The 144179-nt window shown below is 39.3% G+C and overlaps 5 protein-coding genes across 11 annotated transcripts in view; 1 reads left to right on the top strand and 4 right to left on the bottom strand.

Annotated features, from left to right (window-relative positions):
* The window catches only part of SLC34A2 (solute carrier family 34 member 2), an 18940-nt gene extending 4240 nt beyond the window's left edge, over positions 1-14700 (bottom strand). The window contains exons 1-11 of the mRNA XM_037390673.1: positions 14444-14700; positions 14298-14353; positions 8354-8468; positions 8113-8250; positions 7407-7535; positions 6347-6490; positions 5684-5795; positions 4385-4580; positions 3542-3637; positions 958-1078; positions 86-253 (exon numbers count right to left, since the gene is read on the bottom strand). Coding sequence (XP_037246570.1) covers positions 86-253; positions 958-1078; positions 3542-3637; positions 4385-4580; positions 5684-5795; positions 6347-6490; positions 7407-7535; positions 8113-8250; positions 8354-8459 — 1210 coding nt within the window. The 5' untranslated portion in view covers positions 8460-8468; positions 14298-14353; positions 14444-14700. The remainder of the gene's footprint in view (positions 1-85; positions 254-957; positions 1079-3541; positions 3638-4384; positions 4581-5683; positions 5796-6346; positions 6491-7406; positions 7536-8112; positions 8251-8353; positions 8469-14297; positions 14354-14443) is intronic.
* A 40674-nt stretch (positions 14701-55374) lies between these two features.
* On the bottom strand, positions 55375-77244 carry ANAPC4 (anaphase promoting complex subunit 4). 4 transcript variants are annotated; one of them, XM_037390652.1, is made up of 28 exons: positions 77033-77244; positions 76338-76443; positions 75129-75261; positions 73859-73933; positions 73691-73717; positions 73540-73584; positions 71762-71846; positions 71261-71371; positions 70611-70694; positions 70274-70360; positions 69509-69573; positions 69374-69416; positions 69192-69268; positions 68650-68750; positions 68519-68570; positions 68162-68217; positions 66917-66966; positions 65937-65993; positions 65720-65776; positions 65076-65169; positions 63311-63408; positions 62754-62815; positions 62632-62670; positions 62443-62544; positions 59275-59352; positions 58339-58509; positions 57020-57143; positions 55375-56642 (listed from the first exon to the last, which is right to left on the bottom strand). In XM_037390652.1, exons 1-28 carry the CDS (start codon positions 77138-77140, stop codon positions 56427-56429), a joined length of 2403 nt encoding a protein of 800 aa, XP_037246549.1. In that variant the 5' UTR covers positions 77141-77244; the 3' UTR covers positions 55375-56426. The 4 variants fall into 4 exon arrangements, with proteins under 4 accessions (XP_037246549.1, XP_037246558.1, XP_037246532.1 ...); XM_037390661.1 differs by having other exon boundaries at positions 66920-66966; positions 77033-77243; XM_037390635.1 differs by lacking the exon at positions 73691-73717 and having other exon boundaries at positions 77033-77238.
* An 888-nt stretch (positions 77245-78132) lies between these two features.
* Positions 78133-89932, bottom strand: ZCCHC4 (zinc finger CCHC-type containing 4). The gene is made up of 13 exons (XM_037390571.1): positions 89796-89932; positions 89359-89480; positions 87937-88019; positions 87031-87306; positions 86443-86523; positions 86076-86148; positions 84343-84493; positions 83732-83832; positions 82219-82340; positions 81538-81613; positions 80981-81032; positions 80101-80245; positions 78133-78430 (listed from the first exon to the last, which is right to left on the bottom strand). Exons 1-13 carry the CDS (start codon positions 89905-89907, stop codon positions 78304-78306), a joined length of 1521 nt encoding a protein of 506 aa, XP_037246468.1. The 5' UTR covers positions 89908-89932; the 3' UTR covers positions 78133-78303.
* A 160-nt stretch (positions 89933-90092) lies between these two features.
* On the bottom strand, positions 90093-115414 carry PI4K2B (phosphatidylinositol 4-kinase type 2 beta). 3 transcript variants are annotated; one of them, XM_037390603.1, is made up of 10 exons: positions 115064-115414; positions 107423-107580; positions 102637-102837; positions 102008-102139; positions 100477-100630; positions 98820-98887; positions 98216-98315; positions 95391-95524; positions 94271-94330; positions 90093-91686 (listed from the first exon to the last, which is right to left on the bottom strand). In XM_037390603.1, the coding sequence occupies exons 1-10, from the start codon at positions 115383-115385 to the stop codon at positions 91513-91515; spliced, it is 1503 nt and encodes a 500-aa protein (XP_037246500.1). In that variant the 5' UTR covers positions 115386-115414; the 3' UTR covers positions 90093-91512. The 3 variants fall into 3 exon arrangements, with proteins under 3 accessions (XP_037246500.1, XP_037246510.1, XP_037246520.1); XM_037390613.1 differs by lacking the exon at positions 115064-115414 and adding an exon at positions 111682-112070; XM_037390623.1 differs by lacking the exon at positions 115064-115414 and adding an exon at positions 111796-112069.
* SEPSECS (Sep (O-phosphoserine) tRNA:Sec (selenocysteine) tRNA synthase) lies at positions 114762-140907 on the top strand. Of its 2 annotated transcripts, none has more exons than XM_037390591.1 (11): positions 114762-114922; positions 116822-116976; positions 119298-119416; positions 119505-119663; positions 122169-122322; positions 126285-126387; positions 128638-128767; positions 128888-128979; positions 135197-135290; positions 135920-136010; positions 137948-140907. In XM_037390591.1, the coding sequence occupies exons 2-11, from the start codon at positions 116888-116890 to the stop codon at positions 138195-138197; spliced, it is 1281 nt and encodes a 426-aa protein (XP_037246488.1). In that variant the 5' UTR covers positions 114762-114922; positions 116822-116887; the 3' UTR covers positions 138198-140907. The 2 variants fall into 2 exon arrangements, with proteins under 2 accessions (XP_037246488.1, XP_037246480.1); XM_037390583.1 differs by lacking the exon at positions 114762-114922 and adding an exon at positions 115341-115497 and having other exon boundaries at positions 137948-140905.
* Positions 140908-144179: the final 3272 nt, after the last annotated feature.

Raw genomic sequence — 144179 nt, 5'->3', positions numbered from 1 at the left:
ATCTGCTAGAACAGAAGATATCAATAAACATGCTCAGAGTCCTTTTCATTTCTGAAAACAATCTACAGGAAAAGCAGATAATTACCGGTGTTGATTGTCTTCTTGATAATGCTTGCCACTTGTCCTTTAAGCACAGAGTTTAATAGCTTAACGATTGCCACCAAACAGGAGCACAGAACAAGCAGGGACAAAGCCAGAAGGATGAGGCCAATGGCAAGATCAGGCAGGTCTGCGTCTGCAAAGAGATGCTGGCCTGAAAAAGAAAAGGAAAAATAGTTGGCCTAGCCACAGTTTTTCTTTCCGATCCTAAGCTCAGCTCTAGTTTTCGTATATGCCCCCAAGAAAACAGGACCAAAGCACACACAGTGATTGATGCAAGGACTGAAAACACCCCCTTCTTTGCTCAACAAAAGCCATGTCTGAGGTGGGCAAGAGGGGCTCTTGTATGGATACGCTTATGAAATAGACAGCAGGCAGGAGCTGGGCAGCCATATGTAAGGGAGAGGAATACAATGGCATGAAGAAATTTTGGTGTGCTCTGAGCCAGAGGGTGGGTCGGCTCTTCCCACAGGTGGCTGAACGCCTGAGAAGGGCTCTTGAAAGTCCTGAAGGGCATGCATAGGGATGGAGATATCCAAGAAACCATCCCAGCAAAGTAACTGTAGCTCCAAGTCATCTGAACAGTGAGGGTGACATGATACTGAAGACCTCAATTACTGATATCAGGGAGCATGGAAAGAGATCCATCTGCAGCCAGATACAACAATGCTGCTGGTAACTCCAGCTGCGTAGCTATAACAGAGCACAGGCTGCTTTGACTGCACCTGCAGTAGTGCCTTGTGTCCATACACAGGTGAGTGCCCCTCGATATACCTCTGCAGTGGTCTGTTAACACCATCAGAAAGATATATACACCTGTAAAGATATTACCGAAGGAGAAATAGTTCTACTACTTACATTTACTGATATATTCTGTTTCAGTTATATTTTTCATGGTCCATGTCACGTTTCCTTCAGTCCAGCAAAGGTCAGGAGATGTGCAGTTTTCTGAAGGCGGAATTGTGACATTCTGCAGCGTCTAAAGATTGCCAGATAAAGCAGATAGTTCAGTCACCTACAACCCTTCATTAACAGCTCATGCAAAGTTCTAGGTTTTTATTACAACCAAGTGATCATCAGCTAAAGGCAGATTTGTAAACTGGAGTTTAAGCTGGCACCTCATTAATGACAAGGCAAATTTTTTTGCCTTCTTAAGATAAATGATTGTGCTGTTACGCAAGTCAATCAATACAACATTTAAAGATTAAAATATCCTACAAACCTGCTACATGGTAATAATCGTAGGACCAAGTCATCGGTAGCTAAGAACCTTAACTACTGATGTCAGGGTTTGTGGAATGAGGCTTATGCCTAGCTGCAGCTGGGGGACAGTGGCACTCCTTTTCCAGCCACTGCCACAGCTTTCTTGGGGCAAAGAAAGACCTCTTTGCTGTCATCTTAACTACAGTTATTGGTCTGGTGAGTACTGCACAGGACTGTGATTCAGACTACTACAATAACAGTGCAGCCTGAATAAGCATAAGCTGCGCACGCTGCCTTTCTGTGCTTCAGTTTTCCTTCTGTAGAAATATAAGAGCTGCTACTACTTTCCTTTTTAAAGTTCAAATGCTATCTAAGAGCTAATTACTAGCACCGTGATTAGCATTACTGCGCTGAACATGAATTTCTGTTTTTATTACAATAAAACCTTCCTTATAAGAGCTCCTAGCCCAGACATATTGCATTCTGATGCGAGGTCCGTAACTCCTTGTGCAGATTAAGGAATAGTTTGCTGACTGAACTGTATTTCCCCACAAGAGCAGCTAACAGCCAAATGGACTCTGAACCACAATGCTGAACAGGAGGGAACTTTAAGATACGTTTGAGTGATTGCCTTTTGCAGAAACAGGGAAAGAGAAATCATATTTTCTTGCTGGGCACTGTCTGCAGACACCCGTGTTCGTATTCCCCCTCCAGCTGATGCAGATGGGCAAAGCCTGGAGTGGATCCAGTGCCCCCACCTTTTCAGGAAGCACCTGGTCTCCAGCCTCCGCAAGACATCAGCTTTCACAAACACAACACAACGTTGTTTCTTGCCTTCCTGAAATTTTTTTCAGACATCTGAATTTCAAAGCAGCAGCACTAGATCAAAGCATTTACCCTTATGTCTATCCTTAAGCACATGGGGTCTGCATGTATTTATCCCTGCCAGAGGTCTGTTTAATGCTTTTTGCCAGAAATGAGTTCAAGCCTCTAGGAATGTAAATCATTTAAATGATCTTTCTCTTCCCTCACCAAGTTCAAGTCAAGCTTGTAGGGGTTTTATGTATTTTTGTAATTTGACCAGATGTTTGGACAGTAGTTACACAGCCAAAATACAGACAAACACAGAAAGAATTGTGTATATGGAAATGTAACCCTCAGCCTACGACAACTTTCCGTATAGTTTCTTGTAAGAGTGGGGGTACTGTAGGACTCAGGGGCTCAGACCTCACTGCCACCCAGGCAGCACAGCGAAGGGGCAGCCCACGTGAGGGCTGGCGGCCTGAAAGAGGTACGCTGCCCAAGCACCATGCCTCGCGGAGATGAGATACCCAGCTCCTCAGCAGCGTAACCTGAGCAGTTTCACATTAGCAGGGCTCCTGGTGCTATCTCCCTAGCTAGCATTTCACTGGCCATCCAGACCGTCATTCAATAGGAGCTGGGCTCCTCTAAAAACCCAAGCACTTAATTTTGACCTCCGCTTCATGTCCTTAAGTATCTTCTGCCTCAGGACTTCAGGAATCGCTTTTATATACATACCAACAAGTAGAATAGCCTAATTAGAGATCCAAGGGACATTTAATGCTCTAATTGTTAGTTAGCTGAACAACGCAAACCAACCACTCAGCTCCACAGTTTACCAAAATACTCATTGGTGTCGATCTGGGCAACAGATTACTTCAAGCTGCAGTGCTGCTTGGGTGAAGAACAGTGGGACACAGCCCCACAGAGGCTTTCCCCGAGGGCAGTTTTCCAAAAAGCTGCAAATAACCAGCTGCCACCAGATACCACCCTAACAGACCTAAGACTGAAGTTGGTTAGATTAATAGATAAATGCTTAATAGATAAATGGTTAGATAAATAGATAAATGGTGGGCAAAAAGATATTTTCCTTGGCCTATATTGCAGATTTTTTTCCACTTTCAGGGAGCTGGTAGGAGTAGTGGGGTTTAAAGGCATTTGGATGTGGAAGGAGTAAAAGGCTTGGCTCTCAGCCATCAGTTCTGATAAGCAAGGGCCTGCATGGTAGTGAAAGCAACTAGGTCAAGCTCACCACTGGTGTGACATCCTTGGTTTAAGTGGAGCAAAAACTAAATTAAATCGTTTTCATTGTTTTTCTGCTGCATGAAAAATACTAACTTAAAAATCTGATTTCATAATCCTATGATAAGGAGTGTCAGCTACAAATGAGTAGTATGTTTCCTAAGGAACCTAACAATGAATTTAGCATGATACTCACCACATTGCTTTCAGTTACACACCAAATCTTTACCAGGCTTTTGTTTTTTGCTGATTCATCATTTGTAGCAATTGCATTTATTACTGATTTATCAAGCTTAAAAAAAACCAAAAAGAAAAAAAAAAAAGCGTTATTCTGACTTTCATCACATACTTCTGTTCAGCTCTATTCAAATAGTTCCCTTTGGAAGCTCAGTCACGCAAAGCCTACACAACCATCTCTAATGCTAGAGCTGCTGCCCAACAGGTAGGAAGGGGTTTACTCCCAGAAAAAGGTACAACTCTATGTGCACAAACACTGTGCCTCATTCTCCCCAAATCATCCACCACCTCATCTCACCCTTTCTGTTTAAACAGCTACACTGACACAACTGCCTAAATGTATTTACTGTCATTTTAGGAGCTCTGTGCATCCACCCTGGCCTTCAGCTGTCCCTCTAGGTTTGTGTGAGTTTCCCGTAATTTCAGTGTCGTCTCTTCAGGTCCTGTGCAGATCTTCTGGATGTGCCGGGTTGTCTCAGCTAGTACTATCTGCCAATATCTAGGCAACAGGCTGCCATCCCATCCATCCCATAGGACTGTATGTGTCCTCACCTGCCTTCCCAGTCGTCCTAGACAGACCTACCATTAAGGTGAAATGTGGGGGAAATAGAAAGAGGAAATACAGAGCTGGGGCTTTATGAAATGCGAACAAAAAGAAGAACCTACCTGCTAATAAGCTTTACCCTGAGGACACAGAGAAGTGCGTGGAAGCTCCCCACCACCCCACCACCCCCTTCAGAGCATTTTGGTTAGCTGTGGCTGAACCAAGTAAGCAGCTTCCTTGAGGGGAGAAAGAGCTTACCTCAATGATGAGCTTTGTAAAGGGGTCTGTGATAACTTTTAGTAGCTCAGGGGCATCCTCACCACTTTCAAGCTGAAAGGAGTCAACTATAACACTGGTGAGATGGTAAAGATAGCCAGTAATAACTTCAATGGGCAACAGTGCAAACACAGCAAGCCAGTTAAAGAAATCATGGATTGTGGCCGCAGCAAAGGCCCTATATGGAGAAATTAAAAAACAGAGCTCCTTTTAATTAAACAACATGTGTATAACATCAATTAAATATGAAATCATAGATGTGGATCAGGATCAAGATGTGAAATCAAGATGGGAATCGTTTAATTTCTGGGGTCACAGGACACGACTACTTTGCTATAGAGTGCCAAGTTGTCTCCACACCGCTGAGCGAGTTAAAGAGCCAGCCAGGTGAGTGAAACAAGAGAAACTAGAAAAGGCAAAAGTGATCCTTAACGTGAGGTGGCCAAGAGTACTTGTCTGAAGAAAGAACTAGCTGTACAGCCTGCATTTGTTTTGCCTTTCACCCGTTTTTGGTCCATTTTTAATCCTTAGCCAGGCATCGCCTCTGGGACCTGTTGTCTCTGACTCATGGGGGAAGGTGGCTCTTCACATCCCTCTCACACGTTCTTGCAAATCATTGGTTCCAGCTTCTCCTCCACAGCCTGAGGAGCCACAGCTCTTCCCTCAGGGGCTTTGGCTAAGTGTATTTCATACATCTGCTCTGCCACAAACAACAAGGTGCCAAAGCCTCATACTCCTCCCAGGTTTATTGCCCATCTCCAGTAAGCCATGAGCTCTCTCAGTGATAATGTCAAGTGGCAGTCTAAAAGTTGTCACTGTATATATTTGAAAACCAGAACACTTCATTTCTCTACAGTTACCAGCTCTTGCCTACTGTAGTCTCAAAATATCTCCAACACTGAAGTCTCTTTTAAGGAGAGTAGACCAAACTAGTATTAACTTCTTGTACAGCCCTCACATAATTTAGAGATAATCAAAGGTGATGGTATAGTGGGAACAGTTTAAAATTTATCCCTGTGCAACATCCAGTTAATGGTAGATTCTTACAAAAACACAAACCTTTTAAAGGAACCCAATATGCTTTTCTTCAAGTATATGAAGCCACGTATCTAGACAGCATTATACCTTGGCCATGGCCACGCTTGTGATTTTACTAACTAGATATTCAAGTTTTGGTCAACAGAAAGGTTGAACAGCTGTAGTAGTGATAGGGAATATAGAAGAAAACCTACAAAGCAGGAAGAAAAGCAACTTTTCAGATCTAGTGTTTAAGTACAATACCTTCTAAATTCATTCCTGTCCCCAGCTTGCATGAGTGCCACAATCGTGTTTGTAACTGAGGTGCCAATGTTTGCCCCCATTATGATAGGAATCGCTGATTTAACAGTCAGCACTAGAAAGCAGAAAAGGAATCACTGAATGAAAAAATCAGATCATCAGCAAGCTCTTTTCCTCCAATGAAAAATTAAGATCTACTAACGTCACTGGAACCCCTGACTTCCCTTGATGTGGATTAGGCACTCCAGTCCAGACACGTTTGCTTTAACCAAGCCCCCTGGGAACATGGTACTCCCACGGTCCTGTGATCCCCACTGAAACTGCAGCCCACGGTTATCTCTTTTCACCAGATGTTAGAGGGCCAGAGTAAGATAAAGTCTCTTCTTCCCCAGGCATTTTCTTACTTACTGCAGGATTTTTAAATGATGCCACAGGAACAAACGCAGTTCAGTAACTGGCTAACATGAGAAAAGTATGCAGATCTCCCAAAATTAATGCATTCGGTGCCAAGGCTTCCAATGATTTTTACTGCAGTTGTGCACTTACTATTACTACCACTAGTAGTATTCAATTTTATTTATTTACAACTTCAACACAGGTGGGAATGTTTGTATCCCAGACCAAGATTATGAGTAATCTCTAGGAAGACACTGTAATCAGACTTACACGTGGAGGACACCATGCTGACCACAATGGATGAAGATGTGCTGGAGCTCTGGACCATAACAGTCACCAGAACTCCAATCACCAGTCCCGCGACAGGATTAGACAGCACTGAATCATCTTTAAAAATATCCCCTGCTGCTTTACCTACAAAAAACATATTCTCAGAGTGAGACAACTGCAAGATAAAGTCCATAGCATTTAATTAAAGATCATTCAACCACTTAATTGATACAAATATAGCCATGCTTGCCAGCCAAAAATAGTGCAAGATTATGTAGCCCAGGGATCCAAATTCAGGTCCTGAACTCTCAGCTTCTCAGTTATGAGAAAATATTTCATATTCTCTCATTTCAGTGACTGAACAAGCTCTACTGAACTCTGCAGAGAACCATATAAACCCAGAGCTATCAGAGGAAAGACTGTCAAACAAAAAACCCCCACATGCATAGATATGAATGCTATTACTGCCTTGATACTTTTGGTTACTGCATCAAGGAAAATTGTTTTAGTAATCCTGAATAATTCTGTTCCTGTAGCTTTCTGTGTTGTCAAAAATAAAAAATACCTCCACAGAAGTTCACATATTTCTCTGATAACCACTTCTGAATCCACCAGCAGAATTCAACCCTTGGAGATAGGCAAATGTAAAAAATACATTTCAATAGTTTTCATCTTTGAAGGATTTGGGGGGTATTTCAGTGCTGGATGCTTTATTCAAGAGCACAATTTTCATATTTCACCTTGTTGAAATGTCTTTCATATGGGACAGATTTATGCACAGATATATTCATGTAAACTGTCACTAAAGTAACAGGAACCTACTAAAAACTCGGTGCCAATAATTCCTACATCAACACCTCTTTGGAATTTGAGAAGCAAAGGCCCTTTCAAATACGTGAAGGTCAGTCTTCAACCAGAGCTACTTCCTTCTGAATCTATATCTCAACACATAAATCTATGAAGAATGTTCTTGAAGAGTGATACTTGTAACTTAGTCTCTCAGATGAAATTTACTGCCTCATATCACAGTTTATTCTTGATATCGTAGACATTTTCATACCTCCTACCAGTTGAAAAGCAGAGCTCAGTACATCCAGAGAACACACAAACATGTAGAGTAGTCCAAGTAGCATAACAAACTTCCCTATCCCGTAGAGTACACGAATGATTTTTCCTTTTCTATCCAGTTCTGCAAAACAAATGCATTACGCATAGAAAGACTTGCTTGATATATCTGGTGTTCACTCTGGAACAGTCTACGCACAAGCAGAGGCTACAGACCTAAAGACAGTGGTGTGACCCCAGTGTGTGATTAAACCCAAAAGAATGTTCTTCTTAATCAAATTTTAACTGCAGAAGCAGGTAGTTTGTTTACATAGTTTTACCATGTAAAAGCTTTGGTATATGACAAAAGCCCTATGAAATCTGACACTGACCCTCAATTTTACAGAGTCATCCTCTTAAGTAAAAAAAGACCAATAGCAGCCTGGATATAAAACCAGTTTGGGGTTGTTTTCCACATATCTCCTTGTGTTTCAAGGAGGGCAAGCAGCACAATTTCCAGATTCTTCTTAACTGACTAAATATAATATCTGCATTCACTGTTGGGGAAGGTAAGACTGAGTGTAAAGCCTACATCTGAAAAGTCCTCAAATCTTAAATTCAATTCTGCATCAAATACAATTTCAGAAAGATAACCAAGATAAAGAGAGCAGAAATGATGGAAAAAATAAATGCAGGTAACTTATTTGCTGAGGACTGGCTACCTGACCACTTGACCCCAGTGTCCTGCAGTTCCGGCAGAGCCCATGGGTCGTCTTGTTCCGGCCTTGTCTCATCTATCAAGGCTATTGTGGAAAACGCAGGTTGGATTCCTCCTTTATTTCCAAGTGAAGCCACATTGCCTGATGAAATAGAACATTTTAAAATTATTTAATTACTTTCCATCTTCTCCAAGAAGCCCCCAAATTTATGTCTCTCTGTAACTCACAGGTAAGCACACAATACCTTTGTGATTTTCTCCTTCTTTCCCAGCCATGTTCTGGTTCTGTTTGGAAGAGTCCCCAATATAGTTATTGGTTTCAGGCTTTTCCACCTCAGGCCAGGGAGCCATGATCTGTGCCTAGCAAAGTAGTGCTGATTAAAAAGTGTGTGTAGTCAAAATATTCAACTTACAACAGGGTATGTGAGAAACATGATTGAGTTTAAGAGCAAAAGAGGTGGAAATAAAATGGAAGCAATGTGTCCTCGAACACAGCTTTTTACTAATCTTTACGAATTATTCCTTTAGTTGCAAAATTGATTTCTCAATTATATTTTAAATCACATCGTTGGTTTATTTGTGCATTTACACAATTTAAAAAAAGTATTTCCATCTCGTGCCTGTATTTTTGTTCACTTCTAACTGTCATAAAAGCAAAGATTCCTCTGCTTTCCAAACCTTACGCTTTTTTTCTTTAATTCACTATCTCCTTTCAGCAAAATGTCAGAGGACTCTTTTACTTTCTTCCACCTTCTGGATTTAACAGACTGCCTTTACCAAACTGGGAATTCAATTTACAGAACTGACCAAAGAATTCTTCCCAAAAGCATTGCCTTAGTTTGTGTCATGTACACTAAACACAATCTTCTTGCTGCCTTTACTCGTTCATTCCCATGGAACAATGGAGGGGAACGTGACCTTGGACAAGTGGAGGAAGACCCCAGAGTTCTGAGCTCCAGAATGATGCTTGCTGAACAACTGGACAAGAGCATAATTAGACAGCAGTGGCCACTTACAAGTCTACATTTGCCTGTAACTCACAGCTGATGCTGCAAATGAAGCTGGGTTAGTGGCAGCCAGGTCAGGCTCACCCATCTCACGCAGGCTCTCTGTCTGAACCTCTTCCTTCCCAACCCCTTTTGAGCCCACTTGACATGCATTGTAATATTAAGAAGTGCTAACTTCCAAAATAAGACATCACACGGGCAAATCCTGACAGCACAGGTATAAGCACATGTGACAGATCTAGCCCAGGCACAAGAGGAAGAGGCAGCTATTTCTTGAATCAAAACTTGGAAAGGTCCTCCTTATTTACTTCACCAATATGGGAGGCCAGAGGGAGGGACATGAAAGAGGGGAAAGGTCACCATGGGGAGCTGAGGCAATATGTGATAATATTTCTACCTTTCCAAGCTTGTAATGCTGTTGGTTAGCTCAGCCAGGATGACCAAAAAGTCAGCGGAAAGGATGGGAGATGTGAACTCTACCCAGCAAAGCTTCACCTTCAGGTCTGTCTCTCCCAGCCTCTGTGCCAAATGAGAGGGTCAGTGCTGCAGGCAAAGCTGCCCCACAGCTACCGTGTCTGGCACCTGCATGGCTGAAACATCTGTCGGCGAATTTGCCAGCAATGCTCCTCATAAACAGGGCAGCTGCACCCAGCCTCCAAAAGTCAGTGTCAGAGTTGGCATCATACACCCATAAACAAGGTTCACCTGCATTTAGCAGCCACTCCAAGGGAGTATAATTAATCATTCATTTAATCATCATAATCCTTTATGTAGTTGATGGTGAAAATGTTTTGTCCCTGCCCACATCAATAAGCCATCCATTCTCCGCCTTGAGCTGTGAAGGAAATGTCACAGACAGAATCACTCATGTTTTACTGCAACAGAGGAGGGTATTGTTCTCTGGCACTCCACAAAGAAAAGATTATTTCCCCTTCCATGGTAGCAGGAAAAATTATTCTACAATCCCATTAGCAAAAGCTTTTACACTTTCTTTATCTGTGCTGTAAGATTCAGAGCAGCTCGCAAGATACACAAAGAAAGATCTCAGAACAGATGGAAGAGAATCACTCTTGCTTGTTTCAACAAGGGTTTCCATTTGCTTGGAGCAAATTCCTGTATTTTCACCCATGCCAGAAAAACCTCCAAGCCCCACCCATGCCAGAACACCTCTGTCTTGTTAAACAAGTTTCATTTAGGCATGTTCAGCATTTAAAGAACTCTGGAAAAAATAACTGCCCAGCACAAGTGCTTCTTAAGTGAAATGCAATCGTCAAAATGCGTTGGAAATTCAGATGCGAAATTGCATTGACAAGATATTCCCGCCACGGAGAGACACAGAATATGCTGGACACCACCAGCCCTAGAGATGCCATCAGTACTTTTACAGCTCTTCTGTTACACTTGGTATGGAAATGAAGGATTCAGCCTGCATGATTACTGCATGGAAACTGAGCTGATGCATTCACTGGAGAAACTGGAGATCGAAAACTTCAGCAGACAAACAGCCTCTGTGCCTCCTAAATAAACTGTCCCCATTCAAGAATTCGGCAGGGCATTTTTTCATAATAAGCATCTCCCGTGTTCCTGAGGTGCTCAGGATCCCACAGGTACGTCATGTATTATTATTGTTTTTGCTTTGTGTGATGAAATACCATAGAATGAGAGTTGACCACCTCTGTGGAGGAAGTTTATAATAGGTATGTATATAAAATTATTCATACGAGCCCTAGTCAACCTCTGATGTGGGAAGGTAGATTTGTATACCGGAGGTCTTTACAGTATTTGCCTTGTGCATTTGGGTTCACAGCGGTATTACTAGAATAGCCCATTCTGGGTGATAGGTATCAAGAACTGATAAAAGCAGAACCATTTAGACCCTTGAAGCACTACCAAAGCCGTCAGGTTTCTCCAGATCCTAACTCTTGTTAAGAGGAACAGCTGAGAAGATCGTTTAGAGCCACCTGATACCATCTGCTGGAGTCCTGGCCACAGCTACTTACTGTTAATTAATTGCTGTGCTACAAGGATAATCAACATTCTACAGTTTTCCCTTCAAAGAATTCTTACTTGGCCCAAACACAGACATTAACACCTTGAGAAAATACTCAGAAGAAAACCTGGGTGCTGCGGAGGGGTGACAATGCTAACTGCATTGCTCCCTGGCAGCTCATGCATGCCTTTGGAAAAGCTGATGCCAGGTGCAGGATAAAGGACCAGCACCGCTGACGCAAGATATAAATGACAATGAAAACCCCAACAGTGGTTTACTTTTGAACACCGGAGACATAACTACACTGCAAAGGAACATGTTAGAGAATGGGCAGAGGACAGGCTGGTGACGACACCGCAACAGGGAGCTACATTCAGCTGGACGCACCAGTCCAGGTATCAAAGGCAGGATAGCCACAATTACTGGATGAGATGCCCGGAGTAATGAGCTCTGCCCATCCCTGTGCCAGCCGGGGTGTCTCAGCACCGTGAGTCCAGTTCCTGCCTTAGCTGGCAGAATGCCAGCTGGGATGCCTGCGCCCAGGGCGTAGTCATGGAGCTCACATCCAGATAAGCATTGGCGCTTTGGATATCCACCTGTTTGGAGCTGCGCTGATACGGAGCTATTTTCCTCCTGAAAGTGGCAGGTCAAAATATGCTATGCATATTGCAAAGGTCTGAAAACTAATGCCTGTGCAAACTGTAATCCAGTCCGCTTCAGTGAACCTCGTGGCAAGTTCTCTCACACCATCGTGTGTGCTCCTTTCGTTGTAAGTATAGTCTTTCCTCGCCTTCGGAAAATGCTAACTATGTGTGACATCCTTTCTAACTCCAGAAGAAACTGAAACCTCCTGCTCCTAAGAAGGAGATAGATGGAAATCAATGGCATTCAAATTCTGAAGGAAATGTGAGAGAGAGAAAGTCAAAGCCAAAGTGGGCTCCCATGTTTTTTATATCCGTACTGACTCTCTCACTGCAGCATTTCAAAGAGTTAAAGTCTCTGGGGAGTTACCTGAGCAACGATAGGTGCCATGCAGTTGCCCTATATTGCCTTCCTCGGTGACTCATTGGACTGTAACAGCATTGCCTCTGTTGCAGGGCTAGACTCTCGGTGCTTTTCAGTTTTAAATCAGAAACAGTTGTAAACGTATTTATTTTGCTGGACTTAACACAGAGAATATGAACTACCACTTGTATGTGCCTGGATGGTATTGTTTGTACCTTTCCACCCGTGACAGCTCACTGAAAGGCCACGTTGTGCCTGAAATAAGAACTATGAAGCAGTAAGCCTTAAAGAAATCTCACCTCCAGGGGAACAGACCCAGTCAAACCAAGATGAAATAAAAGTACTGCAGAAAATAGCAGCCTTTTCAAAACCACCTGGTAATAGCTGCAACAAGCACCAACATGACCATACATGTGCCTACAGGTTGCTCAACCAGCTCCAAATCAAGTTTTGGGTTCAGGCAGGCTTTCCCCAGTGTCTCTCTCTCTCCTTCCGCCCCCCCCCCCCCCCCCCCCCCCCCCGCCCCATTCTCTCTCACCTTTTCTATAAAAATACATCACTTCCTTGTCATTCACCACTGCGCTATGATTTTCATGCTAAAAAGGGATTTATCAGCTCATCTGGTATCTGACTGTATGACTTGGTGAATATGAGTATTTATCACACATACTTCATAGGAGTAAATACCAAGCCACATAGCAATCCTTCTTACAGTTTGAAAAAATATTTTTTTCCCCTCAAAATGTATAATCTCCAACACAGAAGCACACTAAGTAGAGACAGGAAAGGAAAGATCCGAAGCCAGCACAAGCTCATTCAGTAGCTTTACATCAGCTGATAATTTTGCCCCAGAACCTGTTTGTTGTCAGCCGGAAAGCCCCAGGTGCAACAGAACAGGCAGCAACTTAAATCAACACCAGCAATGATTCAGCCTTGCTAGGAGCAAGTCTTGTCTTTGCTCTGGAACCAGCTGCTTCCTTGGGGCTTATTGTCAGAATAAGTTAGCAGGCTCAACCAGGATGTAAACTTTCAACTAAAGTAGTATTTAAGGAAAAAACCAGTATGTGAAAGCTAGAGGAAAAAAAAAAAAAAAAAGCATTGTGCTTACTGTTTGTTCCTATGGATCCCTGAGACTTATTGCACACAAGCTTCAAGTTAACACACAGCAAAACTGAAAACATACAAAACTAGTAAATGAGAACTCATTTCTAAGCAAGTGCAGAGAGAAAATGAATCCCAAACATTATTTTTGCATTCACAACCAAGCAAAGCACCAGACACTGCCACTGAGGAGTCAGAACCAGGAAACATCACTGAACTATTTGAAATGCCTGCTAGGTATTTGGATAAAACAATTACTTTTTTAGAATAAAACAACAACAACAAAAAAAATCCCACCAACTAGAAAATAAAACAGATCTACCCCATCCCAAATACAAAATACATAGTAAAGAATCGAGAGAGGAAAAAGTAATGACATTAAAAAGACTTACTGATCTAATGGAAGAGCTGCTAATAAAAGTTACTGGGAAACCAGCTGATTTCTGCCTACTGCCACATTAGTTGAGCTAACTACATTAGACTAATGTATTCCTTTTACCTCTCTGTACCAAACTGAATTAGCATAAGAAAATGTTTCCATCAAGAATAGCCTGACACAGCTGCACTGCAGCACACAGACTTTACACACTACCTGTGCTAACACACTAACTGACAGTATTTCCTTCCAGTGTTTCATTAATCCTATCCTAGATGTTTTCCAGTATCCAATACCACTCATTACTGTGACTTAAAATCTCACTTTTCAATCCAAATAAACAATGAACAATACTTTCTTATGCTGTAGGCAGTTATATTTCTGGTAATAAAATGCTTTTTTTCTTTATCATATTCCATAAAAATAAATCTACTTATTTGCAGACAAAAAGCAGTACAGCTTGTTTCCAGAACTATGTTTCAGGGGTTTTTTTCATTTCCTTAAAATATAAATGCAGCTTAAAGAACACAAGGTGAAAATGCTAACAAGTGGATGACATTTCACACGCCCCTCCATTTCCCCACATTAGCTCTCTGTTGCCATTCCTTGAGCTGCAAAAACAAAGCTTTGGATTTATGAACTAAACAAGTTAAAAAAAAAGAAAAAAAAGAAAAAAAAAGAAAACTTAGTCTTAGTTGGTTCTTACTTACCACTTCTTTATTCCCAGCCAACAGAGAGAACAGATCAACTGGGCAGCCACTGAAACCTGCAATATATATAGACAGGTGTTGAGCAAAGTTTGCTTTCATCACTGCGCACTAACATTCCTATTTTACAGTCCAGAGGCACTGCCTACCTGCAACTTAATGATCACAATCAACCTTTTTTTAGCAGGAGTGGGCAGCAACCGAGACTGATAAAACTATGGGCTATTTCACACTTATCACATTCTAAAAAATGTCCCATCAGCATTTAAGTACGAGTTACTGGTGTGTTTCTGTGAATGCGGGGGAACGGTTTGTTCCAGCCTTAAAAATTGCTGTCCACCTGATCATTCAGTAATCTTTTTTTCCAATAATAATTTTCCAAAAATATTTTGCAATCTCAGAAGTCTGTCAAAGGCTGTGAAGAAGATGTAGTACTGTTATTTGTCTGTTCAGGTGCCTATTAATCTGCCTAAGAACAGAAGTGAAGGAGAATCAGATAAAAAGCAGTGTAAGTAGGAAACACGTAAGAACTTCTTTAAGAACAGAGGATGGAGTTTCATTCTTATCAGTGCTCAGTGTTTACAATTAAGGTGAGCTCATTAGCATTTTGGCTGTGGCTCTCCCTCTAAATGAGATTTAAAGATGTAAAGACACTTTGATAACAGCATTCAGAATGCTAGTGAGGAAGAAGCCTATATGATAAATGGATACGTTATTCAATAAATACAGTATGGTATTTCAGATTAGACAAAGCGGTCACTAGCATTGCTGTCTGTTTAAATGATAAGCTTAACGGGGAGCTGGGAGTGGTGGTACTGAATTAGGCACTGTAGGTTTATTATCTTTGAATTTTTTTCTGTTTTAACTGGCAACTTTCTTACACTGAGAAAACAAGCTGTAAACCAGCCGCCTAATCACCAGATCTGCTTTGTCTGCGTGTACATGGTCATATCTCCCAGCAGCTTAGTGACTTAGTAACTTAGAAAAATAACACTCTTGCTTTTTGCACCTTTCAGCCCTACAGAGACACCCAGCCTTTGGAGCTGTGAGTCAGAACTTACTCTTCTCCTGTGTCGGCATCAGAAACGTTTAGTAAGTAGTGATCGTAAAAGCCTCCGCAGCTCTGTACGCAGCATCACATCATGGCAGTGGAACCACCAAGCACCTCCCCTGGCCGCAGCAGCGCTGCTGGTGGAGACCCCACCGCCCCCCCATCACCCTGGGCATGGCTGATGTTGCAGCCCAAGGAGGAAAGCACCAGCCCTGCCTCACCCGTCCCAGCTCAGTTTGCACAGAGGTGGCTATGGAAAGGAAACTGATTTTTCTTCCATGTGAAGCGGAAAACAGCCCAAAGTGGAAAGACACGGTGGAAAATGGATTCAAGGTCTACCTTGGTGGTTCACAGGCTCAGTTTTCTTAACAGAAGTGTACTTTAACATTGCATCTAAATATAGTTTTTCATTGATACTCTACATGTAAGAAATCAGATGAAGCTTTTAACTGGGAATCCTCGTGTTTCTCTCAGCTGTGGCTTATTCTCTTCTGAGTCACTGTTTGTGAAACCCAGCTTTGACAGTGAGAAGGTATGAGATGTGCACGTTCCAGGTACCCAGTTAGGGCTCAGCCAGAGCATGGTGACGTCTTCCACAGCATTTTTAATCCAACGCTCTTCATTCCATTTGCTAAGCACAATCCTATGTGCTGACCATGTTAATGTTTTAGGAAGGGAACAATCCTAGATCAGACCCATCATATTCTCAAAAAAAAAACTTTAGGAAAGAAAAGCCAGTTGCTCACACGAAGGCAGGCAATCCAAAGTCTGCTCTTAGAAATCCAGGGTAGATGTTCTGCAATCAGTCTGGAAGAGTCTCCATAAGGAGGTAGCCACAAGCAATGAAGGTGGGTGTCATTTGTTCCAGAAGCCTTTGCCTCATTCAGGGTTGGAGAAGAGGCTGAAACTCTTCCCAGGACACCAGGGCAGTTGGAGCGACAGTCCAGAGTGCTTTTCATGCATCTGGCATAGATTCAAAAGATGCTGCTGCTAAGGAAGAATAACCCAGTGCTCTTTCATCCCTCTTCAGGGTTTACTTTGAAGCAGCTGACCTAATTTCAAAAAATATTCTTGGATAGGGAACATCGAATAAAACAAGGCAAGCAAGCAAATTTCAAGGGTCCTGATTTCCTCTCACAAAGGTGCTGGATTACTCTGTAGATACTTGGAATAATACCTGTGATAGTCTAGCATTTAGCAGGAGGTGCAACCACAGAAAACGTCTCAAACAGAGAATGAGAAAAAATTCCTGGCATGTGCAAATTCTGTGAGAGGTGAACTCTGTCCAGCTATTATATATTGCAAGAAGTTATAACACAACCAAGAAGCATGTCTACATAACAGAGATCTGTGCTACAAGCTCCCTTACAGAACTCCCACACAACATGGATACTTGCTGTACAAGTGTCAACCCCACTCATCTTCAAGACCCAGGCCCTAGTACAGTAAACCAAGCTCACCTAAATCACAACTAAAATAAAAATAATTACAGGCAGGTAAAAGAAATGGTCATCCATTCGGCAAAGGTATCAGAGCAGCCCAAGATATATATTCACTAACATAATAATATTCACATGATGAGGTTTGCTCTTTCAGTAGACACAGCTTCAAAAGACAGCATGCATGAGCAAGACCCTCTGCTAACATTAGGAGAGAAACTGTCTCTCTTACAGTTTAATTTAATTTGCAATGTTCCACAAATCCAAAGAATGCACAGCTGAACATTTCCTGTACATTCAAGATGTTGGGACTCTAGAAAACAGCTACATAGCTCTGAAAAGAATTGGTATTGTTTCCACCATTCGGACACAACATTGTCTCTTTTAACTTGTTCAGAAACTAGAATCAATCTAGTTGTCTATATTTGGGAGCAAGCATTAATATAAATTTGCCTTTCTTCTTTCAGATATGTAAAACACACAGCCCTGATCATTACTGAGGGAGACCAGTGCTGATTTCTGTATGAATTACAGCCAGAACGACTATTTAGTTGAGGACTTACCCACACTCAGCTCAAGAACACCTCCTCCCTTTGTGCTGTTACCTGGAAGAATTTAAGCCCTGGCTTTCTCTATTGTCTCGAAAGTATTCTGCATGTAAACACTTCAGCAATTAATTTTATTAATGAAAACGCCCAGTCAGATACATTTTGTGAATATTAAATTCATATTGATGTACATCTGGGTATTTACTAAGGATTAATATTTGAGGCAGACTCTGAACCAGCCATTATATAGGATGCTTTGATTTTGGAACACAATGGAAATGCTACAACTTTGTTGTTGACTAATTAATTTATTTTCCATTAAGAACTATAAATTTGTCTTTGAAGCTTCAGTACCTACCAGGAAGTTGTCTGCTTTTAGCTACCCTGCACTCTTCTGCTTTAGGTGAGTATGGTTGCAATGCATCCTCAGAACAATTTTTTGCCCATTATTTCTGCTATAGTTGGGAATAGTAAAGAACTCCTAAGACTACTTTGACAGCAATTAGAAAACACTTCATTTAATGTCTAAAGAACCAGAATCCTATCACAAGGTTCTGTATTACAACACTGTGCATTTCATCTTCCATAAGTGATATGCAAAAAAATGAATGGAGTTATGGTAGTTAACATACTTCCAGAGCTGAGTAGCGAAGAAAGTCATAAAGAGACAACATTCAACAGAGCCAGTGCCAGGAACAGGAGGGGGAAATAAAATGTGAAGGAATCACAGAGAGAAAAACTACAGGAAAGGCTTTCCAACACAAAAAGAACTATTTCAATACAGGAAGGACAGTTTTTATGAAAGAATACCATGTCCAACAATTTTAGACAGATGTGTTTGAAAGGAAAAAGGGATCTGTTTCGGTGTTATAAAAATCGAGCAGCCCCTTCACTATAAAACCAGTGTATTCTATTACAACCATGCCCCAAATGTTTTTGCCAGTACAAATGCATCCTTGGGATACAAGTGAGCGGGGTTATTTTGTTCACATCCTCCCATGACAGCTATGGTTTCAGTTCAAGTCACACATTACAATTGTTTTTACTCTTCCTGCAGTATCTTCTTTTAACTTCCTATTTAGTTGATGTCTTGCTACTAACGCATACCAGTACCCATTCTCAACATTTACCAAAACATAAGGGACTGCTCACCCAGAGCCTGCAGTACAGGCACGGGGAACTGTGGGTTCAGAGCGGTGGGCGCTCCGCACAGCCCTGCAGTATGATGGTGAGTGCTTCCCACTTTGTCCCAGGGGAGGCATGATGGCAGGGAAAGAGGTGCAGACTAAAACACGGCACGTGAAAAAATAGCCCCAGCAGTAGTCTGAATTTTATTTCAGCCAGAATGCTAAAAATATGAATCATATCACATGCTTTGACAACTAAAGCCCCGATAAATTTTAAAAGTTTTCCTTACCATAGCTGCTCTAAACTTTTATTATTTGTCTTGAAAATTTAACTAAAAGGTTTAAGAAATGTCCATTAAAAAAAACCCCAACCCCAAAACAAAGATCTGCTGATGCTTTAAGGTAAGAAATTTTTAATTACAAAAGAAATCCAATATTATTCCCCTCTTGCTAACCTTTCCTTACTCTTTTTATAGCCTCTCCCCTCACCTTGCCCACACCCCTCATCCCCTCTCCTCCCTGCTCCTGTTCCTTTTACCAATCCTACATGCCACATCCTCTCGTTGCCTCCCACTTTGGACACATATACATGAATGCAAATAGCATCTTCCCAACAAACAAGTAAGGAGGAAGAGGAAGAAGAGAAGTGGTGAAGGGTAATGTGAGAGCTCTTAAATAAATAATAATATTTACACTCTTATGTAAACCTTAATTTACAGATCTCAAAGTGCTTTAGGAAAGTAGACATTGTTCACTCCTTTATTATTCACAGACAGTTCAAAGATTTCTTTTTTAAGAAATCCATTGTTTTCTTCCTACACAATTTGTTAACCCTTGGCTGACACTGGACGTGGTGTTGCCGGTAGCAGGACGAGCAAGTATAATTACTGGCAGCCAGCTGAGCATGTTTACCCTGAAGAAAAGACTCATCTCACATTTCAAACCTGTGCAATTCTTCTGCACCTGTGTTGTACAGCCTGCTGGCCTCCACGTGCTGCCTATGGAGCCACTGCATAGGTACAAGAGCCACGCTTATTTGTCTTCTATCCAAATGACTTCTGCCTAAAAGATGGGTTTGAGAGTGATTTAAAGTGAGGATTTTTGCCAAAATAAATAATCTTGCACAAACACGGTACTCTTTCAAAGTCCATATATGCACCAATTCTGTATAGAATTGTGCATTCCAAATAAAGCATTCAACACCTCAAACTCTAGTTTAAAAATTACAGATTATTTCATCAATGACACCATTTGTAACTTATTGTTGAGAAGTGCTTGGCAGTATCTCCTTTCTGAGTCTTCATCCCTGAAACTGCTTTTGGACAACTCTAGGCGAGTTACCTAAAGGCAATGTGTTGCCATAAGGCGAGAGAATAAATCTCATTTCTTTGAACTTACTTTCCATACAACTAATTATCCTACATGCCAATTCTGTACAGACCTTTAAACTAGATCTGCAAATGTAACAGCAAAATCAAACCAGCTGGTATCTAATACATCTCAAATACAGTAACCTTCCTTAATATGTAGTTCATTGGTGATTACCCATTATTATCATCTAATATGAAGGTCCTTGAATGCATCCAGAGGAGGGCAACAAAGCTGGTGAAGAACTGGAAATAAGAAGTGGCTGAGGACTCAGGATTCATCTGGTTTGGACAAAAGGAGGCTGAGGGGTGATCTCATTGCTCTCTGCAGCTTGCTGAGGAGGGGAAGCGGAGAGGGAGGTGCTGAGCTCTGCTCCCTGGGGTCCAGGGAGAGGACACATGGGAGTGGTTCAAAGCTGCACAAGGGGAGGTTTAGGCTGGACATTAGGAAGGATTTCTTTACTGAGAAGGTGGTCAGACACTGGAACAGGCTCCCCAAAGAGGTGGGCAATGCCCCAAGCCTGTCAGTGTTTCAGAGGCATTTGGACGATGCCCTTGACAACATGCTTTAACATCTGGTCAGCTCTGAACTGGCCAGCCAGTTGGACCAGATGATCGTTGTAGGTCCCTTCCATCTGAATAGTCCATTCCATTCCATTCCATTCCTGCCACAATAATCAGTAAAGGATCTCAAGTCAAGTCAGGTGCGAGGAGGGCCCTCTCTGGATCGAGTACTACAGTAATCGTCTTACTTCATCAGGCAAACCAGTTCTGCTGCATAGCTGTGAGATCTTGCAATTAGGAGACCTCTCTGTGCCATACATCAGAAAATTTTTCTCCTGTCACAGCAACTTCTCCCAGTGATGCCTGTGCCACATAAACTGGTTTGATCCAAGCCCACTGTCACCCATAAAAACCGTGGAATGATTTTGGAGGATTTTATTCTTGGCAACCCGACACTGCACATTGTGCAGGAACCATCCCCACTCTCCTTGCAGTATAAATTGGATGTTGGTCCCCTGCCTTAAGATACGCAGGGAGAAATGTAATGCTTTTTTTTCTTTAACATTATTCTATTCCCGGGGGGTTTCTATAGACCTCAAGTGCCCATCTTTAACATGCATGTAATGAATGACTTCACCAGAATAAGAAGGTAGTCTCTGTCTGTTAACAGCGTAGCTTCTTGTAAAGTACTGAAAACTAAAATCTAACCCAGGCCATAATTACAGTTCCTATTGTCTTAAAAGAACTTACATGTAAGTAAGACATCCTATGGACAAAAGCACGCAGGCAGTAGCTGCTTTTTAATTGGTTACAGTTCATCCTACACAAATATTTTTGGCTTTATAAGGGGTAATTAAGGGAGTAACGAGACCAATATTTGCTTTCCCAAAGAAAGACGGTAGTAGACACTAAACCTGAATAGGAATCCAAGACAGGAAGCTCTTCGTCACAGCCTTCAGCCTTAGCCAATACGCAGGGTTTTCCCTGCCTGTTTCTCTTAAAACCTAGAAACTGACGGGAGTGTTTTTACTGCAGTTGTGTCTCTTTACAAGGAAAATATATAACAGCCTTTCGTATGTGTCACACATAGCAGAACTTAAAAGGTATTGAATAAATCTCTGAACTTCTGGGCTCAGTGCTAGCAGAAAGATGCTTCAGGCAGTAAAGGCAGGAAAAAGTAACAAAGGGCCTTAAAAATCAAATCACAGCAAAATATTCTCTGTCCTGTTCTTAAGCTGCATTCATGGAACAGGAATTTGAACATTTCTTAGAAATACAGAAGGATATTTCAAGGATTGACAAGGATGACTGACTCCATCATTAGCTTCTTTACCTAAAGCAAACAGATCCAAACTATAGCTGATAGCTCAAGTCCAAAGAGGTAATACTACAGCACGAGACCATCTTCTTGCTGTAAAAGGTGAATAACGTTAACTACTAAAATGATTATGAACAGTTCTTCTGCACAGGAAAATATAGTTTTACCTCTCTAAAAAAGATGATTGAAAAACCTCTGGATATATAGTTTGGGTGCTCTCTAAAACCTCTCCAAACTTAAGCCCAAATATTATGCTTATCAACGAGCATAACTTTCCTGGCATATTATGACCTACTTAAGCTGTTGCTTTTGAGTCTTGCTAAGTATCTCCATCACTTTGTGAGAACATAGTCTTAATAATCAGTTAATGCACTCCATTAAAATTGTTGCAGTATCAATAAACATTACAACATCACAAACCTAAGACTTCCGTTACTTTAAAGTTAAGTGTTTCTTTGTTTAAGTAACAAGCATAAATTAATGCAGCGAGAAGACAAGAATTGCTTCTTAATTGTATTGGAAGGACTTTTTTTTTTAAAACCTAAAGGTAACAAGTGTCATTTTGCATATATTAAGATTTAAAGAGGTGTCTCTGTTACAGCTGATGTGTAACTCAAGACTTACAGAGTTGTAAAACTGTAACTTTATGCTAATTTCAATAAATTATGTATAGCCCATTTATAAATATGTTACCTGCTGTCCTTGATCCCCACACCATGCTCGGATTGGTCCTGGTCTTTATTTATCAGCTTGGTCTCCACAGGCCTCATAAACTGTTACTGGTTACAGCAAACAAGATTTGACTTACCAGCCTTCTCCCCTGTTAGTCACAGCAAGGGTCTTCACGTGCCAGATACCACAGAGCACTTTGTTTCATTGTTGTGGGAGTTCGAAAAAAGTCCATAGAGCTTCCTTATTTGAAAAATATTCTTGAATAAAATATAAGAGAATGAAATATAGAGCTTGTGATATTCAGAGATATTCAAAACAGACATTTCAGAATAATTATTACGTATTAGCTTTTCCACAGACCGAAACCCTTGATCAGATATCATTGTTCCATGCTTGCGGTTCTTCTTTTCACTGAAACTTGGCATCAGGAATACAGACCAGGACTTTTTTCAGCCCAGGGTGCATTAAGGACAACAGGGCACACCGTGCCAGGATGAAAGCCTGTCAAGGCACTCGCTGGGGACCACAGCTGGCTGGGAGGAATGGTACTGGGGATGCAGGTAGGAAGGAGCTGCCCGCCTGTGCTCGATGCCTCAGGCTGCGGCCCCAGACCTGCCCCTGCTCATCTGAGGATGCTTAACACAACCCGACAGCTACACCAGGGCCCGGCGGCAATCGAGCATCACTTTCTAGATGTGGTGCCTTGGGAAACACACAGACATTTCTCATGAATGAAGAAATAGTGTATGGAAGTACAAGTCCTGGAAAATGGGAACACAGCTAACTGTCAAGGTTTCCAGTGGAGTCTACAGTGGGATTGCACACACCAAACAGGCGCATGAGACTCAACCCAACTCCCTCCCCTTTTACTCATAGCACTAGTCCACATAAAGGTCATTACCAGTTGCAGGATGTCTTTCACATCTGCGATATGTCATGTACTTGCCTGCAAAGATGAAGCACTCTTATGTAGCAGGATACTATGGAGATGAAGACAGCAACTATTACAGCAAAGGACAGCGTGAGGAAGGAGAAATAGCTCATACAACCCATTTATTTGTACTATCAAGCACGTAATTGTGTCTCTTTTACTGATATTTCCTCTGGAAAGTCGCTTGTTCTTAGTCCCATCACTTTCTGAAAGGTGTAGTATTTACTGTGTGGCAGATTCAACTGCTGGTCTTCCACTTTGAAGATTAAAGCAGACGATAAGTACAATCCATTCAGGAGGCATGTAGAACAGTATCCAGCACCCTTGGTGTATTCTGTAAACAATATACATAAGGCTAATTATGTCTGATAATAGTATACTAATAACATCTGATGTTTGTATAGTGCATTTCACATTAAAGGGAATCGCTGTTACAGCATGTTGAACATGTAAGATTAGGAGAGATATAAATGGTCAAGAGCAATTCCTAGTGAAGGACAAGTTAATGTTGCCTGAGATAGGTACCACACCACACATAAAATACCAACATGTCTGTATTCTGCAATTTTTGTTTTAAACTGCCCAGTTTTCAGGTGCTCTTGAGCTTAAAATTGTTCTTTGAAGGAAGACCGCAGGGAGGTGCCCATTTTGGACAAACATTTCTGAGAACTTTCCCTACTTGAAAGGACTTTCTTAAAAGAAGTGGATAAAACTGCCACTAAACCACTTCTTTTAAGAAAGTCCTTTCAAGCAGGGAAAGTTCTCAGAAATGTTTATTGGACTTTGGGTTGCAGGGATTACAAGAAATGTTTGCAAGATACAGTTCCACCTTTACTTTTCCTGTTCTGAATTAGGACAGTCTGGATGCTAAGGCCATTTCCGTTACAGTATTAACTCTGGCAAGTGGAACAAGCCTTACTAAAGGAATTTTAGCCTTGGCTTGAGATTCAAGAAGTTGAAACGGGGCATTAGAGCTACAATGGAGTCTCTAGTATTGGAAGATGGCTTCTTCAGTGCTACAGAAGAGCAGGGAGCCAGAACTGGCTAGATAAGTTACTCTCCCTAGATTTCTCCAGCTAAAGCGAACAACAGTTGACTACAAATGTTCTTGCCATCCACCCATCTTCTATTTTGTATATGTTTAGACTGATTTCTAGTATTGAAGTCCTCATGGTTTTTTGGTATGATAATCTGAACCTTGTCAATACCAACTGATTGATACACATCTGTCAGATAGCTCTTCACCCAGCATCACACTTCCCACACTCATACCTCTCCTCAAGATTTAGAAATTACTTCCTTTCTGAGAATATACTCAGAGCTTCACAGGAACACAGATAAAGAATTCTACAGGCCTAGAAATAAAATAATAAAAGTTTGTGGGTTAGTACAGCCTACCTGCACTTGACTATCTGCTTTATCAGCCTCCATATGTTAATAATTCTTTTCTTAAAAAATTTTCTGAGGCCTTACATGCTACAACATACCTGGTCACCTGGTGGACCAAGTCTGGTCACCATTTTCTCCCTTCTTACGTGGATAACATGCTACATTTGCTACTTCCAGTCCTGTTGCCTCCCTCTTGGACGGGCAGACATTTAAGCATCTGACCCACAATTCCCTCTGCCCATTATTTCAGAGTTTTAGCTCACAAGTAACCAGCCTCCCCAGCACACTGCAGCTCTTGATGCCATTTCAGGTATGGCCCATATATTCCCACACCTCTTACCTTAACTGCTGCCCTGCATTTCCCCTAGGAAGAGTAGTCTTTTTCTTTTTTCCCCCTCAAAGACACACCATTAACCTGGTGATCAACAGGAGATGCAGGTACCCACATAGACAAATTTCTTCTAGTGCTAAAGAAAGGAAAAGACTATTTGAAAAATGTTTAACAAATCCACTTACCTAAAGCTCATCATGGAGTAGATTCTCCTCATGCTAGGGGTATAAGCAAAGACAAATTATCTGCTATTTAAAGACAAAACACACACCTGTCATTACCACAGCCAGAAAAGGGTTATATGGAGGATTTGTTCTGTTTCACACTCGTAAGCCTTTTGAGGGTCCATGCTTTTGAACATAGTATCACCTTAAAAAATCCTTTCTTAAATTCTCTTTCCTTACGTAGATCTTGGAGGCAAGAACTGCCTTATGGAGTGTGTCATCACCTCAGCTGTTGTTACAGCAAATAACAGCCTGTAAAAGTGCGCTGCATCTAGGATTGCACATGCAGCATGGGAACTCGCTGGAAACCCTTATTCACAAAATGCAGTTGCACATGAAGCAGCGTGTCAAAAATGCCTGAGAAATAAAATGGGGACGCTTTAGGTCATGCCTGTAAATAATACTTTCCTACTCGACAGCAGAAAAATTCTATTTAGTGTGTCATGCAGAGCAGCTGGCATAGCCTTCATCTGGTGCAGCCTTCATCTGGTGCCAAGTCACACAGCTCATGCCTCTGAAAAGTGCCTGGTCAGTTCAGGACTACTGCTCACAGCCAAAGGCACAAGCAAACAAAGTCAGCTCAGGATGGCTGCTAAACTTGCAGTGGCAGGTGTGCTATGCCCACCCTGGCATGAAAAGCCCAGGACAGAGGAAGCCTGGGAGGAGCAGGAAACCATTCTATAGCCCTTGAATACAAAACCAGAAGCTGGAAAAACTCACAAAGTCCTTCCACCTTTCCTGGGAACCTGGCCAGGCTTGCCAGCATAACTTGAGCCTTGCTCAATACAGAAATCACTCTGCAGGAGAACCAGCACGGCAGACCTCAGGGACCCTGGAGAAGAAGGAAGCCGCTATACCACCCACCCTCCACCCTTAAGCCCTTTCAATTAACTTTGGTTTTCTTACATTTGATTCAAAACAGCTTGGATAATTTATTACTTGTATTTTGTAGAAGGTCAGCACAGAGGTTTGTATTCAACATTAGTGTACATAAATGTAAACAGGAACTTGGAACGGAAATTTGGTATGTCAAGCCACTCATCACAGCTTGATGGAAAAACATAATACTCCAGTGTCTCACTGGTCATATATTCAGGGTCTTGTCATTTGAGCCCTTCAAAAGAAATGAGAGCAGATCACTCAAGCTGCCTTTCTGAAGCATTGCCTAAAACCCCAAGGAGTCAGGAAAGGTGGTTAGAGTTGGAGGTAGGTGTTTAGGACCTTCCACTTCTTAAGGAAGCCAATTTGTCAAAACTCTTTGTGAGTTTATTATTTTATTTTATAATGATAAATTTTATAATGATAAAACTTCTGAAAGAAAGGTTTCTTGGACTGGGAATTGGACTGTTGTTCAAAAAAGAGGAAAGGTTTGTGGCATGTGAGCCCAGAAAGTTTAGTCATGAGTAACTCCCAGTAAGGCTTGACTGTACATCCTCTTCTGACCACAGCTACTCCATGCAAACACCTGTGGACCGGGTCATTTGAATAGTAATTGCTGGGGTCAAGAGCTACTTGAGCTCATTTTCACTTGAGAAGATCAGGAGTTGATAACCTGAGCAAATCAGTAGCAGAGCTGGCTGTGGAGCAAAGGCAGGCATCTGGCAGGGACCTGAAGATACACCTCATCTAGTTGACGTAGTTGCCCTTCGTACAATAGGAAGTGACCAGCAATCAGCATACCAAATTTTGTATGTTTAACACCAAGTACTGATTGTCTGTTGAGTAAGACTACAAAGGAAACATGGTAAGATTAGAAACACAAATCTTATATTCACCTAGCGGTCAGAAAATAAAGCAAACAATAGCCTTTTTATTGTTGCCCAGATGCGAAAAGAATTGAGGGCCCACGTGTGAAAGAAATTTTGCATCCTAATAATAGCAAGTCACAGCAAAGCTCAGGAGATTAAAAAAAAAGTTACTTATAGGCAAACGAAACATAAAGGTCATAATAAACGAAAGTTTAAAAATCAGAATTTCAAAGAAGGGAAGGAGGAGAAAAAAAAGAAAATGGCTATAGACAGTAATTACAGTACCACATGAAGAATGTAGCTAAATACAAAGCTTAACATGCTTTAAAAAACCTAAACCAAACAGATGTGCAAAACAGAGTTTCCAATTTCAATCATTACCTTAAACACGTCTCTTTTACTGACTGACTCACTGAGTTAATTTGAGGACAACACTTTAAAGAGATGCTTCCATGGAAACACCTCCCTCAAGCTGTTGCTCGCCATATATTCCACATCGCCACATAAGCAAACGCTAAGATAATTCCACTTCTCTCTGAGCATTAATTCACATTAAAAATCCCTTTTCTCAACACTACTGCTTTTACATTCATGTGATTCAGAAGTTTAAATCTGATTGGATCGGATAGTGACTGTTCATAAGAATAATAAGCAATTGCCAAGAAGAGGTAAAAAGTACTTACGGATGTGATGAGTATCACCAAAGAACTCAGAGATCTGTGGAGCTTAATGGCATTATTAAAAGCTGGCATTTCTAGTGATACAGACCAACAGCAAAGTACATGACCTTTCTAGTGCTGATCTTAACTTCCCCTGTTTAGAAAAATGCAGCTTCTCTGTAAATCCCTTATTCCTGCTGGAGAAGAAGATATTTCTCAATCCAGTATTCATCCAAATGCTAGGCAACAATACAAAGAAAAAGCAGTTCTTGAAAATTTGAAAAATATTGACCTGAAGAGAAAAAGAGGGCAAGCTTTCAGCCAGTCCTTTCAGCACTGGAAATTGCCTCCTAGAAGCTTCCACTCCATAAAACACAAATAAAGGATATTGTTGTTACACGTAAATGCATGTTGAATACCCAGTTTGAAAAGAGGATTTTAGTTGTAAGATACAGCTACTGATCTGTAACTCCTTAACTTCAGCTTGCAGTCCTTATTGGAAGAGGACCTAACCACAGAGGTGTTGTTACATTCCCATAGGTCTCTTGAGCTGGTTCCTTGGTCTCATCCTTTCATCCTCCAAGATGTAAACACCCTCTGGCCACCAGAGCAACAGAAACACCGAGGTTCCTTTCTAGTCATTGGAAAAACGTGGATACCTCCAAAAGCTGTTTAATTCCCCTTCGTAAAACACTTTACCTAAAATAGATTGTTCTGCTTTCTGTTAACCGTAGGCAGCCTGGACTACCACTGGTCTCTTCAGAGGCTAAGCTCAGCAAAATAGATACTAGCATAATAGGCACTGTCTTGTCATAGTACAAAAAATAAAATAAAATGTAAAAAATCCCTACACATTCCTGACAACTGTATTTCACTTACCTCCACACAAGGACATCTTGCAACCTATGGATAAAAAAAGCTATAAAAGCAATAAGCAATACATGAAGGTGCTGGAAGCAGTCCGTCTGCATCAGCTTGGGCCAGTCTACCTTCAGGTACTGGTATTAGGCCAGTTCTTCATGTAGCTTTATGCTGAATGTACTCAGGCCAAAAGAATTACAGGTTTCTTACTATGTAGGGTTTGTTCTGACAACATATACCTTCACTGCGGAAAGCCTTGGAGGTAATTTGGAAGATGCAGCAGACAGAAAGGCACAGCAAGAATATTTGTCATCTAAAAAGAAGAGAGAAACAATTGGGAGTTGCAGAAGAGCACATGGCTGCATGCTTGTGTTAAAATGTTTATCAGACAAACTCTGTACAAACCTGAGAATGTGTAACCAAGACAGGCACCGAGACAGCTAGCTTTAGCCTTGCAAGCTTACTCTTGCTAGTTTCCAGTCAATCACAATCAATGGAGAGAGACTTGCTCTTCCAGAAGGTAATCAGAAGGTAGCGACATATCACAGTACTCCCACAAAACCAGCTTTTTTCTCTGCTAATTAAAGCCTAAAAAACATCTGCTCATTTGAATTCTTTCCCTAAACCCATTTTCTGAACTAAATCAGTACACCGTGACCCCTGCAGACTGATGGGTTATGTTAGGTAAATAATCTCAGCATCTTGAGCTCCCAGAAGGCAGTGATAAGCATCTTTCCTGTCCACTGGACTACGTTGAAGGACTTGATGATTTTGGACATTGCAGTGGTGAGTCTTCTCCTTGAGATGATGGGGCTTCCTGAGCGAAAGCAGTGGGGTAAGGCCACAACACAGAAGCAGCAAAGCACTATGAATATTAAAGGATGACCCCTCAAGAAGGAGAAGAAAATGAGGGGAAAAAACCCACCATGTTCCCAATTACGATGTAGGCTGGACTGCAGTCTGAGCTTGCTGTCTACCAATAACCTTTATGGAGGTCTGAGATATATTTATGTGCCCAATGGAAATCAGTCTTTAGGTTTGTTGACCTACTGCCAAGCCGTCTCCAGAACCGAAAAAGAGTAAGAGTATCACCTAGGCAGTGCTGCAGAGAGGACACTGCAATTAGCCTGGAGACAGTGCCATCCTGCAGCAGCAATACTCTCCAGGTGTCCTTGTGTTGCAGCCACATTAGTGCCTTGTACCACGCTCGCTTGTCTTGGAGAGTTCAGCTAGGATGATGCACAGTGCCTTGCGAACATCAGCAGTTATCACTGGGGTGAAGAAAGCTTGGGTGTTGACTCTTGAATTACACAGTTCAGGAAAGAAATTTCATGGGATATTTAAACATACTAAACAGTTAAGAACTCTGATTTATGTCCAGATCACAAGAAGGAAGCACGTAACAGTGCCCCAAACCTAAGGGCATGCAAAACATGGCAAAGGAAAGATACCCTGTTGCTCAACTGTTGATTGAACATGCTACAGAAACCTCAGCTTTGCCTCTAGTGACAAATAGCTTGCAAGGTATGAGGAGATTACAAGCCAATGCTCTATGATTGCAAGCCAAAATAAAAAAAAAAAAAAAAAAAAAAAAAAAAAAAAGAAGAGTACAAATTAGACATTTCCTATCCATGAAGAAATGCCAGTCTTAGAAAAATGGCTAACTGCATAAAACACATGCTGCAGCAGTAGTTAAGAAGTTCTTTCCTTTTTGAGTAATCAGAAGATTACATTCTGTACAGTGAAGATCGAAAACCAAGCCAAACCTAAGCAACATTACTTGACTTCAAAGAAGTGAGAGGAAGAGTGGGTTTTAAATAAAGACATCCTAAAATATGCATGTTTTCTCTAACTCCACTGTTTTCATCTTTTCACAGCACTGGAACTTTTTAGGTTTTAAAAAAAAAAAAAGCCTAACAGACTAACAGCAATACAAAGGGTAGTACTGCTTCACCATTCCCATTAGGTCAAGTTTCTAGGTTGGATTTTTTGTAGTGTATTGCTGGTATTTTTAAAAGAACCTGAAAGAGGTTGTGTCAGCTTTGGGCTCTAAGGAGCTACACCTATTGCTCCGGATCTATGTATGCGAACTTTTTTCGTATTTATTTTAACTACTGCTACAGTTCGGCATGTATTCTAAAGCAGTTACAGTTATGCCAGAAGTAATGTTAAAACTTTAAGTAGATGCTTTTACCAGCTTTGTACACTGTAATGCTGATTAAGAAATACTAATATATGTAGGCCTAGGTATGAGAATTTCTTGCCCCACCTGTAAGCCTATAAAAATGTATAGTCATGCAAATATATGATACTCAACCCCAAACCTCCATTTTTAGCCTATTTATTCACATTCAGAAACATAAATAATTAGATTTCTGTTAGACTTGTGCTACATTCATCACTATGCTGAATTTATACTATACCCAATTGCCAAAATCAGAATCAAACTGTACAATTCCGTTGACACTGGTGGGACAGGGTGTTGACAACTTCAGTAAGTGCGGGCCAATGTTTGATGGAAACTTCAGAGTATTCAGTACAACCGTAAGACTCATTTACAACCACAAAAGTGGGAAGGCAATGAGCAAGTGTTATATATCTGTGGTTTTCTGTGTTAATAATAATTAACACCGGACCTGGGGATTTTCTTCATCCAAATTTATTTGCTAAAACCTTCCTCCTACTCAGACTTTTCAAATGGACTCCCTGACTCCCGTAGAACCAGTTTTCTATCTAAAGCAAGTAGGACTGTAAGAAAAATTGCTTCATGAGATTATAGTGAAAGTGCCAAGGAGTACATCTTGTTGAACAGCAGCGCATGTCTCGGGCACCTTGCTTGCTTACGTTGGTCCCCATGAACTGCTGAAACAGAGCACAGATACCTGAGGCAGCAGAATTCAGAGGGATTAAGTGGTGCTGCCATACCCATGCTAAGCAGCACCCTAACTACCACGAGATATGTGATAGGATGCAGCATTTCTCCAATGCAGCTACCTTGATTTTGGATCCAAGCACACAGTTCTGCGCGAAGGCACTGTTTATGAATAGACAAGCTTGGGTTGGCATTACTTCAAGTACTTCTTGTGCCACCTTCCAGTGGCACCTGTCTGTGAATTGGAAGCCTAGATTCCACAGACATCTAACAAGACTGGTTTTGACATTACCAAGGGCTTCATTTTACTGTGACAAATGCTCCTTTTCTAGCCAAAATAGTCAAGTTACAGGCACACATGACAAACCACAACATACCACCTCCCAGGGTATTTCTTCAGTGTCACTTACTCTCATAGCTGTTCATATGGTTGATCACCAACAGTGTTCATGTCTTTGAGTATAATTAAAAATACATAATGAAACAGTTTAATAACAACAATAATATACATATAGCATAACAAAACTAGTTCGATTTTTTAGAAAGAATAAGAATAGAAGCTAGCCTTCTTCTGTAAGACGAGAGGCATGGATAGGACTGCAGGCTGGGAGGTACAGCTCTCCACACCTCTGTTGCATGGGCAGCAGGGCTCCAGAGTCACACTTTGCAGCTGTGCAATTTCCAGAGCAACACAGAGGATGCTCATAATTAGCTGACAAGAGGCTTAACCCTCGAGGCATTGGTGGTAAACACTATAATCTAGGCTGCATACATTTGCTTGCACTTCAGTACAAAACCCCTGCAGAACCATCCCTCTCCTTTTCTGTGGCCCTATAGCCCTGCTATTCACTTGTTAAGCTTTTCACCAAACACAGATAATAAATTTTCTCCATCATTTATATCACTCAGGTTTGGAGGGTTTTGCTAAGAGCTACTTGTTTTGCTCTTGTATTTTATCCTCTGTGCTAATAGCCTTGTAGCCAACAAAGCCGATGGAGCTGAAATACAGATGCAAGTAAGTAGGAAAGTGATGTTAATGGATTCCCTCATTTCACAGACTGGAAGAACATGAAAAAGGTCTGCCAGAATATATTTTTTTACATCAGTTCTACTTTTCTTCTCTTTTACGGTATCTGAATGACCAAATGCCTCCAGCTGGGGTGTCAATGAACCACAGATAAACACAGACAAAAAAAGTTGAGAAGCCTAGGGTTTTTTTGGCCTCTGAAAATGCCAGATTCTGAAGGCTAAGCCTCTCTTGAACATTTAACATTGCTTCATTCCTGCAAAGTATCACTGGAGACAGCTTTATAATCCAATTAAAAAAAAAGTGTTTTGTTTGAAAAGCTTGTTAGCCTTTCAGGTAAAGTCAGCTTAGCTGGAAACCGATCCATCAAAGTTTCATTTGATTACAAATAAAAAATCCAAATAAAAAGGCTAAACAAATGCCAGCCAAACTTGAAGACTTACATACTCAGGGTTCCTGGATCTTCTCTCTTTGGTTTTTTTTGGCTTTGTAGTCATGATTATTCGTTACTATTTTTAACATCAACAATGTCCTTCTCTGAATATTAAGAAAACAAGTAGAGCCACATTCCTGCAATGAAAGTAAAGTCAAACAGACAATACAGTACCCCAGCCTAGTTCTGAGAAGACTATGCACTATGGAATGAGTAAGTCTACGTAAACTGAGTAAGACCCCCTGTGAAGTCTGCAAGTACTATATCTTGACCAGACATGTGCAGGCACAAGGTCGCATGTAATAGCACTCAACTACCTTGACTCCCGGGCCAGTGACCAAAAGGCAAGTTTCTCCATCAGCAGGGAAGGCTCACCGCCCACTGACTTCTCAGGGCAGAGCTGAAACTTCTGCCTTTGCAACCAAAAAGAAAACAGTATCCACAGCGATGGCTCTGGGTAAAACAGCCTTTGCAAGGGAACAGTAACAAATGAACACCAAGTTACCTGCATTTCTGGGTGTTGGGCAGCTCTGTATCTGCACCACTGACCAGCTTAGCGCTACATGCTTGAGATATCTCAAGAATGGGTCTTATTTTGGAAAACTGAGAAAGCTGAGAGAGTACAAATCAGTGAGCGCTGCTTTGCATAGCACACATTGCAGGTAAGAGGGGCAAGTAAAGGACTGCATTTTTGTGTCCTCACAGTAAGCAGCACCTTTCTCACTACAGCAGGCCTATTTAAATCACCTGGTCTATAGAAAAGCTTTTTCAACATAAATATTAGAAACTAATGGATTTATTTTCCATTTATAGACCTGGACCTACTCGAGAAAGGTAAGAGGAAAGACTCCCCTACTAACTAAGGGAGGGAGAACAAGCAAAGCATATTTAGGTGATTTGTCCCTGGTGGAAAAAGGCACAATGACGCTGGCATTAGCTTCTTAATTGGCTGGAGACTGCCATCTACTTTGCTTTCTCCTCCAAACCAGAGACTGCAGCTGCCACACCTCATTGCTTAATTGTGATGACAATTTTGATTGTTTCAAGTTTCACTATATACTTGAAATACATTTGAGGAAGTGTAGAGTTCTATAAAAGCACAACTGAGGAAAAGTTCTGTATAGATAAGAGGAAATGATTATTTATCTCCTCCAATTTACACAACTGCAGTTTCTGAATTTGACCAAATGACTTTGCATCAAACCACATTTTTAGATTAAGTTGAAGCATCTAGCTTACAAAAAATACTTAGTCTTCGTTTAAAGACACCAGATGATGAGAAAGTCAATATGTCCCTGAATTAACTATTGCCAGGGTAAATGGTCCTCAAAGTTAAAAATGCAAACTGTATTCCAAGCTTCCCCCTGCCAATGTGCCAAACTGAAAACTTCACATAGGAGTTAAAATCCTTTTTTTTTTTTTTTTTTTTTTTTTTAAGGGCAGAGCAAGTAATTTTTCCAAGATAATTTTTTATTTCAGAACAGAATGGTATGGCCAAATCTATTTTTCATTTTCTGTATTCATCCTAACATGTTTATAAGTAGAAGATAAATTTAAACGTGTTTAAAATTACACATAGACATTCACAGATAAAAAATAAATTATGCTATCATGTGGAAGAAAAAACATTGCAAAATTAAAGAATAATTTCTATGTCTATTTGCTTTGTCCTGTAGCTTGTCCTCCATTATTTACCTTGCACATTCTACTACAGACCTTTCCCATGTCAAGCAAAATTTTGATTAATCTTGGTCATGTATTTACACTGAAGACTCTGAGCAGCTGAAAATCAGTACGTGTACTAACACACTTTTAACATAGCTGGTAAAATTTTAATGCATCTCCACTGTGTACTTACATTTGAAACTGCATCACCTCCAACTGACACCAGCTATGCTGCCTGTTGGTCAATGGACTTATTTCCCAATGAGCAAACAGCCAAATCACACAAACCTTGCTCACATTCAGCTCTGTTCACCATCCCTCAGTTACAGTGTCACCAGAGATGCACCAAAAGACCACATTATTCCTACCACAGACAGCAGATCAATATTGTGGCCACAGAGATGGTGCAGTCCCTCTGCCTAACAGACTTCTGTAAATCCACAGATGACAACCAAGCATCTTTTTTTGTTACTATGTTTGTCTTTTTAGTCTGTGTTATTTTGAAAAAATATTTACATAAATAAAACCAAAAGGGGCTTTAGTAATGAGTGCCAGGTTATGCACAGACACCCCAGAAGAGACAAAGGTCTCTCCCCTGACCTCATGCAGGAGCGTGGTGTGGCTGGAGACCCATGAATGAGTGCTGGAGCTCTGTGCCTATCAGCCCAGCCCGAGGCAGGTACCTGGGCTCCCCTGCACAGCACCTGGCAAGGACTGTGCACCTCCAGATGCTGCAGTGGGAGAGACCAAAAAACCCCCATCCACTTCAATCCCTGCGACAGGAGAGCAGGCAAAGGATGTGTGAAGGGAGTCCCACACCGCCAGTACTGCAGCCCCAGGTTTGTGAAAGGCTGGCTACTCCAGAAGCAGGATTTCTCAAACTTGTTGCTGTTATGTCTATACTTACTAAACAAAAGGTATTGGGCCACACCCTATCTCATGCTACGTGACTTTCAGATGTAATGCAATATTTAATTTCATGAAACCTGTCTTGCCAAAGTTTGCAATGACCTCAGCCTAGCTGCTGCATCCCCACCTTCCTTTGACACAGGCCCTTGCACTCTTCTGCTTAGTATGTTACCTTCCTTTTGCTTCACTGCCAGCCTTCTGCTTTTTCTTTTAATTCTCTTACAGTTCTGATAAAAGGCGTTCGCCTTTCTGCATCCTCTGCCACTCTCCTTCACTTTCTATTAGCATAGTACAGGTCTCTGACCTGGGTTTCTTTCTCTTCACCTTCAAAAATTCCTCCTAGAATCTCAAGTGCAAACAAGTAACAGCTACAATTTCCATGCCACCATGGCACTGAAGTGCTAAGGGTAGAGAAGGTCTTATGATGTCTGGGTTTTTTTAACGTTAGACTCATTCACAAAATAAAGAAGGTGTCTTGTGTTAGTTTCCCTAATGTTTTGATGATGGTTTTGTGTGTAACTTCCCTAAAACTCCAAATATAGCATAAAAAATTAATCAAGCAAGAGCTACTACAGAACTGAATCCATTCATGTTGTCTTACAAGATGCGCTTCAATTTCATAGACTCATACAGTATCTTGAGTTGGAAGGGACCTATAAAGATCATTGAGTCCAACTCCCCAGAAAGCTGAGGGAAACAACGCGACCCGACAGTGTATTATTTGAGAAATGGTATGCTATATAACAAAGACTTATAAGTAAACAAGAAGCAGCATAAATTTTACACAGGCTTACATGGCTGCCTTTTGACCTCTGAGTACTTGCTACAGGCTTTTTATGTTTTCAGTTAATTCCTTGAGAAGTGTATCCACAAGCTACCTACAGAGAGAACTGCACTGTGCCACGCTTCAAGTGTTCAGAGCATGGGAATAAAAAGCTATGACCATGGTGACACAAATCCTGGCCTTTCTGAAACAGGTGTTGCAGTTGTCAGTAGACATTTTGCCTGGCCTTTCATTGTCATGTTTAAATCCAATTTAACCTATTTTTGAAGCTTGATAGAACATGTACAGTCTGCAATAAAAGACAGTATTGCTATGCTTACAGTAAGCATAAGCACTCCCCAAAAGAGCAGAACTACACAAAAACTCTTGAAAATCTCAACAATAAATAAACAATAAAAAGTAATGGGCTTTAAACAAAGCCATCTGACCTGGCTCCATCTCAGCACAGCTCTAGACTCTGCACTCCAGCATTACAAAGCGCACACCAGCCCAAAGTGTCCAGAGCAACAGCAGGTGGACAGCACTGCAGCTAGGAGCAGGGAAGCCTGGCCTCCTATGCCTGTGGTGGCCTCGGTGACACTTGCCCACCACCGGGACAAGGAGTGCCATTTCACCTGAACAAAAGCGTGTAGAAACAACAAGCTGGGAGAGGAAACAGATTAGAGTCCGGCAAGAATCAATTATCTAATAGTGAGGAGTTGCAGTCATAGCTGGTCATCAGGGCTGGCTAGGTAAGGAGATCAGGGTTTGGAAATTAATGAATTGTCTAGGATGAGCAAGATCTGAGGAGTGCTGGCAAGGCTAGTAAAGCGTGTGAGAGAGCTGGGAAACAGGAAGGCTTTGAATGGAGGGGGAGACTGCAGAAAGAAGTTATACTTGAGAAGGAGGGAAAGATTAGCAAAACGGACAGTTAGGAGCAATAGAACCAGCTAAACAAACAAAATTGGAAAAAGGCATTGGGACACTGCTGGGGGACAGAACAAGGGCACCCCAGAAAGATGAGTTCTGTCTGAGAATGGGGGAGAGGTTTGCAGATAGGAAGTTCAAAGAGCTTGAGTAGTGATTTCCATAGTGAGCTCAGGGGAACATCTGGGACTGGCCAGAGTAGGAGATTGGTAGAAGATACCTAAAAAGAGCAGAGATGATCAAGCAACCAGGGTGCACCAGGAACAGAGCTAGGTCAGGCTCAGATTGGAGAGGTGGGGAGAGACATAGCCAGCTTGGAGAAAGGGAGGAGATGAAAGAGCAATTAAGTCTGTGCCACCAAGTACACGCTTTTCTTCAACCCCTGGGATGCCAATCCAGTGCTTAGGAGCCTTTTCAGCCTTTCACTGTGTCTAAGCTACAGTGCTACTTCCTATTTTAAACAGCAGCACACTTGCTTAGAATGGGAGTGCCTGCAGGAGTTAGGAGTTCGTATCATGTTATTAACCACCACCTAGCCCAGAAGCAGTTACAGCTCTGTTACAGGAAACAAAGGGATTTTGCACATCCCCTTCTGATTTTTGAGTCCGAGTAGTGTTTTTAACCTAAGTATAATACTGTTTATTATATGAATGCTTATTACAGCAAGTGAGAACACAGAACTGGAAAAATTTCAAACAAAAGACATTAGTATTATCTAATGATTCATCTAGCCTGGTTAAGGAAGCTGTATAACTCATTAAGTATATTTCAGAAGTTGGTTTGTCATGAGAGATAATGGCAGACAATTGACCTCTGCAAAGTACATTTTTTTCTCATTATTTCAGTATTATAAAAATATTTGAATTACAGAAAAGTGTAATTATTCACATCCATTTATTATTTCATTAGTGTGGTAATGAATACTGTTAAGAGTAGGAAAGCACTTCTAAATCACTGTTTATTAACAAAGATGAAGTTGAGCTCAGAAGAGATCATCTGAAACCAGATATTAGCTTGATTAATTTGTTGCTTGTCTTTCTGGTCTGGCCACCAGCAGCTATGGACATTCAGCTACAGAGTAAAAACAGCCAGTGCAGGGGAAGGAGGACAGGGCTACACCACAGTGACAGCCAATTCTCAAATCAGTTTAGATCAGCAATGAAGACTGACCCCTTTGAATGTATCAACTGACCGTAGACCTGTATTCCAATAACTCTTATTTATTGGAAGAGAGAGCAAGTATTATAGAAGACTGTTTCACTTGCAGAAGAAACCATTTTACTTGCATTTAGGGGGAAAAAATTGCCTTTTTTAAGGCCACACAATGACAATGTGAGGAGCTTTTTCCTTTTATCCTTGGGATATAGAACTTATATCTGGCAGGCAAATAGGAACCGTATCGACAACAAAGTGATTTATTTTTTTTGGACGCAAAACAAATTCTTTTTGCTACATGTATGCTTACATATACATCTGCAAGTATTCTTTGTGAAAGACAGCTTGATAGCTGCACGTCCAGATTGTTATCTTTCAGGAAGGACAAAAACAAACTGAACCTACAGCAACCATAAAATAGTATTTACTCACTAATCTGCACTGATACGTTTATGCCAAAACCAGATGAGGATCGTGCACTCCTCTCAAAGAAGGTATTCATTATTTCAGGATGCCCTGTAAAAATGCAAGTTGTATTTCCTACATTATCTTCATGGACTTTCCTGTCCCTCCCCGACTTACCCCAATATTTAGAATGCCTTTCCTTGTACAAAGGCCCTTAGGTGGTGGTTTAAGGTTTCCCCCAGAGCAGTGGAGAGTTACTCTCCTGTCTGTCCCTTGCAGGAGAGGCACTCATTTTTGGTCTACCGCAGTGTTGTCCTCTGTGCTGTGATCTAAAACCGCTTCAGGTCTTGTGTTCCCCATGCTCACCTGACCATGGCCCTCTCACAGGAGCGTCTCAATACATCTTTTATTTTTTCCAGATCTGCACCTTCCAGAGTTTGTTGACATCACCCTGAGAGTTCTTGTCCCCTACCGTGCCAAATGATCCTAAAGACAAAACAAAGAAAAGCTTTTTAGAAGATTTCAGGTGAGGCTAGGAGACTGAAAACAAAATAATCACAAGTGTAGAACACGAGCCAGCTGATATTTAGCTGGACACTCCTTCCAAGATGTTTTCCCTCCCTTGCCTGTAAGTGCCCAGATGTATCCTATTAACTGGAGCTGGGGACACAAGTTTTACAGCACCAACACGTCAGCCAGGTGTGGGCCAAGTTCTGAAATTTCCTAACGAAATTCAGAGGAGGAGGGAAGGTTGGGTCTCATCTTCCCCTCCCTCCATCAATTTTACAATTAGCATTACAATTTTAGTTTTCCTTTAGTACCCTCTTCTCAGTATAAGTGGCCTTAATATTGATAAAGCTTAATCCTATGTCAGCTTTCAGTGTTCCCTTATTGTGTTTGGGATTAACATCTTAAAAATAAGATAAACAAGTTACTGGTTTTGCTTTGTGAGCAGGAAAAAACTCCCTAGATGACACCCTATCTCTACTTTATGACTGTTAACTAATGCCTACACCTTATCATCACACTGAATTATCTGAAGACTGAACTCTGACCTCACATAGAACATGTTATTGGACTTACCTTCTGTTCTGAGGTCTGATCTTCTAATTTAAAGGCAAAAATTCTGCTAACCTAAATACATGGCTTCATCCTACACTATTTGCTCATCTCACAGCAGTTACAGGTTCAAAACATCAGTAACATTATCCATGAATTTCTCCATGTTTAACTATCTTCTTCCAGTGATGAAGTTTTCAAACCTTTATTTATTAAATTACAGCAATATTGTGAAAGTTTTTACAGTAAACTATTAAAAAAAAAATTATCCTTCAAGGGAAACAGCTGGGTTAGGATGTACATTTCCAGCAGCAGATTCCTTGTAAGAACAAATAGAAATTAGTAGCACAAATTCCTAATTCAGATTCCTTCCTGTGACATCCCTCACTCCAGTCACGTTCATTCAGACTGAGACCTCAAAATATAGGATAACACATAGTTGCTTCCTCCCCAGAAGAGCCAGAAAACAGAACAGGGAAAAAAACCACCACCCTCTTATCTGTTCATTCTTCTCCTGTTTGCAGCACCCTCTTCTTCAGAAACAAAACTCTTCTAGCTTGCAGGCAAGACCTTGCCATCATCCCTTCTACACACCTGAGGCCCCTACTCTTTCTCTGGTACCAGAATTGCTGAAATCAAATTAGGTATAAGGAGAAGACCATGGAGCATTAGCCTAGACACAGGAATCTGAACAAAGTTTTGTGCTTGGACTATTTATTTGACACGTACCAGAAAGTTGCTAGAACACCCTAAGAAGCGTTAGCCACTTCCAGATGCTATTACAGAATCTAGGGAACCAAGTACTTGACTTTGAGTCTGCTTTATAATTAATAGTAACGTCTTTTCAGGACGTACTTGCCCCCACATGTAGCTGGATTCCAATCCAAAATCAGAGCTAAAGACCACTGTTAGCTTCTATCATGAATTCAACGCTGGATCAACAGTGCTTAGGAACTCGGAAAAATCACCTCTAGAACAAACAACTTGTAAAGCTTGTGGTGTTTGGGGCTCCATATTCAAAAGGGCACTGGTTACTTTTATCAGTTACAGGAGAGACTAAGAGTACACACTTGCTGAATCACAAAAACTATACAAAACATGCAGAAGGGATGCAAATGCTGTGCTGACTGGCATGCTGAAGATTTTGGTTTTACCACTATAAAATGAACAAATTTTAGTCTGCTTCCCCAACATGGGCTACATCACTTTCACGTACATGCTGTGTTTCTGCTCATTCTCCTACCTTTTACTTCAGCAGCTTTTGCTACCTTTGTGTCTGCACTTCAGGAATGTTGCAGAGCTCAAGAACTTAAGTATTAGTGGTTACGTATTCTAAGGAAGTATCAGGAATTAAGGATACTCAATCAAGAAACATCACGTATCTCAGTGTCTGCAGCCTCCTCTGGAGAAAAAGCTGTCCTCCACCTCTTCCTCTGGGACCACTTAAAGAAGATGAATCAACTCATAACCTGACACACCTAATTATTACATGCTGCTAATATTCAAGGATGCTGTCAGATAAAGAAAAGGGTGTAGCCTCCATGCAAACATGCTTTCCTGCTCTCAAATCAAAGGCCTTCCTCTAATTAAAATCATCTAATTAATTTAGGTCCAAATGAAGCTTCACAGGCAAGGGCAAATCCAGATGAGGCACCATAAATAAGCAATACAAATCGTTCATTCATCCTATAATTATTAAATATTTTCAAAACAAGCCCTACAATGGGGCTGAGGTCCCCTATTGTTTTGATCAGGAAAGGCAGAAAAAGCTTCTTTAATTACCTTATTTAGAAATATATTTATATAGAATATATAATATAGAATTACTAAATGAATACAGTAACGTAAAAAGTTTAAAAAGCAATTAAGAGAGATGTTAAAATTCCTTAAAACAGCTAAAGCTATTAGAATTATGGACAATCAAATCCTTCCACCAGAAAGAGTTCTGGCAGTTAGCCTGTATTTCCTAATAATGGTAAGGCTGCTCATATTTTAAATTTAGGAATTTCTAACAGAGGGAATCGTTAATCCACCCCAAACATCACATTTTACCACAGAGATTTGTACTGGATGAGTTGATACATTAAGCCCAAATTCCAGTGGTGTTCAGGTATTGAGTGATGGGTCAGCTGTGTAACCAATATTTAGCTACCAGTTTCCCATTTGTTTTGGTCCAACCTACCTCTCAGTACACTCTATCCACTAATCCTGGCAGGAAAGGGTGGCAGAATGAGTCCAGCATTATTTTTCCAGTCTTTATTTTTTGGGGCAGCAAAGAGATGCAGCTGAAGGGTGCTTTATTCTTCCAGCTAGAGCAGTAACGTAAGGCGATGAGATGAAGAGCCACAGCACAGCAGGAATTCTACAGCAGTAAAACTGTCTTCTCTCTCTCTCTTTGCACCTGACCAGTGCTTATCTCAGCATTTCAGACTGCACAAATGGAGACAGTACAGATTTAAATAAGCCAAATTAAGTTAACAGTAAGCAAAGTACACTTCCCCAAAGCAGTTTGAGGATGAATTCCAGTCAAAGCATGGGGCAAGATTACTGACACTGGCTGACCTTCACATCTTCATATCAGAAGACTCCCAAACATAATGATTAGGTCAAAGAAAGCCTAACGAGGCCTCTGGCAGGTCATTAAGCAAAAGACACTGGCATTTGAAGTGCGCATCTGATATAAAGAAAAACACTGCTTGAAGGCTCCCAGAAATAAATGTTTACTTAAGATGAAAACAAACAGGAATTCAATAGCAGCATTTACAGTCAGAGAACAATGAAGCTTGTAAATATTTTCCACTCATTTACTTTAAAAACAGTTCCACCTAATCTGTGTTCTCATTTTCTGCATCTTATTGCAAACAATTTGAATAGGTGAAATATTCTTAGAAACTGACTTTTAAGCAGTTACTAGCAAAGAGATCCCTTTTAACACAGGTTAGTAAATATACATACTGAAGGTAGACTGAAAAAGCGTAGGTTGAACAGAGGGGGAAAAAAGAAATTTTGTGTAGTCAAAATACATAAGTAATAAAAGTAATGAGTAGAGCTGGCTTCTTACGGCCCATATTCACTCCAGCCACATTCTCCCCCAGCTCCTAGTCTCCCCAGTAGCACAGCAAACCCACAGAAGGTTTCTGAAATCAAATGTCACAATATAATTCCTCCTTTTCCCCCCCTCTCCTGTTTCATACGAAAGAGTGGATCTCACATCTTCTGCTTGAACAGCTTTGTCTACTCAAAGAGAAAAATGCTTCTGTCTTCTCCTGTTGGGCTCTCACACTCTTAACAGTCCGAGCTCTATTCCTAGCTGGGTCTAACAGCCGAAGGACTAGGCAAGAAGGCACGGTAATATTCCTTTAGCATCACAATACTATTAGTCAGAAATGGGGAAGTACGGGTTTAATCAGAAATCTTAAGTCACAAATAATGTTTCCAGGTGAAGCAAAAATGACAAAGGAAAAAGGACAGCATCAAAAGCTTTCCATGGTTTCTGTCCCCTGGTACAAAATTAAAGTTTGGCTTTCAGAAGTAATGAAGGTGCAAGACACCTGAACCTTTAAAATAATTGCAGTACATTGTGTACTAAACCATGCAAATTATCCAGCAGCCAGGATGCAGTACCACCAAACTACTGCAGTTTTTTTTCCACACAGACCCTCTTCTCCTCTAGGTTGGGGTGTTTTTTTTTGCCATTTCTCTGTGTTTTCTGGACGTTAGGTAGTTGCTGCTCCAATGGGGCTACCAAGTATCTAGAAATCCTGGATAAACGGCCACTCTGTATACACAGACCAACCCTATAACATGTGCAGTGACTGCAGCAAGCAGGTTGAAGGCCAGCAATTTTTTTATCCAGGGGTAGTAAAAATAAAAATCATGCCTTTCACCAAAACCTACACCAATCTGTCGTTAGCATGCATGAGGTCCACACACATTTCAGATGTGCTCATAACAATAGGAACATATGCCCAAATGCTTCAGTCCCATTCTCAGGAAAACTTTCCTGACCGAAGCCTAGACTTTCCAAGCTACCTGCCTGGTGTGCAAAACCTCTCACAGACAAACAAAATATCCAGTTAGTCCTGGTGAACCCAGGAATAACTAGAACCAATGCAGAGTTACATCATCCAATGAAACCTGAGCATTTTTTCTGCACATACTTTCTGTTCGCTCATTATAATTATATTAAAAAGGTTCAGGTTGTTCTTTTACCAAAAACAACTCTACTTGATAGAAAGATATGAAGACATGACTAGCTAAATGAGTTGCCGTAACCTAAGGTAGGGTGTGGATTTACAGCACACAAGCCTTTCCACAAAAGCTGCTCTTTATCACATAGCGCCAGCGACCCCACTATCACTGCACAGTAGCTACCTCTCATGTGCTACTGAATGAGAGTTGTGTACACAGGCACTCACCAGCCAGTAGCTTATTTTTATAAATCCAAACACATCCACAACTATGCCGTATCTTCTTTGTGGAATCATACACACTGGTCCACATTTTTAAAGGAACTTAACTTAGGCATTTAACTTGGACATTAGGCATTTAATGGATTAGCACAAAGCAAGACTATGTTAAGTCACTGCATATACTACAACAAGGACAACCGTCTAGATTTTCTTTTTTAAGTGATGCAGCACAGGGCTTTTTAAAGCACAGCTTCACCTGCCTATGTGAACCTTTTGAGTTACCCAGAGCTAAGTGGATGACAGATAGCCTTATCAGCGTGCAGAAACAGTACTGGGCATGTATTGGGAGACATCAAAAAGGTGTGCTCTATTTTGATTCATGTTTTCCCAGATAAAGAAACTTCAATTAGATTTTAAAGAAAGAGGCATTACACATTTGACATTGCATTAGTATTATCAGCATTTGCCTACAACACTTTGAAAATAAACCTTTCATTATCCAGATATGATTTACAGATACACTCCTTCAAATACAAACACTGTGTTTCTATTTAAGACAAATCCTTTCTTACGTCCAGATCTGATTTACAGTTAATTTCCTTAAAATAAAAATGTATGACGCAGATTTCAATTTTCTTTCTGCCAGAAACTTCTATTTTTAGATGCAGGGCAACTTTATACTCCTTTAATATGCCTACCACTCCTATACAGCAAATGGTGCACCTTGGCAAGGGCTGACACATTCCGTTAGATAAATAAAATCTGCAGAATTGCTGACCTAATTGTATCAGCATTGATAAGAACAGCAATGTGTTTGGGCCTCCTACTTGATGGAAGTCTGCTAAAGAAAATTACTTACAGCCTTTTTTCTTCCCCCACCCCCTCTTCCCTTTCTTTTTTTAATTGTCATTTTTACATGTGAACATCAACCAGAAAAAGTAGCAGCTCTCTGGGTACACTCCATACCGGAACCAAATTGTTCTGACACAATGTCCTTTAGCATCTGTCAAATGGGGTGCTCCAGAAGCTTCTGCTGGCTCCCATTTTCAAGTCACAAGGTCTCATATCATCAGCTTTGCCCAGTATTGTCTCCACTTACATCTCTCCCATTTCCTCCCACACTCACCTCCCACTCTCCATGTTCTGCCCAAATTACTGATGATTGACCCTTTGGGATTCTTTATCCACTCCCAACTCTGGACCTTCTTATACCCCACTCATGCTAGTAGAAACAGCCTCTCAGCCAGTACCTACCAAATACTTTCCCCTCCATCAAAAGCACCCAGAAAACTCCCGTTCCGAAAAACACTCCACCGTTAAAGATTATGGGGATATGTAGAAAACATGAAATGGTATGTACCACACCTTGTGTCTGACCCTTTGTCTGGCATATGTTTGATACGGACTTTGCTTACTAATTTCATTCTCAAGGCAGCCTCTGCAACACGAGTCATGTCAAGAGTGCAGTGAGTATGCAACTCAAATAGTGTGTTCAGGGATCTGTAACATTCCTTGCTGCAAGCGTCTAGGAAAGAATCAAGTTCTTCTGGTAAGAAGTTTTTCTTCTGTTAGCTAAATGATTTTGAGTTATTTGAAACTATGAATATCTGTCCAAACATTACCGAGGAAATGTTAGTTAATTTCCACCCAAAGAAACAACTTCCAGCAATGTGTAACAACAGAAATAATGCCTCCCTTACGTATTTACTGCAGTAAATGTCTAAAGGCAATCCCATAATCAGGTATTGTGATGGAGAAATGAAAGACACTAGGAGGATCGCAACACTTGGAACAAAAACTCTTTCACCATAATGTAGATAACGTCTGCGTAGGAAGACAAACTTTGTACTCTCACTTCTCATGGATGTTCTCACTTATCTATTCTTCTCAACCCTTTCAAATTATTTCCTGCTTTGACAAAACAAAACTATTTTTAGAGAATTTCTCAACTCTGGAAAAATGCTTTAAAATAACACTTGGAAAGCCTACTAGAATGAAAAAGATGTCTCCCGCACCCCCCATTTAGTCTAACTGTCACTATCAAATATTTGACATTTTATTTAAAATACTTCCATAAACTAAGAAAACAAGATTCTGAAAATAATTATACTTAAAATAACCCTCGATTCTGATTAAATAGGAAGTCCTTTGAAAACACAAATGCAACCTCCCTCACGTTACCAACCAGCTCCTTCAAAATCATCTATTATAGAACTGCAAGTGTTTAAAATTAAGCATTAAACTAAAGAGTTTTGTCAAGGACACAAGTCCTTACTGTTAGATGAGTTATAACTGGAGAACATGAGTATGAAGCATGCAGACAAAAAATATCAGAACTGAGCTTTACCTGTAACCCAAAGTTTAAGTTAACTAAGTAACCTATTAGATTACAAATATACTGTTGACTTATTTTTGCCACATGACATTTTCTCCATTTTCTGCAGAACTAGAGAACAAATTTGAAACAAGTGTCACCTATGCAGCTTACACAGCTGTCTGCAACACAATATTTTTTCAAAGTCCGTGCCCGAAATTTTTGCTGGCTACCTATGACATACTTTCTCTCACATCTGAAAACAAAACTCCAACCATCATGGAGCTACAGTACCTTGTGTCAGCCCCACATTTTCAGAGGGCTTGTAGATATGTTGGAGGAGTACCGACATTTTAAGTGAATGAGACATCGTCCTTTTCTAAAACAAACAAACAAAATATCACAGGCCATTATCTAAAGCATTAACAATAATGATGTGTGGTATTTACAACATTACGGTAAATAACAATGAAATTTGCATTAGGATTAAATAAGGTTATGATAGACACAGTGGAAGCAATCTCCAAAAATGAGGCTGGAAAACAGCAGCCCAGTGCCCTGTCCACGGAAACCAGTACAGGATTTCCACTGCTGCTGTTTCCCTACGGGCAAATCCCAGGCCCTTAGAAAAGGCAAATTCTGACCTCATATTAAGAGTTGGCTTGAGAAGCAGACTTTCACTGTAGAAGTCTGCTGTATCAAAGCAACAGTTGGAAGAATAAAAGACAAGGAAGGTCTTGTGTGGCATGATCCATGTCCTGCCACAGTTGTTTCTCACCCTCCAAAACAGGTAGTAGTACTTTCTGACCACAATTTGTCGCAGTGATGGTATTTTCAGATACTGCTGTAGCTGACACACAATGCTAGTAACTCAAACTATTTGGCAAAGAGATTGAATTTAAAACAAAATTCTCTTGGGAGAGGGAGCTTCAGAAAACAACCTCAACTGACATCACTTCCCAGCATTGACACGCCAGTGACATAATATCATGATGAATCTTTATTTTGCTGCCAAGTCTGGTATCCTCTTGTGAATCTAAATTGAGCAAAGAGGTTGTCTTCCCTGCATGTTTACTACTACTCTTCAAGCATAAGCAGCAGAAAAGTTCTTGTGAGCAAAGACACCTGGATCAGCTTATGCTGTATAGAAAGTGGTATAGGCAACACTGACTTCACAATAGGTCAGCTAAGGAGCAGTCACAAAATCCATCCCAGAACGATGGTAACAAACAAGAGGGCAATAATTCAGGGCTTGGAAAAAGAATATAGTTACCAAGGCAAACATATGCCCATGCTTTAATGAGGACTCGGAAAAATGCTATCCCCTTAAAACACCAGGAGTGTTCTGTGCAGCACCTAGAAGTCTCTTGTTCGACTGTTGCTGCAGCCCAGTAATACTTAATTTCTGAGTCACAGCATTTTGCTATAAAATGCCCCCCCAATCCCTTTTAAGCATTGTTAAGAGCTTCGAACCTGTTTGCCTTCTTCATATTAGATTTGGAAATGTAGTAATGAAATTACCTGATAAAACACACATGCTAAAATCCATAGACCTAGATCACAAATGAAACTATAATGGCCAACAATAAGTTATTTGAGTTTAAAAAAAACAAACACCAAAACCCTCACCAAAAAAACAAACCCTCACCAACTTGCCTCCCAAACATTCACAGAACAGCTCCATAAAGTTAAGCTGCTCTCATTCTGTACTTCCACGTATCCTAAGATATTCAAAACCACATGACACCCAAAGGCAAGAAAAAATAGTCATAACTGGAAATACTCAAATCAGGGCATGAGTCAGCACCTTGCAGAATACCCATCAAGTGCTGATTTTGCAGAAGTCAAGCTGATTCAGTCTGAATTTGCACTTTCTCCTTTAAGCCCTGTGTAAGGGAGGCAAGTATAGTTTCCAGATTTAAACCTTTCTCTGATGTCAACTCAATGGCTTGTTTTAAAATGCCATCACCTGAACACAAACTTCGGCTATCTCCCCAAGGCACAAAGTGTGCAGAAAGAGAAGTATCTGTCCAGTCTCAAGTTGTGGAAAGATCCCAGCCCGAGAGAGAATCAAGAACAGTGAAGACAGATTTCTGTTAAAAGCATTTGCAGATGTATGCAAGTGGGCCATTTCATTTACTATGAGTGACCTACAGTTTCTCACATGTTCAAAATATTACACTCATTAATTGTCTGAGGATACAAGAGCCCCCTTGTGAGTTCAGGCTGTCACTAGCACAGCTTTGGAGCTGCAGGGCAGAGGACAGCAGTTTAGCCACAGCTGCAGCAAAGTCCCACCCATGACACACAGCTTAAGATCACACTATATGGTGAACAGCAGATGAACAAGAGAAATACTGACTGAAGAATACAGGTTGTTCATTTAAAATAGATTTCACCTTGCACAACTTAGAACATAAGATGACCTGACATGCACATAATGACACTTCCAGCCAGATGACTGCACTGAGAACTAGTCTTCCTATATACAATACTTTGCATAGTAGAAAGGGAATGCAGCCACAGCACACTGAATTAACCTTGCTGGTGTTTTACTGAAAATGGCTCACTACAGATTAGACAATCCTGTTCTAGAAAGTAAAGTTCAACTCAAATTACCAATTCAATGCAGCAATAACCGAGCCACATGTGCTGTTGTCATGAGCACGTCAGCATGTCTGAGGGACATTAAAGAACAAAAAGCATATATAATCTCTAACACAAGACAAAAAACTAAAAGGAAAGTTTGGGTCTGTTATAGAACCTTAAATCTCAAAGTCTCTATCTCTAACACAGAAACAGAAAAAAGTCAATAAACACTGTGGGAAAACAAAAGGTGTAAATTTCACTGCAGGACCCACTCCCCCTTCCGCCCCCAAACTGTAATTTACAGGGATGCACTCGTTTTGAAGTTCTACCTTGCTTTACTTTGAGACAACCCAGTTCCAACACACCTAGAGACTTTGGCACAGCCTCACTTGGGTAAGGGGCAGCTTTTGCAATCAGTTCCTGATGAAACTTTCTTTGTTCTACAAAACAGGGAATTGGTGCTTTTGTTAATCCACTTTATTTCAAGAAATTGTAAACTTTTTTCTTGTATCTGTTTACTACTCCTCTTTGACTCTTATTGACTGTAAAGACTTGCAGACTTCTGCTGATGTTAATGTTAAGAAATTAATCCGATGAGGATGTTTCACTGACATCTTCTAAGCTTTGGTTTTGTAGCTGTCAGTATTAAGATAGGAGGGAGAAGAGGAGAGAAGCACCCTCCCCTTGTTGGGAGATCTCCTTCGCCCAGGACTTCAGAACCAAAGGCTGACCCTGGATCAGTTTATCTGGGTTAAGGACAGGGTGGCACAGGACTTTGGCTAGAGTTGAGATTGTGCCAGTAAACATACTTGACCATGACAGATAAGGTTCCCTCACTCAGTACTGAGCAATCAAGCTCCAGGTCAGAGAATTACCAGCAATCTACACAGATAAAATAAACTGGGAAGACACGAAAGAGAAGACAGAGTGTCTCTTCACTCTCCTCCAGCCGCAATTTCTTTGAAATTCCTTACACTTTAGTCAACTCAATCTATTGTCTCCCTGAAAAACAACTCAAACCAACTCTCAGAGTGTCTTTCTTCCATGAGATCTCTTGATTTAAATCAGATCCTATTTTCTCTCAACCTTCAGTAACTTCAAACTCCAAAATATAGACTGCATCTTTATAAAAGGTTAACACATGTTATATGACATGGCATCATTTCAATACTTCTGCCAGTTGCAGTGATTCGTCACATCAAAAAACCCCCCTTTAATTCTATTTTTTAAAGTATTTTAAAATTTAATAGATGGAAAAAGGGAAGAAACCGATACACACTGTAATTAGCCATGTACTTATGGATCACCAGCAATGTGAATCTCTGAGGTTCAAACCATTTATTTTCATTTGGGAGTGCAGTACATGTAGCATTGTAGATATCCCTGCAGTTGAAATAATACTCAAAATTAGTAAGGAATAGTTATCTGGGTGCAAAGTAACTGAAAAGTGAAAGCCCAGTTATATAGTCACATCTGATTTCAGATTAGTGGCTGCTTTTATTAGAAGGCAGAGATCAACACTGAGACTTATCTACTAAGCAGGGAGCTTCAACTTAGAACATAGGTAGAAGTGAAACATGTAGCTGGGAAACTGAAAGCCTTAGTCATTTGTTATTTGCAGGGCGCCCTTTTAGGAAGATCAAGGTCTTTTTAAATTCATATGAAGCACTCAGCTCTGCTGGTTTGTATCTTTTTATACTGTAGTCTGGACATTGATATTGAATACGAGGAACTCCTTTTATCCATTTATTCTAAGTCATGATATCATTGACCCTGCATGACCACAATATGTCCAATCTCTGTCATAAGTTCTGCTGAGAAATCAGACAAGAAGTAGGTCTGACTTTACTGTTGCCATAAATACAGTAGGAATGTAACTAAAAATTTTGCTTTTGATTATAGCTAAGGGCCTCCAGTGACCTTTTAAAGGGATAATCAAAGGTGGAATTTAGATGATTAATAGATATGACAGAAATCAACATACCCCTAAACTCTGGACTAGTGTTTTAACTCTTCCAAAATTATCTCATCAGATACACTGTTAAAAATCTTTGCATCCCGTTCTTGCTCTCCATTTTCCCTTCATGCTCTCTTTAGACTGGGTCCATCCTTTCAATCTTTAAAAAAATACCTGGCTACATACATAGTAATGGCAAAGGATAGATGGAATCAGCACTGCAGCAGCAACATAGCAAACCGTAAAGCCAGGCAGTGTAAGAAGATAAGCCGATTTCATTTTAAAACAAGACTGATTTCATTCACTCTCACCCTCATATCCACATACTCACAAGCACCTGGATGTGTGTGACCAAGCAGTCTGTGCAAAATTCAGGTGCCAAGACTATTGAATCCAGGAGGTCTGTCTAGGACTCCTTGTGACAATACACAGAAAAAGGGACACCAGCTATTGAGTTCTTACCACTCTGCGCTCCTCTTAGGCTGGCAACCATGTGCTTGTTTTGGGTAGGCCTTTTTGTACCCTTTATGAACTGTCAATAATCAGTCTGTCCATTTTGTCCTGCCTCCAACAGCGATCAAGATTTGCTCATTTGCTCAGGTCCTTCGCATCCTGACCACCTGCACACAGACACATGTCAGGATTTTGATGACCTGCTAATCTAGGTGACTTCAACACGTGCCATTCTTATAGCCCTTCTGCTGCTGTTGCTCCTTCTGATACCTCCAACTCCCAGACACTCCCATTCATACCACTCTTAACATATCTATTACAATTCTCCAAAATTTCAGTGATCACCAACCATGAAAGAGAACTAAAGAAATTATAACCCTCTGCAGAACAAAGCAGAGAAATTGTTTCAGTGCACAGAACTGCACAGTATCTTAAGGCAAGAGATGAACAAACAATAATTTGGTCATAGGTTATAAATGGGTTGTTTTTAAATATTAGTTTCTTAAATAGTTTCCTAATAAGACCATATGCATTCCATGTTATCTCTCTCAAGGGATTACCATAGATTGAAAACATGTTCTAAATATTATTTAATAAACTAACTTAGAGAGACTCACTTCTAGATACCACCAAAAAAAGATCTAGAACTCTCATCTGCTTTACTCACTAGTTCATCTTCCTGCTCTAATAATACTTCTTAGAAAAACAAAGTAACTAGAAATTGGGGCAAATAGCATGTTGTTTTTCATGCTGCTGATCAAAATAACATCACCTCAAGATTAACATACACTACCTGGAAGCCACAGATGGAAGACACCTTCCATCCTCCTTCTGCATTTCAATATTCTGAACGTTAAGTAACTGGAGCACTGAACCTAGCATAGATTAGCTGCCACAGGGGACATCACAAATGCCACTCATTTCTAAAGCAGAAAGCAAAAGCATTGTCCATTTGCTTCTAGTCTAGTAGGATTACACTACGAAGGGAATACAGTTAATTAAACATGTGGAAAGATAAAGTTTATTGTTCTTCAGATTACTGCAACATTTGAATAGCACTAGTCTTTGTGCTATCCTCAGGAAATCATAGGTTACCTCAACAGTCTAAAACAAATACGTGACCACATGAACAAATTCCTTACCTTTGCCCCTGTAAGTCTTATCTGTAGTGGCTGTTTAACAGAATGATTTTCCGTGCACCTGAGGACAAGTCTTCATCTTCATTACAGAATTTATATATCAATTCTCTTGAGAATTCCAAGAGGCAAGATCAATCTCTGAAGACTTTATTTTAACAACAAATTTAAGAAAAAAAGATGTACAGGGGAAAATGACTGCACTGCTAAACCTGTAAAAGAACACCAGGGTTTTTCAAATCAGATTTTCTGGTCACTTGGAAGCAGGTCTTGAACCTCACTTTCTCAGGTGACTAACACATACCCTGATCTCCAGACTGTAGAATCAAACAGTTTTCAGTCAAGCAAACAGATAACTGGTTTGTTCAAAGCAGAACAGATTCAGTGACACACTAAGAGAACTCCAACACCAGATCCAACATGCAACAACTCTACTGACATGGGACTGAATCCCTTTGTACGACAACAAGAGCACGGATTTGAAAACAGTTTTATTTCCTATACTAGGCCCTAAGTGGTTCTTTTCTTTTTCCTCTAGTAAAAGCAGGCTTACTTTAGGAGGTAGGGCTCCTGGTGAGAACTGTAATAACTAAACCTGATAGGATTCTTTACTTTATCCTCTAGGTTAAGTGTAAGAACTGCATAAAACCACCCAAGGTCTTCTGATTCACAGGAGCAGGCATGATTACATAAATTGCACTGAGCTGCCAGCAGAGCTGTAAAACTGCCAGGTAGGAGCAGTAGCCACTTAATACCCCCTGGGGGAAGAATGTCAGAACACCCACACTACATTTATATCCCATTATAACTTCAACCCTGGACAGTGCTGGCACCCATGGTCTCCAGACTGATTTGCCGGGCACTCTATTACTTAATCTAAAGGTATAGTTAAATGCATTTTATTCACCTACAAGTGGCACTTTGGCACTTCTCTTCCACTTCCAGAGGCGGTGTGGGTTTTTTTTCTTAGAATTCCTTCACAGTGGTATTCTCCAGAGATCTCCATGTCATTTTGCATCTCCCTCCTTGAAACTCATCCTGTGACAATTCCTTTTGTCCTCTCTGCTCATTCGCATGCATTCTTCTTACTGCTTACTATGAAGTGATCCGTGGTGAAGTCTTCCTTACCCTCTCCAAAACATCCTTCTCAGACTGCTAACATTGCTCCATGGCACAAGCCAAGCCAGTTCTTCCCCTAAACCAGGTTGTGAAGCAAGAAATTAGATTAGTCACAACTCCAAAAGCGACAGCTAGCTCAAGGTAGCAAGAAAGAACTTCTCAGATATTACTGCAGTATGCAAGCCAATTCTGACTCCAGATACGTAGATGGCTTTCCCATTCTGTCAAGGTTTACATATGGGCTGAAAGCTTTTTTAAGTATGTTTTTCAAAGCCAAGCAGCATTAGGACAAACTGTAGGTATTGCTACAGAAATACACATCGCTTCTCCCCTCTGTAAAAAGAAACAGTTAACTAAAGCAAGCTTTTGTTCACGATTTCTCTCCATCCATTTCCTGTCTTTTTGAGCAGCTGAAATGGTCATTTATGAAGGCAGATGTGAACATGCAACGAAATCCATGTAAGTGGGAGGCAACGGTACCACAGCATGCCCAGGTTGTGATGCAAAACAGCACCAGCTGGTGAGAGACTGCAGCAAAGTGGCAAATTTTGAAGTCAGAGAGATTAGGCAGAAAAGGCACGGATAAAAGGTCTGGAAAAGCGATTACACGAGGTGAACAGCAGAAAATAAAGGCTGCCCAAGATCTTTAACAAACTAGAAATGCCACAGGCAAAAAAGGTAGACATTAACAAAGAAGCAGCAGTAAATGATTCTTAGAGACCTAAAGATTAATATTACAAAGAGTGAATTGTTTGCACACTTGCTGAGAATATCTTTTGACATTTTGATATTTTGAGAAGAACTTTTGATTACAAAACTATTAAGAAAGAATGAGAACTCCTCACAGAAAAAGGTAGAAAAAGCCTTGAAAAAAAAAGATGGATGTCGAAGAAATCAAAGTGGCAGAGACCACCATATCCAGACACCACCAAAATCCTGAAAACTTCTAGATCAAGTACTTTCTATCACCCTTTTGAAAAAAAAAAATGCACAAGCACATTACCAACACATTTATTATTTTTCTTTTGCTACCAGATTTCTGTAATAAGTTTGACAGGAGTCAGTAATGCATTCAGAAGTACCGACCTAAACTGGTGCATTTATATCGTGCCACTGTGAAATGTGGACAGTGCACATGCACTTATCCAAGCCATGAACAAAACCCCCACTGACATAAGTATATCCAAGACTGCACTAGAAAGATGCACAGAATAACCTCAGGGAGATTTCTGAAGGGCATGCCCCTGTGGGACAGGACACACCTGCTAAATTAACACAAATTTAGAAACAATTACAGGCAAGACAGAGCAGATTTCCTACTAGTCAGCAGAAAGCACAGTAAAACAATTGTTTGCAAGCACTCTAGTGTGACAGTTCTTAAAGTCAGATTGGAAGCACACAAGGCCAGGCTTAAGCTGAGTGGGTTCTGTTGTAGCAGCAATTTCTCATCAAGAGTAACTGCTCTACACAGAAAATCCACAGCACTTTTGAATGGGCATTTCTGCCCCTCCTGTCCTACAGCTTCACTGTGCCTTCAACCATCAGCATGTTACGTGAGAATGCTGAACAGCAAGCAGCTTTCAAGAAGGTTGATAAGGGAAAAAAATAAGAAGTTTCTCTCAAAACTTAACAGCTTTGTTTGCAAGGGTCTCGCCCAAACAGTCCATTTTTAAAAAGTTACTTAAAAACACTGTATTTCAAAAAAAGAGAAAGAGGGTAAGTCTAGTATTTTATTTTTCAAATGACAAATAGCCATTTCAGAAGATTTATTTATTTTTGAAATACAGAATGGAGCATTTGCAAAAGACCTGGTCCTCTTCACAAATACAAGGTACACTCACTGTTCTGAAGGAAGATCATGCATTTAGCAGCATTGTTCATCAAAGAGCTGAATTTTAAGTCAGTTAAGACTGACAGCTAGTAGGGAAGAAAATAGATTTTAAACACCATTTCTAGCTTTTACAACTTAGCACTACAACATTCCTACAGCAATGTATTAATTACTAAGCAACATGATTATGCTGAAGTCTATGCATGATACACAATGCCACATCAGAATAAAAAAAAACAAACACTGTGTTGTTAACTTTTCATTATAAAAACAGCAGACAGAAGACACTTTCAGGAACAATCTCACAGAAACTAGGCAGGCTGAGACATGCAAATGTTTGACAAAACATACACACAAGTGTTGCACTGAGGACTATAGAACTGCATAGACTGAAATACTGCAGTACCGAGGAAGACAGATGTTATCAAAAAAGTTTTTAAAAGTATGTATTTAAGTAACAACTGCTAAGTTTTCTTGCCTAGTCTTCCGCTGATCCACAAGCTTATTGTTGGCCATACACTCTTAGATTTCGGCTCTACAGGAAGCTTCTGTACCCATTACTAGAACATAAACTTGAGGAAGAAAATAATTCGGTCCTGAGTGTCCTTTTCACATACAAATTCATTTTATCTTAGTAACAGTATTAAGGGCTGAGGAGGTTAACTACAAAAATGTCAGCTGGTATTTCTTTTTCTCTTCACCTATAAAAAACTGCAAATGGAAAAGTTCTCAAGTAAATTCAGTTCACACCAAACTGTGTGCCAGACAAAAATGGGTCAAATAAACATACTCTAGAACACAGACAGTCTTTGCTGAGAAGCAACACAGATTCTGACCACATCCTACTACAGCTGCTTGAGTCTGTACATGATACATCATCTCAGCAGTCTGAAGTTAAAATTAGAGTCTTGTCCCTTTACCAGTATAAAAGCCTATGTCAAGGATCCAGACTTGATTCATGTTCTTCGGTTTCATCAGGCAGTTCTTCAGCAGATGCACCACACACATTGTCCTGGTTATCTGCAGACTGATTTATCTCAGAAGGTTCCCCAGCTGCAATCTGAGTTGCTTCTTCTTCCTCTTCTTCCTCAACTTCCCCATCGTCCTCCACGTCCATCTCAAACACCCTCACGTGACGGAGATTTGAACTTAGCTACCAAGACATTAAGAAGTTTCCATTAATAAATAAATAAAAGCACCAATACTATTTTAAATGTCACCCAATAGCTTTGAAAATAGCCTTTATCTTTAAAATGGAGGCATCAAGGAAATTACTAACTTTTTAAATTGCTCTGCAGTCTGAAAAGTAAATCAAGTAGTTTAACTTCTGTTAAAAGTTTTCCCATGTTGTGTCATGAGAGAGATACGACTGTATCCTGACACACTTGTAACAGACCACGAGAGAATAATCTCTTAATTAAAAAAAAAGTTTTCATAAATCTCACTAAATTAGCAGAAACAGGTTATCACTCTCTCCAGTCATAACATGTTTTAATAGTTTCCAAGCTTGTTCACATATACTATACTTACCACACAGGAAACTTTTCTAATGCCATTTACAGAAACATACTGAGCTTTCATGTTCTCCAGCACTCTCCACTGATTCTCCAAGAAGACAGTACGTGTCAATATCTCACCTCTTTGCTCATCCAGTCTGCACATAGCAAGAAGAAAAGCACAAAGCTAGTACATAAGAAACAATTCCACTACTAAGAAAAATCTCAGTCAGTCCATTTTTTTACATCTAACTTTTATTATATCATATGCAACAAGCAGATAAACATAAAAATCATAATGCTGCTACAAATATTCTAGAGTGGGGGATCCAACTGTGGAGACACAGCATGGTTCAGCTGAGGAAAAAGATTACAGCAGGTGAAAAGGGAGTTGTAAAGCCTGATCTTCCCACAAGGAACAGCCACAGCAGGAGGATGAGGATGGCCTTCCTTCAAACCTCTCTTCTACAAGAAGAGGAGCTTCTGAACAAAGTCCTGGAGGCAATCCCTCCACTTACACAGAAGTTTGGCCTTCATGACCTTTCAAAGATGTATCACTCCACCCCCACTCACAAGGTCTGTATGAGGGAACTCCCTGCCTATCAGCAGCCAGGATTAGTTTGAACTTGCTTTTAATATTTTCTGTTAATTCTTCAATACACAATTTCTTTGTGGCCTAAAAAAAAATATTTACAGTTCAGTATGCCCATTTACTTTGGGGTAAAAACATATCTTAAGCAATCTACCAGAGGGGCACAGGGAGAAAAAAGAAAAGCAAGTAAGGCACAGCAACTAAAACATTAGATTCAATAATTACACTGGCCTTTTTTGTGTCTGTCTGTGTGCGCACGAGTGTGTGTGTGTTCACTTCCCCCAGATGCTCTCCTCTCCCTGTGCCAATGCAGACAGGGGCACCAATTCTGATGTTCCACAGCTAAACTGACAATAGCTGTTAAGTTTGACTACCAGGGAAAGACGAAGCAGTATCTGTGTATTTTCATTACAAGGTAGAGGTATATGAGCAAATATGCTGAAAACATCCTAAATTCAAGTATTCTTACCAGCAATGTTAGCAACCTCATGAAAAGATTTCTGATACTACAGGATGTCTTCAATTTGTCCTGGCATTTCATGAAAGCCATAAACACAGATAGTAAAAATGCAAAACCAACCCCCCAAAAAACACAAAACAAACTGTTTAAGGAGGCTTCCATCTCCCCACCCCACTCTACCCAGCACAAAGAGGTTTTGAGTTTAAAATCTTTACACACACGCAGCACACGAGTAACTACACACAATTAAAATATGTGCTTAAACTGCTTTTTTCCATACTTGCTCAAAGTTTTTCAGTACCTTTTAGTAGAATCCCAGATTAATTCCCTGTCTTGGTCCTCATCTGTGTATATGGAAGATAAAGGCAACTGAGCCAAGACTCTCTCCTTTCCCTCTTGTTCCACACTCTCCTTCAGAACTACAGTTACAGTTTCATCATCATAAAAGTGTGCATCTAAACAACTGTAGCATCTACAGGAAAATAATTTAGAAAGCATCGAGGAATAAAAGTAAATACAGAACTAAAATATTTTAAAGTTGCACAGCATTCATGTTAAAAAGTATTCAGGAGTAAACAGTGAGCTTTACTGTTAAATGAATAAAAAGGTCATGCAGCTAAGACACTGAAAGACAGCAATAACCACAGCAGACTCCTGTATCATTCAGGAAAAATGATGTGAAGGAAAGAAAACACCCCAAACTTACTAGCAATCTTGTTATTTTCCATTTCAGGTGAAATGGAAGAAACAGTAAACACAAACACCCAAGAAAATTTAGAAACACAACTGAAGCTACAGAGGGCAATCACATCTGGCCTTTCTGCATGAAAAGGATGAGCTTAGTCTGGCATGCCTTTTAAGATCCCTTCAATCAGGCATGTCAAGTCTCACTCCATCTTAAAGAACATCACAGATATAAGTAAGAGCTGTTTCCAGCTAACTTATTTTCTTGTACATGTGCTAAAGCTCTAGTTTTCAACTAAAGAACTAAAATTTATTTGACCTTGAAGTGCAAAGTAAGTCTCCCACAATCCTGCAGCTTCATGCACCTGTGCCATTTCTTACAGATTGACTCCCTCAGGAACTACAAGCTGGTCCAGCATCTGAAGCAGTAACTTGCAAGATAAAAGCTAAACTATAATGCTTGAGAAGTTAACTTAATGTAAAATAAACACTAGAAAACATGGTTTTTTATTTAGCAATCTGCAGTTCTGGAAGAAAAATCAAATACACTGACCTGGAGTCTGAGCTGTCATTTATACTGTTGTTCAAGAAGCTTCCAAACTCTACCGCAAGAATTCCATTACTGACAGACCTAGAAGAACAGTGATTATTATCTTAGGGACTTAATTTCTTTCCCATTCATAGAGAACCCAAAATCTCTAATGACAACTGTGGTAAGAAATGGTGTAAGGCTGTCTAAGCTTAGTACAGTACATGGCTACTTCCCAAAATGGTGTAAATGGTAAGAACTTTTTGATTTCTTCTGCCCCTCAGCAAAACATGACTAATCGAGTCAAATGGGAAACAGTCTGGTTTGTGGGGTACAGCTCTTTGCAGGACTCTTGGCTTAGTTGTCCTAGTCTCAGGTCCATTAAGTTACTTGTTACTCAGATTTACAGAAAACAAGTTCAGACTGTTTTAGGTATCAATGAGGGAAGAAATGGGACAGAAACTACACCACAAGGCTGCAATTTTGTCATCAGCAGCTCTCAACTGGAAACACAAAAGATAGTTTCATCATGTATTTTCTCCAGCAGTAAAACTGCTTCAAAAATTCCCAACCCTATCACAATTAATTTTCATCTCAAATTAAAGACAGATTATAAAAAAAAAAAAATCAGTATTTTACAGAGAGGAGGATTTTTGTCATTTTCTAAACCCAGGTCATTTCAGTGATGTCACTGACAGAATGCAACTTAAACAGTTCATAGAATGGTTCAGGTTAGAAGGGACCTTAAATATCACCTAGTTCCAACACTCTGCCATGGGCAGGGACACCTTCCACTCGAACAGGTTGCTCAAAGCCCCATCCAGCCTGGCCTTGAACACTTCCAGGAATGGGGCATCCACAGCTTCTCCAGGCAACCTGTGCCAGTGCCTCACCACCCTCACAGTAAAGAATTTCTTCCTAATACCTAGACCAAACCTACCCTCTTTCAGTTTGTCCTTGTCCTGTCACTACAGATCCCACTAAGAAGCCTGTCCCCATCTTTCTTACAAGCCCCCTTCAGGTAGTGGAAGGCTGCAGTAAGGTGTCCCTGGAGCCCTCTCTTCTCCAGGCTGAACAGCCCCAACTCTCTCAGCCTGTCTTCATAGGAGAGGTGCTCCAGCCCTCCGATCATCTTTGTGGCCCTCCTCTAGACTTGTTCCAACAGGTCCTTTTTATACTGGGGGCCCCAGAGCTGAATGTGGTACCTGAGATGGGGTCTCACAAGAGCCAAGCAGAGGGGGTGAATCACCTCCCTTGACATGCTGGCCATGCTGCTTTTGATGCAACCCAGGAAACAGCTGGCTTTTTGGGCTGCAAGTGCACACTGCCAGGCAATGTTGAGCTTTTTGTCCACCAGCACCCTCACATTCTCCTCCTCGGGACTGCTCTCAACCCATTCTCTGCCCAGCCTGTATTGATTCTGGGGGCTGCCCTGACCCATGAGCAGGACGTTGTACTTGGCCTTGTTGAATTTCATGAAGTTCACATGGGCCAACCTCTCAAGCCTGTCAAGGTCCCTCTGGACAGCACCCCTCCTTCCAGCATCTGGACCACACCACTCAGCTTGATATTGTTGGCAAATTTGCTGAGGGTGCACTCAATCCCACTGTCCACATTGCTGACAAAGACGTTGAACAACACTGGTCCCGCTATAGATCCCTGATGAACACTACTCGTCACTGGTCTCCACTTGGACATTGAGCCATTGACCGCAACTCTTTGAACGTGGCCATCCAGACAATTCCTTATCCACTGAGTGGTCCACCTGTCAAATCCATGTCTCCCCCGTACAGGGACAAGGATACCATGTGGGACAGTGTCAAAAGCTTTGCACAAGTCCAGGTAAATGATGTCAGTTGCTCTTCCCTGATCCATCAATGCTGCAGCCCCATCATAGAAAGCCTCCAGATTTTTCAGGCATGATTTGCCCTTAGCGAAGCCATGTTGGCTGTCAGCAATCACCTGCTTATTTTCCATGTGCCTTAAAACAGTTTCCAAGAGGTTGTTTGATCTTGCCCGGCACAGAGGTAAGCCTGACCAGCCTGTAGTTTCCCAGGTCCCCCTTATTTCTCTTTTAAAAAATGGGGGTTACATTTCCCCTTTTCCAGTTTGTGGGAACTTCACCGGACTGCCACAGCTTCTTAAATATGATGGATGGTGGCTCAGCCACTTCTTCCACCAGTTCCCTCAGGACCTGCGGATACATCAGGTCCCACGGACTTAAGCACCTTCAGGTCCCTTAGATGGCCTCCAAACCAGTCTTCTGCAACAGGTGGTTCTTCACGCTGCCAGTCTCCACCTTTGCCTTCTGCAACTTGGGCGCTGTGGCGGGAGCACCGGCCAGTGAAGACCAAGGTGAAAAAGTCATTGAGTACCTCAGTCTTCTTCATATGCTGGGTAACCAGGTCTCCCATTTCCTTCTGGAGATGGCCCACATTTTCCCTAGTCTTCCTTTTATCACCGATGTACCTATAGAAGCTTTTCTTGCTCTCCTTATATATCCCTGGCCAGATTTAATTGTTTCAGGGCTTTAGCTTTCCTAACCTGATCCCTGGCTGTTTGGACAGTTTCTCTGTATTCTTCCCAGGCTACCTGTCCTGGCTTCCACCTCCAACTGGCTTCCTTTTTGTGTTTTATTTTGTCCAGGAGCTCCTTGTTCATCCATGCAGGCCTCCTAGCCCATATCAGCACAACTAGGCAGTGACAAACTGTATCTTGGACACAGAAACTCCTGAAGGTACACAAAACTACACCCCAAAGAGATGTATTCTATTTGTTGCACCTGTGAGTCCAACTCCCATTTTTCCTTAAAGCATTAAATTTCAGGCTGCAAGGGATTAATCAAAGAATAATATTGACAGTAAGCCAAAGCACTGAAAGCATGATGCCCTGTAATTTTTCACAAGTTTGCACAAGTGAGCAATTCTGTGAGGAACAAAACTAAGGGAGCCTGATTTTTTTCCTAAGCCTAAAACTATCTTGGGTCTTGTGATTAGATTTTCTGAGTCTACTACAACACAAACTCCTGCTGCAGTTCCCTATTGCATTTCTCAATGTCTCCACATTTTTCTCTAATATCCAAGAAAGATCACATTCATGCTGTTCATTCCTTTTTTTCAAATAGATTAAAACTGTAATTGTCTCTACACATGTGCTGAAGCTCTCGAACCACTTTTTCCCTTTGTGTCTTACCTGGAAGTATCAGTATGTCTCCTCAAAATGTATATTTTAGAAACAGAATTTTCGAGTATGGTGAAGAGAACATAATGTATATTGGATGTTTTGTCATTCCACCTGTAATGTAAGGGAAGGAAATGAAAATTTAGATCAAGTTTTAATAATTGGTAAATTACATTGAACAAGGAATAGCAACATACTTACAGAAATGGTAGTTTAAATAACTGAGGTGTGGAATCTTCACTGAAAAGGAAAAAACAAACCAGTTTATAAAATGCTACTGTAATTTTGTGCAACTGAGCTCTAGAAATAACTTAAAGAAATACCTTTGAGAAGTTTTATAAAGAGACATGTAGACTGCTTGATGCACTGACTTTCCAATTATATCCTAATAAATACAATAGGCAAAAAATGCAGGCAGTTATTCATAATTATACATGTTTTTAAGATAAAAGAAACCTCAAACAAACAAAACCACCTAAGTACATCTGAAAAAAAATCACCAACACTTATGCTGGAATAAACATCCCCAACACAAACACTACTGTCACTTGACACACCTGTTTCATGTTTCTTCATAATATATAGACTAACATATTGTCAGCTAACAGTTATAACAGTTATCAAGTACATAGCACATTCACCAAGCTAATTAACACGAAAAATAGATCACAGTACCGTGGGAACAGAAGACATGAAACAAAAAAATCCCCCTTACACTCTCCCTAGCCAAAGGCAGTGGTGAAGCTGGGCTACATGCTACCCCCTAAGTTGTAAGCACTCAAAGGCAAAGAAAACTTCAGGCCTTACTACGCATGACTACTATCTTTCAGTTGACTGCTACCCCTAAAAGAAAGTTATCATTTATATAAATTGAACTCACCGCTGGCTTTTGTAAACACTGATCAATGACCTCTTCCATTTGCCTTTTGACAAAATGTAGTGATTTCTCAGGATAGTAGGGAAACAGAAGAGGACTTTCTGTAAACAGATAAAGTTTTTATAAAAAATGCTTGATCTCTATAAAAACATACTACACCGTTATTAAAATGATAAATTGGAATGAGTCCAGTGGAGGGTCAAATAAGATGGTCGCAGGGCTAAAGCATATGCTTTATGAGTGGAAGCTGAGGGGGCTGCATTTGTTCAGCTTAGAGAACTGAGGGCTAACAAGGAAGAACCCAGTGGTCTCTTCAGCTGCCTAAAGGAAGCATTACAGAGGACATTATTTTCAAAGCTGCACACAGGGAGAGGAGAATTAACAGTCATAAGCACCAGCAAGGGAAATTCCAATCACATATAAGGAAAAAAGTTTTGACAAGGATTGGTTAGCCACTGGAAAAGGGCAGACATAGAGAACTCAACTGCACAAAGCCTTGAGCAAGCCAGGTTATCTTCAAAATTAGCCCTGTTTTGACTGGATTAGGTGACTGCCTAAATAATTGCCCAATTATAAATTCTAACTCAATTAACTAACTGGATTACAATATGAAAGGAGATAAATGAATGAGAAATGGAGGCCTGTCTGCCCCTTCAGCTTTTCTTCACAGCCCGTTCACAATAGCAAAAAGACTGAATTGCATTTACCAAAAAGCTAGAAACACAGTTGTCATAAAATATCTTGTTTAAGCAAAACAATTTCCATGCTTTTTAGAGTAGCTATGAATGGGCTTCAATAGGACTGATTCATTCTTACGAAATTAACTACTTTGGAAGAAGACTTTTAGCTTCTGCGATATATCTCGTTACTTATTTTAAGTACATAACCTGTTTCTTTTCCAATGCTTAGCTGGAAAAATTATAACAACTACATCAACCAACAAAGCAATGTAAAACACCAATGAAGGCTAGAAGGTATCAATCAAATGACAGAAGCTTTACTTGTCCTATAGTCCCATAAACATCTCAACACTTACCATTAATACTAACAAAATCACTTAAAACCATCTCTACAAACAATTACGAAACTTGGGTTGTAACAGAAATGATCAGTCAACACATTTAAAGTATCAACCATATTTTCCAAGTATGTCTAAAACCACATTTTCTAAATATTACTTTCACAAATGAAAATGCTACAACTTCCCCACTTTTTATTGAATCAAATAGGCAGAAAAAGGCAGCTACAGCAAATTCTATTAAAAGGCAGCTTATGCTGTAGAAGTTTTACAGTCTACGGTTTCTGAAGTTAAACAAGACTAATTTTCACCATCAGCTTGCTATAGTCTCTTACTTCTTTTTCACCGCTAATTAAAAAATAGTCTCAGACTCCAGTGAAAGAGAACAAGTTAAGACACTTTCCCCCAGGTATGACTTAAGCGTAATTATTACTTCCTTGAACTCAAATCAAGACCTCCTAAAATAGACATCTCCTGGGATTCCTTCCAAGTCAATATTTCTGAGACTGGTACATAAAAAATATAGGAAACTCCTAATACCCAGAAAAAAGGTAATTGACTGGGTAAGCAGCTACATAAAAACTGCATAAAATAACATGGCACATTTGTTTTATTCTACTCAGATGAAAACCCACAACTAACACTATAGAAATAACTCTTAAGCATGAAAAAATAGATTACTCTTCTGCATTTGTTACATTCCACATGTATCTTTGATTCACTTTTACTTTTTACTAAAGCACACACAACCTTTAATATGAGTACTGTCTTTAAGAAAGTTAAACCACTGGTTTCCCTCTGTATTAGGTGGTGATACAAGGTCATCATCTTCATCTTTCAAGTACTAGAAAAAGAAATGGACATTTTTAAGATTGCATGTTAAGAATAAGGGACATTAGATTTCACTTCCACATTGCCCCTCACAAGTCTGTTAAAAATTTCTTGTTAATTTAACATGCCCTACTTTTAAAACTAAGTATTCTACCCCTTCTAGAAACATTAAGAGAAATCAACTATTGTCAAAGATCACATTGATATTTCCATAAAAAAAAAAATTTTAAATCAAGTTTCAGCACAAATGTTTTGAAATCCAGTGATTAATGGCATAAAGACAAACAAACACATTTCAGTTTTACATTACTATTGCTGGCTGCAAAGAAGTTTCACCCTTTACCTAAAAAAACCCAGCATGTGCAAGGTAAAACTATTAGATGAATTTTTAAACACTCCTTTTCCTGACAGGGTAAAATAACTAAAAGCTCTCCTTTACCATTACTGGAATGTGCAACAGAAAGCAAAAGGGACAGAGAAGAAAGGTGGACACAGCTTTAAAAGCTTCTCCATCTAAGGATTTTCTCATTTGTTCTTTTCCCATTTGTTCCCTAGTTCTTTACCTGACCAACTCTCTCCACATTGAAGTATTTTCCTTTACGATTGTAAAGTTCTGGTGCCTGAAAAAATTATGCAAACAAAACCATTATTTAAACCCAAAGTTAATGAGAAGTAGCGTACAAAAAGATGATTGAATTATTTTTTTACAAGATTTTTTCAGATTCAATTATTGGCAGCAAAATAGTCAGATGCTGCACTTGACAAACCAACAAAACTTACCTCATTAAAATGTTCAGTAAGAAAATCAGCAACAAACGTGATATCTTTTTGAGTCATCTAAAATGAAAAAAAAAAAAAACAAAAACCGTCAGAAAAGCAAAGGATAAGAAATACATTTCAATGAGCACAGAACACACGTTCTGCAGGCTGAACAAGCACAGCTCCCTCAGCCTGTCCTCACAGGGCAAGTGCTCCAGCCTCCAACTTGCTTGGGAGCCCTCTGCTGAAATCGCTCCAGTTTATTCATGTCTGTCTTGTACAGGAGAGCCCTGAACTGCAGTAAGTGTTCTAGATGAAAGATGATGAGTGCTAAGTAAGGAAGGTAACTACTTCCCTTGACCTCCTAGCCATATTCCTGTTAGTACAGCCCTGGTTACTCTGGGCCACCTTTGTTGCCAGGGCACGCTGCTGGCTCATGCCCAGCCTGCACCCACCAACATCCCCAGGTCCACCCCATCAGTATTGCTCCCCAGCCAATTTGGGCCCTGCTGTGCAGTGGGTTACTCTTTCCCGTAACAGAACCTTGCATTTGTCCTTGATGAACTTCAGGAGGTCCCTATCTGTCCATTCCTCCAGCCTACCTATTTCCTTTTGGAAGGCACCTCTGCCCTCAAGCGTATTAACTGGTTCACCCAGTGAGAGGGCGCCTGCAAATCTGACGCAAGTGTATTCCATCTCCTCTACCAGGGCATTGGTAAAGATGTTAAAATCCCATTCCGGTTAACTTAATCCTTTAGGGCATATAAAAAGCTGCTATACACAGAGGTCTCACATTCACATACAATATACTATTAACAAAGAAAACAAAAAAAAATTAATGCGAGACAGCATATTAGCGTGACTCTGCAGGCATCAACTTTCTCAAAAGAAATGACACAGACTCTATCCTTTAAGTTTTGGAACAAAAATAAACCTTTAATCCTGTGTTCAAGTCAAGCAGAATACAGAGTATACCACCATTTATTAGAAAATGTTACTACTACCTTGTTCAGCTCTGGGAGCACATGATCTTCTGACATCCTCAACATGGCTGCGGGAGAAATTATACTCTTACTGCATTAACATTAATACGTTCTCCTAATATTCTTAATTTTCCATGGCTATGTAATAAGACATTGCTAATAAAATAGGAAGGATTAATTTGTCAGAAGCAAAACAGTTTGGAATGAAGAATTACGAATTGAGACTAAAATTAAGCCTCACTTGCCCCACTAGTTTAAAATACAGATCGTGGAGAATTTTTATCTTTGATCTTTTCCAACTGCATTGTACCCTGTACAAGACTGAGATAAGATTATTATAAAAACAGTTCATATGAATTTATTCTTGTGCAAACTAAGAGCAAAAAAAAGATATATATAAAATACATGAATACTCTCATGTCCAGAATAATGTGTTTTAAGAGAACTGCACAGAAGTAATTTTAAATCAGTGAGGCTTAGATAAACAGTTCTCTGTCTAGTTTCAACACAAGCAAACACAGTCAACAATTAAATAATGAAAGTTCTAACATTATGACAGAGAACTCTGATTGTTCTGCTTTCTGCAATTTTAAAAATTAAAATTATTATATTTGTACTAGCAAGTACTAACGCTGCATTTCTGGTGCTTTTACAGTATCTGGTAAGACTGCTTACTTTTTTAAAAAAATTTCTAAAGAATCAGTTAAAAATTACAAACCTATTCATAACTACTTTATAAAAACAAGCAGGCTAAAGTAGAGTGCTCTGCTCTTCCTTCTAACATTTTACCTGCAGCTACACAGCTACAAGTGAAGCTGGGTATTAAGTGCATCTGGACATTCTGAGCCCCTTTACACCTGTGTGTAACCTTACAGGTAACTCAGTCCCCAAAGCATGAAACAGCAAGTGACAGAGTAAAGGAGAGTTAGACTATACTTCAAATTTGGTGTAAACGAAATGAAGTCCTTTAATTTCTTCAAGTCAAGATCAGCAAACTGCTCATGAAGCAGACAACAGTTTGGAGTAACGCTACAGGGTAAGTGTATACAATACCCACTGTACACACACTAAGTTTAATTAAGACCTACGTGTTTAATATTCTAATTATTCTTGCCTTATCAACTTTAACCTTTTAAATGTCCAGGAATTTTCTGACAGAAATAAATAGATGGTTATAATTAAGATTTGCTTAATTACTTGCTGACATTTAAACGCTTACAATACAAAACAGATATCAGACCCTTACTATGTTATCAAGCTTACCAACATACAGCCATCGAAAAAATGCTTTGAAGTTTTTCATACTACTGTCGATAACTCTGAGCAAGAAACAAGAAAAGAAATTACCAGATCTAAATGTCACAAGCTGCTCCAGGCTTAAGTCCCATCTTTACTACAGAAAGGTCTACAAGCACTATCAATTTAAAAAATAATGCCAAATGCAACCTTCCAAATAAGACTTGTCTTGGGGTATGTCTATAAGACGCAGTGAGACAAGATAAAAGCTCACCACCAGAAGAGGAGCCTTGCTTTCCCAACCTCTTCCATTCCCAGCCACATGCTTCCCCTTAAAAAACAATTATCAAGTCTTATATATAACTCCCCAGACTTTATACTTACTGAAGCAGCTCATTTGCTTTCAGGATGAAAGAACCAACAGCAGTAATAGCCTCTGCAAAAAGAGCTAACCATTATTATTAAGCTTTCAAAATTGAAATCAAAGTGGGTAAGGGACAAGCATGCTACTCTACCTTCAATTCCAGATGCATCTAATCCCAGAGATTCATACTTTTGTTTCCATAAAGCCATTCCTTTCAATTCACTCAAGTGGTATAACAGTGCCTCAGAGCCACTAGGAAGGCAAAGCAAAGTAATATAATCTTTTACTCACCCTTTGGAAATTCACTGCTTCATTGCACGCTACATTTTTGTCATTTAATGTGCAAAGTGGAGAGCTTTGTAAGGTGGTCTGTCATGTAAGACAAAGCATCACTTTACAGAAAAGCAAATATTGCCCTAATGATTTTAACCACTCCACAAAGTTGGTGCAAACGTTTTGCATATATCCTGCATATATGCAGGCAGTGATATACAGGTGACATATCATGGAGACTGTTCAAAGTACTTCCACAGTTCTCCACTACCCAAAAGTAAAATAGTACATTTTGTCATGACCACAGTCTCTGCTCCCGCACACCTACATACAAAGAACCACCAAAGCAGCATACTGTCCTTTAGCAAAGCACAAAATATGCCATTTTATCTACAATGCATTGGACATTCTGTGACTTACCTCTGCAAATGACTTATGACCAACTTTTGTATACTGGAATAGGAAGACTCTATAGACTGACCGAGTTTTTTTAAACCCTGTTAAAATAGAAATACAAACATATAATAATTTTCTGTTAACAGACCAGTGATTAAAAGACATCAAAATAGATTATTTTAATATGTTAAAAGATATTAACATACCTTTACTGTCAGTTGGTTCATTAGTAATGCCTGAAGTTCCAGACTGAAGAGGTGGGGGAGAGAGCCAAATATATGTTCATTTTGTATTTCACTATCAAATGCAAATGCATACTCAGATAAAACAACAATAACTACCTTGCTTTGCCCCATAACAGCAGCTGCATAAACTCATCCTGAACAGAAGTGGTTGTATTCTTTTCCTGTCAGTCAAAATGATTGGAAAAGATTGGTGAAGAGATTAAATCTGGGCTACCAAATAATCTCACAAACACTTCAATAAAAGTGGATCGGAGGACCCGCCCATATCCTTGAATGCTGAAATCAGACTACTAATCACTGAAAATTTTCTAGTATTTTATGCTATTTTCAATTGTATTACCCAGTAAAAATTCCAAGCAGTTTGCCATCACTAAGAATCTATTTTGAAAAAAATAAATAAATTATTTGATTCAATTAACCTCTAGCCATGGTCAATGAACACACAATGTAAGCAAATCCATAATGGCTGTTACACATGCTCTGTTGAACTAGGCTGTAAGTTCTGGTGGGCTGTTACTCAACATTTACATTATTCAGTTTATCAGTGACTGAAGTTCAAAGAGCACAACCTTTAATAGAAAGCAACTGATAATAGCTGTGCAAGCTGAAAACTATCACTTCCGAGTAACTTAGAATAAATAAAAAAGCTTCACAACACAATCATGCTTCATTGTACTCTGATATCTTCAGCATCAGAAACCTTGACACAATAGCTTCCAGGTTGCCTCTGAACTTCAGAGTTTGTTAGCTGGAGGCATCATGTTTAAACAACATTAAGATATGCAGTACGTTAATGTGAAAAACAGAACTACTGCAAAAAAAAAAAAAGTTTTCCCAAAAGAATGGTTAATACCACAGTACCTGTACAAACTTCGTTAGTCGTGAGTCCATCTGCATCAATATTTCTTCCCACGCTTCACACATACATGCCAATGACAACTTTATATACTGTAATACAGACATTAGCATTATTCCCTTTTCACTCCCTTCAAAACACATGAAAGAACTGGATGTTACAATACAAAGGGAAGATACAATGTAGATATTACATAAAACTTATCAAATTCGAAGTTAGGGCTCTACAATAACTTAAAACCAACTTAAGCTTCCCACTAGGAAACCTTTATTTTACTTGCATTAAGAATATCAAAGCCTGTAAGAACTGTGATATTAAAAGGACGTTGTAGCACAACTGTACCTGTAACAGAGTTGAAATGTGAGTAAACTTTCGAGCCATTCGAGTTACCTCAGGTAAGTAACTTGATAATAGACTAGTGTCCAGCTATAATAAATGAAACAAGCAACAGTTACAGATGATTTGTCTTTTAAATTTTAGATTACAGAAACTAAAAGACAGATTGGGAGGACCCACAGAAAAATTGTCATTTCTTATTTCCTTAAGGTTGATTTTAAGAGGGAAATACATTCAATTCAAAGGGGCAATAAATATTTTTATTACATCTATAAAAACTCCTGATAGGGTTCCTCATTTTGGAGTCCTAACAGTAAAAGTTTTAGGGATGACTATTTGGGATAGACTGGATAATCAACAGCATTGCTGTGCCTTCGGGTGCAGGATGAAGAAAATCTGAATAACTGTAACTGTAATTGAATAAATGAATGTTCTATTTAAAATATTTTAAAATAATGCCTCAGATCATCATCATCAGTCTCACCAGTGAGACTGCATGTTAACATGATAAATCCAGAAGCATAATGGGGGTGAATTTCACAAAGACTGGAAATAAAAAGTTTGTTTTTTCTGCAAATAATGGGAAAGCAATAAAGCCACCAGAAAGTAATTAAAAAAACAGGTTTACTGTTAAAGAACGTTTTAAAATTACTTGCCTGAAAATATGTTATCTCTGCTGCATTGTCTGAGGAGTCTTGTATCTCTGTAATAACTGACAGTGATTTCAAATCACTAGACAAACATAGTCCACGACAAGATCCTGCCACCTGAAGGATTCCAGTTGGAAAGTTAATGAAATACTGCATTTCCTCCGAGACGTACTTACTTGTCTAACATATTCACATACAAAGAAGCCTGCAGTCACTGATATGTAAAAACAAAGCAGATTTTTCAGCTGCTGTTCAGGAACAAATGTACTCTTTTCACTGCAGATTAGTGTTGAACTTTGTTCCACTTGAAACAAGATGTTAAAATTGCCAGAGCTAAAATGTCTTTCCAACAGTAACAATACAACTCAAGAGAAACAACTATTCCTTTTCTTTAAATTCAGCAACCCAGTTTCACTTAAGTGTAAGTGTACATACGTATTTTTTCACTCAATTCAGCTGTAGTTTGGTACATTATGAAGAAAAAAATATGGAAAAAACAGAACGTACCCCAGTTACTGTAGCAATCTTGAACATTCCATAAGCATAAATCTCAATAAATCCTGAGCTGCCACCAAGGACAAGAGCATTAAGCCTATAAAAATAAAAGAATGTGTTGATGAGCACACTGAAACCAATTCTAATGCATATAAATATAATTCTTAATACTTAAAATTCATCCCTTTACTAAAGATCCTGTAAAGAACCACTGAACAAAAAGAAACACTGTGCTACTGTCTATGATACAAGAAATTTAAAAACCAAAAAAATATGAGATTGGATTTTATTCATAAGACCTGCCTCTAACATTTACAGAAAGAGTATCAATTACTAAATTAACTGAGAGAATAGGGGGAAAATTATACACTTTAGGCACAGAAGTCCTTCTTCACTAACTCTGTACTTTGTAGAGGAAAAGAGTAACAGTTTCTAGCAAGAGCCCACCTACCAATAGACAGCAAAGCATTCTTACAAAAGTAATTTTGTATTACTAACTACACGCAGAGTAAGTTTGTCAAAGTCACTCAGCGGCACTCCTCAGCAAAACCGCAAAGGCAATAAATGTTTGAAAGGGATGCAGCAGCAAGAAACAGCCACAAGGAACAACAGCACCAGAAACTGAACACCAGTTCAGAGAGTAGGGTCGGGGGCAGGCAGGTCTGCATTTTGCCCATTTATTACAACCAACTTGCTACAGTGACTGGGAAAAAAGCTTCTCTGTGACCTCTCCTTTTTTGTCTAAGTTTAAAAAAATTGAACTTTGGACAGGGAGGTTGTCTATTGCTGTCATACATCCATACTTCTTGAACTACACATATTTGCTTACATTGAGGTGAGCAGTAATGCTCTCCAACATGAAAAATGAGCATGTTTTACATGTCCCCTTATAAATACAAGAAAATTAACTGCAATTTCTGCCTGTTACACACCTAAATACATGTTAAAGGAGAATGATTTCATTAAAGTGAAAAGGGAACTTAACAAAATGGTATCTGAAAACCTTTTGGTTTGATTAACTGAATGGATGAAGGAGCACAGAGTCCAGAAAGCTCCTACACCACAGACAGCCACCACGTGTGTCTCTAGCAAGGAAGTCCTACTGTAAGTAGAGGTATCAAATCTTAAAAAGGAATAACTGGTAATAGACAGAGGTGAATAAAGAGGATGATTCTCAGTAGTGAGACTGTAAAGAACAGTGGAAGAAAGCGAATGGAAAACCAAGGCATAGATGTTAAGCACTCTCCTCAAAAATGCACCACAAGCACTCTACAAAGCCAGTCTCAGTGTGCTAAACTACACTTTCTCCAGTTGCTCCTCATGTGTTTCCTGCTAAGTGATGTTTACTTATTTTAAAGTAGCCCTAATACAGCTGATATCAGAGCTAATTTTAACTTTGTCACACTCATGCAAACCCACAGGAATTTCCCATTTATAACAAGCATTCACAAACATTTCCAAGCCAGCTTAAGTAACACATATAACATAGCCTTCAAATGTACCCCAAGAAATCTTTTTCTAAGGGAAAGATATGGCATCAACAGCAGCTGCTAATGAAGTCCCTTATAACCCCCTAAACTGAGGGGGAAAGGGGTAAACTGATACTTTATTTTCCTAATATATTCTTTGAACTTGATCTTTGTACATGACAGAAATTCCATATCCTTTCTCCAGGACCCTTAAAAAGAGATTATGTATAACTGAAAAGTAAACCCACTTATCCATTGTTTTATATCTTTAAAAAAAACAACCAACCAAAAAAACCACAACCACCTGCATACAGAATTTACCTTACATCACCCAAAAGCTTCATAATCTCATCTGACTTTTCTTCACTGAAAATACAAAAGATATGATTGGGGGTTATATAGCTTTTCCAAATACTAGAAAACAAAATGAAACAAAAAAAAAAGAGAGATACACAAGATGACAATTTCTTACCTGAAAATTTTTGCAGTGGTACTGTAACTGAAAACAAAATAATTATTCTCAATAACAATGATCAGATATATAATCCAAAGCATCTGTAGAGCATTAAAGCTGAATAACCAAAACATTGACAATGAACAGCAAACTGTATCTTCTCAAGCTCAATAGCATAATGCTTACTTTTTCGGTAGCGCCGGTAATTTAGGCAAAAGGAGATTTGATTCATCCTCAGCATTATAAAAGGAAGTGAGAACACTGAAAAAGAAGTAATACTGTTTATCATCCCAGCCATAAAAAGCATATACTCAATACACCATGTATATTAAAGTTACAAATATCCAAGGGTAATCCCCTACAGGGCCTTTAATAATTTATCAAATCATCAAATTAATAAAAGAAATCTGAAAAATCTTTTTATTTCCACCGAAGAAGAACATGAAGTTTCTATCTGCTGGCTCAGTAGCTTGCCACCAAATCCCTCATCATCTGTAAGCAGCTATGACTAAGATTTTCTGTTTAAACCCTGTACAGCCCTGAAGTACAACCTACCTGCACCTCAAAAAAGCTAAAGACACATTACAGTGAGAGAAGACTAAATGCAATACCTTAACACCACACCTTAGACATGCCAGAAGGATGAGATTCCTCACAAAAGGATAAATCTACCTCCATCAGGAGAAAAATGCTAGAGTGATTTAAGATGCAGTCATTTTACTATTTTAAGATTGGTGTTTTCTGGAGAGGGGGAAGAATCCCAAAATCAGGCTTACACCACCTCCCTTTTAAAAAGAAATGTCTTATTTAATTATTGTCTGCAATAAGTTGCATATCAGAGGTTTTTGTAAGACCACAAAAATAGGGACCACAATATCCTCCAGCTCACAACTGCTGCTGAGCATTGTCCAGTGCCACAGAGCTTATGGTCACTAGGGGCAACCTGACTGTGTGAAGCAGGTACACCCACAATAGAATTGCCCACAGGGTTGGATGGAACACTAAAGGCAGATCGTGAAAGAAGTAAGCACCAAACTAAAGATCATGAAAACACAACTGAAGATAGATTTCAATACAATACTTATTCTGACTAACAAAACATCTCATTATAATATCTATTAATTTATTAAAATAATTAAAGTAAACGGATCAGAGACAGGCTGTACAAGCTAATATTAGACTAAGCAGTTCTTAAGAAGTGGGCACTCAAGATCATGCTGAAATTTTTGCGTGTAACCTAAAGAACCACAAGACTAAGATATCAGCACTAAAAATAAATGTATGAAAAGTGTCTATTTAATAAAAAAGACAATTTTAAGCAAAAAGGTAAAAAAATCCCCACAGCTACCTAATATTATATTATTTTATATGACTGCTTGTAGCATAGTAAGTATAAATTATTAGTAAAGTGGCACTACATAGCCCATAATTTACTTCAAGGGTTTTTTGGACTCACGTGCTTTCCTCAGTTACTTCCATCCAATGCATGTATGTAATAGATGAGTCCACGGAGAAGGAGTGCAAGCTTTCAGGTTTTTCTACATCACACAGAATAATCCGCTTCGTATCAGTAAGGCCAAAAGCCAAAACTAGAGAAAGATGAATAAAATGTATAAATAACCAATGCACAAAACTTTGTACTTTACACAGACCTAGGAAATAACGTGTCTTCAAAGCCAACTACTGCACAGAACTTTGTCTGTTTACAGTCCTTCCAAACCATCTTTTGAAATCTACTTATTAAAGTGAAAATTTGAACTCAAATCATATTTTATGTGATGAATTTAAGTCAAAGGCCTGGTTTCACAATTACGTACCTACATATTGAACTGAACATGCTTTTAACACTTCTAATAACAGTTCTGACAAAGCAGAGGCTTCAGCTTTTGCAAATTTGAGGCCAAAATTATACATGAAGAATGTCCACCAGAAAGGTTTGGGTTTTATTACAACAAAATACAATTTAAGAATTGCTAAGCAGGTTCTGCATCACCACCTTCTTAACTTCATTCATCCACAAAAGCGTGTGGCAGGCATAGGTTTCTGTGCTTACTTCCTTGTAATCACACGCAACCAGCTTAAAAAGAAGTTTCTTAAACCCCTCGGACTCCATCATAAAACAATATAGGTAGCTTTTATCCACATGTCATGGAAGAAGGCATTGTTCCCGTTCTCCCACCTCTAATGAGTCAAAAAATTAACTGATTTCCAGCCTAGGTTTATTAAACTACTAACTTCAATATTATTTCTGTTGACAAGGAAAAGGCTTTTTTTTTTTTTCCTTCTTTGGTGTATTATTAGAGCAATTTCAGACTATGCTAAATAAGCTAACATCTTCAGCCAATCCTGATCAGACAGCCTCTCCCAATAAATTTGGTATTTCATACAGAAATATTCTGCTTAGTTCGGAACTTGGGAGTTTTGCTATACCTCGAAAGCTGTATTTTCGACATAAACCCGCCTTGCAAATCTTTCTTGCAATTGCTTTCAACATTTTAAATCTCTCTATTACTTTGAATAAGCCTACATAAAACTAAGCCACACTTCTCTTGAAACAGCTGACTTGAGAATTTCCTTCACAGGTAAGAGGTATCGTCACCACAACTTGCACTGATTTCCAATGGGATTTTTAATGCACTGTATCACCTCATATACTTGACATTACTTTTGCCATCTGGTCTCCAAGCAAGGGCTGTCACTTCTTTTCCTGTATTTTCATTTGGAGGCAAACTCCACACTCGTTGGAAGTTTGCAAGCCGGTGAAGTAAAACCTACAAACACATTGAAGACAAAAACAATCCACGTTCTCCCATTAGTACCAGCTTGTAAATCAGCTCACGATGCGCTTTTTTAATAACTCCTGTGTCTTAAATTTAGATTCGTTCCTATGACATTTTAGAGAACAGCATACTGTTTACAGCAATACAGAGAAATAAGCTGCTGCCTTGTATAAGCCTGGAAGCCTGTAACCAACAGGGGCTACTCACGCCCCTCCGGCAGAGACAGCCTGAAAGCGCAAGTTTTGTCTTCATGCATGATCACATACAGCGGTTCCAGGAAAAAACATCTGAAAACATATTTAGCTTAACTAAGAAGTTTCACGTGCTTTAGAACGCCATAGAAGCAGACAACGTATTACCAATGAATTTGCTGGAAATTAGAAAGTAAAAACGAAGGAGCAATAAGTATTGAGGAGCTTGATAAAAAATTTGCTGTTCTTGGCTAAGCTTACAAGAATTATGCCACAGATGACAGCATAGGCACCTCGGGGACCGCAGAGCGGAGGCAGCGCCTCCCCGCCAGCAGCAGCCGCTCTTCGCCCCTCAGAGTCCTCCCCGCCGCCCGCCTGGCCCCACTCACCTCCCCCGCCCGGTTGGCCAGGGCGATGAGGTCCCTCTTGGGGGACCAGGCCATGAAGACGATCTCCTGGGGCAGCTGCTTCTCCCCCACCTGCCGGAAGGCGGGCATGGCGGCGGGCCGCTCCGGCCGAGCGCCGGCCGTGCTCCAAAGGGCTGCCGAGCCGCTCTCTCTCCCACCGGGCGCCTCCTCAGGCCCCAGCGCCGCCCGCCCGCCCTCCGCGCCCGGCTTCCGGAGGCGGAGCTTCCCGCCGCGCCGCCGGCTGGGCCTCGACGGGTGCGGGACCGCCGCGGCTGCCCGCGCCTCAGCGCCCGGCTCGGGGAGGGCGACGCAGGGCAGCGCGGAGGCGGGTCAGGCTCTTCCCGCCCTGCCCGCTGGGACAAGGCCCCGCCTGCGGAGGGGCACGGCCTGTCCCCGGCGGGGGGCGGCTCCCTCCCCTCGCTCCCCACGCGGGGCCGGCGAAACGCCCGCGGCCGGGAGGGCCCGGCGGCAGAGGGGGCGGGGCCCCGGGCTGACGCAGCGCCCTGCGGGGGGCGGCCGCGTCTGGCTGCCGGTGCCGGGGGAAGGCCCTGCCCGGCCTGCCTGCAGCGCAGAGCAACGCCGCTTTAGCTTCGGGTAACGCCACAGGAGGCTATCATCCCCTCCCGCAGCGCACACCGGGTTTCGTATGCTTACACCCAGGAATACGCTAGCCCACCTCGGTCAGCAGTGCCAATCCAAAATATTGCATACAATGATTTTTTCTGTACAACACATGCAGGTAGTTTACATTTACACCTAAGGTCACTTTTTTGCACTTACAAAGCTTCTGAAATACTTTCTATGGTGCTGTTCTTAGTCTTTTTTCCATTTGGAGGGAAAATTCAAAAAAACCCAAAACCACAGTGTGAGAGGCCTGGGACTAACAGAGCTTGGACCCCTAAGAATCTCTGCCTTACCTTCCCCTAACTCCCTTCCTCCGAGACCCCCAACACCTGCCACAAAGCCACAGCATCCACCAGTACCCCGCCTCTCGACAGTACTTACCCCTAAACTTGAGGCTCCCACTACATCAGACAAATAGCTTATCCTGAACACACAAAATCATTACATTATACAAATATATTGTAAGTGTGTAGTTTACTTAGTATGTTTTTTTTGTGCGAGTGCTGATGTATGATAAAAGAGTTGCCACTTAACCCATTTTTATTTTGGATGTTAATATTAACATTTTTAGAAAATGGAATCAAAGGCTGGCCATAAAAAAATTAGTAATTATGTATCAGCAACCAAAGTCACATCTTTTTTTTCTTATTATTCTTTAATTTCTTCCTGGAGAATATGGCACGCTTCATAGCTGATCTTTTACAGATGCCCATCTTCACCCTCTTTACAGTTTTCTGCCTTTGCTTTTCATCAGCTCTGTAAAGCAAAGAAAGAACTTACTAATTAGAATAAAATGGAGAACATACTTCTACATTTGCTGGTATTTTAAATAATCTGTCATGTAAGTATATGAACTCAGAAGTACTATCACAAAAAGTGCAAGGAACATTCCATCTTACAATGTTATGACATCTAATCTTCCTAAAATTGTCTGCCCACTTTACTACCATTATTTTTCATTTATGTACATATTCAGCATTTAAACAGATATAGAAACTTTAAGAAATGCCGCTCATCGAGTACAAAAAAAGCACATACTTTCATGCTCAATATATAACATATGAATATACACTAACAGAAAGACTTAGAAGAAATTATGTTTAACAACATCATGAAGACTCCCGCAAATAACACAGGACCTAAATATAACTAGCAAGTTAATTGTTTTCTGTCTCTGACAAAGGATGTACTTCAAAACACAAAACATTGGTGTTTTTATTAGAAAAAGAAACCTAAGTTATCTTCTGCAATAAATAAGCAGAAGAAGTAACCGATGTGCCGAAAGGACTAAACCATTCCAGTACAATGGACAGAGTATCTTACTTGACAGAACAAACAGATGAGGTTTCGTAATTTCTGTTAGTATTCTTTTTACTTTTGTAAGCAAAGAAAAAAATATTAAGGGAGGGAATTTTTAAGAGATATGTAAACCAAAATAATGCTACCTTTTATCTCTAATACTCTATAACCAAAACTCAGATTAATGTCACAGCAGGACACAAAGAATATACCTGTAGTACTCCACCATCCAGCAGGCATCTGGTCAACCTCTTGGTACTGATCCAAGAGGTTAACTATCTGAATCTCACTATGCAACAGAGGTACATCTTTTGGGAGGGAAGATTTGGATTTCCACTGCTACAGCCATTCAGGTTTCACAGGCTCACAAACAAACAAGTTCAAGTTCACAAACAAACCCATGCACTCTGGAGAGGAAGTTACTACAAAAGTGCAGGCCGACTACCCTGAACTGGAAAGACTGAGGCAACTGCTAGATCATCTCTTAGCAAATCCCCTTTCTTCTTTTCAGTTAATTCACACCTGAAATGTGTGAAAACACACATTTTTTTTTGGTTTTGATACATACAGGTACATGCTTGTGTATGTTACAGAAGCACAATCATAGCAGAATAAAAGTACTTAATGTGACCCTCATTAACATAGATCTTACATGGCAGAGATTCAGACCATACTACAGAGAACCTGAAATACCAGAAGAAAAAAAAAAAAGAAAAAGATACCACAACAAAGCAAAAGAGACAGGAAGCAATACAAACAGTGTAGTAACTTTTCTCTGCCCTTTCGTGAGGAATCCAAAGGGGGTCAAAGTGTTTCATTACTTTAATTTTGAATCTTCTCGACAGAGCTATCCCATGCATCATTCACCAAGTTTGGGATCCACATAAATCAGTTTTTGAAAGAAAAGCCACATTCAGGGACTGGGAGCCACAGCAAGTGACCTGCCCATTTTTTATCACGTCCTCCCTTCAGTGTAGACTACCCAGCAATAAACCAAGTGGGCAATAGTGAAAGTTGACATCAGCACCCAAAGCCAAAAATATCTCTTTCCAAATCATTTCCATGAAATAAAAACTAATCTCACCTGAATGCTACCTTTAATTATATTAATGAAATAGCACACTTACTGGCAAGCTGTTCTGGTGCGGGAGAGACTGGGACAGGAGCTGCGTTTGTGGCCTGCCTTGCCACAAACAAAACAGCCAGCATCTGTCTTCTCACAAGCATGGTTTTGAAGAGTGCAGCAGTTGCAATTGTTACAGTGAAACCAAGCTGCAAAATAAGTAACATGATTCATGATCTTGAAAAGGTTTAGAATCATCATTCTGAAACTAAGCTTTAAATATAGGCTGCATTACCAGGTTTTTAATTTTGTGCTAGTTTTATAGAGATGGATGTAGTCAGATTCTGGTCCCTTACTGCATTTCATAAGGTATCCAGGTACTTCATTAGATATACTGTGTAACTATTCCAGTGTAACTGAACTATTTTGCCATTAGAACTATTATACTGTATGCAATCACAAAAAAAATAGTCTAGATATTAAAACGGACTTCCAAATTGCTATTTCTGTACCAGCAACAAAAAAAGATTGCTTCAGCTATTTAAACACAGCTATAAATACATTTGTGTATGAAACATAATTTAATCATGCTCTTTCAAAAATTTTAGTAATCGCCTATTTGTTTATGAAATTCTAATGAAAAAGTTTACAAAATCAGGAAATGCTTATATGACAAATCAAAATATTTAAGTTTTCCCATAACAAATATAAATGGGATTTAGTATGCCTTGACACAGATTTATCGCATTTCCACACAGTGCAAATAAACCTAAGTTACTCAGTGGCAACTTGTGAGAAATTGAGATTTTTCCTTTACTCTTTGTTTTCTGAATGATTACATTTTGTATCTTTCACAAAATATTTTTCTATTCTGGTTTGTAATCTCTGTTTCTTTGGACTATAGAAGCATACTTTTACTTAGAATTTTTTTTTTCTATACTTACAGGGTTTTACACATTTTTTGCAAAGCACACAATGTTTCCATCGTCTACCATCCTACAAAAGATGAATAAATGTTTCGTGTGTTTGTTTAAAAAAATCCCCACAACATTCCATCTTAAAACTGAACTACCAATGTATGGTCCCCATTATTTACAGAAACAGGTCCTCTGTACGAAGCACAGTAACTTAGAAACAACAGTCCTGAGCATCTGTGACAACTGCAGCAAAATGGCTACATTTTGAAATTAGCAAGTTCTACAACTTCCAGAACTAAGAAGAAACGTACATGTCAACAGATCCTTGATGAATAAAGGTATAAGTGGTATATAGCAAACTCTTCCTGACGTCTTTCCAACACAAAGGAATCAGGGAAAGAGAAATTAATTCCCACTGGGTTATGAGTGATGTCCTATGAAGTTAGTAAGTCTATGAAAGTGAACTGTTCAGGGTTTCCCAGGGAAATCAGTATCAGAGCAGGTTTTTACCAGATCAAATATTACAGAAATTATTATCTGACTACTGCTAAAAGTGCTATCCAGACAGAAGTCAAAATACTTACTTTTGACGTACACGAATTGCATATCTCACAGTGCTGGTTACCAGAACTAACATACCGCTGACATACAGCGCAAAACCTAGGAAAAATAAATAAATAAATGTATTCATTCACTATTTGTTCACAAAGCGATACAAATTAATTTTATACAAGCTCAACAATAAACATAAGCATTTGCTAAATTAAAGATGATGGTTTTGATGTATAAAATCACCACTTAGGCCCAGAGCCTCATAATCATTTAGACACAGTACATTTGAATAAATTCAGGTGCCTGAATTCAAATTAGCAACACTATCAGCAGTAAATCAACCAAATCTATTCCTTTGTCCTTGATGCTTCTGTTAGTGTTCATTCTATTAACTATTGTGTCAACCAAGCTGACTATCAGGCACAGCTATAAATCTATCTCATAGACATACACACAGTATTTCCTACAGACAAGCTGAGGAATGTCATCGTTCCACACTGGAAAACGTAAATTTCTTTTTAGCTGCCCGGTTCTCCTACACATTGTTTATAGGACACACAACCTTAGAATGAGACAAAGAAATGCGGTCTTGAGCCCGGCATCCAAAAGTTAGGTATGACAATACCAAACAGCACCACCCCAAAGTCCTTTAGAGACTTTATGCCCTAAGAAGAACACACTCTCCCAGTGATTTAAGTGTTAACACATCTTACCTATAACCCTCTTCTACAGGAAGTACAATCATACTTGGGGTGAGGTTCGTGAAGATCCTGACAGGGGACTGCCTACGACCTGTCTTACCATGTTTATAAAGTGCATGATTATCATAGTCTACCTAGAAGAACAGAACCATAGAAAAAGAGTCTTAAACAGAATGCTAAGCAGAGGCAGCACTACTTACATATTTATTATATGTGCCTTACGAAAATTTCATTTTTATATAGAAGACTCTAACCTCAAATTAGATTCCAAATTCTACAGCTAGTATTTTGTCTCATTTATTTTTAAATTTGTGCAACCACAGTATCAGGCTAGACTCAAAAAACTAAGTTCCTGATACTACAATAATCCTATTTTACTTATCCATTTTTGCTTTTTTGCATGGGATACCTAAGATAACATTGCAGTTGTTCCATAAAACAGCAACCCATTAAAAAAAACAGCACTATACCATTTGGTCTATCTGGAAGTACAAAAGTTGACATGCATCTTAACATATCTCAAAATAATTATAAAGCTGCAAATCCAGTCAGCACTGGTTTTTCCAGCACTGCCTTCAGAGACTTGTCAAAAAAACTCTCATCTCTGAACACTAGCACAACAAATGCAGACTCTAGCCTAGCAGGACTTTTCAATTTTCTTCCACAAATTTCCATTCTGCAAGTATGCACCTGTCAAAATTAATGTAAATTTTGTCACACTGAAAACCTAGCAGAAAAGATGAGTTAATGGACAGACGACAGGTGAATTAAAAATACATAATAAACTGTAGGAGTGTTACAAAGTCATCAAAGGTGTTGATATAAGAATTAGTCACTTTAAAAAGGAACATGTAAATATCTATAACGAAAAACAAGAATTTGAAAAACAGAGTACATTAGTTAATCCTTACAAATAGTTAACAAGACATGGCCTTGGAGAAGGAATAGACACCATAAATACCTCAAGCTAAGAAATAAGAAGGTAAGCTCATGGAGAACCAAATAGTTAATGAGACCAAACACAAAATTACTTGACCTATGTGTGAACTATCTTAATTAACATGTAAAAGATCCACCTTCCAGCAAAGAAAGCCCCGTACTAACAAAGCCCACTCCCCACAGTGTGTGAAAAGAATACTGCACCTTTAAATGGAGGCAAGGCTCCCAAGACCAATAAGAATTAAGTGTGACTAAATGTAATTGTAAGCAATTGTAAGGAATTGTATAAACTGTTATATGTCGCGTTAAGAGGTATGCTAACTTTGTGGTTTACCACCTAAGCACCCATCTCCACACAGATGTGTAATAAACAAATATCTTAACTCTGTGTGTGGATCAGTCAAATACAGAATCTAGGCTTCACATGACATCAGAGGGTTTGCAGTACCTCCAACACAGTTAAAACGGAAGTTCAAGAAGGTGACCCATTTACAGACAAGTGCTACCTTTATATCAGCTTTCATTCATATTCCTGTTCACACTGCACATAACTGAAATTTAGCAGATGCACTGGGTTCATTTGTACCTGGTAATCCATCATATTGAAGGATGGAAAAAACTCAAGAATACGAGACTCAAAGAAGTATGGAAAAATCCAGAACATGGGCATCTCTTGGTTTTTATGACCTAGTGATGAAAAGACTTAGATGTAGTACCTTGTTTTTCTTTAGTGTACATGAAGCATGAAAAAAATTACAGTAAACATTCTTAATACATAAACGTGTATGTATGTCATGCTGGGCCTACGAACCAATTCCGTTAGGCAACAGAAAGTTTTGGCTTTTTTTATATACGCAGAGCTGTAAGCTCTACTTAACCAACAACTCTTGTCACCCACCTAGGCTGCTTAGAAACAGGCCTGGTTTGATAGCTTATTCTTCTCTACCATTAAAGTCCATTTTAATTGCAAAGTAGATTTTTAAGAGTTTTGTAAAAGTTTTTAAGAGAGACATAGAGAACTAGATATCATTAAACTAAAAGTATCAGGAAAGTAAATTAGACATATGGTAGTTGATCTTCAGAAATTATGACAGTGTTTACATTCACCCGGATAGCATGAATCACAAACTTTTAAACAGGTACTTTTCCTTACAGTGATGTTACAGCTCAGCCCACCTATCTGACTGTAATACATACCTTCTTTTTCTGTCTCCTTCCACATCGCCATCAGTTTTTTAAAACTAGAAGCCAGTGCTTCCACTAAACCTCCAAATGGGGGATCAGTTACCATAATGACTCTTTCACCCTTGTCTTGATACAAGAATTTCCTACAAGTCTCACATGCAGCCTGTAAGAAACAAGAAGTTAAATTTCCAGAAATACAGATTAAAGAACTAGTAAAATATTGTCTTTGGCAAAAAATTATTATTTTACTAGTTTCAACTTTGAAGATGGAAGCTGTTTTCTCTTGTGGAGGTGAATTTCCTCTTGTGTAGCATTTAAAAAAACAACCAGATTTGGAGCACTGAGAACAAGTGCCTTCTTCAGTTAGACAGAGATAATATATCAAGGCCAGATGCAGTACAAGCTTCCTAAGACAGCCTTCTTCCTAAAGGTACTAAGTTTAACTTGGAAAAAAAGATGTTATTCACAGCAAGAAAGCAAAGTTCAGGCTCAAAATACATTTTATTTATGCCCTTCAGTTTTACTCTGTAAAGCATCATCAAAGTAATGGGAAAAAATTCAGTCCACTGAAAACTGACTCAATCCATACTGGTTATAAAAATACAGTGTTCAAATTTTAGCAATCCACCATGAACCCTACTATTGAAGGAAATGTAAAAAGCTATGTATTTACTACCATCTTGCAGTGTTATCTCATCTATTAACTTTCCAAAACCAGATTTTTAATACTAATATGCATTCAAAAGTGCTGCGATTCAGTCCTTGAATATACAGCAATACAGTGTCATTACAGGTGTCACACCTTGAAAAAAACACTACAGTGTTTATAATGCAGATGAACAGTCTTGTTTTAAGTGAAAAATACAAAATTTGAGTACAGTAATGGATTAAAAACAATTCAAACGTAAGACTTTCAGACCAGCTTCCCATTTCATTCTAGACGGTTCTTTTTATTTTCATGATTCCCATCAAAATTAGGCTTTAGAATGGAAAAAATATGAAAATTATCTACATAGTGTGAAAGGTATTGCAATAAACATGTTTATGCAACTCAGTGGTGGCTTGCTAATAATGGCAGAGAAAGAGCAAAGGCGGAGTGAGTATACTACTGGGATAAATGTTTGAAATGTATGTTTGGAATAGAATTACACTGATTCTACAAAGCTACAATAAATGTCCTACTACAGCTGCAGGTTTCCTAATGAACTCAAAATCAAGCACTTAATGTGGTATTTAAAAAGAAACAAGAAATTCAGCATTTTCTTTAACCTTTACACTAATTCAACCTCATTTTATGACAATAAGGTTAACCTTTCAACCTTGCTTGCCTGGAATAAAGCGGAAAACCCTCCTCTTCCCTCCCACCTCAAGCACCAGTGAACAAGTCCCAGGGCATCCATTGGGCTTGTTAAGGCTGGGAATAAAACAATTAATTCTGTTGTAGCAACACAAGAACAGGGCTAATGTATATTTATATACAGCAACAACTCACACCAAACTGTCATTTTAAAAAAAGCAGCAGTTAAGGTGTATAAGTAACATTAGTTATTATCATAAATTTAATAGGCAACATTTTTTTTAACCAAGTGGGAATTACTGAAAAGGCACTGTTGATTTCCAGTACTAATGACCATTTTTACCTCATGACAGTTGCTTTCTAGTAGACCAGACATGACTATCTTACAAAATTCTGCATCAACAACATGTATTTCTTTATAAAGCACTCAAGAAATACTTGGCCTTACCTCTCCACCAAAAAAATAATGATTAAACATGTTGTAGTGGCAGAATTCATCCTCTGTGTAAAACTGTGAATACCTGTAAAATAAGTTTTAATAGTAGTAGAAAAATATAAATTACTTCTTGCCTGCCCTAAGGAGCATTTACAGTAAAAACAAGGCTTTAAGAAAAAGACCACCTTTGGGTTCTGATTACTGGCGAAACACACCAATACTGGGAAGTAAGTACAATACACACATTTGTGTATGTGTGCAGGAACACAGACACAGAGACAGGAAAAGGGAAAACAACCACCAATTTAGCTTTTAAAGCAGTAAGAACACAAACCTATGTACATACTCTTCAGACAGATAAACGTTTGTCAAAACCTACCTGAAATCAATATCTAGCAGAAGGCTTCTAACCCTGAAATCTTCTTCTTGTGATGCTTTTGACTGGATCATTTCATGAAGCCTGAAGTATAATTGGAGCAAAGAAATTTAACACATAATCATTGGCTTCAGAAATTGTCTCGCAAGACAAGAATGCCTGGTACTTTACTAAACCTAAAACCAAACAGACAGAGAAAATGGAGTAATCTGAATTTGGATGATTGCATTTGGCTAATATTCAAAGTTAGAAAAATATGTTAGTCTTAACAGATGAAAAGTCAGTGGAGCCTACTGGATCACTATGAACAAAGCAGAGGAGAGAGTAAAAACCAAAGCAGAGGAGGGAAGGAGGGGGCAAGAGAGGAGGGGGAGCATGAGCGTGTGTCTGTTATTTGCAGGGCACCTACAGTCCTCTCCTGTATCTTATAAGCTCAAAACAAGACCCCACTTAGATGCCTGGATAATCCCAGAAAACAAGCATAGTGAACCTCTTATTATGGGAGAAGCCTTGATTATTTAAGTATTAGTCAGCTGCACAGTTTTGAGAGCGAAATATTAGTTGGAAGTGTAACAATTCCCTCTGACGTACCTGGGTGTTCCAACAGAGAGCACTCGTCTGAACCCTAAATCAATAATAAGATCCAGTAGGAACTGGCAACTTCTGTCTGTAAATAAATACTGCGCATTTGTTTTTTTATTCTCCAGCGGATACAGAAGTTGACTGGGACTTTTTAACTGGGCAGTGGAGATATCACACAGGAACTGGTGATTGGAGTGTTTTTCCCATTCAGCTGGCAATAGCAATTGCTGGCATTCCTGGCAAAACCTCCTCTCTGACAATGGCAACAGAACAAAACTCTTGTACCTGTAAAACCAAAAGACAACAGGGAACTAATTTTGAAAAAGCCTCTATAAAAGACATGAAGGGGAGGTATAAAGGGGGTTTCAAAAGAGTTGAGACTTTTAAACAGACCATGCAGCTTAAGCTGCTTTTGCAAAACTCCACTATCTACATGCAAATGAAGTAATATACTGGCCAAATATATTGACAGTCCCCATAAAATAACTAGATTACAGAGTGAAGACTCCATATCAACTACCAGCAAGCAGTCCTGTACGTTTATATACAAAACTGGGACATTATTTGTTACTGTATTACCTTTGCTTCTTTCCACAATGTTAACACTGTTACTTTCGCACAGTGAAGTCAGGAATAATTTTTTGAACCAAAACTGCTACTGACCTGTTGTTGGCACATTATGAGCACTAACGTAAGAAGAACTATACATTAAAAAAACCCATACAGTTCCTGGGCTGAAAATACCATGCTTTAATCAGATGTTTCATGCAATTTTCCCATTGCAGTCAGCCAGTTTTTCTAAATCCCTCTGGCTTCTTTTCATATTTTAATGAACCCTGAAATATTATCTCTACATTCAGTATACTTAAACTTGTATTACTTGATTTTTACTGAAGAAAATATACATAACAATACCTTTCCACATTTTGTCTGTGTGTAAAAGGAGGCTGATGATTTCTATTATATTCTTCACGTGCTGCAAGCCTCGTTTCTGACACCTGTAAAATTTATATATATAAAAAGTTACAAAATGAGTAGATATTACTCTATATTGTACGTTAAATCTCAATATTAAACAGAAAGGGTGCATCAAAGGTCTCATTCTTTAGTTACTCTGCATTCACATTCCTTAGATTGTTGTTTCAGAAGAACAAGAACGACTGCAGCAGAGGCATGCTGCAAAACAACACAAGTCTCATGAATTTAAACTGTGAAAAAATAAATATAAGCATTTCATTCTTCTACCACATGTAATACTCGGAGAAAAACTTACGTGATCACGATGAAGACAGAAAGAGGTACACTTTCCATTATTCACACATGCCAGCAGTTGCATTCCCTCTGAAGAACCATATGTGATCTGACCCTGAACAACTTGTAACAGCAGAAATGTTGCCAAGTCTTTTGTGTGTTTTTATTTTAAAAGCACAACAGTCCTTCTCTGAGTCTCCTACTTTGCTCCCACAAAACATACTTATGGTTTAACAGAGTTCCAAGACGAGTGCAAAACTTAGGGAACTGATTTCTTTACAGGGGGAAGACAGTGAAGTACAACAGAACAAAAGACACCTGATACAAGTGGCATTCAAAACGAAATTTCACTAGGAATGTCATTTACATCTACACAACCAAGTGATCAACCACCTAATCTTCTCTTTATACAACTTTTCAGTAGCAACCAGCACAGCAATGAACTGCTTACGAACCCGATTCACCTCCAGCCTGCCAACCTGCTGAGGATAACGACCACAACACTGGACATTTTTATAGGAAACCGAGAAAGGAACACAAAATGTAGTGGACAAAAGCCATGGGAATCTCACTGTGAATACACATCCATCCCAATTTTTCTACCCTACAATTATCTGACCAAAGTTCTTAGACAAAAAGAAACTGCTACAGATATTCTAAGACTATCGAGTATCGCGCTGGTGCCCACCCTCTCACTATTTTGTATATCCCACTGCCTGCCTGTATCCACCAGATTTTCTCTGTATTAATCACGAAGATGAAGCCATCTTGGGACTGGAACTATCCTATTTTGTTCAACATAGCACAGGATTAGCAAACTTCATACCTTGAATACTGAAGCCTTTTGGCAATACAGTAACAAATGCCAGCTCTGCTCAAAACGTACGCTGCCCTCCTTAACGGTTATACTTGAAACGTATTATCTTGACATAAGTGCTCCACTAAACACAAACCATTAGACAAAGTTTACAAAACAGCAATTGCCACAAATTTCCAGAACAAAACGTACTACTTTTTTCCCTAGTTTTAAATAGAAGGGAAAAAACCCCCGAATATTTACCATAGTCTTAAGCAGCGCTCACTTACCTTCTCATCTTCCCACTGGAAAAAGTTACAATCTTTTCTATCCCTACAAGCCGAACAAGCATAAAATCTCCTCCCACCTCCTCCTCCTCCTTGGCCGGTCTTCACGAACAGCAGAGCGGGCCCTGAAGGACAAATCTCAGTTACGGGATGACACGCAGGGCACCAGCAGATGTTTTCACGCCTCCACTGCTGGCGCCAGGCTCCCAGAACCAAGCATTAACAAAGCGTTGCGTTAAAGGGCGTGGAATAACTTGGCAGAAAATAATTTTTAGATTTTCCGACACAAAGGCCGCATTAAAACCCAACCACTGGCAGGGGAACCAGGGGCGCAGCTGGAGGCGAGCGACAGAGGCGCTCGGGGACGTGCCCTCCGCCCCACCGCCGGGAAGGGCGGCCACCGTCGCCAGGGCCCCGCAGCGCCACCCCGCCCCACTCACCGTGCGGGCAGCTGGGAGCGCTGGGCGCCAGCCCCAGCAGCGCCAGCCCACCGGCCCCCGGCCGCTCCGGGCCGCACACGGCCGCAGGCCCCGCCGCGCCGCCAGCCGCCATCTTTCCGCCTCCCTCCCAGCAGCCCCCGCCACCGGAGCACGGCGGCAGCGGCGCAGCCGGCGCCCCCGCCCCACCTCCGCGCGGTAAAACGGGCATTAGCGCCAGGGCCCGCTCCCTGCAGCGCCGAGCCCGAGCCCAAAACGCGCAGTTTTACGCAGTGACATTTATTTTCTCCAGTAGGCGTGTCCGGTACATAAACACTATCTTTAATTTTTTAATAAACCGTTTGGATAAACAATCATGGGAAGCTTATAAAGGCGATCATGTCAGTCTTATTTCATACCATACAGTGAGCTTTACATTTAAGGCTTAAACGTTTCAGTTAGTCATGTAAATTGCTGGCATGCTACATTAATATTTACATCTACTCAAAAATAAGTAAAATACAAGCATTTTATTATTTGAGTTCAGCAGTATTGCTTAGAATTACAAAATAGAGTAGTGTCTGAAATACTGAAGGTTCCAGAAAAGCAGCAATTTTCCTCCCATTCCCCCTCCTAACTGTCCAGAAAATTACTAAAATAAGAATATTTGCCATGTTACATAAGCCACAGATCGAGAAACATGACCATCAAGTCTTCAACTCCGTAACTTAAACAAACGCTAATGGCAAGGTGGGCACGGCCTTGCCCAGGGCACAACAGCAGCTCTGTGCTCCATGTATTACGGCCCTATCGTGGCTGTTCTGGTCCAAAAAAACACAGCTGTGTTTACACAGAAATTTAGAAGGCAGACTGGCTCTGTGATGAACACGTTAGCATTTCTGTCATTAACGGTGCAGAATCACTTCGGTGACTACCGATGAACACATTATTACAACAAATGGCAAAACAAACCTGTAACAACATGGTGCAATTCTTTCATTGTGATGGCTCTATCAAGAAATATCACAACTTTCCATACGTGTGCTTAAATTCACAAGTTCTAAAAGCTACAGGTGAAATTTCAACCTCTGAAATGTACACTCAGTTTATTGTGTCACAGTAGGAACTGTGTGTACTTGTGTTGAATTTTGCTATAATTCAACTAAACTGTTTTTGGTCCCCACGTGCAAAAAACCTACTTAGAGCATTTTTTTCCCCTTCTCCATTTCTATCACTGGTTTGTCAAAGACAAACTGTTTTGTTTTTTTTAGTGCATTTTTCAAGTAGCTTAAAATACAAGAAAAATTCCAAGGAAAAGCATTTTTACAATCAAAGATAACATTCTGCACTTTGTCTTTTTAATGACCGTATCAAAAGAAATTGATAGGGTATAGGTTTTCACATTTATATTAAACAAAAAGAATTCCTGTTGTATTCAAAAGTAGTTTCTCAGCATATGCAAACCATGTATCTTCCCTTATTCAGAATACATTAATTTAGCCTATAAAAATACAGTATGGACAAGTTCTTGTTCCCTGACATAAGAATTCACAATTTTGACACAAAAATTGTAAACCTTTATTACATTCAAAATACATTTCTTAAGTCTTTAGAATTTAAGTTCTGAGGTGTTGGCAGTCAGAGCTCTTGGCATACAGCAGAAGTACATTATTGCAGAGCCTTTACACGAAGTAGCTTTCTAAAGTTAAGAAAAACTTACTCTTCCCATGTATTTTTGATGCTACCAGGAGGAAAAGAAAGGCTTCCTGCTATGAAAGGTCTGTGTGAATGCATTACTCAGATGAACAACTCGGCCCTGACTTCCAGTGCTACTTCGCTCCACAATCACACGTGGCATCTGAACAAGCTGAATGGGACTTTTTTCATCCTTTAACGCCTGAGTAAGGTTTAGTATCTAAAAGAGTAAGAGCAGGTAAGGTGAGGGCACACAAGTAAATCCATGGCTAACCAGCTTACAAATTTAGATGCCCGTCTTAAACCAATTCTGTAGAGGACTGTGCTATCAAATGCTTTTTAAATAGATCTACTGCAAGTAGAAGTATTTTTATTTATTTGGTTATATTATGACATCCTACTGCTCTCTGACTACCCTTCTTTTCTTGAATATTTCATGCAACCCTCTCCAAATTTTTGGAAAATGTTACAGACAAAAAAATAATCTAACGCCATTTTAAATTTAGCACATCTCTTAAGAGCATTGCACCTTTAATGAAGGAAACCTGCAGGAAAGCAATCAACATGTATTTAACATAGGATCTGCCAGAAGTTTAGCTACAAATTATTTTCGTATCAGAAGATACGAAGCCGTATTATTAACCCAAACCAAACCCAGTGCTAAGATCCAAATTTAACCCTCAGCTCCCAGGATTCTGTTATCTTCTTTCTAAAACTTCAGTGCTGATGAACTGCCCTCATAACTTACCCCACGTTCAATGTTACCCTGCTGAAAACTGAGGCAAGTATTCAATTCAGTTCTGGTGACACACTTGCATTATCCTTAATATTAAGCCTTTTTCTCCCCTGCACAATGCCCCTTTCTTCCTTGTGTGACTTAATGATCCCCTGCTCATTCTGCACTTTCATGACTGAAGAACCCTGACAGGTAGTCTTTTGCATGGTTTACTGTAATTTGGCTCTTGCAGCAACTGCATTTGACATTTACATTTTCTAAGTTCTAAGGCAATCCTTCATACATCTGTGTTACCTGGTTGTTTAGTCTCCATATTCTTGACAGAATCGTTTATCTTTGGTTTGAAACCCTTCCCAATATTTTTTTCCCCCCACTGCACAAAATTATGGTTCTAAGTACTTTTGGACCCCAGATTTAAAGACCTTGCCCCTTACCTGCAAGACATATTTCTCTTCAGACTCCTTATGTTCACCAACTAGATTCTTCATTTTCTAATTCTTAGAGTTTTCATTTTAAAGGATTTATAGATGTTTTGGCTATACTGCAAATTCATCTTAACTGAATAAATCCATTATGTGATCTAGATATCCAACTCTTCTTTAATAACCTTGTAACATACTTTGCTTTTACACCAAAAGCAAGTCCAAAATCAGTGCTAAAAGGCATCATTTGCCGATTTCCAGTCATGTCCGAGAATAAATCATTATCTGTATTTCTTCCCCAAGTCCACACCTAAAAACCTTAGTCTTCCACAGCTAAACACATCCTTGTATAGCTAGAGAGTTTTTTTTAAAAAACCCAACTAAACAAAAAACCCCAAAACCAAAACCCTCAAAGGTTTGAAATCCACCTCAAGGAAAAAGGTGTGAAGAAAGGGACCAGATGCAGCCTTTATAGTAGGAAATTAATTTAGACAGCCTTAGCAAGACTTCTCTCAATTATATAGATCTGGGTTATTTCCTTAATCTTTTTGTTAAATAACAGATTCCCTATAGTCAAATGTCTCATCACAGAAAAGCTACTTAACACAGTGTAAAATGGATGAATACTTCAAAAGTGACCTTCCAGTGACTGCACAAACTTCTCAGGAAAGTTCTTTCTAAAATAACTCCTATAATCCAATGTAATAACTAAGGTCTGCTGGCTTTTAGCCACCACATGTAACTAATGTTAACTAGGATTATATTTGAGTAAGCAGAGCTGCAGTCTTGTGCGACATACTTCTTGATACAGGAAACTACAGAGAAAAGGTTGGATTAAGCCACTCTACAAATTGTGAATGTCTAGCTTTAAACTATCCATGTTGAATTTATGAACACAGAGGAGTCACATGCAATAAATTCAGGGCAAATGGGACTATTAATTTATCTAGTCCAATTCCCTTACATTTTCACAAATCACTATTTTATGCCTTCAATGAACTACACAATTTGTTCTTAGCTAAAGCTTGTTTCCAGTATATCACACCAGTCTTAAATTTTAAAACATCAAGAAGATGGAGAAACCCTTCTCCCTCCCTTGTTTCAGTGTTAGAAAAGACCCAACACAACTTTCATCAAATTTCTAATCCGAAAATGACTGGATTCGTTCCAAGTATGGTTCCTGACATTTGCTAGGATGAAGAAATGTTATTACCTAATATTGCTTTCTTGTGAGAGGCATTTCAATAACCAAGTTAACCCTCCAAAATAAAGTCTCATTTATTTTAATAACAAAATCACCAACCAAGTTTTCTATCCAAGTTTATGATCCTTCTCCAGTGTTTCACTTTTAAAATACTTTCTAAAAATATATAGGTATTAAGTCCTCCCCATCCCCCACAGAAACATTAAAACCCAATTACATTAAGAAAATCTATACAAGTGAAAAAAATTATCAATTTACACTTTCTGCTGTCCCATCTATATCCAAATAAGAACAAACTCTAGAAAGAAATTTGGTCTTCTCAGATGACAATACATTCAAGTGTCTCAATGCAATAGCAGTCAGGTTTTGTAGCTCTAAGAAAACAGCTGAGAAGTGATGACAAATTAAATACATAAATAAAAATATAAAAAAGCAGTCTTACCTGCCCCCTCATAACAGACATTTGGTTTTCAAAAGTAGCCTTATCAAATCCTTTATCAGTCTTTATTGGAGAAAATGAACAGTTGTTATAGAAAATGACCCATTTATTTTTAGCTACATATTTAGCATGCAAATTCATCAATTTCATAATATGCATAGTCATATTTAGCAACACAGTTTTTGAAAGCTTCAAATACTCATAGTATGACACCAAAAAAAAAAAAATCTATTTATTGCAGCACTTTTACATATGTAAAAATGAAGGATGTTCCACATCATAAAAGTGAAATACGTCAGTGGATACCACTTCAGGACACTAGTAGGTAGGCTTAATACCATCACATGATGTTACACTGCTCTGTCTTTCAGTTTTACTCTGGCTAAAGAACACTTCCTCCTTCAGATTTATTAAATACTTAACTTCACAGGGTTTAACAGACAACCAAGGGTCACTCTGAATACAATCGAGTCAAAGATGCAAATATGGCAGATGTGTTTCAGGATCTAGTTTTGACATTACAGCTGCATTTTCATTAAAAGTTTAAAATTTCTATTTCTTTCCATCCTGATGATTTGGATTATTTCACTTGAACATCTGACAATTATTTATGGAATGTTTTGGAGAAGGACACTTCTTTATGTGTCAATACAGTAAATTTGACTTACTTTAAATACGGTCAAGATTTCAGAATCAGCTTCACACAACGTAGGTATGTAGAATTAAGTATATGAAAGGTATGCAGGTACTTTAAGTTACATTAAATACATGATTTCCTCAGGTTACTACCATTTATTTTACATGTATACATACCACAGGTATGCTAAATGGACTTTTAACATAGATTTGTGCTACAGAATTTAACTAGCTTTAATTGATAGTAATCAGCTCATCTTAAAACATGATTACCTTCTATATATGTTTCACATAATCAATTAGCCACATTAGTGACACAGCTTCCTCTTAACTATATAAACCCTTTCTACCACACCAGTGTTAAAACTAAAATAGTGCAGTATTATGACACCCAAGTTAAATTCATAAAAAGAAAAACCATCTAACTGTTCTATTAGAGGTATTAGCTATTTTGGTAACGCTCAATTCAAAGAAGCACTTGATTCACCTTAAATAGTTCATAAAGATCTTCACAAAGATCCTGTACGAAGTTCATATCAGAAATGCGAGGAAGAACTAGGTCTCTGGTCTCCTGAGAGAAAGGAACTTTTGCTTGAGGAAGCCAAGCCCAGTGAAAGGGATCTAAAGCAGAAAAACAGTACACTTAAAATTACCAACAGGCAAAAAAGAAATTCGCAGGTGCTTACCACTGATCAGTACTCCACTGCCTACTAGGAGTTCTCAGTAACACCATTTTTAACAACATTGTCACCTGGTATACCTCTTGGCTACAGTTACAAAAGCAGCTTTACAGCTACTAACCTTTTTTCCAAACATTGAAAATATGTTAAGTAATAAATATCTAGTTGAAGCAATAAGTAAAAAAGGTATGTAAATTAAACACTGTAAGCAACAGTAGAAGCCTTCTAGTTTTGTAATGCAGTTTCCTTTGGAGTAAATTAATGGCTGCAATCAAATAGAAATTTTTCAAACGTTTGACTCATACTGAAGTGTTAACAAAAAAGTACCATTACTTTTTAATAAATTTTTTAGTTTAATAAAATGCCTTATTCTAAGTGTGTTGAGAAAAACATTTTGGATTTTTCATACAATTGCTATCAAACAGTTTTTTCAAGAAATATGGTAGGAGTCATTAGTATTACTAGATGTAAAACAAGAGACCAAACAGTATCAGTTGCAGGAACTGAGGAACGTCACTAGTAGCAGGCCACCCACTGAGCTTCCTAACACTGCTCACAATTAGAGTCTGACAGTCCAGCCAGTTTTCCACCCACCTCACAGTCTGTTTGCCAAGTTCATATGTCACATTTCACTACAAGTACACTGTGAGAAACCACACAGAAGGCCTCACCAGAGTCAAGGAAAGTCAGTATTCACTGCTCTCCCCTCATCTACTGAGCCAGTCATCATTAAAAGCTGTCTAGTCGGTCAAGCAGTTTGTCCTTGGTAAATCCATGCTGGCTTCCCCATCATGTTCTTGTTCTTCATGTGCTTGAACATGGCTTCCAGGGGGATTGATTCCACGATCTGCACAGGGACTAAGGTTAGGCTTACCTTGTACCCTGTATCTTGCCCTTCTTTAAGATGGACGCAATACTGTTTTTCTAGTCATCAGCCATCTCCCACATTACTGCAGTCTTTCAAGTGATGAGAAAACTGCCTCACACCGACAACACCCAGCTCCCATCGTGTTTCCAATGCACTCCGCATTCCATCTACACCTATGAACTTCTGTATGTCCATTTCCTTTCTTCTGCTTTGGGTAATGATTCATTCCCAGAGGCCCTGCTTATGAGCTCTGAGACCCAAGAGCCTGAGAGCAAGTTTTACAGGTGAAAACTGAGGCAAAGTCAGCATTGAATAACTTGTTCTTTCTTATGCCTTGTGCCTTTATCTCTTTGCTGCACTTTTCTTCAGTTCCACTCTCACTTCTAATTTACTCAGCCCCTTCTTGTTGCCCTTTATACCCTCTGCTAGCTTTACTCCAGCTATGCCTTGACTTTCCAGACTCCATTCTTGCACTTTTGGACAGTCTGTTTTTCCAGGGGAGTCCATCTTGTTTTGCTTGGTTTTAATGTACTCAATTTCTGTGTTCCAGTTCACTCAGGAGTTCCCTGTTCATCTCCATGCTACACCAGCCCCCTGCCTTTTGGATAGGCTGTTCTCTGGCTTTGAGGAGGTTATCCTTGATGACCCATCAGCTCTGTTCATCAAGAAAACTTGCTCTATCCATTAAGAGCCTGCCATTTTCAACATTACGCTACAAGTTTTACCTTTACAGAATTGTCACACGCTTGCCCAGTGGAATTCTAGGTTTATTACTGTTGATGCTGAAGTCAAAGATGTTATAAAATAAGCAATATTGCCATGTCTCTAGAACAGCTGCAGAAGTGACTGTAGCCAAGAGATATGTAGGACAGTAACTGTTGACTATCAAGATATGCAGAGCTCTGGGTGGAGTAATTAACTAGCCTTTTAACAGCAAAACTAGCCCACACTTAACTGCCATAATCACTTGATTGGCTAACAGCCCACAGAAATAATTGTAAACCCTGTTGGGCACTTCCGTCTAAACCAGAGGTCCTCAAACTAAGTCCCAGGGGCCGGATACGGCCCCCCAGGGTCCTCAATCCAGCCCCTGGTACTTACAGACCCTCCCACCCCACCCCCCGCCAGGGGCTGGGGGGGGAAACCAAGCAGCCACAGATAACTGCCTGCCACTGCATCCGCGCGCCAGCCCCCTGGTTAAAAAGTTTGAGGACCCCTGCTCTAAACTATAAGTAGTCAGAGATGTGGTCAGAAGCACTCTAGCTTTAACTTTTACAAAGTAAGCTAAAGCTGAGAACAAGTAAAAATAACAAATAGCTCATCTACTTGTTCACCTACAACAGTACCCTTTGTTTTGAAATAGAAATTTGGCCATTAAGAGAGACAACTCACATATCCTTGCACTCAGATGTTTTTCAAGAAAACACACAAGAAGCGCCATGTGAATTTTTTCCAGTTCCACCATCAGTCAGTTTAAATACAGCAGTATGCTTATGAATATCCATGTATTAATACTGCTTAAAAGGTATATGGGTAAAAAAATATGAAAGAGGACTAAGTCACATATGCCATGGCAAAACTGGAATTTGTTGCTAACTTTCTGAAGAAAAGTATATTATTTAAAATAACCAAACAACAAAACCCAAACATATGACTACACTGATGATTTCTTAGTTTCTTAATACTTAACAACCCAAATAAAGAAAATACTTATTTGGAAGTTCCTCCTCCAAAAGGAAGAGGACTGAAGAATGTGATACTTACATGCCCTCCACTCATCAGGATGCTTAAAAGGAAATGCTAAACCATTGTCAATTGCAGCTATTTTAATAGTAGATTCTTTAGTTACAGTCCACTGGTTATCCTATGGAAGGAATATTTAAAAGTTAAGTGATACTTATGTGCTTAACAAAAATAGTGAAATACATTAACAAATACTGAATAATATACTTTTTAGCTTCACTGCTTGAAGTCAGCTCAATACAAAGGAGTATACAGATAAACCCCAGCAGATATAATTCTTACTCTGCCACCATTAAAAAGGAGCCCTTCTCCCAAATACAGAACAAGCACATCATACAAATAGCTGAAGAAGCATGCTTGAGCAACAGTGGGCAGTTTTACTATTATTATAGCCCAAGCTAGTAAAGAAAAAAAATACAGAACAATACAAATAAATTCTAGCACTGTTTTATCCTGACTAGCCTAATCCAAATAGTTTTTCCATTCATTTCACCTGGAATAATTTTCAGTTATCATATTCCTTGAGACCATGCACCAGGGTTAAAGCCGGGCACTTAACCCCCTCCAAGACCAAACTATAAAACTAAAAAAATGTAAAGAATATGTCTCAGTACAGTTTTCTTACCTTATCTGATAGATCAAGTCCATCATCTTGTTTTTCATACCTGACTAACCAGTTATCGTTACCTCTGTCTTTAAACAGGAAAATGCATATCACAATATGTCATTTATAAAAAAAAAAATCATCTAAAGTGATATACAACAACTAATATTGTAAATTGAGAATTTACCAAAAGACATCAGGCAAAACTGTTCACAAAGGTTCTTCCATCACAATACATGCATTTTAGTTTTACTGAAATGTATGAGGCAACTGATTTACTGAAAAGACTAAAAATTTACCAGGCATTCTTTTATGTATTCCTGCTTTAGTTTCCCCAACTGGCTGAATATACAGCAAAACAAACAAGAAAGTTAAGAGAAAAAAATTTTCATCCATTTCATGCAGAAAGATTGGCCATAGTGTACACTTTTCATGGGGAAAAGGATACCAGCAGCAGCAACCACAGTGACTTCATTTTTAAGCTTGTTCTAATGCTGATGGGGAAAGGGAAAGGCCCACCAAAATTATAGATACTGTGATGTTTGACTGCATGGAGAAAAACTCTTCAAAGATTAAGAGGGAAAAGAAGCCTAAGAGCCTTTCAGAAGCTGAAAATGTCCGCACTGTTCAGGCAAAATTCAGACACCGAGGGCTTCGATAAGGTCTTTCATAAGGTCTTTCACATAGAAGATGATTGCATGGATCTGTAAATCCTTCTGTCATCTGCTCCCTTATGTTGAGTTAAACATCCATCATAAGATTTTCATGTTCTGTCATGTTTAGATATATTAGATGAAGGTCAAATCATCCATGTAATAAGGTTTTGTATTTTGAGTATATTCCTTACAATTTTAAGAATGTCATAGGACGCAGTAATCGTTTGGAAACACCAGGATCTATCTGATAAAGTGACAGACCACAGTAGCAGCTAGAAAGCATTACGTTCCTATGAAATGTTTTTCTTTAGTTTACTTCTAAAAAGCCATGGGTTAGAGTGACTTATTTTCAGCTGGATTCCTTTCTAATAAGTGAATTTAAGGAAAATGCACTAGAGCTGGTATGTCTGAAGAAGAGTAGACACCCACTTTGACAAAGCAGCAAAGAAAGTATTTTAAATATAAAACTGCCCTTAGATTCTTGAGGAAATAAATCACCTACATAATCAACAGAAGAATCCCAGCTTCTGAGTGAAAGAAACAAGAATGCAGAAGAACTGAGACACATCACAGTTGTATTTCAGTGCCTAGTCAAAATGAATATGAACTATTTTGGTGTTACTGTGCTGTTATTGCCTCCAGCTTAGCATAAAAGGAATGATAGTCATCGCTTTTCTTATGGTTCCTGAAACTCCACCAGGCCTTATCTAAATCAGGGGAAACAGACAGTTAATAGCCTACTGACAGAATTAAAGCATAATGAAAGATTTGTTCTTGAATTCCTACATTGCTTAAAAAGACCAAGTAACAGCCAAAAAGTGTTGTTTGGATTCTATCATACTGCATTATTTAATGTTGAATCCAGAGTAAACGTTTAAGTTTAAAATGCAACATTCTGGCCTTAAATTGTGAGAAAAGCATCTGAAATGCATTAGAAGCCTTCAGCAACAGCTTTCAGCCAGCACTGCTTACCATTTCTGCCTCACAAAAATAGATAGATACCAAGAGACACTAACAAATACCTGTATTTCTGATGACAAAATCCAAGATAACCAATCTTTCAAACTGTGACTGAAATTCTTTCCTTGTGTTCTCAGGTAAAGGATCAGTTTCAAACTTCCTGAGCCAGTAGTCAGCTTCCTTATATCCTTCAACAAACAGCTGGAAGGAGCCAACCTAAAACATAAAGAAACTGCATTTGGAAAATGCACTTGGATAGGTCACGTAACTAATCTTAACATTAACAGAAAAACTGATTATATACCTTCAAAGTTCAGAACACGAAGTATGACATTAAAAAAAAAAAGATTACTAAGTAGTTTCTCTGCCATTCCTAAAAATCTAAAAAAAATTAATACTCATATCATAAGGGGCTTTTCTGTTGGGTTTTTTTGCTTTGTTTTGTTACGGGGGTTTTTTTAGTATTTGTTTAAGCACCCACCCAGTTCACCAGGAATAAAATGTAGCCAGAGAGCTCAACATATATGAACACTCCGTATTAGAAGCAGTATTTGAAACAAAGAGAAAGAAACATCTTTTCTCTTTTTCATTGGAAACACTTGGTTCAATAGCTAACAGGAAACTCACCAAAAAATTACAGAGGAAAAATCTTCCTCTCTGAAAAGCTTGTATGTTTCACTGATGAGAACAGCAGCATTAACCACTTTTTCAAGACCAACACTTCCTGCATGAAAATGGCTTAAACATTTCCCAAGAGTCCAGGGAAGAAAACTACAGATAGCATAGACTGTATACATATGGGCAACAGGAGAGGTGCACAAGATTAAAATTCAAAGTAGCACTTATATTTGAGAAGTAAAATGCAGATAGATGCACACGTGCAGAGACATGGATAAACACACAGCATGTGGAATAACGATGCTGATACAAGCTTGCATAACGTATGTCACATGGATCAAAATTCCTGGGAACTGACACAAGTGGGTTACCCAAGCTGTTTAGGAACAGAATACTGTGGCAATATTTTGGGGATACAATAAAGCTCATTAGGCAACAAAGATGTAAGGTATTAGTCAGTAGAATAGTGCATGCAAGATTAAAGGAAGGTATGATGAATAGATAACAGCATACCTAAAAGAATAAAAACCAATAGAAGGGGAAAAAATAATAAAGATTGGGGGGAAGGAAGGGGGCGGGAGACATTTTAAAAAAATGAAAGAACGAGATATATTGCAGGGGAGAACCAAACAATGTGAAAACATGACACTGAAACGTAGTGTACTACACAGTCAAGAAGAAAAAAAAACCAGTGAGAGATGCACAGCATTTTAACATGTTACTCCTCCAGCAGAAAGCTGAACTCCAAACTGAAATGAGAGGTGGCAAGATTATTAAAGTAGTTAAAATGAAGGTATGGACAGAGTGGATAGATTTTGCACAGAAACAGTCATATTTATTAAACTTCAGTCACTCATAGATAGGTAATCTCAGCAGTAGAAGAAAAATCCTGTTGAAAACTATGATTATTTTTTTTTACTCCAAAGTTTTGTGTAAGAATCAGGAAACACACAAATTGCTTATTTTTCATCTTACCTTAGGAGGTAGTCCAATTCGATTAAATTTTTTAGCAACTTTTGGCACTTTCTCTAAAGCATATTTTTTTCCTCTTGACTTAGCACGATCTATTGCACTGTAATTAAAGGTCTCACTGACAAGCCAGACAACCTTAAAATAAGAAAGTTAAAAACTCAGCTCAGAATTCCTCATTATTTCAATTATAAAGTTACAGTAAATTTCATGCACAGTTGTCAAAAAAAGCAAAAAGGAAACATCAGGTACTTCTATCAGACAAATTTTATATGAAAAGGGGAATAGCTGCTCTTTTACGTATCTCAAAAGAAAAAGGAAATCTTTATATGCTGCTTTTTGCAATTTTTGCATCTCACCAAAACATAAGGCACAAACATGTCAGAAAATGCTAGGAAGTGAAGTGGTTCCAAAGAAGAGATTCAATTCAGATCTCATACTACTCCTTTAAAACAAAAATAACCGTCACTACTTCTACACCAAATTACCGTGTCTTTGGACCTGAAATAGTTCACAAATGACTTGAGAATAACTCATGATATACAAGGATGTCTCTACAACTACAGTCCAGAGACTGAAAAATCCATCACTATACATTTTTTTGCACTAAATAATTCCTGTATTTAAACTTTTACCTTAGTTTTAGGTACAACTCCAAGCCCCAGCTTGTCATCCACAAGATAGGCACCAGCTTCAGAGAGGTATCCCTGATTTGGAACGAGGCAGCCTCTGCCAAAGCAGCAAGGACAACAAACTTTGTGAAAATATTTGGTCCATTTTGGATTTAGATGTCCATAAGGCTCTTCAGATTTTGGTTTGAACACTCCAATAATTTTCTAGGATAAATAATACAAAATTGAAGTATGAATACTTTGAGTTGAAATTATTTTGTAAATCAGTTATTTGGAAATATTAGTTAGATATAATACATCACATTTTACAGTTGCTCTTTTTAGATGACAAAATAATAAAACAAACATGGTATTCCAAATAAATTTATCAAAAAATGCTTGTGCAGAAGTAGTACAAATTCAGAACAAGCTCTTTGTAAGAGAAAAATTGAAACCAGCTAACATTTACTAGTTTTTCAAAACTAAAAAGCACAGCTTTTTAGAATATAGGGTGATTTTTTATATTCTAAGGTTTTTAAAAAAGGAGGTTTTAGAAGTAGTTTTAAAAATAGTTTTCGGCCCACCAATTAACTCATTGTCAAGATATTTCAGACAGGCATAATGGTTCCAGGAAAGTAACAAACATACAGAATGCTAATAATCAAATGTCAGGTTCTCTCTTTTGTATCTATTTTAGCTATTGCTTTAAGTTTGAATGGATCAAAGCATTCTGCAGTTTGCAATTCCAAAACGTGGTGCGGATTACCACTGCTGGAGATTCCTCAACTCAAAGCTGACAATGGTTCACAGTATCAGCCATCATTTATATTGGAGACATGTAGTAAAGCTTAAAATTACTCAGAGTACTGTGTCAAATTTTGGACAGCATGCTTCAAGAAATCTGTTAACAAACTGGAGAAATTTGAAAAACACAAAAAATGTGAATAATGAAAGACTGTATGAACTAGGATAGTTTAGCCTGAGTGAAAATGGGGCCCGATGAACTAGGTAATAGGTTGCTATAGAGAAAAAAGGAACAACACATCTACTGTTAAGGAGCCAAGAAATGACAGGCTTAAATCACAGCACAGAAGCTGCAAAGAAAAAAAAACCTTTTGAACTTTAAGAGTGGCTCAAGACTGGAACAGTCTGCCAAGTTGTGGAGTCTCCAAAACAGGATGCCACTAACAACAGGTTAGTTAAACATTCATCAAGAATCATGTTAAAACGATCCTGCTCCACAGTGCAGGCATTAACTAGATGATTTCTCAAGGTGCCTGCTACACATGTTTCTACATTTGTTAACCTCAAACCACAAGATTATCACCACACTAAAATATATAACCTTCCAATTGCCTATGATAAACTTTAGCCTAGTGCATAAAGTCCATGTAATGCCTGTTTTATAGCTCAAGTGAAATGCTGCAGAAATGCTGTATCTTCATTCCTTCTCACAGGACTACAGTAAGTAAATCAAATCATTACCTAATATATATTTAAGAACAACTGCTTAAGAACCATTTTCACATAATAGTACTTCGCCAAATCCTTATAAAAAACCAGTGAGTACCTCTAAGCTAAACACTGCCTATTGTTGCACCAAGACTCACTAGCTGGTTTACACTCTTAGGTCATGAGCAAGTTTGCTGGCAGTCAGAAACTAACATTCTGCTTCAGTAACTGCTGATTCAACTAGACTAGGGAGAGGACCTGACTAGCTGCTCTAGCTTCTAAAGAATTTTCACCCACTTTGTCCAAGACAGCCTAACTAGTCCAAGATTGTCCAAGACAATCTTGCTCTGCCCAAGACAAACTACAGAGAATTTACTTCATTCAATCTGTAAACAGATTACACAAGACACCAGGCATGAGCAGCGTCACCTGTCCTGTCCATCTATTTTGATTCATTCCCATCAGCTACCAGGAAAGATAGGTTACAAAATATCACCATTTGCATTCATCCTATAAAATCAGGTTCCTATCAACAGGGGCAGGAAAAAAACTGACTAAAATTCTCTTGGTTTTGATATGCTGTCATCTGTGATTCTAAGGTTATGTTCAAAATCATGAGCAAGTTCTATGCAACTCCACGGACACAATTCAATTTAGACCTACACAAAAGGTTGCATATAGAATATTTATAGTAAGCGTAATGTGAAAGGCCAGGATGTTCTCTGAACACTTTACTGTTTTTATCTTTTTAAAACCACAACACTTTGGAGACTGAATTTACTTGGTATACTAGTTTAGTCAAAATTCTAATGTTAGGTTTAGAATTGTTAAAAAGTTATTTAATTTTTTCCTATTGAATCATACATATTTACCTGCTCAAAACAAAGCTAGCAGCTTTTCATTTCCCAGAAACGTCATGGTGTACTTGGTAGTACATGCCAAACCATTAGTTACCTCTTTTCTGATTTGCTCTTTTGGTAATACTTCCTACAAACTGCTCATTTTAAAAGGGAGCTTAGCTCATTTCATTACTTGCCCGGACCGTACTGTGCTATACTATCAAATCTAGATAGGGTTTTCAAGGCTTCACTGAAGTCAGAACCTTGCTCAATTTTACAGAGCCACTGCTGTTGAGGACCACAGTAGTCCCAGAAAACTCAATGTGTAGAAAAACTACCAAGGCCAGTCTTAATTTTGCAAATTAAAACCTAATTTCTAGACTGACTCCATTAGCATTATCAACTTGCCAACAGCTAAACTGTCAAAAACATGCTGCAGAACAGTTTGTAAGAGTCACGTCTTTTACTTTATTGGTTACACAATGAACAACAAATACAGAAATATTCAACACTCCAACAAGTGCTGCTTAAGTACTGAACTGCTTCCTATCAGTACACAACTATGGCAATAAATATATAAAGTTAATTTTAATTAGGCAATTTTAATTCTATCTTTCTGGCAGACCCAAATCAGCAAATAAAATGACCTAATGGAAACTGGTTATTTACCTGTAACTTGGCATTAGCTTGTGTAAACGCTTCAGAAGCTGACCAGTAAGAAGGCTTAGCATGTCTTTAATAAGCTCTTCCCCAGCATAAGGAAGAGAAGATGACTCAAGAAGAACAGCAGCAAGTCACAAAACTGGTCTGAATGATGCAACACCATCAAACAGGATGTGAAATCCATTTCAAAAATGGGAGTTGCACTAGTGACAAAATTAAGTTTTATCAGACCTTTAATAAGGGTAACATTTAGATAAGCTCTAAATTTAGCGCAAAGAATAAAAGCAAAATTGAAAGTCAGCTAGGAACTTGGTATTATTCTCAGAATCCCATGTTGGCAAATACTTTCGTATCTTGCAATGAAGTTTTTCTGGCCCACATAAAAAAAATGGTGGGTTTTTTATCTTCATTTCTGCAAAATATTTACATTCAAATCAATGACCTGCATGAAAGGGGAGGGCAAGTCACTCCTAGGAGCAAAACTAACACTTCACTGAAAAACATAAGTAAAACCAACAAGATCACCACCTAAAAAACAAGGAAATAAGGCGCTCCATCCAAAACACTATGGTTACAAAAATGATCTGTTAAGTACTCTCTTATTAGCCCCAGGGCACAGTCAGTCTCCCAGGCATTTGCTAGTCACCAAAAAAGTGCAAATTTGCACATACAGAAATCCAGCACAAACATGATTTTTTTTCCTAGAAATTCCTCTACTAACTAACTTTCTAAGAATAAAAGATCTCGACTGCACAGCATTAGGAAAAACCAAAAAACCCACTTAACCAGCTTTAAAGCATATTTAGCATAACACTGTAGACTACTCTTCAGACACGCCATGCATTGAATGTTTTGAAAAGTATTGATTTAAACCAGTATTCAATTACTCTCATGTTTTTCCTATTTCATATTAAATAAGACATAATCCTAATCTAAATAACCTATTTAAAAACAATCTGAAGTTTGAGCATGTACATATAAGCATATAACTTGAATACCTACAAAGAATTAAACTACTGAAGTAGGGAAATGACCTGAAGTCTAAGAAGTCTGCCAAAATAAGTCTGGTGAAATTCAAAGTTTGAAAATCTGAAGCAGCATTGTACACAACAGCAAGAATCCCGCAAAGCAACTGACAATGTGAAAGTATGTCTGAAACATAATTTTCTCTTATAAAGTAATGCTAACCAAATGTTGCTTTTCAAGCAAGATTCAGGTAACCATTACTTCTCTGTCTCAAAGTAATCTTAGGATACCTCTTTGATGATCACTATTCAAGGTACCATTTACCATTAAGGGAGGGGAAACCAAATCTTCAAGTTAAGATTCAGCAGACAAATGCAAGTAAAAAGGTAGATCTGTTTATACTGATCTTCTTGCCTATCTACCAATCATGCAGGAGGAAGGACACATGACCTAAATAAAAGACTATGTAAAAAGAAAAGAGATAATATAGGAGGCTTGGCTAAAGAAACTTAAGCAGTACCGAAATCAGAAGCTCAGTTGTGTCAAAAATCAATTAAAACATACAAAGAACAAGATGTTAGATTCTGCACAAAGGAATTCCTGAATCTTTTTCACATGTTAAAGAGGTTATTTTTATTTTCTTCACATTTCTTTGGTGCAGATAATTCAAAACATGGTAAAACTGCAACAGAAAAATAATAGTTATTTTGGCTTAGCAAGACATAGTTAGAAATCTAAGTATTACTCTCACTGCTTTTTCAACACAGATTTTGGCATACTCTAAATTATTAAACAATTTATTTAGATGATTTCCATTTAAATAGAATTTTAAAATTTCCATGTTAAACTCATTGCTGATAGTGCTTCTGACTTCACAGTAACATGCTCACCCCTTTTGGATCCTTGGCAAAGTAACTTCCACTGGATCCTTGAGAGATTCTTTCTGGAAAAACTCCACACTCTATAGCTTGTTCTGCTCTCAGAATAATTTCTGCAAATTCTGGATCATCTAAAAATATATTCATATCAGCAGTACGTCCTGTATGCCCTGAAAAATAAGAGAACAGGCAATCTTAAGTGTAATTTGTACTACAAATTAACAACAAAAGTAAACGTACTGAAAAGCTAACAACCTTTCCTGCTGTGGTCATTCAATAGCAGGCTAAAAAATCTGATCCATTAAATCAGTGCAAGTTTTCCCACCGATTTACCCATGTCTAATCAACCTTTTGTTTAAGGTAAATCAGCCAAATCTGTAACAACTCATTCGAGACTACCACTGCAAAGTGCTTACATTTTTCGAATATTTTTATTTATATAAGGAAGCCCATAAAGAAAAAAAAACCACCTTCAAAATCATACCTATTAAAAAAGTGCTAATGATTTTACATACCATTTTTATTAAGATTTTTGTAGTATTTTTCAGGGAAAGCTATCTGAAAGTAAACTGTCCATTACCCACTAACTTATTAGAATGGCATCATACCCTTCATTTACCAGCTTGGGTAACATGCTTGTTATCTGCTAAAACACAACAAAGTAATTCACAAAACAATTAGCAGCACTAATATCCCAGTGAAGTACTGGATACCATCACCATTCCAATATTAAATACTATCAACTGCTTGCAGAATTTCTTTACTACTGACCAAAAGATCAGCTCTACGCAGGCATTTATGCAAACTCTATGCCTCTCCAAAAACATTTAGCCAGATAAAAAGAAGTTGCCAAGATTTAATACCTGTACCGTCCTTTAAACCCTTCCAAATTATTTCTTTGCAAGTTTTCAAACTGCAGGGGTTCGTACCTTACTTTTAGGGCTAGGATTATTCCATGTTCTTATCAAGTGCATTTTAATGGGTCTGTGCACTAGGGCTCATTTCTGCATTCAGCAACAGTTGCATTATTCTAAATTAAGCATTCACAGATAAAGTCGCCTTGTTCCCATTTCAGCACTTGAAGAAACTTAAGCTAAAATAACACACATACATACTTCTGGAACAACAACTGACAGAACTAATTCCAAAAAGATACTCCTAAACAGTTTATGGATAGCCAAATAAAAAAATAAATAATAAAAATTGCTCTTGACGTTTTGGAACACCTTTCTGTAGCATACGACATTCACTGAAGTTTTCTAGAACACTACCACTTGCTTGCATGAACCACCCACAAATAATACAGCTTCCAAATCGAAAAGACTTAAAAAGCATAAAACACACAAAAACCTTAGTATTAAGCTGATAACATGAAGAGAAGCCTTAAAAACTAGTAACAGTTCATTCTTAATGATCAGCTACAGCCCATTAGATCAGAATCTGTTAGACTACATGGCCAACACTTCTGCAATAAACTACAGTTTATTTTAAGGCTTTTATTGGGACTGCCGGGGACAATCAATGAATTTTATTTCATAGAGTCTCAGAACCAAGAGAAAGGGTTCTAGAGTTTCCTCGTCACCGTGTACTTAAGCGAGTTAGGGAAATAAACCAAAAAAACCACAATACATTTATTTTTATGGGAAAAGTCACTTTGAATCTGTGGTTCTTATTCCATATTCAAGCCTCAACTATCTCTACATGAGAAATGTCACATCACACAGCTGAGCTGTGTCTACTATATATTTTTGTCAGCAAATGCAAAAATCAGTGTTGTGCATTATACTGTTACCAAAGAAAATGCAACATCCATATGAAGCTGCTCTGCACGTTGATCTTCCAGATGAAGAGGACCTACAGATGAACTGTCCATAACAGGGACTGAAGTTATCTATGCAGAAGACAACTTTCAATTTCTGTGCATTCACTCCAGAATCTAAAAACCGTAAGAGTCTCACTGTCTTGAGGAAATTCTAACATAAATTATAATCTACAGGAAAAATATATTCAATTAAAAAAAAATTAAAACCAAACAAACCACATTATCCTGCATGCTCAAGGAGGAGAAAAATAATTTTTAAAAGTTATGATTGCTACCGTGCTACTAGAAAGCCTTCTGTTACCACAGTGACGTGGCTGTACAAAAACATATAGGCTGAAAACAACAAAACTGGCAGTTTTAAGAAGTTTTCTTTCAGCTTACCAACATTCTCCATGTGAAAATATGCCATTTTTATTGAAGCTAGTATTTCCTGAATGTGGCAGCATTTTCTGACTTGGTTTCTTCCCTGAAAATTATTTTAGCCAAGTTTTCCGCTGTGAATGCATGTTATAGTTGCAACCTACTCCCAGTACAGTCTCCAAACTTACAACTGTAACTAATCAAGATTTTTCTTGCAGCCGCTCTTGAAAACTACTCTTCTCATTAAACTGTCACTCAGGAGACCAGGGCTCTCACGCGCACACATAGTCTACCTACCAAGCCCAATCCCTTTTTCCAAATTAGTTTGGACAAGGCCTAATGCTGTGAAGCCACTATAGTGGAATGGTGAGGACACACCGAAGAAGATACAAATACTATCACCTCAATCTGTTCTTCCATCAAATTAACATGACATAAGCTAAACTACTACACTTTGCAAGATTAACATGTATGAACTCCGTCAATACTAAACTCGCTTTATACTATTTTAACATTAACATAATTAAAGGTAGTCTTTTCAACCAGTTCCATCTTTTTCTATAGTCTTATATTCTGACAAGTAACTCCATTCTGAAAACGCTCTCCACATTGCAATAACATGCATGAATAACATCTCTTGCACGTATGTTCCACCTGAAACCAAAAGGTAAGAACAAGGAAACATGAGCAAGAGATGAGATGATGCAATCAGAGTTCTGAGATTTTCTTACATACTCTTGGGGCAAATCCCAAGTAGTACTCTGCATTCACGACGCTAATTGCACTCTGGTGCAAGACCCACAGCTCTAGTCTCTGCTCTGAAGCATTAACTGCTATGTTTTGCTAGAAGCGCTGTCTCATTAAGACACCTCAAGTCTCATGGGAACAAGACAGAACTCTAACACTTCAAGGGTGTGTTTGCAATACACGTCTGGTCTATGCTTGGGACCATTGGTTAAAAGATGAGAAAATTTTTTTTCTTATGGTTAAACACAGCGCACTAGCAAAAGCTCTATGGGGCTGCTAAAAAAGTTACTAGCACAACTTATATTGCTTAAATTGATGGGGGCTTTGTTTGTTTTTAATATGCTGTTGTCGCAAGAGAAACCATTTTTACCAGTCTCTGGCAAGAAATCCTATGGTAAAGTTACAACAGCAAACACTACTAAGTGATAGACGTCCACAGATTTATGTCAGCAAACCTCTCCTAGATGTACATCTCATCTGTTTACAAAGTTGCACAGAATCTGAATGCTTGAAAGTCTAAAGGAAAAAAAAATAAAAATAAGCAATTGCTTAGTTTATTGTCTTGCCCTTATATTTAGAAGTAGATAACGGCCATGGTTACGCTTCCTTTCAAATCAATAACTATGTTCTTGCATTTCTGCATTTTCTCATCACATTTCTTTCTCTCTTCAAGACTGGGTTTCAAAACATGGAAAGTGCCAAGTTCTCTATGAAACCAAAAATGGGGCAGAAGAGTTCACATCTAAAACTCTTAATACAGGTGACAGTACCAGGAAGCGAGTAGATGTCCGGAGCCAAGAACAGAAACAGAATAAAACTTTTTTTACAGGATGAAAAGATAGGGGTCACAAGCAAGTAATTGTTGGAATAGGGGAAGCAAATAGAAAACTCGATAGCGTTCGCCAAGCGTGCAGGAAGCAGCAGCCGGTCCCACCACAGAACACAGTCTGTAAAATTTGTAAAGCCAAAAGTTGCAAAAACCATAACAGAAACAAAGCAAAGCCCAACAGAACAGAAGACAGAGAACAAGGAGACGTAACAGTGGAGACACTCTTGAAGGTGTAAAGGAGTTCGGGCAGCCCCGCACAGAAAGGCGCGGCACTGCAACGCCGAGCCATTACCGCCCGCGCCGGTGCCTTCCGAGGAACGCTCCGAAGGAGCTCTCTGTGGGAACGGGACACCTCGAGCCGGCACCGGGTACTTCAGCCCCTACAGGCACGTTCCCTGCCCCTCTGGCAGGGCAGGGGCCACCTCTCCCCCGCCAGCCAAGCCACCTGCCCGCGCCGCTGCCCGCCCCCCCCGGTCAGCACCGCCCGGCGGAGGCGGCGGCCCCGGGCCGTACCTGCGGCAGCGCTGGGCCCCTTGTCCCAGGCGGCGCCCGCTCGGCGGCCGCGGCCCGACGCCCGCAGGAGAGGCTCGTCCTCTCCATCTCCCTCCGGCCCCGAGTCCTCCTCACCCGAGTCTTCCTCCTCAGGCCCCAGCTCCCCACACAGCCTCACAGCCCCGCCGGGGGCGGGTTTCGCCCCTTGCGGCCCCCGCCAGGGTGGCCCCGCCTGAGGCGCCGGCTCCGCGAGGAGCAGCAGCCGCTCATCGGGCTCCTCAGCACCCGGCTCCGCCATGGGCGGCCGGGACCCAAGCGCGGCGGGAGGCGCCGCCGGCCGGGCTCAGGCCCCTCGGCCGCAGCCCATTGCACGCTCCGCCGCCGCAGCCGGCTCCGCGCCCGCCGTGCCCCCGCGCCTGCGCGCGCGCCGGTACCCGCCCCCGCCGCTACCTGCCTTAAAGGGGCCGCGGCCCCAGCGGCGCCCCCGAGCCGCCGCGCGTGTGAGTAGCCGGCGACGCCGGGCTGAGGCGGGGTCGGGAGGGGCTCCCGCCTCATCTCCAGGCCGGCTACCAGTCACGGGGCTAGCACATCGGTGTGCAAGGAATTCGTGCCCCACGGCGGCGTCGTATCCGTGGCACGGCGGAGTCTGTGCGGCGAGGTTCCCGCGGTACCTCGGCCGGGGGCCAAATCTACCGGTGCGAGTGTTCGTCCAGCACCGGGTGCTGCGGTCAGCTGGTGTTAGTCTGCACATGGCTTAAGACAGCCTCAGATCCGCTCAACGTTCTTCCGGGAAATCACAGCCAAAGGCCTCCGTACTTGTCTTTTTTTTCACTGTTAGTCACTTAACAGAACATCCCCGACACTGGCTTTACTTGTCCCTCTGGAACAGGCTTGTCTCCTGGCCACCGCTGTCCACTAGCCAGCTGCTCTCCCTCCCCATACTTCAAAAGGCATTATTCTACGCCATCATGGTGATTTCCAAAACAAAGCCTAAAAATATATATGTGAAAACTATGAATACGTTGACGTTATTTCCATGTTCCCGCAACCATCCTTGTTATTAATTGCAAGAAAAAGAATACCACTATAACCCCAACATGCTGCATCAGACTTTGATGTGGATACCCTCTTCCCACACCTCTCTGTACAGGAGGGGGTTTCCTCAATGCAGTACTCAAAAAGATTTTGGTGAAATATGGGAGAAAGATACACGTATGAAGTACTTGTAGACAACTGGGATTCTGGGTTATACTGAGAGCAAACCAGTGCTCAGCTAAAATAATAATTGCACATACTGAATTTTCATTATTCTAGAATTATCCATAATACAAGGATTCATTTTGTCCATAACCCAGAACACAGAAAGAAAATTACTTTGCTTGGTTACTGACAAAATAAAACCTTACTGAAATGTTTGACTTGTGTTTGTTTTGTCTCAGGTTACCTGTCAGCCAGTGGACTTCGGAATTAAATGGTTGTTTACTTATGTAACTACTAATATCTGTAACATTGGATAAAATCTGTTCACACTTGCATTTCTGTTTCCATTCCTTTCTATTAAAAATGAACAGTCAACTGTGACTGCAGATGAATAGCCATTTTATGCCCAGTAAACAAGTATATGAAGGTTACAGCGACTGGATGTTATTTTCCATACAGAAAATTATACAGATGTTAATTCCTGCATGAAGCAAACAAAAAGATCAGACTAAAATGGGAGAAGTCTGACATTTTGCCCAGCAGACCATTAAGGAAGACCCCGTCTTCCTTTAGCTGTATTAGTTATGAGTGCATTGTGGCTGTTTCAGTAATGCTCTGTTAACCAGTCCATCCATGGGTTTTAAAAAAAGTTTGAAAGTTCTTTCTATTGAATGAACCAAAAAATGAAATAGCTAATGAGTTATTTCTTCTGGTTTAGAGAATCTTCTACACCTGCTAGTCTAGTGCATGTCTAAATGCAGTTAACTTAGTTTTTATCTTCTACTGCAATGAGAATTCTGTTACTTGCTCACAGGCCTTGATCCAACAAAATCTTTACATTGCCTCAATCTTCAGTGCTGCAGAGTTCAAACACTACCGCGGCTCATAATTAAACAAAATACACGTCACCATCATTGCTATGAAACCATTAATTTTAATTCTGATTAGCTAATACTCTCAATTAGCCACCTGGATTAAAATTATTAGCAATTAAATCGTGCAAGTAAGTTGGATCATTTTCCTCACGCTAACACTTTTGTCTCTATCCTTCTAATCCACAGAGCATTCTTTGTCATGTTTATAGTATGTACCGGAGTACTATGGGGAAACGTTGGAGTGGAAAAAGAAGGGAAAACGTGCACCGTGGGGCACTTGTAAGCTTTAGGTGAGCGCCCTCTTGTGACACTTCAAAATAAAGACCGCGGTGACGAGCTGTTCGGTATTTCTACAGTACCGGCAACGCGACACGTGGGGACAATCCAGATGCAGCATGACTGCAGGGACTGAGCAGCGGGACAATTCAATTCCGAAGCTCCTTTCTGTTCAACAGGACTAAGAAACTGTGTTAATTATAGTCTGAGCCAACAGTTCAAACAGGTAAGACTGCTCTGTCAGAGCGCCTGAAAGATCCTAATCAGGCTAATGAAACCTACAGAAGCAGCATGGTCACTATGTACTTTTCACACGTTAATTACCCGTCAGAGCTCAAAACTGTAAAACAGAAGAATCAGGTAAGACACCGTAAACGAAGTCTGTTGACCCAGTACAGGCTGGTTAAAACTAAACACTGGAACAAACGCACTGCATACCTCTTCAGTTTTTGCATGCTTGCTACCGGTTATTTCAGGAAGGCACACGGCAACCTGCCAGCTCCCCCGCCTGCCAGAGCGCAGCGCCCGCGGGGGCCGGCGGGCACTCAGATGCCCTGAGGAGCCTCTGCGCACCCGGTGAGCTTCCACCTGCTGAGGCTTCGCTGGCAATCCCCAGCAAAGGTCCGATCCTTGCCCCACATTGCCTGCTGCTGTGTTTTTTCCCCCCAAATAATGTAAATGTTAAAAAAAAAAAAAAAAAAAAAAGCAGATTAGCCGTCTCCTAGTTGCACGCCTTTCTCTCTGTAACGCCACTTCGGCGCTGCCTCCGCAGCCCCGGCGGGCGGGCTGGGCTGCGGCTGCACCCAGCGGGCCGCTGTTCCGTGCTGAGGGCAGCCACGCCGCCACCTCTGCTCACGGACACGTTGCGAAGAGCGGAAAAGGCGCTTCCCTGACAGGAACCTTAAGGGCAGGTACGTGGCCGTTCTCAACAGCCTAACGCTAAACTTGGCGGGGGGGGGCGGGGGGAACAACCCATGCACAGGTTCGTCACAAGCCAAGAAGCCTGCCTTCTGGCGGGCGCCTCCCCCTCACGGAGGGAGGCCGCCGGCTACCTGTCGGGAGGACCGCGCCCGGGCGCGGAAAACGGCGATGCTCAGCGGCGGCGGCAGGCACAGGCCCGCCTCCCCCAGAGGGAGCCCGGCGCCCGGCCCTGCTGCGGGGGGCGCCGCCGGGACCGGTCTCCGCCGGCGCCAGGGGAGGGGCGGGGCCCCGGCGGCGCATGCGCAACGCTGCCCCAGGCGGTCTCCGGCGGGAGCTGGCCGGGTGGCCCGCTCGGCGGTCGCGCTTGAGGAGGAGCGGCGGCTCGGCGGCGGCAACAGGAGGGGCCGGGGCCCGCGCCGCCGGGAGCCGCGCCGCCGCCCGCCCCTCGGCCATGAACGCGGAGAACTTCGGCTGCAGCGAGCGGCTGGTCACGGCGGCCTATGTGCGCCAGGGGGCGCAGGGCCGCCGCGCGCACGAGCTGCGCCTGCGGGCCCTGCTGGAGCAGGTAACCGGGCCGCTCCCGCCGCTGCCGGCCGCCGTGCCGGGGCCCCGGAGCCGGGGAGCGCGGCGCTGAGCCGCCCGCGGGCGGCGGCTGGCCCGGGGCGCGGGGGGGGAGCCGCCCCGCCTGCTTCCCTCCCGGCTGGGGCACGGGGCGTCCCCGGGCCGGCCCTGTCAGCACGCAGCCTGCCGGGCGCGGCGGGCCCCGCGCCGGTGTGCCCCTGCAGCTCCCGCCCCGCTGTAGCGGCGCTCTCGAGCCCGCCGTGGCGCTGCCCCGGCGTCGGGCATGGCGGCTCGGGAGAGCTGAGCTGGCCTTGCCGCGGTGGCAGAGACCTTAGGGAGCCCCGAAGTGAAAGGCCTTGTTTGGGAGAAAAAAATTACTGCCTTAGGTTGTGCATTCGCCGAGAAAAGCTCAGCAGACAGTTAAAGAATGGTTTTTTTAAACACTAAAATATTAACGTATTGTTACACGAGGTAAAAAATGACGCTTGTGCCAAAACAATGTATTTGTCTCCAGTGTACAGAAATCATCATCGAGTTCTCAAATCTTTCAGTTCTTGAACATCCTTAGTCACGTCACCTGCTGTTTCAAACTTAACTTTCATACCACGCTTAAGACGTGAATTAGTTTTACTGAATTTATTTTACTCGTATCGCGACACGTGCAGAACCTCTGCGCTGCGGTGGTAGTGCTGGGTGGATTTATGAGTACCTTTCCCCAGAGGATCTCTTCTGCAGTTTGCAAAGACGAGTGCAGGTCTCAACTCGGTAGAGAGCACAAGAACGAGCATGTTACTGTTTGCAGTTTTGAAGTTTGTAAATGCTTTCCTTAGCTGCTAGGTAATAACTAGAAAGGAAAATACGCAGATAGGAAGATGTGTTATAAGTGAAACTATATTTCCCTTCTGCTCATAATTAGTATTTTTGCTTTTGTAATACCCAGTTATCTCCCTTTCGCCCAATTTTCTGTTGGATTCCTGTAGCAGATTCTTGTCTAGAGAACATGTTGAACCATAGTCTTCTAGGGAGTAATTAACGTGTAGATGCTGCAGTGGTTTTGTGTGTACTTTAAAGAACACTTGAAAGTGAAAAATAGCTTGCCTATTTTAATATCGGGATATGCTAATGTAATTGCACTTGATATACAGAAAAATCATTATTTAACTTTTTTCTTTGATGACAGGTTCATAACATATAATACAAAACAGCATAACAAAAATACAAACTGCTGTTCACTGTGGGAAAGAAGGAGAAACATTAATCAAACAAGTTGCATAAAGTTTTGTTCATTTTTGATTTCCAAGTTTTGTGGTTACCTTTCTGTTATTAAGGGAAAATGTCCTGAAGATGGATGGGATGAAAGCACCATTGAACTGTTTCTGCATGAACTTGCTATAATGGATAGCAATAACTTTCTGGGCAACTGTGGTGTGGGTGAGAGGGAAGGAAGAGTGGCGTCAGGACTCGTTGCCCGAAGGCATTACAGGTATAAATCACTGGCAATTTGAATTATTCATATTTTTTATTAGTTCCTTTAAGTGGCATATTTTATTGTGTCTTGTTATCTGAAACCTTGATAGCATTTGAGAAAAACAGTATAATAATATTGAATTGATACAACTTTCTGTATTGAAATTTAATAATGCATTGGAAGGTCTGGAATGGAACAAGAATGTTCTGTCAGTGTTATGTCCTGTATGCTGAACTGGTAGAAGCTTAAGACATTGAGATGACTGCATGCTGGGGAGTCAGAGATCTTCCTGTTTTAAAATAATCTGTGCATTACTTGCCTTTTTTAATACCGTACAGATTTTCACGTGTATATTATTAAAACCTACTGCATACTTAGTTGTAAAGTATCAAGCATTCCTAATGAACAGCTATTTGTATTTAGTTATGTTCATTAATATCTTTATAATGTAAGTAATTGATATGCACATGAAAACCCAGTACATCTATAGTATGTTTTTATATGAAGCAGGGAGATCTATAAAGACAAGAAGAGCTTTTAGTAGCTTTAGTAGCTTGTAGACCTTCTGACTCTTGATGGGATGTTGCATGCTGTAATTCTAGAGGGTCTGTGTTAATTGATTTATGAATATACTTTTTTTTTTTTTTTTTTTTTGCACAGACATCTGTGCTGAGTACCTTGCTGTGGTGTTTAATGGGAATGAAACAAAGTGAAATTTCCTGGAATGTTTCTCCTAGAAAGATTAACACAAAAGTATATTAGAGACCAGAAATTTAGTAAGCTTTACCATATGGAAGCTGAATTACTTAAGCTTAATGGCTTTCATAAACCCTACAGTACCATGAAGAATTAATGAAGAAAAGCACTAATACATTTTGTTTTCTGTACTGCTCTCTAGTCTAGGATATGTGTGGCAAGGGAGGTAGGTGGTCACACTGGGATGAGTATCCAAGGAATTATTGCTTTCAGAAAGTACTGGAGAAACCATGCCCAGCTTTTGGCCAGAGACAACCTGGGCTGGCATTTAGCTGCTGTCGGTCTGATGCAGCTCCGTCACCTGGCATCTTGCCTTCACCTATGAGTGTCAGCAATAGCAAGGAAAGGCACAGAGGCATCCTCTACTCCACTTATTTCTGCAATACCTTTTACAGGTAACTTTGGGAGTGATGGAGGTAGCAGGAGATAGTTCTCAAGCTGTCTTTCAGCTTAATAAATTCGAAGGGCCAGTCTTAGAGAGGATTGCTCCTTAGAAAGGAGTACATATTTGCAGAAAATAAGTAGTAGTAGTAGTATGAGGAAGCTATTAAGAATAATATATTATTATATATTATATATATACCCAAAGTATTTATATACGTTATATATAATATGTATAAAAATAAAATATTTTTACTGGAGCGAGGTTTATGTGCAAGCTTCAATTCATTATCAAGCTATTGTTGATTTCAGTCAATAGCTTGAAATGGGGGGAAAAAATTTTAAAACTATGTTCCAAGAAGTTCTGAATTCCATACACTCATCAGACTGCATTTTACTTTATTCTCAAGACAAAACCAGAATTAAAGCCATAAATAGGTGTGTATTGTTCCTAGCTTACTTGAGCAGCTGCTGCGTTTGAGCCATAGGTAAAATTAGCTCTGTAAACTTTACTTTATAAACGGTTTCAGTACCGTCCACTCCTGAAAGGTGCTAAGTAATATCCAACATTTATAAACATAATTTATAAACACCATGCAGAGATGGTATTGCACGATACATAATATTGAATAGCAGAATCAGGTAGATGAAATGAAGACGTAGAAAAAGATGGGCAAAGTGATAACATTAACCTAATTGTCTTTCAGGATGTTTTGTCACAGTATGTATTGTGTCTTTGCCCTATGGAGATGAAGCATTTCTCAGGGAAGTATCTGTATAATACCACTGTGCCTATGGTATGCTACACTGTAGGCAGCAGGTTTTTGTTTTTCTTGGAGTTGTGTGCCTGAACGTGTTGACATTTGTAATGCTGATTCAGCAGACATCAAGAAGTACTGAGGTGCCTTTAAAAGGAAACTTGCCGGATGCTAAAGGTGTTGCTACTATGGGTCTTCTCAAAGTTTTTACTTGCATACTGGGAACACTGTTAATCTACTTCTAAAAAAAAAAATAAATCAATTTCATGCGAATATATCTTGTTATAATGGAACTTGTTATGGCAGATACTGACGTTGCATTGGATACAGCATTTTCCACAATTGTTTATCAAATTAAATTCTCTTCAGTCAGCAAGAATTATTGCTTTGGGATGTGAAAAAAACTTGATGTATGCTTTCAACCTTTTTTTTTTTTTTTAGGTTGATCCATGGAATTGGAAGGTCAGGTGATATTTCTGCAGTCCAGCCTAAAGCTGCAGGGTCTAGCCTTTTGAACAAACTTACTAATTCAGTAGTTCTGGATATTATAAAGCTGGCTGGTAGGTGTAAACGTGAAAATATCTCTTGTTTGTGTGGGGCATGTCTTGGGTTCTTCATGTTAATTTCTGACTTGCTTTTTATGTGCAGGTGTCCGGACAGTGACCAATTGTTTTGTGGTTCCTATGGCAACTGGCATGAGTCTAACTTTGTGTTTTTTAACATTGCGGCACAAGAGACCAAAGGCAAAATACATTATCTGGCCACGTATAGACCAGAAATCTTGCTTTAAATCAATGATAACTGCAGGTAAGAAGGAGCTGACTGATTACACAGTGTGTTCTTCTAACAGATACAAAACTTCATCTAGCAGCCTGGTCAGTTCATATGCTTGCGGCAAGATCCTTAAAAGGCCTAATGCATAGTAGCTGTAAGTGCTTTATTTCTACACTCCTGATTTCTAACACATAACCACAAGTATGAGTTGTCTTCCTGATGCCTTGTAAAATGTAGGCGTATGTTTTGGTACAGAGGTGTATATAGTCAATAGAGAACACAATACTAAGGAAGTTACAGTTCACTTTTGGAGTTAAATGCCTAATTTGCTGTCCTGAGAATTATGTAAAACCAAGGCTCATGGTTCAAATCTCTCTTAGATTTAAGCAAAAAGCACATGTGTCCTAGGAATTGTGATCAAAAGGTGACAAGCTGTGTAGTTTGCACATTCTTTTCTTTTAGAACATGGGGAGTGTTAGCTGCCCTACTTGTTTTTAATCCTGCAGTGTCACTCACCTCACTCAGGAAATTAGTTTGATGCCTTTATTAGTTCAAACCTTCATTTCTCTCAAATGGACTTCCTTGTTTACCACTCTGTAAGTAAGCAAAGGGTAGGAGTCTGACCCTGCATTGAAGCTACAGACAGATGCATAGGATCAAGGGAAGGGCAAGTAAGGGAGACTTAATTTTCCAGCTCAGTGCACATACCTGCAGGTGGTGGCATAGATTCTGGTCCTAGTTCTTAGGACACATTTATTCTTTGCATAAAAGAATCATTAGATAAAAGTTACTAAACAGTTGGACACAGGAATCCAGTGATTCTGTCTAGGTAAGATGCAGGGGTGTTTAAAAGGTATCAGATCGGAACAAATAGAAGATGTATATAAGAAAAGTGGGAGTGTTTTGGGAATTGTATGCTCAATTTAGGACATCAAGCCAAGGAAATTAATGTTTATAATGGAGAAGGTTGTGAGGAAATATAATTGATCTGTTAATTTTTTAGTAGTTTAATTTAGTAGTTAAGATGTCTACCACAAAATTAATTAAAAGAATTATCAAATAAAAAAGAGCAGGCAGCATCAGATATCTAACAACTGTCTACTAAATGCAATCTCTGTCTTCTAGATCGCTAATCGAAAACCAGACTAGGGCTAACAATGTCAATAAATTGTTCTAGTCTTAAGTTCTTCTGTAGAGTTTGAGCCTTAAATGTCAGTGTTAAGGCGCGGTGTTGAGCCATAAAGGAATAATTCACATAGCTGTGGCCATGTTACACTGCTTTGGAAATAACTTCCCCACCCCCGGTCCTTACTTTCATTCAGTAAACTGAACATCTCTGTTTTTTCAAGAAAGTAATAATTGCTTCAGCTAGCATGATGTTGCTGCCGTGCCACACCTGTTTGGGGAAGGGAGTATATGGTTTCCAGTGTTTTATTCTGTAAACAGAACCTTTCTGATTTAGTTATTTATTTATAAGTAGAAATTTGAGCAACTAGCATGACAGGCTTCCCTCCCCGACAAAGAAAACTCTTCAAGTGCTACATTAGGTCAACCATGCTTTTGTCTAGCTGAATCTTGACAGTCTTTGAGGGTGGAGATTCCACAACCTCTCTGGATAGCAGTTCCAGTGCTGTGCTATCCTCTGAATGAAAAAAAGGGGGGTTTTGCAGTTTATTCTGAACCTCTCAAACCAAAATTTGTTACCGTTGCCTCTTACTGTATCCTGCCAAGGAGCATTTGGCTCTCTTGTCTTTGTAACTCCCTCTCAGATAGCTAGGAGCTGCTATTAGCTATTATCCTTAGCCTGTTCAGGCTTGAGAAGTGTGGCTCTTACAGCCTGTCTTTCTAAGCTGTGTGCGCGATACCACGCCCATCTTGGTAGCCCTTTGATGGATCTTCTCTGGTTTTGCAACATCTCTCCGGAGCAGCCTATTCCATAACTGGAAACATTCCACCATTTAGAAAAAGGGGATAATTTTTCAAACGTTTGTCATACGTGTCCTTGAGAAACAACCTTATGAGGTTCACTGTAGGACAACTTAAATACAAACTTAAACTTAAAAAATAAAAGACTTGGGAAATAGCTTGATTTTGATATGACAAAGTTCACTTCCAAAACGAGGTCAAACACGGACATTTTTATATTTTAAGAAGTCACTTGGAAGTTTATAGATTAAGGCACAGGTTTTATGATGAAAGCCCATTCATAATAATCATTATTGCATTGCTACCTCTCTTGGCATTCTTTTTTAGAGAGGCTGTTTTAGTATGCTAATGTTTCACCAGACCACCTGTTGCTGTTGCATGCAAAGACTGTAAGGTAGGCTTTTGTCTGGAGTCCGGTATTTAACAAGAATTTATTGTAGTTTTTAGCTGTATGGACATTGTACAGTAAAGCAGTTCTTAATCCAAGTCTGAAATAATCTGTTAAAACAACAGAAGCAAGGTTATTTTTTTTCAGATTTATACTGGAACTAAAAACCTGCAATTAGTCAGAGATTTGATGATACACGTTCAGGTCTTGCATTTTTTGTTCAGGTTTTGAGCCTGTGGTGATAGAAAATGTGTTAGAAGGTGATGAGCTACGGACAGACATAGAAGCAGTGGAGGCTAAAATCAAGGCTCTTGGTGCTGAAAATATTCTTTGTGTGCATTCAACAACATCTTGCTTTGCTCCAAGGGTACCTGATAGGTAAGTAACCTTTAAGAAATTTGTTATTTGCTACTGTAAAAAGCACCAACAAACAAAAACCCAAACAAAACCTCCGTGTTTTGAATGTCTGTTTCCTTAAAATTGCTTGACTACTGCCAGTAATTAGTAAAGATACTTTAATCCCCTTGCTTAAGGAAAATGGCAGATCGAAACAATGTTCCACTTTCAGAAAGGTATATTTAAAAAGTGAGAACAATGCAGAAGGCGTTTCTTCTGTCATGTAAGTGAGGTTCATGATGATCTGTTGTGGTGAAATGAATATCATTTTGGCAGTGGTTTTCTTTTCATTTCATGGAAATCGTAAAACTAGACTTTCATAGAAACATAGTGCAGGAAATGTAGCTCCATAGCTAATGCTGCATTTTAATATTGCTGTTGCCTTTTCTACTCTTCTCCTCTAGCCATTTTTTCTTAGGCTGTTAATACAGTTTTAAAAAAAAAAAAGCTACAACTAAATTTAAAATCTTTGCTTGACTTACTCTTTCCTGTATTATACTGGTGTTTATAGGGCTGATTAAAATATACTGATATAAGGAAACTCTTGGAAGCATGTAGGGCAGATGCGCTGTACAAGTATAACATACGATTTGCCCTGCTGTAACTTATCTTGGTTTGAACATGTTGCTGCCTGATCACATGATGCTACTACTTATAATTTCCAGCTGTTAAATCACCATTAAAAGAAGCTTAAAATACATTGCATTCTTTCCTAATATTACGTATCCGTATGTGTAAAGCCTGTATTTGCTGTGAAGATTTCATTCAAGCACTAGCAGAAGCTGAGGTGAGCATTACAGTTACGGATGGGAAATAGGGTATCTGTGACATTATTTCAACATGTAGCTTGGTTATGGAATACTTGAAACATTTCTTAACCTGAAAATGACATGTTTGAGTAGAGGTGCCTAAAGTACTTGGTATACAGAGTCGTTTGTCCAAAATGGGCACCTTTGTTACTCACAAAACCTGCTTGCTTCTTGATAATTATTTTCATAAGAAATAGAGCAAATTCCTTAGGTTTTACAGTTGAACAGGTACATTTTTATGGGCTTATATGTAGTACACTAAAGTATGAGATATTAGTAAGATGTCTTTTTTTACATGGTTTCAAATTTAGTGTCTCAGTTGTTCCACTTCAACTGTTTTTATCACAAAATTTAAGAGACTTATGTTTAAAGTTCCTCTGCAGCGTGTGCTTTTTTTGTTAATTGCTTTGTTATGTGGAAAATTTAGTTGAATATTTGTAAGTGTAGGAAAGAAACATTACTGACTTTGAAACATGGCAAATAAAGATACGTTTCACTCTGTTTTCCTACCTTTAAAAAAATCCCTGTATTTATGATAAGTTAACCTAGTTGCTAGAGGGAAGTTAAAACCATATAATTCTGTCAGAGTACTATGAACATTGCTTGAAGTTGACTTGCAGATTTATTGGCTAACTTAAATCACAGCTATCAAAATTGAATGGTCTATTTTATAGCTTGGGTAAATGAATCTTTTCCTTATCTGTTTCCTTTTTTTTTGACATGCGATTGTTTTGTCCTCTGCAACTAAGAGATGAATTATTAGGCAGCGGCACTGTGTTATGATATACCACAGATACAGGAGGATTTGAACGCATTTTCTATTTAAAGGATACTGTCAACTATTGAAGGCCATAACATTCATCTTCCTATAGGAAGGAAAATCCTGTACAGCATTTCTGGAGGCTGTAATTTTAAATGTCTGTTTTTAAATACCTTGCATTTGTAAGGCTTTGTTCAGTTGTGGTGGTGTTTTAAAATTTTAAGTGGCTTAGGATTGTTAAAAGGTCAGGGTAAGAGGTTTATGCCTCTGTACCTATCGCTTTCCTTTGAAGTATTATTGAACTTCATGGGAATAATTCACTAGTATAAAAATCCCCTTCCTCAGAGAGACATTAATTCTCAGACAGTCTTTACCTGCTGTTGCTGTGACTTGTCCCTGAAACTACTGTATCTAAAAAGAGAACTAAAGGAAAAAGAAGTGCCTTTTTCAGTTAGTTTATGTACTTAGCAGAACTCAGTATCTTGTTACTTTCATTTGCATTGTAAGAAATTCTTTTAATGAACTTTCACAAACAGGAGAGAAAGAATTAATAAATTGGAAAAGCATTCCTTTAATTCCTATTTGTGGCTTTTAAGAGCTCGAGTAGTAGCCAAACTTACATTAATGCTGTGTTTTTCAGATATAACTAGCAGCACTTTTAATGGTTCATTTTAAGCCCTGGAAGCAGACAAGTGCTATGCATAATTGTTTGCTTTCCTTGCATAATCACATAATCTTTTCAAACTGTAGCACACTCATCCTCTGTTATAATATGGATTGGATTGTTCAGGACAGTATTTTTAGGAAAAATAAAGAGACTTTTGTTTTCAGTACTTGTAGAAGCTAGCTTATTGCTCCTTTAATCTCAGGAGGTGAAAAAGACAAATACATGTACATGCTCTACGTTTCCAGTTTGGTGAAATTCTCTGCCTGCACTTGAAAAGAAGCCTGTAAGAGGGGAACTGTTGAGTCTCTGTGGACGATGAGGAATGAGTGATCAAGATCAATAGATCAGGAGGCAAAAACTTTGCCCTGCGTAGTGTTATGTTTCCTGAATTATTCTGTTAACGTTACGTAGTTCAGGATTCAGGATGTTGATAAATGTGAAAAATTACTGGACGTGCAACTCCTGACAAATATCTTGACTGTAGAAGATCCATATGTACATTATACTACTGGTGTTTCCTGATCATTAAATACTTGTGATTTCTTTAGGGATAATATGGTGATGATGTTTTCCTAAGGACTGAGGTTCAGAAAACTTAATCTTAAGTTTGCAGCTGAATTTTGCCTTACAAAATGACACTAGGCAATGTAACAGAAATAGCATGCCAAAGAATGTTACCTCTTGGAAAATGTTTTTATATTGTCACATTTTATATGAATGTCAGTAAATTACAGTGAGAGGCTGTACAGAAGGAGATAGGTAAAAAGGCATTGAAGGTTTAGTGTTTCCTGATTATTTTTTTTTTAAATACTAATACTTTCATCGTCACTTTATTATGTATTACCTTATTTTTTCAAATATATTTTATTTCTAAAATATATTCACAAGTTTGGGGAAAATCAAGAGTTATTAAAATATGTATTAAAATAATAAATAAAGCATGATTGGAGTGCTTCAAAAAAGGGCAGAAAGTACATGTTTATTTAAAACGCTGAAAGCCCTTACCCAAAATGGTCTATGTACCCACATCAATTCTAGTTTGACTGAGAAATCAATCCAGGCTGAGCTCACTGATTTCAGGGATTTCTAAAGGCAAGTGAAGAGTAAACAGTTGAGCAAAGTTCTAACTTGTTGATCTCCACATTCAGACATTTTAGGGCTCTCCGTTCCTTTGGAGAGTCTTTTTTGTTCGTCGGTTTATCTGAAATATGCAAGTGAGATATCAGCCAAAGGGTTGAATTAGTTCTTTGAAATAAACAGAAGCACGTTAAAAATTCCTGTTACATAATGCTTTTCATTCTCAGACATCTTGAAACTTTTCAGGTTTGAAATTTTCAGGTTGAATATTAGAAGAAAGGGGAAAAAAGTGTGAATAGCTAAAGCTCTGTTAATTATTGCTAAAGTAATAAAATTTTATATCTGAAGCAGAATGATTTGGAAGCTGTTTACCGGTTTCCAGGTAAAACTTTCAGTGAAGTATGAAAAATTTCAGCCCAGGTCAGCATTTTGTAGTATATGAAAAAGGTAACAAAATTTTCTCCTTAACCTTTATAGCTTAAGGTGACAAGTACTGCCTTGAGGTACTAATCAAAAAAGTTTCTTTTCTCACTCTGACCTCCTTGTAGACATTTCAGTCTTTTAATGGTCTGATTTGTAACATGAACTACAGTTATCAATGCTTCTCTAAATAACAATTCTGTGCTCATAGGCTAGAGGAACTGGCTGTGATCTGTGCTAATTATGACATTCCCCATGTTGTCAACAATGCATATGGAGTTCAGTCCTCAAAATGCATGCATCTTATCCAGCAGGTAGGAGCTGTGTATTTCCAATAGTAACTTTTTTAACAAATATAAGTAAAACTTTGACTGTAGACAACACTAACAAATTTTATCTGATGTTTCACTGCTTTGCATCTAATCTTATGCATGTCTGGTATTTGAACAATTTTCTGAGAGAGCAGAGCAGAGGGAAATAAAACTTAAAAATAATAGTTATTTCTATGATGTGATTTTAATGTAATGAACTCACATTATTTAGGTTTTCATTAAGTTCAGGTGTTTTTCATAACAGAAAAATGTCCCTAATAAGTTTTCTTAAAATATTTCCTAGACTTGTTGGCTAAAAGTGAAATAATGAATCCTACTTAAATAGGAATTAAGCCTTCAACAGAATGTGAGTTACAGATTTTTCAATTGAAGATACAGGATTCTACAGCAAAACTTCATGAATCTTTTCACTTAGAATATTGTTGATACAGAGAACAGCTGAGGAAACTGGGTTAAGTTCAGTGTTAGGTTCAAAAAAGTTTAATTTCTCTTGCTGTTTAGTTTGAGGAGCTTGCCTAATATCTAAGATCACCCATGAAACAGAATTCTTGCATTTTTGTTCATTGCAGTGTATGTGCACTGTTTCTTCACTATTTCCTTTTTCTCTCTGTTGCTCACATTAAAAGAATAGGGGGATTTTTTTTAACAGGATGCAGGGGATCCTGAACTATTATGAATTTAAAATATGCTGGTTGGGGTTTTTTTCCTAATTAAGAAGACATTACATTATTAACTAAGCAGAGACCAACTTGATAAATAATTAGGATGGGAATGTCATGTTGGCAATTCTAAATCTTGAGAGACTGAAGGAATTTGACAAAACTTGCAGTGATATGTGAAATAGAAAATGGCATATGCTTTATTTGTAATGTACTTAGTACACGTTTATTGTATTTAACTTGCACAAGTTTAGTGAAATTCTAACATGAAGGAGGCTGTGGAATTGCTGAGTTTTACTGCATGAAGTGTATCTAATGATAATCTTTTCAGACTATAAAGCTACAAATAGAACTGTTACTGTGTTGATTTCTGTGTTTTTTCTTGGCATGGTTGGGTTGTTTGGTGGTTTGTTGTTTGTTTGTTCTTGGGTTATGCAAATGGATACATTTGAGCTCTGATTTGTTTTACATTTATTTAAAAAAAAGTATTTCCTGTGATAGAAAATGGATTGATTGCCTGTGAGAAAGTAGTTATTAATGAATACTTAGGAATATGTACATGCTGAGCACAGTGTGAACAGACCTTGCAAGGGTATCACAGGAAAGAGCTTTTGAGACCATTTTATTTGTCATGCTTTTCCTCTGGTGGTCTCCTGTCAATTAAATCAAATTATCCTGTTGGCATTCATTTTCCCATTAAAAAGCTGACAAACTGAGAGTGCTTCGTCCTATCTCTCATGCACTAAGCTATTAAAACATAGAAATAATAACTGTGGTTTAGTTGGGTCCGCTTTTTTCACTCTTTTGCCATAGGCATTAACTTTGTTTTTATGTCTTGGGTTTAGTTTGTAGTACCTTAACATGTACATATTTAAATATACTTCAATATGTATGGTCTTTAATACACTTTTTTAATGCTGCATACTTCTTGTGCAGTTGACAGTAGTGGATTACTCAAATTGAATATGTACTCTAGAATCTACATTTTTTCCTTTACAAATATCTGAGTGGCTAGGTATGAGGATGTTTTGTTTTCTGGGAAGTGGGGAAACCTGCTATAGGAAGTTACCTGGATCTTGATTTTGCAAGCAGCCTTGTAAGGAAGAGTACTGTCACAGCCCACTTGTTTTAATGCAAATTTATACATGTATCAAGAAAAATCTTCTTTGCTAATGAAGCATTAACCTGTAGCCCTTTACTGTGAAAATCTGTTTTTGGGTTTTACGGTTTTAACTGTATAATTCCCATTAAGTTCCAAGGGTTTTCTTTTTGGTTGTTATTGGAAATAAGCTATGCTTAGACTTGCAGGAACTAAAATCAGTATTTTAAATCATAGCAAAATAGGAATTTGTAAGGTACTATGTAAGCAGACATTGGTAATAATAGTCAACTATGCTAAGGAAAGGTAATGCTGTTTTTAAAATTTTTATCACAAATACAGCATCTGAGAGAGTTTAAGGAATTACATTTGTTTTAGTTGTACTGTTGTGTAATTATGATGTGTCATGTGTTTCCTTTTTCCTAATGTATGCTGTGGACGTTTTTGGTTTTGTTTTGTTCCTTTTTGATGAAGGGTGCTCGAGTAGGCAGAATAGATGCTTTTGTTCAGAGCTTGGACAAAAACTTCATGGTTCCAGTAGGTGGTGCTATCATTGCTGGCTTCAATGAGTCCTTCATTCAGGAGATCAGCAAAATGTATCCAGGTAACTAGTTCATGGACTGATTTCATCCATACAAAGCGACTGTAGAAAACCTGATTATCAGCTTTCGTTCACATAAAATTTATTTTTGCCAATTTAATCTGTATATCGTTTTGTTTTCAGGAAGAGCATCTGCGTCTCCTTCCTTAGATGTCCTCATTACGCTTCTGTCTCTAGGTGCCAGTGGCTACAAACAGTTACTGAAAGAGAGGAAGGTAAGCTTTTTGGCAAGCAGCACTTTCTTGAAGTGAGCTGTTAACGAAGTCTTGTTGCGAAACAGCTTTGTGTGGTAAATGCAGTTTCTGTCTAGAAAGCCACTGAACTTCTTCTGAGCTCACAGCTCTGAATCTGGGAAGGCAGTGTGTTATAATTACTTCTTGGCTCAATGGTGCTCATGAGTAAGCATGATTTCCATGTTGTTTTCCAAAGCAGAAAGCTAAGCTGTGGTCCTGTACTATCTTGTATAGTATTCATATTTATTGTTCTAAAGCGTGACTAATTTTGTCAGTATAATAAGTAGAATTTTGCCCACAAAAGCTTAATCTGAGAAATACTGTGCTATCTTGTCATGGTCACACTGCTTCCACAACTAAAGCGTGAGATGAGAGACTGAGGCGTAGCCCAGGGGTGTCTGTTCTTCTTCATCTGGCCCTATTGTGCCTTTGTGCTATGATAGTGTTTAATTAATGTGTGTGTACCACATTCTCTGGAGGATCACAGTTTCTGGTTAGGTTGTAAATACTGCACATGGCCACAAAAAGGAAAAATACTGTCATTTAAGGTATTTATCTAGATACAGAGCTAGGTTTCTTCTCTGCCTCTCACAGACTGTATGTTTTATGTTGAGTGCAATGCCATTGCACAAACATTCAAGAGGTCTAAGGTTGGAACCTGTATATCTTGAGTTGTCCTTAATTCTGAACATATTACAGGTCTGGTTTTGCTATCTCTATGTATAAACACAGAGGATTCTTTTTGTGGAGGGTTTTAGGTGAGGAAGTGCTGTGAATTACGTACTGTTAATATTTTTAAATCCTGCATTATCCCATTATTTTATTTAGAAACCACATTCCAGTTGTTTCCTTCTGACAGCTTGTCTCTGATTACCTGGCAGGGCAATAGTGCTGGGTGCTGTGACTTGTTTCTAGCTGCTTGTAGAGACATCCAGGAGCTCTGTACTGGAATTGTGATCCCATAGGAATAGCTAGACTGTAGAAAACCAGGCCAGCTTAGTGGCCTTACAATGACTAAGAAGTGATCTGTGCAGCTAAAGTGAAAACATGGCTTCTGAAACACCGAAAGCAGTTACCACTTTTGCCACTGTTGCAATACAGTTTCTAACATTTTATTTTGGGCTGTTGTATGCATTACCACGTGTGGTTTGTATCTTCATTAAAAGCAAATTGTAATTTTCCCTCTTCACTCTCATCTCCAAAAGAATCTCAAGTGAATTTTTCATGTCAAAGCTGAGTTTTATATTAGATTTACACTGGTAGCAGATACATAATGGGCAGTAAAAATATTCTCCAAGTCATAAATAATAATTCTTTCATAAATAAAATGTCTTAATGAATAGCTGTATATTTTGAATTGTCATTCTCTTGGAAGTAGAATTCTAAAGTGAATAAAGCATTATATTTTTACAGCTTCAGGTCTTTTTATTTCAAATGTGAGTATATACTATAAACACAGTTATATATGGCATAAATATGTTTCTTTTATTGGATTTGTTGTAGAAGTAGAAACCTTTTTTTGCTTAAATCTGTTTGTTCTTGAATTGTAAAAATGTAATAGTGATAGTTTATTGCCTGTGCTCTGTGAAAGCAAAGGCAGAGCTATTAGGCTTCCAGCAGGAGCTATTTATAGCGTGACATTGAGTACTCCTTTCTATATCGGTGCAGCTGCACCTACTCACACAAAAAGTCAGCTATAAAAAAACTTCAAGTGTGGGGTTTTTTTTTTGCTTTCTCTTTTTATGTTGTCCTTATTCACGTGGGTGTTACTTCAGGTTATTTGAGCTCAAACCAGAATATTACTGAGATTAATCTCACACAACCAAGGAAAGAAATAGTCTACCGTTTTTCTTTTACCCAGATGAACTGTTTAATGTAGGAAGGGAAGAGATTATATGAGAGAGGAGCATGTGCATGGAGTGAGGTTTTCTGACAAGCTGGCAGTGGTGGAGTGTGCAGTGTCCAAGAGTATGAGATTATATGATACAATGTGAAGGGTTAAAATGGTGCAGTGGATCTGAGGACAGAAGAGCACGGGACTAACACACAGATACTGTCCAAGTGTTTGAATAATGGTGGCCATATATGAAAACTTAGTAAGGAATGTTTTCAACAGTCCTATTCTCTGTTTCCAGAGAAAGGATGGAAGATGACCACCAACAGTAATGTTTTCTCACTTGTTCTGAACTTTCAATATTCCTTTTTATGTGTTTATGCGGTGTTTAAGCCAGTAGTTTTCTGATCTCAGTAGGGGATTCTGGGTCCTTTTGTAATGCAGATGATGACAGCTGATCCATGGTCCAATTTGTTAATATCTTTGCTTTTAAAGAACTGTTAATAGTATGTAACAATATTATGATAATATCATGTATTATGTTTTTGTAGCGACTCCTTTGATTTCCTCAGTACAGGTTATATTGTGTCTCATATTCTGCATTCCCAGGACTTAAAACTTCCTGTTTTCATTTATGTATGTGAGTGTCTGAACCAAGCCACATGTAGCAAATATAGTGGTTACATTGTGTAATAGCATAAAGAGGAAACAGGCTTCAATTGTCACCTCAGAACTGATGGAGAGCAAGGACCCTACATTCAGGTCCCTGCAGATCAGGTTTAATACCCGTTAACTATTTTAAAATACGGTCCATTTAATCCATTTAACTCATTGTTGTAACAGTATTTTTGAAGAGGTGATGGTTTCATTTTGTTTTCAGCAGTTACAAATTTCCTCATTAGACTTTTCTTAACAATCTAATGATCAAGATAATACCGGTTTACTTAAATGTGTTTCTGTGTTACTTGGAACGTGATGGAGCCTTTTATGTCTGTATCCATCTGTCTGTATACTTTCTAAGAGTGCTTAACTGGAGTTATTTTTATGTCCTTATGGAGTATGTATCTAAAATATTTAAAATCACACTGAGTGGGAGGAAATTGTTTCGTTTTTAAAATTCAGTAAAATACTGGGTTTATGCTTTATGGTTTATCATTGATGCAACTATTCTGATAGGAATAAATAATTTGTACAGTTCAGTGTGAGTTTGTATTGCTGTTCTGCTTATGAATGAAGAATAAGAGAAAAGCCATTTAATGCTGGATATTTAAAGTATAAAAAAATCAAGTATTCTTACAAGACATTTGTTACTTTTTTTTTTTTTTGTCTAGTCAGTTTGCTACACTGTAGTTTGTCAAATGTGTGGGAATATTGCAGGATTTTCCTTGTGTGAAATATGTAGAACGATATTCAGAGTGGCTGGAGGCAAGATAGTTAACAATGTAATCATTATCTTAAATGGTGTTGTGTAATTAAACAAGTGCCAAGTTAAGAATTTCTTCCTAATATCTAATCTAAATCTACCCTTTTTCTATTTAAAGCCACTGCTGCTTGTCCTGTCACTACATGGCCTTGTAAAAAGTCTCTCTCCAGCTTTCTTGTGCCCCCTTTAAGTGCTGTAAGGTCTCCCTGGAACCTTCTCTTCGCCATATTTAGAACGCCCATCTGCTTTTTTCTCTAGAGTTACTGGCTTTTTCCTTACTTGTTTCTCTCTAGTTATTTTCATTTGGAAGAAGAACGGTGCCTAATTTAATACATACATAGAGTGGATAACTGGCTATACCAACTTGCCATCCTTTAAATAATAAGTACTGTAAGAGATGCAACAGAGAATTCCCTAGGTACAACACACAAAAAGTAATCAGTTGTGAATTTGTTCCTGTTGCAGTACAGGTTTTCTCAGTACTAATTTCACCAATTCCATAGTAGACATAATTTATGTACATTTCTGTAATTATGTACATTTCTGTAATATGTTGCTTCAGTTGTAGAAGTAAATAGCCAGCAGAGGGAGCACAAATTAATTTATGATTTCTATTAAAAAAAACCACTAATAGAACAGCTAGCACATTGGTGATGCTCATTGTGGAAAGCAAATAACAAATGAATAATGTGTTTAGATTCAGTGAGGGACCAGAAGGAGGGCAGAAGTGTCTGAACATTTGAAACATAGATGTTTTTCAATTTCTGTGACAGAGCTGTAAATAAACTCTGATGAATTGAAACCGTAAAACCACTTGATTTACCAGTGCTTCTGAAAAATAAGAATGAATTTTCACAAGTTTCAAGTTCTGATAATTAACCATTGATGCCCCCCAAAATTGTAGATGGTAAGGTGGTACTTTTTTCCTCTGTGGCTGATTTCATTCTATAAATGTGAGTAAAGAAAAAGTCAGGAGCTGTATTTGTTTGATTGCTTGTGAAGTGAGACTGGGTTCACTGCAGTGGCTCAATAAAAGCAGCTGTAATACTCTTCTAACTTAGCTACCACAAAGCTCATTTGGTTTCATAAGACCTTTGGAAAGTTCTGCTCAAAAATACAATTTTGTTGATGAACTATAATTTGTATCTGTTAAAGAGTCCACAGGTCAGAACAGGATACTGGTCTATACACAGAAGAAGCAGCTCTATTTAAAGAATGAAAAAATCACTTGTCAGGTCCAGAAATTGAGGATCCTTAAACATGCAGTGACATTGAAGCAGATTCTTCATGGCCAGAAAGAGGAAAAATCTGGTGTTTAGTATTTTTTAAGAGGACTACCTTGTATCTGTATTTTTTTGCTAGTTTGTATGAGAGACCAAGCATTAAAAAGGATGGAAAAGAAGCCAAAGGATACAATAAGAAGAATGGTCTCTCGCTTTGTCCATAAGCGTTTTGAGCTGGTATGTGAAAAGGAAGGTGTTAAAGTGAGGAAAAGCATGAGCAATTATCATAGATTACTACTGGGAAAGAGAGAGGAAATAAAATATGGATGAAGTAAGAGAAGCAGCCTTTTATGTGCAGTGTGACTTGTGTCTGAGCCAAAACATTTATGAATCTCAGTTTTATGACACTTTCACAATAAAGGTGCTATCTAATTAAGTGAAGCAGAAATACAGATGTCTCCATTTTTTTAGTAGGCTTGAAGAGGAAAGGTTGGTCCCAGGAAGGGGACTGGCTGCACAACAGAGCTGAGTATTCAGGAGAGTATGTATTTTGTGAAACGGCGCATTTGAATGTGTACTCATAGTCTTCTCCTTAAGAGACTGTGTATTGCCATTCTCATACAGAAAAAGAAGTCTGTGCACTAGCAGTGATTGTGAGATGCATGGTGACAAGATGCACTACTTTTAGTCTTGAATGGATTAATAGAGAGAAAACAAAGCGGCAATTTGCCATAACACTGACATCTGTGGTAGTAATGTTGTGTTCTCTGGAGCTCAGGGAGCTAGGGTGCAGGGAAGCTCTTGCAGGAGTGGAGTGGGGTAAGACCTGCTGTGCGGTAGGAATCTTTTCAAGATTTTATCTCCCTCAGTTTCAGGGCCGCAGAGAGAATGACTGATATCCCAAGTGAATATATTAGACCAGACAGAGTTTTGTACCAGCTTAAGGGGGAAGAACAGTCTTCAGGAAATGGAGCTATTCCTTTATAGAATGATTTCAGAGGATTGTCTGGTCTGCTTACTTGGTACTCTTGTCTGGTGGTGTAACCCCAGCTGGCAACTAAGCACCACACAGCTACTCGCTCACTCTCCCTGGGTGAGATGGGGGAGAGAATTGGAAAAGTAAGAAAACTCATGGGTTGAGATAAAGATTAATAGGTAAAGCAAAAGCCATGTGTGCAAGCAAAGCAAAATGAGGAATTCATTCACCGCTTCCCATCGGCAGGCAGGGTTTCAGTCATCTCCAGGAGAGCAGGGCTCCAGCATGTGTAACAGTTACTTGGGAAGACAAATGCCATCACTGCAAATGTCCCCCCCTTCCTTCTTCCCCTGGCTTTACATGCTGAGCATGACATTGTACGGAATATCCCTTTGGTCAGTGTGCGTTGGCTGTCCTGGCTCTGCTCTGTCCCAGCTTCTTGTGCACCTCCTCACTGGCAAAGCATGGGAAACTTGAATGTTCCTTGACTTAGAGTAAGCATTACTCAGCCACAACTGAAATGTCGGTGTGTTATCAACATTATTCTCATACTAAATCAAATACAGCACTGTACCAGCTACTAATAAGAAAATTAACTCTATCACAGCTGAAACCAGGACATCATGAAAAGAGGATCAGCTAGGCACCTGTAGGCTATAATGGACACTTAACTGTTTTGTGAAATAGCTACTATTTTCTCTGTTTGATAGCTAATAACAAAAATATGGCATCTTCTTCTCCAGGAGATGTTTTCCTATCTTTCAAGTGAGCTGAAGAAGCTGGCGGATAACCACAATGAGAGACTGTTAGACACACCACATAATCCCATTTCCTTAGGTAATTGTTGGGTTTATGTTTTAAAAATATTCTAATATACTGTGCATTCATATTACACTTTCACATACGGTTCCTACATGTTAAACATTGTTCACTACACTCCATTAAATTGTTCATAGGCTGATATGAAACCACTGAACCCAATAAGGTAACCTACTATAAAAGTAGAGTAGTGACTTGGGCCCTTAATTTTTTTTAAAGAGTTGCTCCTATCCAGTATACTCGTTTATTGTAATCAAGGCAGACAGAAGACATTAGCATGTAGTAATACTTTCTAAAAAAGTAGATTTAACAGTAAGTTAGGGTATAATTATTCTACCCATCATCTTACAGTGTTGTAAAAGAGATTATGGAATTCCTACTCGAGATATTAGTTGTAACCAAAAATAATATTGCCTACCAGTGCAGAATCTGCTTTACATGCAGTCTAACCAAAGAAGTAATCTATGACAGCTAGTAAGAAAACTAAAAATTATGAAATGTAGGATTTGTATTTCTTTTTTTCTTTGTATCTGAAGACAAGTGCTCTACTAGATTTTTACTGTTGGAAAACAGCCTGTCCTCTGTGATTCTACTTTGGAGAAAAAGAAGCTTTGTAGTAGTTTTAACCTGACCTTTTGTTACTTTAGCCATGTCACTGAAGAATCTAGATGAAAATAACGATGCTGCTGTTACCCAGCTTGGATCTATGCTCTTTACAAGACAAGTATCTGGAGCAAGGTGAGCATGCTTTGAATGTGAAAAATTTGGGGGGTTATATTAACATATATTTTACGAAATCCTTTAACATTTACCAGTTGTCTCACGATTGCAGATCACAGTCTGACAATAACACGTCAGGGAGTAACATACTCTTCTTCATCACTGTTACCTACTAATAATGTCTGCCTGCCTGAGTTAGCGATGAGGTCCCCTTTGTTAGCTTTGGTAGGCTAAATAGATCATCTATGCCCATTTAATTTGGTGTCATTATTCCCCTGGGTTTCACTTAGTTTCCAGCTGTTGTCTGATCTTAAGTTGTAAGCTGTTTAGGAGAGATCTTTGTTTTGTTTGTTGCAGCACAAATACAGTTGTGCTGGATGTCAGGGGAAAAAGCTTTTAATACTGCGTGTAGCTTTTTGTCTTACGGAAGAAAATCCTACTTCCCAGAACTAACCATGTTTAAAATAATTTTAAAAATCGACAACCTGAGACAGTCGGAGCTGAATTTATTCTTAGAAACAGCGGTATGTGGAAATGCAAGCCAAATAATTGTTAATTATTTTGGTTTCAACCTTTTAGAAGAAGAGAATGATGTAAAATTTGTTTTGGCAGTGTTCCTTAATCTGAATATTACTGCTGCCATGCTAACTTCTGCCGTAGACTTAATGTCATTTTTTGGTAGCAGAGCTGAATGTTTCCACATCAGAAGGTATGCTTCATTAGCTTGGATTACTCCACTTCCTGCACAAATGAATGACAGTAAATCTATACGTACTGTAGTTAGATGCTCTTTTTAATTTGCCTGTCCTAACCTTGGCTTGTCCTGCAATTTCAGCCATCTTTGGCAGAAATGATTCAAGAGGTTCAATTTTTGAAATTAAAACTCTCCAGTTCTTTGCCTGATACAAAGGTTTCAGATTTTTCCTTTTTTTATGTAAACAAGTAATTCTTTTACAGTACATAAACTGTTTGACTTGGCATTTCAACAGATTTTAAGTGTTACGCATGTGCTGAATGTCAGTGGTAGGAATAGCGACTCCCTGCCTCAGCAGCGTACAGGCTTTTTGCATAACCTGTGGTCAGAGCGTTTGGACAGTGAAGGATCTGCTAATCCTAGTGGTATTTTGTTGGAGTGCAGTTTCTTTTATGAACTGCAGGGAATGTCTCTATAGAGGTAGTAAATTCTTAGAAATGGATTGGTGTTAACTGCTTGTATAGGCTTTAACTGCAGCTACAAGGCTATAGTTCCTTTAACAAGGATGTGGATTAGGGTCTTGATTTATCAGGGAATGTATATGTACTAAAAGTGCTGAGAAATAGGGTGTAATCGGTAGAGGTTCTTACTGTGAGGAAGAGGTAAAGCAATGGCAAAAGGTATGCGCTGCAAGGAGGGTGTGAATATGAGATTAACGTCATAGGATTGGGCAAAAAGGGTGGGAGGAAGCTGGGATCCTGAACCCTCTGAATCCCTTGAACCCAGGCATTTTGGAGTGCGGTGCCCTATGCCAAGCAGATGTCTGCCCTCAGGCTGCTGCCAATATGGTGGTCCCAGGGAGCTCGGGGTCACCAGGTTGCCTAAGGAGCAGCAAACTGGAAGTGCAAGTCAGATAGATAGGGCATGTTATGGAATAGGAAAGTTTGCTGTAGATGTCTTTTCCCCCACACTGGGGTTTCGTAAATACTAATAGTAAAGACCTTAATAATTTAACTGAGGAGGGGAAGTGACATATGCATGTATATGCGTGCTGACTTGAGCTAATCCAAGATCTGCTACTATTGTCACTCTTAGTGTGGTGCTTGGGTACTAACTTGGAGAATGCCTGTTCTAATCTGCTTACGTTAATTTTTTAGATATTACACTGTATAGTACTTCTATAAATGTGTTCATCATGGGATATCACGTAAAATGTCCGAAGCATCTTTAACTGAATCACAATTTTATTTGTTTGTTTCAGGGTTGTTCCCTGCGGGTCTGTACAAACAGTGAATAACTACACTTTTAAAGGCTTTATGTCACATGCAAATGACTATCCCTGTGCTTACCTCAATGCTGCCTCAGCAATTGGAATTAAAAAGCAAGATGTAGATGTATTCCTAAAAAGACTTGAGAAGTGTTTGAAGACTTGTAAAAAAGAAGCAAAGAAAGAAAGAAGTGTGAATGAAATAAGTAATTCTAATGAGGGCACAGAACAACTTGAAGACTAGAAGATACAGATTTAGTAACACAGGAAGATACGCTTTTGTTTGAAGTATGTCAGGTTTGCATTGGGTTAGCATGGTGAATCTGCAGCACAGAAAACTTATTCCTGATCTGAAAACAACAACAACAACAAAGTTGGGTGAAATTCAGCTTTCAAGAAAGTAGGTGATATTCTTTCCGAGACAGGGGCCAGACACAAGTTTTTTGCAGCGTATAAATGCACGTAGTATCTGCAGAAGTAAAGCCTTACATTCGTAAGGACCTTGAGCTGGCCTTCAGCAAATCACGGAATGCTTATTCACATGGTTTTGATTAACAGGATTTTCTGTGGCAGTGATTGAATTCCTTCCTAAGTATAGACCATCCAGCAAGAAATGTTTCACTGCTCTCAAAATATCTCCTTTCTCATCAGCATGGTTGCTACTTTTCATTTCTTTTTGAGGATTTATGTAAGTGTTGGGATAGCCCTTACTAAATACAAGGTTAAAACTGCTTGGGGAGAGTTGGAATAGTAGCGTTTTTCAGGTGTTCTCACCTCTCATGAACTGCCTAAAACAAAGCAGCCCTCAGTGGCAAAGAAAAACCTAGAATACCTCATATCCCGTCAGTACTCAGCTCTTGGAGACATTTGCATAGTTCAGCAACCCAAAGGAATTTTAATGATGAAAGCAAGGCGTTGTAGAGCGGAGAGGTATAGTAGTGGGTTTGGACTTTTTTTTATTTCTTTTTTCTTCCATCTTTTCTTTGATAGTGTGATCAGGTCAGAGACCCACTGAAAAGGAGTGCCTTGTGGGATTAACGCAGCGGTTTCAAAAGCCAGTGAGAGCTAAGGGTATTTTGGCATTTTTAGTCCATTGTCGTTAAAATTTATAGACTTCCATTTCTGAAGTGTCACTTGCCATTGGTACTGTTGCCTCTGTGGCTGCATGCAGTTGCTGATTTGAATTCATTAAGCAAACAGTTTAGAGCTGTTCCTGAAACAAAGGTTCCATATCACTGGAGTGACAGTGCTGTAGGCTGCAAAACTTCTACTTATTCCTAAATGCAGTTACTGCATGGTATGTAGTTTTTATGTCATTTACTATTCAAAATGAGTTTCGTGTTCAAAGACATTTTCTTTGTCTGTCTGTAATGTGGCATCCCAAGTATTACTACAATTAATGAATTCTAAATGTCAGGAAGTACTGTAGTTGCTTTGTTTGGTGGGATCTGAGACAGGTATCCTTCAAAGCCCTTTGTAAATTGTTTAATCAAAGTAGTAGTTTTTGTATTTATCTACAATAAAGTAGTGTTTTTGAAAGGATTGTCTATCCCACGTGTTCAAATGAATTGATACAAGAGGTGATGTTAATAAGCAGAAGTTAATAATATGCTCATCATCATGAAGCTACTCTCACTTAGGGAGGTCGGTCGTGTCTTAAGCTTAAATTGAACTGCTGCTTCTACATCGTTATTGCTACAGTTACATGTTAGATTGATTAAAGCTTGTGAAGGTATGGCTCCCCAGACTACCGTCAGAGTTGTTATTTGCTGTACAAACACCTCCTAGGAGAAATGTAATATAACTTGGCCACTGAGTCCTTGTGGCTATAAGGAGGTGTAAATGTCTTGTCTTTTCTTTCTCTCCCTGCTCCTTTCATTTTTATTTTTTTTTTTATTATTACTGAGAGCATGCTATACCTCAGTTTATCCAGTCTGTAAAGCTCTTCCACAAGCTCTGGAGCCAAAACTCTGCAGCTCACTGCCTCAGCATTCAGTATATTGGAGCAGCCAGTGAAAACTACAAGGCCTTAGTGGTACCTTTCTTGCTGGTTTTTGGTATTGCTGTTCTGTGCCTGAATGAGTATAAATTATTGATGTAGGTGACTAGTCACAGAATGCGAACATTAGAACTATTGTTATGAGAGTGTAGAGAGGTGCCGGGTAGCAGCTGAAATAAGCGTTTGATGAATGATATCCTGAAACTGAATAAAGAAAACAGCAGTTGCCTTCTCTGGGAGGAAGAAACCTCTGCCTTTTATGGTCTCATAACAAATTGTCTGCAGCAAATAATTCACTCACTTCTACTATAGATTGAACTGCTTTCTCAGGTAGTGTTTTTCCTGTCTTCAAAATGTTTCCCGTTTGAAATAAAAGCTGAAAATTTCAACAAATCACCATAAACAAGTATCCAGGGAAAAAAAATAAGTGGTTTGTTTTGATTTTGACCTTTTAAAGCTTCCTTTTGTTTAAAAAAACTTAAGATTATGAGAATTGGGAAAAAAATAAATTTGTGTGTCATTAAAGTTATTCGTAAATCTTAGTGATGCCACCTGAAGTCAAGAAATCTAAAATAATTTGAGAAATGTGCTCCACCATGAGGCATAAGCTCTTGAACTAGATATTTGTGTTATATTACTTCGGTAAGCTGTTGTACCAGTTTGCAGTTTTATTTACGTGCTTTGTCCCTGTACATGTCTTCAGTTTTAATTAATATTCAGTTTTTAGAGACAGAAGCATTATGTAATGTCACTATAAATAGAATGAAATTTTAAGTAATTCACATGGCAATATAGTTGCAAGTAAATGGACAAGACTTGGTTATTTACAGCATATTTGCAACAGGAGATTCAGTAGATAAGTATTTTTCAATGAAAAATATAAATGACAAATAAATCAATTTCTGTTTACTTTATATATCTACAATAAAGTAGTGAAATAATACTGGAACATACACCCAGAGCAGAGTTTTCCTTTGCGTAACACATATGGGGAGATGTCATGGCCATGGCAGGTGTCACCCACTAAATGGGCATAGGTTTGTCGTACTATGCAGAGTAAAACAAATATATTAACGATATTTGCCTTCTATGGAGATCTTTCTAAGATGGTAAAGTTAGAAGCTTCTTAATTAACTGTGTAGCCCTTTTCTTCATCTATACGTAGGCACATGTCACTAGAAGCTTCCACATACCTCAGAAATCTTTAAGAACCAACTTGCTGTCTCCAGCATCCATGTTACTAGTGAGACTTCTAGGCAGGCTGCCTGGGCTTCAGAACATACTTGGGGTTCGTACAGCAAAAATCCCTAGTAGAAACACCAAGAACAGATGCCCATTCAGTAAGGCTATCTCACAGCTACTATTTATGTAGCTAGCTATCTCTGTCATCTTCTAGGTCACAGCATGTGGTTACCAGCCGTGAAGCAGGAATGGGCAAACACTTAAAATATTCCAGAAGAGCTGAGGATTCGGAAAGAGAAGTTTGGGATGTTTCCATTCTTGCTACGTAGTCTGCCCTACGTACCCTTGCTACTGCCCTATAGCAAGGGTAGCAAAGTGATCTGTCTACTTGGCAGCTACCAGTTCATAGAGTGTATTAACAAATACTGAAACTGGGGTGTGTTTGAGCATCGCAAGTATGAGAAGCAGTGGCTGTACAGCTAGCACATTTCCCATTCTGCTTCTGCAGAACGTGTCTTCTACAGATGCTTACTGAAGACTAACCTTTGACAAGAGGGCAGGATGCATCAGTAGGCAGGGACCCCTCAAACTGCTGCAGTCTGAATCACCAAAGCGACTTTCCTGCCCTAGCGGAGCCTGTAACTGTTCTGTGAGATGCTTTTCTTTCCCTCTGATGTTGCATCTTATGCTATGTGGATCTATATAGGTAGAAGAAATGAAGGAGCAGATGGATGTGCCTTGTGAAAATAGCACTGGGATAATATAGAGCAAGCGAACTGACACCAAATGACCCATCTCACAGGCCCACTCTTGGTTTACTTCTTTTGTAGTATCTGAGATAATGAACAAAACGAAGGACTGTTTAAGCAATAATACTGCCTATTCACACTTTGTTCGTAATGATTGCCTAAAATACAAAGCAAATAAAATCTACCAGATGCAGCAAATTCTCTTGAGCCTAAGAAAGCAAAATTGTAATGTTGCAAATGTAAATGCTGGCATTGCAGCTTAATACACATATAAACCAAGCAATCTATATTGTGTGATCATCATTTTTTAGGAAAGGCTGGAGCCCAGAGACTAGCAAATGTTCTCATCTGCAGTGTATCAGCAGTTCTCAGTCTTCAGCTGCTGTATAGATAATAATTCTAATTGAAGAATCATTACATGAATCCATATGTGAATGATAGATGGGCTATAGCCTTTTGTTCATGATGCTTTAAAAACTGAGTTGCTGTTTTCACTGTTATAAGGGGTGATTAGTTTGCCTTTTTTTTGGTTTTTTGTTGTTGTTTTTTTTTTTAAAAAAAAAAGCAACATTTTAATCAACCTGGTCTGACAGGATTTGGAATCTGAAGGAAAAACAATTTCTGTAGCTGACAATTTTTTAAAACAATAGCTATTTAAAGGCTTGAATTGGTTACAAAGTGACTCTCCACAGAGAGAACCTTTGTTCAAATGTTTTTAATTCTAAAACCAGTGCTTGAAAAATTGTGCTGTGTGCTGTGTAATAATTGTTTTTCATGTATTATACTTTTTTCCCTCAAAGATAACAGTGTACACTTCAGTGCAGTTTAATCATTCATTTTTAAAATCACAGTTAAAAAGGCATTTGCTCGGTTGCTCATCAAGCATCTGTCATATCAAAGAACTAGTAATATATTTATCTTGATGGATAAGCTTCAGTGTTCTGGACCAAGTTCAGTGTAACTGGACCAAGCTTTCAATACTCTTTTGGGGATCCTAAAGTCCAGTTCATGATGTAATTAAGATCGGTGTGATAATTATATCTGCTGCTGAACAGGAGTCTTTCATCATACCACATTTCAACTAAATTCTTTAGCACGGCATCAAAGCTGATCCAGTTCAGAAGCTGAATTGCTTTCTTAACATGGATGGTGGAATTTAATTTGCCTTTAGATCCTGAATTCAAATCCAGGCTGACTCAGCTATAGCAAAATTACAACTGCTTGGTTTTTAACCTAATGTGAATAGAAAGAATAGGGTGGTTTCAGATGGGTGCGGCTTTTCCTATTGTCTCAAAGAGCCGCAGACATTCTGCTGCCATCTTACACTTACTGCTGGTTGGCGGGGGGTGGGGGGTGGGCAAGTTGGTCTTGTGCAAAGAACATAACAGCGACAGAGTTGTGTGCATTATTAATCTTTTTCTAGGCCTCCCAAGTAGGAACGTACCAGTTCATTGAGAATTCAAGACAACATGTAGTGTTTCTACTGACCTGTTCTCTCCAAAAGCAGCTTCTCAGGTGCATTTCTTGTGATGGAAGCGTACCAGGGGAGCAAGGGCCAAAACACAGGGAAAAGGAACAAGGTCTCCCAACATTCTGGAAGGTTTCTGGATTGCTTGTATGTGTTTGGCTTTTGCGATGTATAAAGCTCATATTGCTATGTAAACTCTTGAAAAAAATGTTTGCAGACATTCTGGTCCCTTACCTGAGCTGTTTCTGAGCTGAATGCAGAGCAGTGACCCCGCCGCAGGCAGCCACGCCGTGGGTTCTGCTTGCAGGAGGAGGATGCAGTGGCCAAGCAGGAGAAAGTGTTCCTGCTTTGCTTTGATATTGGGCTGCCAAGCAGATAGGACAAATAGAACTAGTTTGCAGACACAAATGGTGCTGAGCAGTTAATCCTGTAACTAGTCTTTTAGAGTCTGAGGAAGTGCAGGTGGAAAGAGTGCTTAGTTTGGTCTGTAATATGTCAAACGAGGAACGTAGCTATTGAGGGCATGAAGCTGTCTGCCAAGCTACAGGGAAGTACCTTTAAAAAAAATCTGCAACATATTGTATAAACTCTTGATTAAATACAAGTCTTCTTACTACTCTCATTGTCATCCTCTGGAACCCTCTATAACGAAGCTACAGTCCAGGTTCTGGCTTTGATTCTGCACAGCATCTGTTTCAACAGTTGTAGAGGAATTGAAAATGACTTAGCAGGTAGAGGAGCTTGGGATACAAAGATACATTTTTAAACAGAAGATATGGAAAGTGTCTAGGAAGTTTATAAAAACAGAAATAGCCTGAAATGCTTGCT

This window comes from Falco rusticolus, chromosome 1 (assembly GCF_015220075.1).
Source record: "Falco rusticolus isolate bFalRus1 chromosome 1, bFalRus1.pri, whole genome shotgun sequence".
In the NCBI taxonomy this organism is placed as follows: Eukaryota; Metazoa; Chordata; class Aves; order Falconiformes; family Falconidae; genus Falco; species Falco rusticolus.
This window is presented reverse-complemented; position numbering and strand designations above follow the sequence as displayed.

What these genes read in the sequence shown, in the direction of transcription:
- ZCCHC4 (XM_037390571.1), bottom strand. Translation starts at nt 89,907, where the DNA reads ATGGCGGCTGGCGGCGCGGCGGGGCCTGCGGCCGTGTGCGGCCCGGAG. An exon ending in CTCTCTGTTGGAACACCCAG is followed by an intron (nt 86,524 to 87,030) that starts GTACGTCAGAGG and finishes ATTATACTTCAG; the next exon opens with GCTTCATGAAATGATCCAGT. An exon ending in GAAGGAGACAGAAAAAGAAG is followed by an intron (nt 83,833 to 84,342) that starts GTATGTATTACA and finishes TTTCATCACTAG; the next exon opens with GTCATAAAAACCAAGAGATG.
- PI4K2B (XM_037390603.1), bottom strand. Translation starts at nt 115,385, where the DNA reads ATGGCCGAGGGGCGGGCGGCGGCGCGGCTCCCGGCGGCGCGGGCCCCG. An exon ending in TTTTGTCATCAGAAATACAG is followed by an intron (nt 98,888 to 100,476) that starts GTATTTGTTAGT and finishes TCCTGTTTAAAG; the next exon opens with ACAGAGGTAACGATAACTGG. An exon ending in TGTCTGTTATGAGGGGGCAG is followed by an intron (nt 91,687 to 94,270) that starts GTAAGACTGCTT and finishes TTACTCTTTTAG; the next exon opens with ATACTAAACCTTACTCAGGC.
- ANAPC4 (XM_037390652.1), bottom strand. Translation starts at nt 77,140, where the DNA reads ATGCCCGCCTTCCGGCAGGTGGGGGAGAAGCAGCTGCCCCAGGAGATC. An exon ending in TGGCCAACCGGGCGGGGGAG is followed by an intron (nt 76,444 to 77,032) that starts GTGAGTGGGGCC and finishes ATGTGTTTGTAG; the next exon opens with GTTTTACTTCACCGGCTTGC. An exon ending in CTTTATAAAACTTCTCAAAG is followed by an intron (nt 62,671 to 62,753) that starts GTATTTCTTTAA and finishes TTTCCTTTTCAG; the next exon opens with TGAAGATTCCACACCTCAGT.
- SEPSECS (XM_037390583.1), top strand. Translation starts at nt 115,384, where the DNA reads ATGAACGCGGAGAACTTCGGCTGCAGCGAGCGGCTGGTCACGGCGGCC. An exon ending in GTTGCCCGAAGGCATTACAG is followed by an intron (nt 116,977 to 119,297) that starts GTATAAATCACT and finishes TTTTTTTTTTAG; the next exon opens with GTTGATCCATGGAATTGGAA. An exon ending in AGTTACTGAAAGAGAGGAAG is followed by an intron (nt 128,980 to 135,196) that starts GTAAGCTTTTTG and finishes CTTCTTCTCCAG; the next exon opens with GAGATGTTTTCCTATCTTTC.